At 34.9% G+C, this 144,179-nt stretch overlaps 10 protein-coding genes across 14 annotated transcripts in view; 7 read left to right on the top strand and 3 right to left on the bottom strand.

Moving 5' to 3' along the window:
* LOC106670206 (G-protein coupled receptor 52) overlaps positions 1-10,744 on the top strand; it is a 16,939-nt gene extending 6,195 nt beyond the window's left edge. The window contains exons 3-4 of the mRNA XM_014400725.2: positions 7,045-7,276; positions 9,730-10,744. Of these exons, the coding sequence (XP_014256211.1) occupies positions 7,045-7,276; positions 9,730-10,333 (836 nt within the window). The 3' untranslated portion in view covers positions 10,334-10,744. The remainder of the gene's footprint in view (positions 1-7,044; positions 7,277-9,729) is intronic.
* An 8,124-nt stretch (positions 10,745-18,868) lies between these two features.
* On the top strand, positions 18,869-19,691 carry LOC106669555 (RAB6-interacting golgin-like). Of its 2 annotated transcripts, XM_024228042.1 has the most exons (4): positions 18,869-18,908; positions 18,962-19,090; positions 19,214-19,412; positions 19,482-19,691. In XM_024228042.1, exons 1-4 carry the CDS (start codon positions 18,883-18,885, stop codon positions 19,515-19,517), a joined length of 390 nt encoding a protein of 129 aa, XP_024083810.1. In that variant the 5' UTR covers positions 18,869-18,882; the 3' UTR covers positions 19,518-19,691. The 2 variants fall into 2 exon arrangements, with proteins under 2 accessions (XP_024083810.1, XP_014254976.1); XM_014399490.2 differs by having other exon boundaries at positions 19,214-19,691.
* Positions 19,692-19,765: 74 nt separating this feature from the next.
* On the bottom strand, positions 19,766-23,211 carry LOC106664236 (syntaxin-16). Its single transcript, XM_014389753.2, has 6 exons — positions 22,954-23,211; positions 20,926-21,039; positions 20,633-20,758; positions 20,408-20,573; positions 20,126-20,346; positions 19,766-20,048 (listed from the first exon to the last, which is right to left on the bottom strand). Exons 1-6 carry the CDS (start codon positions 23,032-23,034, stop codon positions 19,866-19,868), a joined length of 891 nt encoding a protein of 296 aa, XP_014245239.1. The 5' UTR covers positions 23,035-23,211; the 3' UTR covers positions 19,766-19,865.
* An 810-nt stretch (positions 23,212-24,021) lies between these two features.
* Positions 24,022-26,183, top strand: LOC106664242 (baculoviral IAP repeat-containing protein 5.2-B). The gene is made up of 5 exons (XM_014389767.2): positions 24,022-24,188; positions 24,250-24,321; positions 25,724-25,824; positions 25,894-26,014; positions 26,083-26,183. The coding sequence occupies exons 1-5, from the start codon at positions 24,168-24,170 to the stop codon at positions 26,143-26,145; spliced, it is 378 nt and encodes a 125-aa protein (XP_014245253.1). The 5' UTR covers positions 24,022-24,167; the 3' UTR covers positions 26,146-26,183.
* Positions 26,181-34,081, bottom strand: LOC106664230 (exocyst complex component 8). Its single transcript, XM_014389739.2, has 12 exons — positions 33,932-34,081; positions 30,849-31,004; positions 30,462-30,622; positions 30,257-30,399; positions 30,047-30,200; positions 29,858-29,987; positions 29,613-29,796; positions 27,318-27,567; positions 27,185-27,263; positions 26,811-27,128; positions 26,563-26,753; positions 26,181-26,492 (listed from the first exon to the last, which is right to left on the bottom strand). Exons 1-12 carry the CDS (start codon positions 33,981-33,983, stop codon positions 26,310-26,312), a joined length of 2,001 nt encoding a protein of 666 aa, XP_014245225.1. The 5' UTR covers positions 33,984-34,081; the 3' UTR covers positions 26,181-26,309.
* Positions 34,082-34,347: 266 nt separating this feature from the next.
* LOC106666023 (28S ribosomal protein S21, mitochondrial) lies at positions 34,348-39,292 on the top strand. The gene is made up of 3 exons (XM_014392895.2): positions 34,348-34,495; positions 34,562-34,628; positions 39,111-39,292. The coding sequence occupies exons 1-3, from the start codon at positions 34,410-34,412 to the stop codon at positions 39,225-39,227; spliced, it is 270 nt and encodes an 89-aa protein (XP_014248381.1). The 5' UTR covers positions 34,348-34,409; the 3' UTR covers positions 39,228-39,292.
* A 22,083-nt stretch (positions 39,293-61,375) lies between these two features.
* On the top strand, positions 61,376-103,061 carry LOC106663798 (mitogen-activated protein kinase kinase kinase 13-B). Of its 2 annotated transcripts, XM_014388891.2 has the most exons (12): positions 61,376-61,499; positions 79,082-79,183; positions 97,258-97,463; positions 97,546-97,921; positions 97,988-98,146; positions 98,509-98,776; positions 99,219-99,451; positions 99,524-99,815; positions 99,896-100,177; positions 100,238-100,416; positions 101,653-101,803; positions 101,880-103,061. In XM_014388891.2, exons 2-12 carry the CDS (start codon positions 79,083-79,085, stop codon positions 101,973-101,975), a joined length of 2,343 nt encoding a protein of 780 aa, XP_014244377.1. In that variant the 5' UTR covers positions 61,376-61,499; position 79,082; the 3' UTR covers positions 101,976-103,061. The 2 variants fall into 2 exon arrangements, with proteins under 2 accessions (XP_014244377.1, XP_014244385.1); XM_014388899.2 differs by lacking the exons at positions 61,376-61,499; positions 79,082-79,183 and adding an exon at positions 83,797-83,937 and having other exon boundaries at positions 101,880-103,060.
* A 4,825-nt stretch (positions 103,062-107,886) lies between these two features.
* Positions 107,887-119,785, top strand: LOC106664581 (PP2C-like domain-containing protein CG9801). Its single transcript, XM_014390452.2, has 7 exons — positions 107,887-108,188; positions 111,431-111,645; positions 115,403-115,582; positions 115,639-115,865; positions 117,744-117,945; positions 118,003-118,191; positions 118,326-119,785. The coding sequence occupies exons 1-7, from the start codon at positions 108,052-108,054 to the stop codon at positions 118,643-118,645; spliced, it is 1,470 nt and encodes a 489-aa protein (XP_014245938.1). The 5' UTR covers positions 107,887-108,051; the 3' UTR covers positions 118,646-119,785.
* Positions 119,786-122,814: 3,029 nt separating this feature from the next.
* On the bottom strand, positions 122,815-136,213 carry LOC106663525 (transcription elongation factor SPT5). Of its 3 annotated transcripts, XM_024228037.1 has the most exons (20): positions 136,046-136,119; positions 135,963-135,993; positions 133,934-134,038; positions 131,654-131,826; positions 131,004-131,067; positions 130,701-130,939; positions 130,506-130,643; positions 127,941-128,175; positions 127,774-127,864; positions 127,581-127,702; positions 127,336-127,522; positions 127,057-127,271; positions 126,745-126,998; positions 126,482-126,677; positions 126,096-126,411; positions 125,909-126,030; positions 125,755-125,845; positions 125,345-125,695; positions 123,324-123,442; positions 122,815-123,262 (listed from the first exon to the last, which is right to left on the bottom strand). In XM_024228037.1, exons 3-20 carry the CDS (start codon positions 134,033-134,035, stop codon positions 122,987-122,989), a joined length of 3,291 nt encoding a protein of 1,096 aa, XP_024083805.1. In that variant the 5' UTR covers positions 134,036-134,038; positions 135,963-135,993; positions 136,046-136,119; the 3' UTR covers positions 122,815-122,986. The 3 variants fall into 3 exon arrangements, with proteins under 3 accessions (XP_024083805.1, XP_014243904.1, XP_014243912.1); XM_014388418.1 differs by lacking the exon at positions 135,963-135,993 and having other exon boundaries at positions 136,046-136,213; XM_014388426.1 differs by having other exon boundaries at positions 135,963-136,162.
* A 2,541-nt stretch (positions 136,214-138,754) lies between these two features.
* LOC106665758 (protein BANP-like) overlaps positions 138,755-144,179 on the top strand; it is a 7,995-nt gene continuing 2,570 nt past the window's right edge. Inside the window, exons 1-2 of the mRNA XM_014392455.2 lie at positions 138,755-139,377; positions 144,154-144,179. The exon at positions 144,154-144,179 is cut by the window's right edge and continues 142 nt beyond it. Of these exons, the coding sequence (XP_014247941.1) occupies positions 139,109-139,377; positions 144,154-144,179 (295 nt within the window). The 5' untranslated portion in view covers positions 138,755-139,108. The remainder of the gene's footprint in view (positions 139,378-144,153) is intronic.

The raw sequence follows: 144,179 nt of genomic DNA, 5'->3' as shown, positions 1-144,179 counted from the left end.
AAACCTCATTTTAACAATTATTCTTAGGCCAGTCAGTGAAGAAACGACAGTTATGTAGTACATATGATGGAATTATTTTCTTTCTTTTTCAAAAAATAACGAATTTCCCCTCTCCTGTTATTATTATTATTAATGTGTTTGAAAGAATTATTATGTCTTTATGTGTTTATGGGCTGGAAAGGCACGAAAAGACTGTTCCCTGTCAGTCTCCCACATAACACCTTGGCGCGTTATTGCCCAAAATATAAATATGAAACCGAAATTTTGGAGCTGAAAGTGAAAAATAAAATAACGTTCAATCAAGCAAAGTCCCTAATAGGCTCTGGCCTTATTCAAAAAGGGATTACCTTTGCCGAAAAAGTTAAAATGGGCACGAAAGAAATAGGTTGTCAGACGGAGTCAGGGAACAACCCACTGAACGTAATGCAAAATCTCTCATCTGGCCAAAAAGAATCGAAACCAAAAATGGTAGAAACCATGGTCCAATGTTCCCTTATGGATCCCCCTGTTAATGGTTTTGTCCCCATCCTACCTCCCCCTTCCCTTTCACCACTCAACTCTCCTCTCCCTCTTTCTGTTTCTCCGATTAATGGAGAACATCAAGCACCTTTGTCCCCAAGAAATCCCCCCAAAATTACGGCGCCCCCCAAAAATAAGAGGGGTTGGAAAAAGGGGAGGCCAAGGAAAATAGTTGTAGAAAATTTTAAGTAGTCAGTTTAGCTGACTCGTATTAGAAGGTTGAAATTTTAGATTAATATGGAATCAATCATCCAATGGAATGTGAGAGGACTGAAAAATAATTATTGCTTTTTGAAGAGGATCATGGTGGACCATACTCCTTTTATCATTGCTCTTCAGGAGACTCACCTTAAGAAAACCGAATCCTTTAGGTTGAGAGGTTACAACGTTTTTTCTAAAGAGGCTGAGGTTTCTGAAGGAGGTAGTGCTCATGGGGGCGTGGCAATTATTTTATTATTAATTTTTAAGGGTGTTTTAACGGCTAAGGTCATTTCACGCCCTAACATCCTATCTTCTATCTTAGTTTAGCTATATCTCTTCTGAGTGCTATAAAACTCTCACTCTCCAAACATTCACTGGTAAACTAATTTATCCTATTGCCATCCAAGCTTTAATTTATCTTCTTAAAATTCTTAATTTGGAAGGCCAAATGCCCCTCTCCTGTTATTTTTCTTTTCCTTTCTACAGTGTACTAGGCGATGTTACCAAATCCGGAAATTTATTAAGCCAAACAGCTTTAGTACCAACAATAAAGTCAACTACAATTAATTAAGGTTTTTAGTTGAGATAAAAAAAGTCAATGGCACGAGCGGGATTCGAACTCAAGATCTTCGGCTAGATCCGCCGCTGCTCTACCACTTGAGCTATCGTGATCTCGTCCACTCGGACACTAACTTCCTATCTCAACCCCACCTTTTGAGTTTTTGAGCTAAACGAAAATCGTGGGTTCTAATCCCGCTCGTGCCATTGATTTTTTTATCTTAACTAAAAACCTTAATTAATTGTAATATATTAATTGGTCGCACGGACCACGAAATTAGTGAATTTAATGAATAAAGTCAACATTTTATCATGAATAAAAAATCACTCCCTTTGCCCTACAAATTTTTTATATTGTATATGCAAATATTTAACTTTTTATCTCTCATCTTTCCAGTTTAAGAATTTCTTGCATTGAGATAAGCCCTTTTGTTAAGATCATGATATGGTCACTCATTACGATATGCACGCGAATTGTGGTTTTTTTTGTTTTTGTTAATCCGCTTCAGGCCGGAAGCTAGTTTTCCACTTTTCGCCCTTGGAAGTTCAACGTTTGACGTGCCTGTCAGGCCTTCTTCACTGTTGATAAACCTGCCAAGATAAAAATAATCCCGTGATATTTCTCCGGTTATTTCAATTTTAAAAGAAACACGACCTCTCATAACAATTTATACACATTTGAACTGTCATGAATGATAATTTTCATTTCAAAATTGCTTCGGCACACTTACAATTGGGTGTATACATACCAATACAAAAATATATTTTTGCAATTGCTTTCTTCGTTATCTAATAGTTTTTTAATTACTACACAAGCAGTTTCTCAAAGTATTTAAATAGTGTGATTGTGTGTGTTCATTTTTGTATTAAGTTGTAAAATGTAAACAGAGATAACCCCAGGAGTTCCCCACTCCTTTGGGATTCTTTTGTAGAGTCAGTCTTAATAAATGCACGTTAGAGACAAGTGTGTGTATGAATTGTCCCCATAATAAAACATTCATAACACATTCTCACCTTCTTGACATACTTTTCTATTGTCTAACTGAAGCTTGTAGAATTGCATCGCAAACTTTTACCAAAGTAACTTTTACCTTAGCAAAGGTGCACGAAGAAACTCCAGTTAGTTCCAAGGTACTCGATCAGATTGACATCAGGACTAAAAGCCGGTCCAAAGATGCGAATATCTAATTCACAACTGCATATCAATGCATGGCGGCCAACCTTTGTCATGACTCATACTTCACCACGTAATATTGAACAATGTCTGTAATTAATTAAGGTTTTTAGTTGACATAAAAAAGTCAATGGCACGAGCGGGATTCGAACCCACGATCTTCGGCTAGATCCGCCGCTGCTCTACCACTTGAGCTATTGTGATCTCGATCGTGTGGACTACAGCTTTTTTCTGAAGCTCCTCATGGTGTGAGATTTCATTTTACTCAATAAGGTGGCCAACTGGCCACTCCATAACGACATGTCTTCCACAGTCAATTCACAATCATATCTCTGAGCCAGATCGATCCAATTCCTAAACCAGAAAGTTTTGGCTTTTATTATTTCCAAGGCAGAGATTCTTGGCAATCTATGAGGAGGTAACCTCAACATCCTTAGGCAGTAATCAAAGCGAAGTACACAATTATTATACGTAGTTTATTACACTAAGTCATTAACTAAGAAATTATCGCATTGTAAGTTGTTCTTCCCAGTACAGATCTCAGGGGACCCGGACAAAGGGTTCCCCCCACCCTTTAAACGAGGGTTCGCGACAGCAGACATCATATAAACCCTCAGGATTCCGATGTTTTTAAAAAAAAGCCCATTTGTAAGCATGTCGAGTTCGAATGAAGGGGCCGCTGGATTCGAACCCGGGACCTTTACCTTACAGCGATGAATGCCGTGTCAACGCCCCGTTGCGGCCACCGACGCCCCTTATTGGGGGGTATTATTTACATGGTAAGAGGGGGTTGGAAGAGGTAACATAAAAGGGTCATTTTCTCGATAACAACTGAACCATTTTTGATGAAGTTTGGCACACATCAAATAGATTAGACGACATTTGGAAAATGGCAAAAAGGATGGAAAATTCAAAAGGTGGGGGTTGAGATGGGAAGTTAGTGTCCGAGTGGTTCGAGGTAACGATAGCTCAAGTGGTAGAGCAGCAGCGTATCTAGCCGAAGGTCGTGGGTTCGAATCCCGCTCGTGACACTGACTTTTTTATCTCAATAAAAACCTTAATTAATTGTAAGATATTAATTGGTCAAGCGGGCCCGCTCGCAAATTCAAGGCACAATCTCTCCGGATAGCTGCCGTTGCTGGGGTTTTAGAGTGTAATTTCATTTAAGACTATCTGAGCCGCTTGACCTGATCAGTAGAAGGTTATTTGACAGTATTGGTTTCTTTTTTCTAACAAATCACCAAATAAATACAAGAGTTGAAATTGCAAGTCTAAGCAACTGAATAAATCCTTCACCTGACCATTTGGCAAACAAATCCTTCTCTCGGAGTGCATCTTATTGTTCTCAATACTTGGAAAGCCAGATGAACCGTACCTTCTAACTTTGTTCTTCAGCCAGTGGAAAATCGCCAGCTTCACTTTAGGCTATTACTCTCAAATATGCCACAGAGCATTGCCACCTTTTTTTATGTAAATGCAGGAATAATTTTAAAGTCTACTGAACTGGTATAAGATATATTAAAAAAGTAGCGAAATCTTTAACAATTCATTTCATTTTGCCCACTATTGACTACAGTAAGGATGAATTTAATGTAATCTGACATAAAAAAAAGAGTACAATGAGGCGTAAACAATTCAAATTTGCCTTCAAACTGAGGAGAAACTTTTGGGTTTAATTAAACCACCAAGTTTCAGCATTTGGCCTACATACTGCATATTGTAAAGGGGGGAGATGCAATGCCATTTGCAACAGTAATTAAAAAGTTGTTCTTTTTAATTTTAATAATATAAACAATATCGCAAAACATGACTTATTTAACTAAAGAAAAACTCTCTAGCCTTGAACCGTACGTGACCAAAATTGAGGGAGTCAATTTTTGAAGAATTTCTGATGTGTGAGAAAATATCGCTAAATGGTCAAGTATGGAGCCCATTAAAAAATGCCATCTCAATTCTTTATCGAGCTTGCCTAGAATAGACTATGAAATTTTAATTATTTGTTTAAAAGGTTAACTAACAAATATGAACATTTATTTACAATTTTCAAACTTATGTTATCAAATACAATGACAATACAGCACGGGATCAAAACCAGTTTTATTAATATATTATTACATAATACATTAGTGTAATTGTGTAAATACTGGTAATTAAACCAATTTTACCGCCGACCCTTGTTTGGAAAATCCGAAGGTGTAAAAGCTGTAACAGCAGTGGATTGAAGGCAAATTAAAACGCGCTAACCCCGCCTTCGTCGGCTCCCGCAGGGATTATGTCAAGGGAATTGGGTTAATTAAAGAATAATTAGAGAATGGAAGTAGAAAGTCGGGTCGTTAACAAAGCGGATCCAAGTCACTTCCGCTCACTTCTGCTAAGCATCTTCGACGTCCTACGCGACCAGCAATCAACAAATTTTCCCAAACTTGCTGTTTTACTTTGTTCAAGTCGAAAACATTACAAAACACATACTGGTTTTTGTTCCTTTTACAAATAGGTATACTTTTGAGAATTAAGTACTTTTATATTGACAGTGAAAAGTTAATTTTGGCTAGATTTGTTTCATAGCTACTACTTAGTTTAATAAAGCATTGACATATCGTAAAATAATACTGTTGAGGATCGAATCATAGTTTTTTCGAATCTTTTTTTTTTTTTTTTTTTTCGCAGTTTCGCAACAGAACAAAAAAAAAGCCCATTTGTAAATATGTCGAGTTCGAATGCAGGGCCGCTGGATTCGAACCCGGGACCTTCACCTTACAGCGATGAGCGACGTGTCAACGCCTAAAACCTTGCGGCCACCGACGCTCCCTCAACCATCCCTAATCATAGTTTACGGGTAATTGGTTCTTACAAATGACAAGTAAAAACGAAAAAAATGAAATGTCCAACCCATTTTTCTCAAAACCTATATCAAAAAATGCACACAGCACCAACTTTAGTTTTGTCTGTTAGAGTCCTCCTTCGCGACGTCTTCTTTTTTTGGAAAATGTATTTCCATGAACTGCTTCCTGTGTAGTTTTGTCTGCGTTGTTGGTATAAACAAATTAATAATTCAGATATCGTGAGATGCGGTCTGGTGTGATGTAGGTTTCAGAAAAACGTTTTCTTTATCGTGCCAACGTTTCGATCTTTTATTGAGATCATCTTCAGGGCCTTGGTTGTCTGGTGAAATTCAACTACATACGGACACGCAGCTAAAAGTATTCTGAAGGACATCGCCAACAATGAGAAGAAACTCGCATCGGCCATCAATCAAGCAACTTTTTTGCTGAAATGCAGACAACACAAGGCCCTGAAGATGATCTCAATAAAAGATCGAAACGTTGGCACGATAAAAAAAATGTTTTTCTAAAACCTACATCACACCCGACCGCATCTCACGATATCTGAATTACTATCGATTAACGGTCACTAATCTTTACACATAAACAAATAGTCATATTAAAAATAAAATTAGTTGCTTATATATTGCGCTTTTTATTTAGTACAAAGAACTTGCTTAATTTTGACCAATAATCTCTAGTAATTTTAGGCGAAACTTTCTTGGCTGTCTGCCTTCTGCGTGCTTCTGTTCTAGGTTGTTAAAGCGATTATCATGCTTAATTTGGTCCATTTGATAATGGTTCTTTTGTAACATTTTAAAATTTTACGTAAAGTTTTATTGGACCTAGGAGTTTAGTTGAAAACCTATATTTTTGCATCGCATTGCTTTATAATCTGCTTTTCCTTCAGCGTCGAGTGTAATCGCCCTAAGTATCTTTATCCAATATATGTTAAATTTATTTTACTCCATTAATATAAACTTGATTTTAAACTCAATCGAAGCACTTCCTATCATACTTTGAATTAATTTTCACCCCGCAATGTCGCGTGTTTGATCGGGGATGTCCATCGAGCACGGTAAACCCCGCGACCGTCGAGGGGAAAAAAGCGAGACGGGAAAGCGCCAAGACAACGTCGGGACGATACCGTCGGCAGGATGTGTTACAGATAACGGCAGTTTGTTACACGTTCAAAAACAGTCATTACCACCAGGTAGGAGTCTGCCGTCAGGGGTCACGCGATCCCAAGGGAATGCAGTGGCCCCTATCACGACACGCTACACGAAAGGGTGATTTAATAATGAACAGATCCACGTTTGGGATAAAAACAACGTTGGTGGATTTCATTGTGCTCGAAGCTGCTGGAAATTCGCCATTTTTTCAACAAACCAATTCTTACCAGAACACAAACCGACCATAAACCTTATGCCTGAAGATGATTTAAAAATATATTCAAACAATACCTAATGTTGTATTAATTGGTAAATTTGCAGAGAATTATTTTCCTTTTTCGTGTTTCTGATCTTATCTAGTCGCTTTAAAAACAAAACGCTGGTTTCTGTCATCTTGTGCATGCTAGGAAAGGTTCATGCTTCATTGTTGCCGAACATGATGGACTAACTTCAACTTGTCTTGAATTCTTATTCATACCCGAATATCTACACCCAAGACTTTTTCAGTTAACAATAAGGAATTATTATTTTTATTTTTGCCTCGAACCAAAGACGTGATCGTTGTAAAACTGGTAGACAAAAGCTTCTTTTTTTGCAGGACCAGGTGAGGTGATAAACTGCTACCTGCTGTCGTTGGCAGTAGCAGATCTGCTCTGCGGTCTGCTGGTTGTGCCACTGTCCGTCTACCCGGCCCTCGTCCAGAAATGGGTCTACGGAGACTTGGTCTGCCGGCTCGTCGGCTACCTGGAGGTGACCCTGTGGGCCGTCTCCGTCTACACTTTCATGTGGATCTCCGTGGACAGATACCTCGCTGTGAGGAAGCCTCTGAGGTACATAATTCGGTAAAAAAAGATTTGAAAGAAAAAATATTATTTATATATTAAGTACTAATTAGTTTGCCCAGAGTAAAAAACTATCTTTTTAAAAATTATAGACAGAAAGAGTTTTTGTTTGAATTGGTTTCATTTCTGGTTTCATCAAGCAGTTCATAGCACAAAATTCCTCTTAATCCCATCTAGTACACGTCAGGATTATCTTTAGGATGAATTAGGCTTTTTTCTTCTTTTTTTCTGTACGAGAGTTCGCAACAGCAGAGGTTGTATGTCGGGTTTGAATTTCCAGGGCCGCTGGATTCGAACCCGGGACGTAACCTTAACCTTAACTTTAACGCCTAAACCGTTGCGGCCACCGATGCCCCAACAGAAAGTAGGCTTTTAAACATTAACAAAATGTCAATTTAGTAATATAGACCAGACTCCCACTGATCTCATAAACTTTACTGGCTTCCAGAAAGTAATGGACTTGGCGAACGAGCTTGTAGCATTAGTAGACAGTTCAAAGCATCTTTTGTTTGGGGGGGGGGGGGTCATGTAAGGATTGCAACCACCTTTTCTCCGCGGTCACAATAAAGGTCTATTGGGGCACCCTAATCTTACCTTGAAAGTATGCTTTTTTCTACAAATCTAATTGCTTTCATCGTGAAATTCTTTTGGAGTGAGAATTGCATTACCAAAGCGGATGCAGCTCTGGCCTAGTGTTTCACATTCACAAAGGAGGGTTCCTCCTCACAGAGTCTAATTTAATCATTTTCTTCAAATTTTGCCTTCTTTAGGCATTCTTGTATTATTCTAGGACCATTAACTTCAAGGTGGGGATCTTCAGACCTGCTGGTTTCTGTTGTTGCCATTACACCCAAATTCTGATTTGATAAAAAATTTCTAATTAAAATACCTGGTACAGCAGACTAGGAGAAAGGAATAGCTTACCATAACTGCTATACACATGGTTCTAAGACTGATATGAGGTGGTTTTTATGGAAATTCATATAAGCCTCGGGCAGTATGCTTCCGTCTTTCAAGCAACGACTATAGTTAGTGAACACTGTACCAAGAAGATTAAAATGCAAGATATTGTTAACAGGAAGATGGTCATCCACTTGGGCAGGCAGGTAGCACTGAGGTCAGTTACCGCATCAGTGGTAAGTCCATAGTCATTTCGAATTTCATTAGGGCCCTCACAAACAATGGGGGCAGCAACAAAATTACTCTTGTTGGAGTACCGCAGGGCATTGGCAATGAATGGGCTGGTAAATTGGCCAATTCAATTAGAACACCTATTTGCCCTGAACTCTTTTGTGGCAGACCTAACTGCCAAAATCATGGATCCATCCTAAGCTGTTTCTGATTAGATCATCTACTGCCAGAAACCATAGACGTTGCATCCTTGAATAATTGCTAACTAGGTTAGATTAGATTATATAGGAGCTGGCCTCTTTACAGTCTGTGCACGGCGACCAGTTTTGCATCTCCATTTTTTAATCTAGAGCTCCTCAAGCTTAATGCTTTTTGAAGAAAGGTTAACTCTGGGACACATACTTTACCCAATTGATGAATTTGAAAAGAAACCAGTTCTTAGCTAGTCACAAATCAAAGAAAAAAGATGGTTTCTTGGCATTTATTAAGAAATGAAAAAAGTGTAATTATTGCCAATATAAAATATGTTATTGTTAGTAAAGATTCAAAACAAGAGTGGTCCAAAGTGAGATCCTTGGGGAACAGCGTGTTTATATTATAGGTAGGGTATTACTACTCAATTGTGAGATTTTTTCTTGGGTTCTGCAGGGTGATGAACATACATCTTTGTCTTTTCCGGGCATTTTGGTCTGCCTAATTGACTAATCTTCTAATGAATAATCACCCAGGATCAGGATGGCAAGAAGCCATAATGGACAGGCCAAACCAGCAAGGATTGGCAGACCAAAATGACCCAAAACTACAAAAGTACAGGTAATAACCCCGCAGAGCCAATGGAAAAATTAGAAAACCATCAAATTTCAATAACATAAAACGGGGAAGGGCATTTCAGCCATTTTGAGTATTATGTACTTTATTCAAATCATGACTCAAAGATATTTTCTTAGTTTACTTCAGTTAGCAGTAATATGTCAATACATATTGTGTGCTACTGTGAATGCTCGACAAGGAAAAGGTCTCTACACACAATGCAAAGAAAATGTGAATCCAGGAAAACTACATTGAGGCTATGGAGGCTAATAAAAGGACTGCTGGATTAAGGAGTGAAGAAGCACAGTAGTCACAATTTGATTGAAACAATGCAACTGGCTTTGTAGCCACCTTGTATGAACCTAACCTAACCAAACCTTACCTAGAAGCTGTACGTCTTTTACATCATTATATTATTATTATTATTAGTTGTAAAGAGGAAGTAGACAGTTGTGTTGCTTATTATTTTATGTACGGTGTTAAAATTTAAATGTTTACAGGTATGATACGGTTCAAACGAAGATCAGATGCCAGTGTTGGATGGCGTTGACCTGGGTTTCGGCGGCGATGATGTGCTGCCCACCACTGCTCGGTTTCAACCAGCCGGTGTTCGACAGCGACTCACTTGTCTGCCTTCTCGACTGGAGGGACATGGCAGCATACTCTGCGACGTTGGCTGTCCTCGTCCTCGGCCCTAGCGTCATCACCATCACATACACTTACAGCTATATATTCACGATGATGCGACGAGTCAAATCCGGAGCGCCAATGCACGATAAAGAGTACGCGACAGCGCTGTCGGAAAATCTGGCCAACCCAAGCCATATAATGAGTTTCATTCTCGTTGTCATGTTCTGCGTGTCTTGGGCACCGTTCATCGCCGTCCGGGCCTACGAAGGGACAACTGGGAATAGGATTAGTATCATTCCGCACATCCATTTCGCCGTCTTTTGGATGGGCGTTCTGAACTCCGTCTGGAAAGCGATCATTCTCATCATGCTCAGCCCGCAATTCAGGCTCATGCTACGAATTCTAGGGTTCACTCTGTGCTGTCGGCATCGGGCCAGAATGCAGATGGAGCTCATTGGCATGGAGGACGAGTAAAGCACTACTACAAAAATTAACAAAAAAATTATTCATAATACATATAAAACACCACACTATAAAAAAAACTTATTAAGAAGCATATATACATAAAAACATTATATATGTTATTTCGCCTTAAATGTAGGTATGAGAGGTGTTGTTAAGCTCAATATATGTTTACCCTTCGTGAAATCCCATTTAGTACTCCGCGACAATCAATTTATATTAAGCAGTGCGCAAATGACCTGACAGTCCAAGTTTTTTTTCTTGTTTACAAGCCTCTAAATCGTCTCTGGTGTTTTCATGAATCTTTGTCCAGTTGCGTTATCGATGTTGTAAAAGTTCAGGTAAATATAATCCCCTATTTAAAAATACAAAAATACAAAAAAATACGTATATTATGTATAGATATTATTATAAAAAAGAGTTTAAAAAAATATATTATTTAAATACAATATTTATATATAAAAATAAATATCCCCCAAAAAAAGATAAAATGTACAACGTGGTGTAGTAGAATTATGTGTAACGTTATATTTGTTAAACATTGGTTATGTATGAATAAATTTAATGGCTGTGTTAGTGTACACAGCATAGGGTAAATGTGCATAGGTGTCTAGTACCACAAGTTTAGACTGTGCCTCACGCAGCGCCCCATGTGGCGAGTCTCACTAAAGTTTTATGGCAAAATTTTAATTTTTTGGCCAGTCAAATGTGATTGCAGCCTACTGTTACATTTACGACTTACTGCGTTTTGAATTGGCCGATTTTAGCCCTTTTTTGTGCTATCCGATGGCAAATGTCGCTTGGTTTACGGTCATCAGCCTATTCTGAAATTGTATACTCCAGTCAAAATGTCCAAGGCCAAAAATGAAATAGTATAAAGTACAAATATTTTTTTTTCTATTTGTGTTAAACATTAGACCAAACATATAAATTCAATTTTTTAAATTATTACCCAGATTAATAGATATTCTGTGTATTTTTTATCAACTGGATTTTAAACCTTGGGATCTGTTTTACTTTGTAGGGTGCTTGTAATTTGGTCGTTAATTATTATTTTTGGTCTGTCTATCCTCTCTGGGTTAGTATGTCATACAGGCAGGTTTAGCATGTCTGTGTTTTTTGTTTGACATTTTTGACATAACTTTCTTGTAGAATAAATGTTGAAAACGGCACAATAATTTTAAATATTAGGTGTTTTCTTGATTTAAACTTGTTACTATGTTCATTTTTTGGGTTGATCCTCATAAAATTCTAAGTTTTCTCACTCTAAGATCTCTCGATGCCTCGTATTCCATAAACTATTTGACTAGTTTGAAGCAAGTATCTATCCAAAACAGCAAAATGACCGAAAAAATAAATCACTGGTACTCTTTTCGATCGATGAATTTCGTTTAGAATGATGGCTATTAACAATTGAGCAACATTTAAAACATATCAAAAAAGGGACCAAAATTGTCAATTGAAGCATGATAGAAAAAAAACTATGTGATAATTTATGAAAAATAGTTGGTTCGGAGGATTAACATACAGGCTGTAATCATCTTTTGCTCACCAGAAAACTCAATTTAACAATTTTGACTTCTTACGACTGAATTATTAATCAATAATTTCTTTGTTTACTGAATAATTAAACAAAAATTGTTTTTGAAAATTTCAAAAGTTACTATTTAAGATTTACATAAAGGCTAGCTCAGTAAAATAAAAAATTTAAACATTTTCAAGATGCACTCGCTGATTTAATAAAAAATTAACAATCAAGACCTTTTAATTTTAAGGATTATAAAACCAGGTGACAATCTTTTCTTACTGTATCTTTAAAATTATGCAACTCAATTGACTGGTTGTTGTTAAAAATTAGCAAAAAGTTAAAAGATAAGAATGTATTGTCCAATGTTTTCGGCGAAAGGCTGAACTCAAAAGCCGAATCTCCCGCTCGAAGACAATAAAAATGAAACAGGAAAAAAGGGTACGTTTTTTTTAATTTCGATTAATTCCAGGCCTAATAACGAATGAGAATGAGTAAAAATGAAACCCTGGGACATATCAGAATTCGAAGGGACGCTGGGTGGGACTCGCTAGAGGGGGACATTTCTAGCTTTCGCGTTTAATTTTTATGTAATTTCGTTAACTGCCTTTGCCTTAGGGTCTAAAAAAAATAGGATTAATTCAATTTTTAACTAACTCTTTAATTAAATAGTTGTTACATTTTTGCCATTTTCTAATTCGGCATTTCTCATGAGCTTTCATCCCTCAGAATATTATGTATATTGCTTAATATTAAGGTTTAACACTTTCACCTCACTATAGTCCTTTACACTTTAAATTTTGTGTTAATATACTGTGATATCATTATTTGCATAATTATATGGAAAGTAGGTTTAATTTTTAATATAGCTTTTCATTTATTAGAGGAAGATAAGAGAATAAACAATTGAATTAATTTATTAAAAACACTATTTAAAAAAATAGTAAATATATAAAATTATATCTTCTTTTTAAAAATAAAAAATAAAGCTGACTTACATTTATTAAAATTTAAACTTCTACTTAATATTCAAAATTATAATTTACTAAGTTCAGAGAAGGCCTTAAAAGCTTGACATAAATTATTATAGTGTCTTTAAAAAAAAAAATTAATTAATTAATGCAAGCTCAATTTTTAAATGCATAAATTTATCGTTAAGATAAAATTATTGTATAAAGTTTAAAGTGTGTGATAATTGATGCAGCAATAAGCAATCTTCAGGAAGTACGTTGTGTACTTTTTTCCCTACGTTATTTACTTATAGCTTGCATATGAGATTGTGTTTTTTTGTCGGATTAATTTTTTGCAGTAACTTCCTGAAAGAATTCAAGTGTTTATTCTCTTTCTTCTTCGACCACATGTTGAAAATGCACTCTACTAGCATTTGTCTAATTTTTTTATTTTTCTATTAGTATCAACAGTCTTTTACTTATGGACTATGTTCCACTTCTAATGAACATCGAATTAAAAATTCTTTGATTAATTTCCCTCTTCGCCGCCTCTGTGAAATTAAATAAACTTAGATTTTTTTTAACACATGCCTATCTGACAACCGTATTATAAAAAAAACACCTCAACAAATAACAACAAATATAAAATGAAAGTGTAAATGATCATGCATTGAAATAAACTTGCCAACGAAAAATAAAATCGACTTAACGGAAATGAGAAAGTGCTTGGTGCGGGTAAAACATAACGTCGAATGGAGGACTTAATCCTCCTCATAACTAACCTATTAAATGTTAGCCTGGTAGAGGACTTTTTAAATTTGCTCATCTAGTCTGGGTTATTTCACCATCACAAAAACAAACTACAAACCTAGGTTCAAAATACTTTTTATGACAATATAAAGTCCTGCATAAAAAAGCCAAAAAATCATAAATATTACTTTCATTAATTTTTAATTGAGTCTGTTCCTGTGTAGTTTCAATTTAAAAATTATTTGTTATATTTTAACAATTGTACTTTATTAATTAAAATCATAGTAATTACATACACTGTATTTGAAAAAAAAAACGATGGTGGAAAAAATTCTAATAGAAATAGTATAATAGTTTTCTATATTTGAAAAATCATGAGATTATAATATTTAAGCTTTCTAAGTGTAAATAGAGAGGCAGGTAAAATTTTAATAATGTATTTTATCCATCTGCACAAAATATGATTTTCTGTTAATTTAATTTTTATTTTAATCCAGATTTTTTTCTTGATATTTTATCCAAGAAAAATTAAAAACGTTAAAATATTATCAAGTTAATTAAGGGTTTTTTAAAAATATTTCGTAATGAAGTAGTTCAATGTTGTTTCCACTAAGGCCTACAATTGTACAAATTCCAAAGTAGGCCGATGCTTATTTAAAAAATAAAATTATTCTAAACGAAATGGCAATGTCCACTTATTTTAAATAACCTTTTTTGCCGTTTGTAAACGTTTTGCTTCGTAACTTTGAACAGAGCTCTTTTGAAAAAATCTCGGCATCTTTTTATAAATTAAATTCGTTTAAATCTATTCGCTAATTGGGCTTTTGATAGTTTTTCAATTTTTTCCACCATTAATGCGCATTGTTCGAATGTTTTCCTCTCCCTCAACCCACCCGTGCTCTATAACATTCCCAAAGTTTCTAAAAAAGATTTATTCAAATTTTAAATTTAAGAAATTAAATTAAATTCATGCAATTTATTCACTTGAAAATTTAAAAAACAAAAACAAATTATAATCTAATTCTTACACAATCAAGAACATAAATTTATAGATTTTAAAATTAATAACTCTTAGTATTAATATCCCATGTAAACAGATATTATTACATCAACTAATTCTTTCATTACGCTTTTTACAAGAAAAATATATAATAAATTAATATATAAAAGATACAAAATGATATATAGATCAGCCCTCACCCATGTTACCTAATGCTCAGTGTTCTTTGTATTTTATTAAATAAAAGAAGCAATTAAAATGAAAAATTGATTATATAGTGCATGCATTTCACTTAATTGTATATATTTATATTTTGAGAAAATGCGTGTGTGGATGGGTAAAAAAAGTTTCAAGCGTTTATCGAGGTGGTTTATAATTTTTTTGTACAATAATATAGTTTGATAGTTTTATATTAGTTTTTTAAAAAGTTAAATGTTAAAGTGTATATTTACAAATACACTAAAATATATATATGTATATTGGGGGAAAAGATTGCATATTCCGGTTGTGAATGAGGTTTATTTATTTCATTCGTACTCATTGTTGTTTTCAAAGAGTTAAATATTTTAAGAACCTATAAGAAAAACTGTTAAAAATTATTATAAAACAAATGTATAGTATGTTAGAAATAAATAAAAATGTGTTACCGATTTATTTTCATTTTATCCATACTACAATCTGCATAATCGTCAAGGATATTTGTTATGAGAACATTTCAATTAATAATAATAATAATTAATGTAACGCAAAGAAAGGAGAGAGAGAGAGAGAGAGAGAGAGAGAGAGAATGAGAGAATTTGTCATAATAAATAATTAATCTAACTTGTTAATCCTCTCATGGCTGTAAGGTTATCAGGAACCATTAGAACAAAAGTTTTTCTCTTGATTCTTTTCCTTAATTTCTCAATTTCTTCATATTTTTATTGTCTACAAGTATAATTAAATTTATACAAGGAAATTTTAAATTTGGTGGGTAAAAAATGACTAATCATCATCTCTCTAAAGAGTCTTTAAAAAGATAATTGATTGATGGACGTATGTTAATGAAGGAGGTCTTTTATAACAAATGGAATGATTGATAAATGTAAAAATTCCTGAAATTAGAAAATTAGAAAACCCACATCTGGTCCTTTTGCTTATTTTCGCCATTTTCCAGGATTATCGATATTTCATCATTTTTCACCTCCTATTAACTTGGAGTAGGATGAAAAAACAGTTTATAAAAAATGGAACCATTGACAAATGTAAAAGTCCTAAAATTAGATAGTACAAAAAGCCAAAAGTGGTCCTTTTGACTGTTTCTACCATTTTTCAGAATTATCAATTTTTGATTAATTTTTCACTTCTGAATTGCTTGGACTAGGCTGAAAAAATATTTTATAATAAATGGAACAATTGATAAATGTAAAAATTCCTGAAATTAGATAATACGAAATGCCAAAAGTGGTCCTTTTGACTCGTTCTACCATTTTTCAGAATTATCGATATTTGATTAATTTTTCACTTATGAATTGCTTGGACTAGGCCGAAAAAATATTTTATAACAAATGGAACGATCGACAAATGTAAAAAGTCCTGAAATTAGAAAATTAGAAAAACCCAAATCTGGTCCATTTGCCTATTTTAGCCATTTTCCAGAGTTATCAATATTTCATTCATTTTTCACCTCCTATTAACTTGTACTAGGCTGAAAAAACCATTTTATAACAAATAGAACGATTGATAAATGTAAAAATTACTGAAATTAGATAATACGAAATATCGAAAACTGGTTCTTTTGTCTATTTTGCCATTTTCCAGGATTATCGATATTTCATCATTTTCACCTCCTATTAACTTGGACTAGACTGAAAAAATATTTTATAACAAATGGAACCATGACAAACGTTAAAGTCCTATAATTAGAAAATTTGAAAAACCCAAAACTGGTCCTTTTTTTAGCCATTTTCCAGGATTATCGATATTTCATCATTTTTCACCTCCTATTAACTTGGACTAGGCCGAAAAACCACTTTATACAATACTACAAGTATAGTATACAACAATACTATACTTGACAAATGTAAAAATTCCTGAAATTTGAAAATTTGAAAAAGCCAAAACTGGTCCTTTTGCCCCTTTTTGCCTTTTCCAGAGTTATGAATATTTGGTGGGTCAAAAATGACTCTAATCATCATCTCTCTAAAGTGTCTTTAAAAAGATAGTTGATTGATGGATATTTGATAATGAAGGAGGTCTTTTATAACAATTGGAATGGTTGGCAAATGTAAAAATTCTTGAAATTAGAAAATTCAAAAAAGCCAAAACTTTGGCCATATTTTTGCCATTTTCCAGGATTATAGATATTTCATTCATTTCTCACATCCTATTACCTTCAATTAGGCTGAAAATTTTTTTTATAACAAATGGAATGATTGACAATTGTAAAAAGTCCTGAAATTAGATAGTACGAAAAGCCAAAAGTGGTCCTTTTGACTGTTTCTACCATTTTTTAGAATTATCGATATTTGATTAATTTTTCACTTATGAATTGCTTGGACTAGGTGGAAAAAATATTTTATAACAAATGGAACGATCGACAAATGTAAAAAGTCCTGAAATTAGAAAAACCCAAATCTGGTCCATTTGCCTATTTTAGCCATTTTCCAGAGTTATCAATATTTCATTCATTTTTCACCTCCTATTAAGTTTTACTAGGCTGAAAAAAACCACTTTATAACAAATGGAACGATTGACAAATGTAAAAAGTCCTGAAATTAGAAAATTCAAAAAAGCCAAAACTGGTCCTTTTGCCTTTTTTAGCCATTTTCCAGGATTATCGACATTTATCGATTAATTTATTAATTATTAATTTTTCACTTCTGAATTGCTTGGACTAGGCCGAAAAATTATTTTATAACAAATGGAACCATTGACAAATGTAAAAGTCCCAAAATTTGAAAATTTGAAAAACCCAACATTGGTCCTTTTGCCACTTTTTGTCATTTTCGAGTTATGAATATTTGGTGGGTCAAAAATCATCATCTCTCTAAAGAGTCTTTAAAAAGATAATTGATTGTTGGACGTGTGTTAATGAAGGAGGTCTTTTATAACAAATGGAACGATCGACAAATGTAAAAATTCCAGAAATTAGAAAATTCGAAAAAGCCAAAACTGGTCGTTTTGCCTTTTTTAGCCATTTTCCAGGATTATCGACATTTTATTCATTTTTCACCTCCTATTACCTTGTTCTAGGCCGAAAAACCACTTTATAACAAATGGAACGATTGAAAATTGTAAAAAGTCCTGAAATGAGATCATACGAAAAGCCAAAAGTTTTTCAGAATTATCGATATTTGATTAATTTTTCACTTCTGAATTGCTTGGACTACGTCGAAAAAATATTTTATAACAAATGGAACGATCGACAAATGTAAAAAGTCCTGAAATTAGAAAAAGCAAAAACTGGTTCTTTTGCCTATTTTTGCCATTTTCCAGGATTATCGACATTTCATTCATTTTTCACCTCCTATTAACTTGGACTGGGCTGGGAAAAAAAAAAAAAAAAAAAAAATTATAACAAATGGAACGATTGACAAATGTAAAAAGTCTTAAAATTAGATAATACAAAAAGCCAAAACTGGTCCTTTTGCCTATTTCGATAACAAAACTGTAGATAATTGAAATAACCCAAAATTTTGACTACATATCTGCAAAAGCGTTCAGGACCATGGTTTATACATACTTTTTTCTCACATTTGATGTGTAGATGAGTTAAATGAAGAGAGCGATCTTTTCAGACATTTTCATTTTTCATTCCTTGAACAACAACATACAGAAGGATGAAGAGAGATTCTTGATGTAAATATGAATTTTACTGTATGTTTTGATTTACCATAATTTGTTTACATAATTGTACTCAGTTAGCACCACAGCATTATTTATAGGGTATTGTGATAGATTAAAAAAAAAGACCATTTTGTATTATATTGATAACATATAGATCAAATGGATGTTCAATTGACTTATTTTTCTAGAATCTGACTCTAAACATAAAACTAATACTAATAATCTATAATGACTAATAAACTTAAAATTATATCTTGCTAAGTTAAAAAAGTTATATCATAATTAAATAGAACATACTTTTTTTAGTTAGCTAGAATTCTGTTAACAGAATAGAGAAACTTTAAGTTTATTCTTGTGCTATAAATTATCAGGTATAAATCATTTTACTTATATTGCCCCGTAAATAATTGTGCGTTAATAGAAGAATGACATTAAAATAATAAAAAGATAAATCTTCCTGTTGTCCTTAGATAATACAGAGTAGATCCTTAATCTCTTGTTCTAAAGCATGATGCAGCGTTCTTTTACGTCCAGGTGATTTACTTACTAGTGGCATCTCATTGATTTTATATCCTTTTGCACTGTAGGAAGAATGACACAAGAAGTTCAACCCTGATGAAGGCAGAGCTGAAAGAATTGGATTGCTCACTCAGCAGCGACGTTTCTAATATTAGAGATGAAATTGAAAAAGCTAGTTTACGGTTCACCGAGGCGCAGTAAGTTCTCAAATCTATTATCAACCTACGCTTTTCAGAAAGTTTCAAATTTGATTTTCCTAATTTCTAATCTTGAACAAATCTGTAACTAATTTTTTTAAAAAATTTATGTTAATTCTTCAGGAAAAGGTTTACCCTGGCCGAGAAGGAATTCAATACGGCTCTTGCAGAATTGGTCAAAGAAAAGGAAAAGAAGACTGTTTTGGCGGATCATCTTAAAGATCTAATTGAACGGAATGAAATGAAAAAAGCGCAAAAGTTGTCTGAACTGATGGGAAAGTTCGAAATCTCATCACGGCCAACGGGTTTTTCTCTACCAAAGGCATATTCATATTTTGTTTATCACTTTAATTCAATTATGCTATCGTAATGAACATTATTTCTACCCTAGGAAGATGAAAACGGATCCAAATCAAACTCAGACTGAAATTAACTCTAAGGAAAATATAACTTTAAAAAATTATTAACAATTGTAAGTTCTACTTTTTTTCTGTAGTGATGAATATCGTTATACATCACATAAATGAAAAGGGCAAATTCAAGAGAAAAGAATACATAAAAATAAAAACACTTTTAATATATACATTTCAAAAAAATTTAACAAAATAAATAACATCCATTCAAAACTTATGTTTGGAAAAAATTAAGTCGTTCATGTACAGGCAATAAAAATACAAATTATTTAAGAAAAGTTAAAATTTGTTTTCTAATAAAGTAAAATGTACACTGAGATGCTTAAAATATTAAATGTGGTCGCACAGTCCAGCGATAATTCTTACAATTTTGTTATGATAAGTAAAGCTGTTAAAATTGTTGTAGTAACCGCCAAAATAATGATGCAAATCATCTTTCTGTTCTTTTTCTGGTAGTTGGAGGCTTTTTCCAGTTGAATTGTCGCTTGCTTAACTTGGCATTGCGTCGTTTCAATGTGGTAGTCTATTCTATCTAGTACTGTACCCTTGAAAAAGAATTTTCATGATAGTCACAAAATTTGCTTCATCCATTTTTATATATATTAAAAAAAAAGTTTAATACCTGATCGATAACAAGTCGACTCAATTCTTTGTAAATGTCCCTCAATTCTAACACAGAACTGACTATACCTTCCACTTTCTTCTCGGAAATAAGAGCGGCCTCGTAATTGTCTTGAACCATAGCTTGTGTTTGGCTTAAATCGAATATGTCTTCTTCCGGATCATCCTCGAATATATCAGTCACAAAATAGGCCTTCGATCTCTCTTCTCTAACTTTTAGCTCTAATTTAAAAACAATACTGATTATAATACAGTGAAAATTTTACCACGGTCAAATACCCACTATTCCTATAATTGTTCTCCATTGATTTGAACTCTGAATACAAATTTTGAATATCTGCTACGAGAGCTCTTGCGACTGAATTAACAAGTTTTTTCTCCAAGGCCGACGTCGTATGTGAAGACTCGTTATAAATTTGAGTAATATTTTTATAAAGTCCATTGTAAATCTGCAAAGTAAATTATTTATTAAAGCTGTTATTATTGGTTATATTTAACAAGATATTACCCTAGCTATTTCCTCAGTCAAGTTCTGTATCTGTAACTCATCTTGTGTTGAATCGTCAAAAGTAGGCCTTGATATCGCTTTTGAATGAAGCTCTTCGAGTGATGTCAATTTTAATTTCAGTCTTACCTTTAGAAAAAAAAAAATCAATAATTACATTGTTGCTGTTCATTGTTCAATAGAATTGTCAAGTCTGTATAAAGATGTTATAAAGTATCATAATGACATCAAAAATAGTTAAGCAGGGTTAACAGAGATAATCCAACTTCTATGGCAAAAAATTTATTTGAACTCACAATTGTATACTGGCAATCTTCTACGATGGTACTCCAAGAGGGTGGAATCGCACCAAGCTCAATGTCATCGACACTCGAAACCAATGCGACTCTATCGGTATTGGAATTGTTAAACTGAAAAATAAAAATATAACAATAAATTATGAGATTTTCTTCTGTGGTCTGCAGGGTGATGAATCTGTAATTTTGATCCTAAGCTTTTTGGCGATTTCGACATCTTCAGCGTCAAATTAGTCAAAATAAGGACATGTACCAAACATATTATGTTATCCAAAAAATAATGCAAGTTTATGGTTATAAAATAAAAACAATTACATAAATGATGTTAAACCTTTTTTATTAACACCCTATACCCTCTGTATAGAATTTGAGTTATTATTATTTTACAATTAATTAAGGTTTTAGTTGAGATGAAAAAAAGTTAATGGCACGAGCGGGATTCGAACCTATGATCTTCAGCTAGATACACCGCTGCTCTACCACTTGAGCTATCGTGACCTTGATCCACTCGGACACTAACTTCCCATCTCAACCCCCAAGGAGGGAAAATTCAAAAGGTGGGATTGAGATGGGAAGTTGGTGTCCGATCGTGGGTTCGAATCCCGCTCGTGCCATTGACTTTTTTATCTCAACTAAAAACCTTAATTAATTGTAATGTATTAATTGGTCAAGCAGACCACGAAATTAGTGAAGTTATTATTATTAATGAATTTTGTAAACGCATTTTCAAACTTTTGATCAATCAATTTTTTTGTTTTGTTATAAAACGTATCCAGGTGTCTGAAAAAATGGCAGTCGGTAGGCGAGGGCGCTGGTGAATAGTGAGGGTGAGGCGGCAGAACCTCATAACCAAGATCTAACAGTCTTTATATTTCAATAAATAAAGGTTTTTAGTTGAAATAAAAAAGTCAGTGTCACGAGCAGGATTTGAACCCATGATCTTCGGCTAGATACGCCGCTGCTCTATCACTTGAGCTATCGTGACCTCGATCCACTCGGACACTAGCTTCCTATCTCAACAATGAATGAAATATATTAATTGGTCAAACGGACCACTAAACCTAGTGAATTTAATAAGTAAAAATGAAGTGTCCCTTCACTAAAGCTCTCCGTGGCCATTTCATTTGTGGCCGAGAATCAAATAGATTACACGACATTTGAAAAATGGCAAAAAGGAGGGAAAATTCGAAAGGTGGAGTTGAGATAGGAAGCTAGTGTCCGAGTGGATCAAGGTCACGATAGCTCAAGTGGTAGAGCAGCGGCGTATCTAGCCGAAGATCGTGGGTTCGAATCTCGCTCATGACACTACTTTTTTATCTCAACTAAAAACCTTTATTTATTGAAATATAAAGACTGTTAGATCTTGATTATGAGGTTCTGCCGCCTCACCCTCACTATTCACCAGCGCCCTCGAATTGAAAGTCTTTATATTTTTAAATGAGAGACATGGGCCATGTAACAGAATTTTTCCAAACCAAAGATGGCTTCAATAATGCCAATTTTTGGTGCCCTGGTTCAATTTGAGAGCAATACGTTTCGGTATTGATAGTTTCACCAGGATTCAAGGAGCTGTAGTAAAAGCAGTGGGCAATCTCAACACGACACACCATATTGGCACATCTACACAGAAAATAAACACTTTGAGCCCTGAAGGTGATCTCCATAAAGATCAAAACGTTGGGACGATAAAGAAAATGTTTTTCTAAAACCTACATCTCACCAGACCACATCTCACGATCTCCAAATAATCATTAACTAACGATCACTAAACACCACACATTAGATTTAATTGAAAGGAAGGCTTCTAAAACATTTTCATGTGGAATATTTGAAAACCTAAACAGCAATTTATGGAGATCTAGATGAGCAGGAAATGGAGTTTTAGTTTGGAGGAAAGAGGACACATATCACCCACAGTATGATGTTACAAAGTATTATTTGTACTAAAAAAAATTGAAGGTTTAAGTAGAAAACGAAATAACCCAGGTAAATGATATAATAATCTAAGAAATGAACGAAAATTGTTACCTGGTCTGAATAGATGCTTCTGTTCTGGGACGAGTTGTTCCTGAAGATGATGAAGATCTCTGTCAAGCTGCGTGTCGTCATTTCGACCCAGTCTCGTCCTACTCGTTCCGGTGAGTTAAAACGTATAAAACTACCTCCAGGCAGAACTCGCTGGAGAAAAACTGGAACTGGACAGCTGACATCTCAGATACGACTGTCGTAAGGAGGACCAGGCCGGAGAGACGACAGACGAGCAGGTTGCACTCGTTACCGGTTATCGATTTTATCAACATTGACCATCATGACATCACTGTCCTCTGTAACGTCTATGATGTCAGTGCATATCAATTGCTATAAAAAAATACAATGATCCATTCATTTATGTATTTTGGTCTTGAAACGTATAACAATCGATAGCTTTTTTATTTTGTTTCTTACCAACTTCAATAGATATAAGGATTAGGGATAAAAGAGGTGGCCATGCTCCTCGATCTATTATGCTATTCTATACCAGCTTCAGGTTGTTAATCAACCTCCATAGCCTTGCCAGCGATGTCGTGTAGGATCTTGCTTGCGGCTTTTCCTCTCCTAGTTGCAATAATATCATAAAAACATAACACTGGATCTGCGGACTCCTCTTCGTGGCAGTATGTGCGCAGTGTTTCTTCTGTCTGTACTCCTACCCAGAGCATGTGACTTCTTAAATGGCAGTGCCCTGTCATTAATTCAGAATCTTCACTTCGCTTGCCTCATACCTTGGTATTGTTTCACCAGGTTTTGAAATCATGGAGGATCCATTTCAAGATGTATCCATTTTTGTGGTAAGATGCTATGCCACGATAGGGTTCGGGACAGAGAGTTCATGACTCCCTCTTTGGCCAAGTCAACCTTTTCGTTGCTTCTATGCCCATTGTTATATTTTTTATATTTGTAAATTGAATTAATTCCGTAAAATTTATATTATTATTATATTTCTTGAAAATATCACCATCTGCATTTCATAAAATTCGACTCTTACAGAGGGAAAGTTCATATAGTTTAAAAATCGATAGTATTGTATCGATTGTACAATCGATAATCGCTCATCTCTAGTCAGATCTTCAGAGTCTGTAACCGTAACGTATTTGTCAATTTACACTTTACAGTCGTCTCGTCTGTACTCCGTTAAGCCGGTTTGAACTTGTGAAGTACTTGTGGGTTGGTTTCGTCGACAAGCCGTACAGGGGGACTTTATTATGAACGGAGACGAAGTTTTGGTACGTATTATCATCGCACCCTTTGTGAAATTTCACCTTTAGGCAATGATCAAATTTACAGGCCAGTTTCAACGGGAGGTACAGAACTTTCAACAAAAAATGGACTTACACCGGAAGCCTCAGTGCTGTTAACGTAAGTATATTTTTATACTGACCTTTCTTTACGAACAGTCACTGTATAAGCCACTTTGGCACTCTGTGGTACCAACCAGAGTTGGTGTTAAGGCGCATTTTTTCTTTTATATTTTATCGTAAATTACGAAGTCTCCCCCCTTTTTTTTCTCTCAATTATATATTTTAATGTTTGATTTATGTTTGCATGCATTAAGTTTATTATTATTTTACACACGTATCGGGGATAAATGTTTAATTTTGTTCAAATAATTGTTGATTACGCGTTCAAAACAAGAAAGGATTAGCCGTTATCGCGCACGCTTAATCCAGAATGAGACGTCGAGAAGCAGTATTTGCACAACTTTGAAATACAAATTACAAACATCTATTTCCCGTACATCGGCCTATCGATTGCTATATCGATTTCGTCACGTCCCATCGTCGATCCCTATACCATCAGGGACCACCGCCGAAAAGATCGGGGTTTATACTATGACGTCACCAGGCTGTATTTTCTTTTGAACTTCTTCATCTCATATTTATTTTTTTCTTTGTCGTCGTTTCGTCTGGTTTTCTTCATCATCTGTGGCTTCTTCATCATTTTCGACTTCACATCTTCAATTTTCATACCTGCTTCGCCATTCACTTCATCCTTAAGTTTACTTTATTATTATTATTTTATTGCATGCAAGTTTATTCGTTAAGTTAATTTAATTCATAGTTAACGTGCACGTCTTTACATGAGTAATATTATTAAAGTCAATTTTCATTCATTTCTTTTCTTTAAAATTTAATAATTTCCATTTTGTTTAAATCTGGTCAATCGAATACCACGATCTGGTCAAATGATAGTAATTCAAGAAGTTGTTTAAATTTAATTTATATGTCAATAGAAAATTCAATTCAAATCAATAGAAAAAGGTTTATTTTAATTTTATCTGGTCTTGTTTTATGTTTTTAAATCAAGTAAGAATACATTTATTGACAATTAATTAAGGCTTTTAGTTGAGATGAAAAAAAGTTAATGGCACGAGCGGGATTCGAACCCACGATCTTCGGCTAGATACGCCGCTGCTCTACCACTTGAGCTATCGTGACCTCGATCCTGTTTGTATATCTCAAGCAGGATGCAGAATAATGGAAGCTATTTTGATGTCATATTTCAAATCTAATAGATTTCAATGATATGTTATTATAAGTTAGCACCACTTAAATTGGGGTAATCAACATGAATTTTATTTTCAAGGAAAATAGAAGGTAGTGCAAAAAGAACAAGGATTGTTGAGTATGCTGAAAAAATTAACGAATAATTAAAAGCTTAAATTTTGGGAACTCAAAGTTCAATTATACAATTTATTTTATATCTTTGATATTAAAAGTATCATTATTTATGTATATCAAAACTTATATGATTTTTGTAGATGGCTGTAGCTGGATTTTATTATATGGGGAAAGACGACTGTGTTAAGTGTTATTACTGTGAAAAGGAACTTGAGGGTTGGGAAAACGATGATGATCCATAGTAAGAGCATACATTTTGTAAAACATATATTTATTTTTAATTATTTATTTGATTTATTTTTTTTTTTAGCGATGAACATAGGACTCATCAACCTAAATGCCCTTATATTCTTATGTACTCTTCTCCCCCAAAGAAAATACTACTGCATGAAATGTTTGAACTTGAAGTACAGAGTATGCTATTCAAAATGGTGTGCACTTTTCCTTATAGAACTAACGCTTTTCATTGTTTATGTTTACATTTGTTTATGTGTTTCAGGAAAAAAGGCATCAAGAAAAAATGGATAAGCTTACCTTAGCTTTGAAAAAAAGAAAAATTTAAATATACCTGTTAATAAAATAAATATTACTTTCTATAAATCTGAGCATGGGAGTGAATTTGTATATTTTGATATAATAATCCAACATCAGTCACAAGTACTGAAGAAAAAATGTAAAATATAATTATAATATAATATGTACAAACTTCAATGTTTTTGTTTAAATTTATACGTATCCGAGTATGTGAGCTGATGTGTGTGGGTGATGATCTTTACTCAGATGAATATATAGCTTGGTAATTTTCTCAAAAGGACGTGCTATGTGGTGCAGCTTTTTCAAATATTTGCTCTTGCAATTTCCAAGAAAATCAACGAGGAGATACTTTGTGTTTTTAATGATTAACGGTCTCTATAATATTAAATGCACATATACAATTTTATTTTATAATAATGTATAAAAAAAGATAATATGCAATTACCTGTTCTAAAAATTTACTATTTTCATAAGAAGCTGCAATATGCTTCATTTGAGCTTCAAAAACTTCATAAAGTACTTTACCAGTCGCATATTCAAGGTCTGGCCAACAGATTGCTAAACAATCATCTAACAATGACGTAAATAATTTTGTGAAACTTTGAGTATTAGCTGTCAGTTCTAGCCAGCCTCCATCTTAAAAAAAAGAAAAAAAGGTGAGAGAAATTTTTTTTAGTCTTAAGCACTACATACCAGCAATGTATGGTTTCAGCGACTCCGGAATTATTTTCGGTGGCCGGACTGGATTCCATGTGTCTTCAGTCGCACGTTTCCTGATAGCTTCAATAAGCTTTTCCCTCGTTTCCGTCAATGCTTTTGTAACCGGTGTTATAAGATGGCCGTTGAGTTGATACTCCAAGTCGAATCCGAGCTCTCCCATTTGCCGAGACTCGTTTCTAACTATACCCACCGATTCGGCCAACATGTTTATTGACGCTTGAGGCACGAATACTTGCTTTACAAAATGGCCCATGAAATGCGAAACTTCCATTGAAGCCCAGACCACAAACGCTGGAAGAAAAACGATAATCGATATTATGTTATAAAAGAGAAATAAGTTGACCTACAAGAACTGCACGATGGTGAGTTTGGAAACGCCCTGTATTGAAATTCACCCGTAATTCCTGCTAAGCTTGAGAAAAACACCTATTGAAAAAATCAAATTAATCAAGTAAATCAACAACAAAATCAAAAACCAACCTGTGAAATTCGTTTAACATAGGATAAGGTTGTACCCTCTTTTTTAACCCGTCTCGTTTGTGCTTTTAAAACATTAGAACATACTTTGAGATACAGTTCACACGCCTGTGAAGACTTTCCAAGTTGGTTCAATAATTTAATCGACCTCCTTGTCGCTCTGAGACCACCTTGAAGAGATTTCTCATTGCTTACGCTCATTTCACCAAGCAATGTATCACTCAACAACTGGGTTCGAGATTCAATTTTAGACCTAAATACAAAATTAAACCATGTATATATACAACCCATTAACATGTGAATTTTGTTTTCACAATTGGGGGCCATTTTATAAGTCATAAAGAAATGTGCGTCTTTCACCTATGCTAGATAAATGGTTTTTTTTTCTTTTTTAAATGAGGGTTTGTAACAGCGCAGGTCATATAAACCCTCAGGTTTTTGAAAGACTTTTGAAAAAAAGCCCATTTGTAAGTATAATCAAGTGGCCCTGCATTTGAACCCGGGACCTTTACCTTACTGTGATGAGCACCGTGTCAACACCTAAACCGTTGTGGCACCGATGCCCCACATGCTAGACATACAAGGTGGCCCCAATCGATTCAGCCACACTTCCAGATCTTATAGGAAATTGAACAATGAGTAAAAAACGTCCTATGAACCTGTGTCCGCAAACCCTTCAGTTCCGAGCTACAAGCAAAAAACCATGAAAAACCACATTTTTTGACCTTATTCGTTAAATCATTATTAAACAGTTCGTAACAGCTCGAAACAACATCTGTAGAGGATTAATTTCTGCGTCGAATGAGATTAAAACCAGCCTGATCGGCTGAAAATTTCATTTTTGGCGATTTTTCGAAGTTAGGAGGTGAAAGGGTACACAAAATTCACCATTTCTGACATTTTTATTGATTTTGCGTACAATTTCTAAAATTTTTAAGTAAGCCGTTCAGATTTTTTTTATATTTCATTCAGTACGGGGTACCCATCAGAAAAAAGTAACATTCGATTTGGGTGAAAAGCAGTAAATTAGCCAAAATTCAAATGTTTCAAGAATCAGAATTTGATCACCAACAAATGAGGTTTGTAACAGAAAATTTTTTGATAGGGTGTTCAAATTGTGAATTTTCGATAAAAATGTCAGAAACAGTGAATTTTGTGTACCCCTTCACTTCCTAACTTCGAAAAATCGCCAAAAATGAAATTTTCGGCCGATCAGGCTGGTTTTAATCTCAATCAACGCAGAAATTAATCCTCTACAGATGTTGTTTCGAGCTGTTTTACGGTCAGGCTAACGGTTTACTAACAATTTCATGAATAAGGTAAAAAAACGTGGTTTTTTGCCTATAGCTCGGAACTGAAGTATTTGTGGACCCAGGTTCATAGGACCTTTTTTACTCAGCGTTCTATTTCCTATAAGATCTGGAAGTGTGGCTGAATCGTTTGGGACCACCCTGTATATGGGTGAGTCTAAACCCAAGCATGCAGATCCCAGGGAATGAATACAGTTCGCCTTAAACGTGGTGTACAAGATGCCAGACTTTTTTCAACCCAAACCTCCCGCCATCCTTTTGTAGATGGAGAAGGTGAAGTAGATGGGCCTAGAGATATGTTCTGGCTATGGTTTTGGATATAAGTAGAAATGCCAACCACCTCCAGAAGTGTTCTACTATCCAAGTTTTTATGATTGCCAGAATGACCTAGACAGCTGTCTCGCTCAGAGTACTTGCCAGGAGTCTCACCACAAACCACTACGAATCCAAACAATTGCAAGCATTTGGGCCTGGAAGAGGCTCGCGCTTAGTTCAGTTGACCTGGTTCCTTCTCTGACCTTCTAGAAGGGATCCTATTTACCAGACTGATCACAGGCCCACCATTAAGACTGCTGTGCAGGGTTCACTGACCATACCCGACATCATTTGACTTCTGCCTCAGAGTGTATGCCACATGCTCTAGGCCACGCCATTGTTTTTCGTCTGGAAAGCCCACTTCCAGACAAGGGTTGGGAAAGGAATATTAGATTGAGTAGGGGCCTATTGCTAGTTGAAAACTATAACCTTGGCATAGTGGCGTTAATGGCAGCAGCGGTTTAGACGTTGGCACTCATCACTTTATGGTAAAATGGTCCTGGGTTCGAATCCAACAGCCTTGCATTCGACCTGACATACTTATAAATGGGCTTTTTTGGTTATTTATTTCTATAACCTCATAGTTGAAATACCCTCATAAAACAAAAAACTATAGTGTGATATTTATTTTAAATACCATTATTTCCAATAAAAACTGGATTTCTGTTCTTACTGGATTTCAAGAAGCGATTCCTTGTTTTCCGATTCTTTGATAAATTCCGTAGCCTTTTGAATTAAGGAATAAGCTTCCTCAAAAAGCCTCTGTGCTATAAATACGTCCAAATCGTCTGGAGCATCTAAGAACCACTCGGGAATTTCATTGACAGATTCTCCGTCATCATCAAAATAGCCAAATGCTTAAACACAATACACCAATTAATTATTTACAGGAATAACATCATAGCAGAAAAAACTTACGATTTGAACCGGAATCAACCGAATCTGTTCGTATAGGAGGAGTTTTAGGGTCGTCTTTGTTACATTTTTTGGCCTGTTCTGAATTTAGGCAAGCCTTTTTCCCTTCCTCAAATTTGCTTAGCCATTCTTCCTAAATTAGAAAGTAAAATAAGCCGTAAAATAAAATATAGCCAATAAATAAATATTTACTCTTGCTTGGTGGTTTGGACACTGGAAAAGCCTTGTATCAGGAAATACGAGCAGTTTAAAAGCATGTTTTACACTCCCGAAATCTCTTACGTTAACAACAGCAAGTGTGGCCAAATCGTATTTACACTGATACTTGTATTTGGCAGGACCTCGCCTGGAGAAATAAACAAATTACAAATCCAGGGGAAGGAAAAAGTGAAAAAAATGTACCTATCGGATATCCATGTTGTTATCATAATGATATCTGAAAATAAAAAAGCGTGACATCTATGCAGGGCTATATTTTCAGTTGAATCCAGCTCAACCAAATCGCCGTCATGGAGTAATTCCCTTCCTTCTACTTCCTGTAAGTTCTATTATATTCAAAAGAATTAATATTATTATTCTAACGTCTAAACAGAATTGACAAGCTTACAATGCAGCCATCGACCAATTCAGAGATATTTGGTAGTCTTTTGTCGATCTGATCCTTGACTTGGACCTGCTCGAGCTGAGGAGGTGGAGATGTCATTGATGCAAGAAGTGCTCTCTGTTCCGACAAAAGATGGGACAACTGGTACATTTCCCCTTCCAAATCTATCACGGATTTGTTAAGATAACATTTATGTATTCGAGTTAATTATTATAATGTATTAACAATTTTCAAAAAGCCTATATCAATGATTCAAAATTACAGTGCGTTGGTTATTTGAAACAAAAATTTTCGTGAAAAATAATTTGAAACTGAAGATATGTACAAAAACTACTTAAAGCATGGTGGAATGGTAAGAAACCCAATAATCAAATTGAAGCAAAAGGATACGAGAAATCTCCCTTGCGGTCTCAATAAACTGCATGTAGTTTTTGTAGACATTCTTCTTAAGCGCTTGGCTTGTTTCTTCTGCGATCGCCTGAATTTTGGCCTTGTGTCGCTGGAGCTCTAGACCACCGACACAGACCTGTGACACTTCTTTGACATCTGCAAGAGAATCAGCCGGAAAGAAGAGAATTTCAAATTAGTGTATGAACAAAACATTTCCATACATTATTTATTTATTTATTAATATGGGACATACCAATTGTAAGAAGAATAAAGAAAAATAAGCATACAAACACAAGTATAAAATAAAATTTAGAGGAATTAACGAAAAAATAAATACACTGATAGACAAAATTAATGCACCACCCACAAATTTTAATATATTTAGGTTTATTCATTTTTGCATATCAAAACTAGGTTTAAGGGGCATTTAAAAAAAAGTTTATTACTTAATTTTAAAAAATTGAGTAAAGAACCAAAAAATTAAATAAAAATGTAAAAAAACTTTTTTGTCCCCTTTGATACTGAGTATTTCCACCTCTGGGTCTTGCATATAAAAAATAGGTTTAACAAAGGCACATTTAAAAAGAAAATGTTTATTACCTAATTTAAAAAAAGAACAAAAAAATAAAAGGGTAAAAAAAATTTATGTCCACTTCGATAATGAGTATTTCCACCTCTGGGTATTGCATATAAAAAATAGGTTTAAGAAAGGCACATTTAAAAAGAAAATGTTTATTATCTAATTTTAAAAAAAAGAACAAAAAAATAAAAGGGCAAAAAAAAATTTTATGTCCTCTTTGATAATGAATATTTCCACCTCTGGGTCTTGCATACAAAAAATAAATTTAAGGGACATTTAAAAAAAATGTTGATTACCTATTTTAAAAAAAGAGTAAAGAACAAAAAAATAAAGGGGTAAAAAATTTTTTTTACCCTCTTTTGATACTGAGTATGTCCACCTCTGGAACTTGCATACCAAAAAAAGGTTTAAGGGACATTTAAAAAGAAAATGTTTATTTGTTTATTTTTTTGACGGGCTTCCAACATCTATGTCATTTCAGCCCCCAACTAAGTCTATATTCCATTTACCCTTTCAAACACTACATTCATACAAATAAATACATTCATATAGTACACTCATTCCGTTTGGTCGGTGAAGTACTTGATATTCCTCCACCGACCTATATTCAAACTAATCTAGATTGATGAAGTACTTTTATAAATATTCTGCCATCGACCCTGAACACACACTCATACGCTCTCAATGTTTGAGGGGCGATGATGACATTATCTTTCACCCTCACCCCTCGCCATTCACGCTAATAAATACATGCACTCAGTCAAAACATAGAGACACACAACACATAAGACATATTATATACAATAAAAAAAAAAAAAAAAAACAATTTCCCTTAAAAAGCAAAACAGGGGACTCTGAAACTCGCTACCGTGTTTGAGAAATCTTCTTAAGTCCGGCGGCATGCCTACACGCTCTCTGTATGGAGCCAAGGCATGACACGCCTCTATTATGTGGGGCACATCGAGCAACCTTTCTCTGCATAAGGGGCACCTGCACGGGCTTTGGCCCAAAAGCAGGTGCCCATGTGTCAACCGCGAAAATGTTTACCTAATTTTTTTTTAAATTGAGTAAAGAAGAAAAAAATAAATAAAAATAAAATAATGTAAAAAACTTTTTTGTCCCCCTTTGATACTGAGTATTTCCACCTCTGGCAAGAATCATGTCCATAAAACGCCTTTTCATTCCTTGGAAAAAATTTCTGATGAAATCATTACGGTTTATTTCCCATTCATCAAGAACAGCCGTTCCTAACTTTTCTAGGGTGTTAACACCTGGGTCTCACCATCATTCTAGTCGCTTAAGTTGGCCCCAAATGTGTTCAAATCTTGACTGTGAGCTGGCCATACCAAGTATTCAATTCCAACGCCATTCAGGTAGTCGTCCACAATATATGCTCTATAGGGCCTGGCATTATCCTGTTAGCAAGAATCTCTCATTGATGAGGGGGGCAAATGGCACTAAATGTTCTTCGATTGTGTCGTGTAATTGCCTCTGTGAAGTTTGAAGTGAAACAGACACTTCCTCCAAGGAAACACCATCCCATATCACCAATGACCATGCATGAGGTACCATGCAGCGGTATACCATGGGGTGTACCTATCTCCTGAGCGCCTCCATATCTGAAGATTTGAGGCCAACTCTCACCTCTTCTGCAAAGAGAACTTGTCGCCAATCTTCCAATGTCCAATTCACATGTTCACGCGCGATTGAAGCCTGTACATTTTCTGCGCTGTGGTAAGAAGGTCCATGAATCGGGCGATGGGCCTTGAGTTTCATTTTCATGGGCCTTCTTACAGTCCTGTAAATTGAAACATTTTGGACTTGTCTTATCAAATTTCTTATCTCTTTCCATCCATCGACCCTTTCTAGTGTGAAGCCCAGTTTCTCTGAAGCACTGAAGAACCCTTCCTATTGGAGAATGATTTACAATCAGCCTCCTTGCAAATTCTCGCTGGCTGTTATGACTCTGAGTCAAATGCCTGACCGAAGCCATTGAAAAAGGTTGAAGATTAAAAATAATATCAAATAAAATCAACTAAGGAAAAAGATTAACTGAAAGCGTTTGTCCAGAATGGGACGGCACAATGCTACTTTTTGCGCAGATGGGATTAATCAGTATAAATGTAAACAAAATATTATTTACTGTTTATTTTGACTATGATAGGTCCTAATTAACTGAAACTAATGTAGAAAAATAATGGATTTGATTTTAAACGAAAAAAACTGAGTGAGCGTTAAATTTGTCGGTCAGTGTATGACATCTACTTGATGCCCTGACACTAGTGTAGTAATATTCAATACAAATTTTAATTGAACATTGTAACATTATTTATTTTAATTATCAATCAAGGACCCTTTAATCAGTTTTTAAAAGATACAGATACGCCACTCTATTGCTGTACGTTTTGTTTTAAAAAAAAACATTTAGAAAAGTTAATGTATTATAGAAACATTTATTAGGACGTGTTTACTTTAATAATAAAACTGCCTGTTTTTGACTTACATTTGTCTGGATTGAAGTCCGAACTAGAAAATTTTTTCATCTGCTCTGCCATATTCAAATTAAATATTTGTCAAAGACGATTTTATCATAAGTTCCCGATGTCTGTCAAACACGTCAAAACGCCTCCTAAGACTTATCAAGTATTAACTAAAATAGTAAGTACTAAGAACGAGTATCGATACTGTAAGTATAATCAAATATATTTCAATCATTCCTGGTGTTTAATATATAAAATATAAATATGTTTTTAACGTTTTAATTTACTTATTTTATCAATGAATATTTTACTATTAATCAAAACAAAAAAAGAAATCTTGAATTTAATTTTACCAATTAGGTTTTTTTAAAATCGAAATATCGATCATTTTCTTTGATGTGCAACATGATTGTTGTTCGCTGATAATTATCAATCGAAGTTGTAACCTTTGGAGCAGGTTCCTCGGCCGCTGCTCACTGGTGATTTTGCTGTTGTTAAGCCATGGGCAATAAACACTTCGCATTTCTCGCCAGAACTGTGCTTGTGAGGAACAACAATGTCGATGAAGCTGCAAGGTTGTTGAACAGGTGATTATTTGAAAGGATTGCGTTGTAGACAAAATTGACGTTGTACACAACATTATTTTTTCGCAGAATCTTAGGCAAGGAGGATATCTTCGACCAGTTCAGAAGAACAAGGTACTACGAAAAGCCTTTTCAGGTAATATTAATGTTTAGCACTTGATCTTTCATATACGCTGATGGACAAATTCAACGCACCGCTCAATTTATTTAGTTTATCTTTCTACATTAATTACAGCTAATTGTAGACAATCGTTGATTTCATATATTACTCTTATTCTTAAAATTTTCTCAGTGGCGTCAGGCATTTGAGTATGGCAGTGTCAGGTCATAATATTATTGGTGGAAGGACACAGTGTAAATCACTTCTGTACAAAGCGTACTTTGGCACTTCAAAAAACAGGGTTTGTACTAGAATGCCAGGACAGGGTTGACCTAGGTCTACAGACGAGAGAGATGATAGCTCTATGAAACTGCAGCATTACAGGAAATGAGATAAGAAATCTGATAAGACAAGTCTGAAATGTTTCGATTTCCTCCAGGACTGTAAGAAGAAAGCTTAATGAAAATAACCTCAGGGCTGGCACCTGGCTCGTGACCTCTTCTTACCACAGCGCGGAAAATGTCCAGGGTTCAATTTGCATGGGAACATGTGAATTGTACATTGGAAGATTGGGGAAGAGTTCACTTTACATGTGAGATGAGAGCTGGTCTCAAATCGTCAGATTGCTTGGAGTTGCTCAGGAGAAAGGTACGTCCGGCCCACACCGACTTGGTTGTTGTGCGAGGAAGATCTCTACTTCACTTCTAACTTCGCAAAGGTACTTCATAAAACATGATCAAAGAACATCTAGTGTCATTTTCCCCTACATTGGTGAGAAATTCATGGTAATGCAGGATAATGCCAGGCCCCATAGCGCACGTATTGTGGATGATTATGAGTCTTCAGATGGGAATAATTTCATATACAGATGCTCAGGAGAAAGGTACACCCCATGCTCCATGGTTCCTCAGGTCATTGGGGGTCATTGATGTTCTGGGCTGGCATTTCCTTGGACGCCCTCACCGAATTGGTTGTTGTGCAAGGAAGATATTTAACTTCATACAAATACTCACAAAACATAATCGAAGAACGTAGAGCCATTTACCCCTTCCCTCATATTGTTGAGAGATTCTTGTAAATGCAGGAGAATGCCAGGCTTGAAAGATTTCTTGGATGCCCACATAGAATTGTTTGTTGTACGAGAAAGATCTCAACTTCACAGAGGTACTACATAATCAAAGAACACTTGCCACCACAAGAAAGACCATTTGCCCCCAGATTGGTGAAAATTTTTTACTAATGCAGGATAATGCCAGTCCCCATAGGGCACATATTGAGGATGACTGAAGTTGGAATTGACCCGCTTGAAGTCTAGATTTGAACCCACTTGGCACCAACTAAAGCCACGAGTACGACGGCAAAACCCAAATCCTAACGCCTGGAAATGGCTGTTCTTTATGAATGGTTAGGGATGAATGGAAAAGAATTCCTCAGGATTTTCTCAGAAATCTTTTCCAAGGAATGGAAAAGCATTTATTGGATGTGATTCGTGCCAGAAGTAGAAATACTCGGTATTAAATGAGACAAAAATATTTTGTTCTATACTCAATCATTGTTTCTAGAATTTGGTGATAAACATTTTATTTTTAAATGTTTTATTTTTACAACCAAACATATTTTTGGTATGCAACACGAATAAACCTAAATAGATTAAAATTTAAGGGTGGTGCGTTAAATTATGCCCAACAGTATTTATCTCAGCTAATGGATTTTCTGGAAGGGTTTCATTTCTTTAATGAACTGTAGAATTGTTCATAAGGGTTTGGTATCTGGGTCTCTATTGCACCGGAATCCCTTTCCGAGACACATAGCTTCTCTTCTAGATATAGTCGACATTCGTCAACTTTTGATGTAACTTTCAATTAATTAAGGTTTTTAGTTGAGATAAAAAAGTCAGTGTCACGAGCGGGATTTGAACCCACGACCTTCGGCTAGATACGCCGCTACTCTACCACTTGAGCTGTCGTGACTTCAATTCACTTGAAACACCAACTTCCCATCTCAACCCCACCTTTTGAATTTCCCTCATTTTTGCCTTTGAAAAATTGCAGAAAGGAGGGAAAATTCAAAAGGTGGGGTTGAGTTGGGAAGTTAGTGTCTGATTGGATCGAGGTCACGATAGTTCAGGTGGTAGAGCAGCGGCGTATCTAGCTGAAGATCGTGGGTTCGAATCCCGCTCATGACACTGACTTTTTTTATCTCAACTAAAAACCTTAATTAATTGAAAGATATTAATTGGTCAAGCGGACCACGAAAACTAATGAATTTTGATGTAACATTTGTGTCCACCTCTAAGCGCCAAAGCCAGTACTGCCATATTGATGCAGAGAGCAATGTTTTTGTCGAATCATGTTTTTAAAGTAGTATTTTACTGGAACATGCCCTGAAAATATGCTCGTTAGAGTTTTTAGTTCCTTTCTTTCTTTAAAATATCCTCTTTTTGCCAGTATTTTTGTTTGCCATGAATGCTTTTGTCAAAAACCTGTCAACATCCTCTCCTTTCCTGGTGCGGGATTGATAGTGAATCGGCTTTGCCATTTTTATTCTAAAAATTTAAATCAGTTCAGCACATATCGATAGGCCAGTCAGGCATGCAGGCAATGTGTGGATGTAGCTATAGTTTATGCCACAAAATAGACTTGGATCTATGTGTTTTTCCACGGCTACCTTTTTACCTAGGAAATCCTTCAAGATCACCCGACTTGATGTAAGATATAAACTTTCAGGGTGATTTGGCATATTGTGCTCTTTGATAGCTATTTTATTTCTGATGATGTATCTATAGCACACTGGTGAGACACAATCCATCAAGGAATTTAATTATTAGGCCCCGCTAGACAAAAATAAAAAATTACATGTCTCGGTTTTTCCCCCAATAAAAAAATAAATTTTTTTTTTTACAAAAACCTTTATGTGAAGGAGGATAGAGGTTAGACTCACTTTGTATTTACATCATTAATGTACATGAAAAGTATCATGTTAATTAATGTAGGAAAAAAATGACATTAAAAATCAAATTTAGATATGGTAATTAATTTTCATTTATGCTACTTAGCCACTTTTTCACAATTTGCCATCTAGAATGATGGCGTATAAAATATATATTTTACTAATTAATAAATTTATTTATTTACACATACATACAGATCAATGACATTATAGGAATAAACAAAGGTAAATTACAAATTACCTTTGTTTATACTTATGACATTAAAAAACAAAATTTAAATATGGTTAATTAATTTATTTACATTTATGCTACTTAGCCACTTTTTTACAATTTGGCAGCTATAATGATGGTGTATAAAATTCATAGTTTACTAATTACTAATACGGATCAAAGACCTTTTTATATTTAATAAAAATCACGTGTTAGGAATAGACGAAGATAAATTATCAAAAAAATATATACTTATAAGGTTGTAAAGTTTGTAGACTATGGGATAATTTTCAAGTTTTTGTATTGACCTCAAAAAATTGTTTTGTTTTAAGGATTTTGTCATACGAGTCTGACAAATATGTTTTTAAGATATGTATTTACACAGAAAATTATTTAATATTATTATAACTGATAGTGTATATTTTCTCCTTGATTGATTCGATATAACATTTTTGTATTTTTGTGTAGTTGTAGATGATGCTTTTCTAGTTGGTCCAGAGATAAAGTTGGATTTTTTTAAATGCTGAATTCAACGATTCAAACGGTTTTGAATTTTGAAGCAACTGTTGTTAAGTTATTAGCACAACTATTTTCTAACAGTGTTTTTTGGAAAAAAACAAACTTTTAAATCAAGAACCAAATTATTTATTTATCATTTTAATGGTAAATTAATTTTTTCACGTTTGCAAATTTCGCAACAATTTCCTCAAATAACATCAACTAATAGGACGATCTTGTTGAAGAATTTTCTAAAATAAAAAAAAATCCGTAAGTTTTAATAACTTGAGAACGGTTGTTCTAAAATTCAAAACAGTTTGCACCGTTAAATTCAGTATTAAAAAAAAAAAATCAAAAATGTACATTAATGATTATTACATTAATCCATACATGTTTAGCAGTCAAAATTGTTTATATTAATTATTTCGATTAATTATTCTTTTTATCTGAGGTGTGGGTTGAGATGAAAAAGTTACTTAACTACTTACTTAGTAACTTTTTCACCTCAACCAAGACCTTAGATTTAAAAATAATTGATGATTATGTAGCCATTCGATATAGTTAAGTCCCTATTCGTATCCCGCTACCCTGGAGAGTTAGATCAAAACTTATTGTCAGACAAAAATAAAAATGTATTTGTCTCGATGTATAAAAAACTACTTTACTACTTTTACTACTCTCTAGAATAATAACAAAAATAAATTTTAGTTTTTCCAGTCAAATAAATCAATATTCATGCTGTTTCTTTGTGTGAGCAGAACAATGTACTGGTGTGTACGATGATAGATGCATCGACTTTGGCTCAGATTATTTTCTCTTGATCAAGTATGCTTTTATTACAGAAATTTTATTTTTTACAGCAAAGGAGGAGGATAAACTATGAGAAGTGTAAGGGGATATACAACGAAGATATGGCGAGGAAAATTAACTTCATCATGAGAAAAAACCGCGAAGATCCATATCCTGGATGCCATTGATTCATTTCAGTCGTTGAACATTTTGTAAATATAAAAATTTATAGTTTAATAAATAGAATACGATTAAAAAAAAAAATTGAGTTTTTGTTGTAAGGTGCTAGGAGGTAAGGTAAGAGAGGTAAATTAATAGGCAGGCGGTAGGTAGGTGAGCTGGAAGGAGAAGGGCCTACCGATGAGTCACCTTCTGACTACCTGCACCACATTTTCGCTCGATCCATTCTGAATCCGAACACGTTTAATGAAAACCAAGTTGAACACGCTGTCCCCCATGAATGTCATCATCGCCACTGGGCGGGGCAGTATTTACTTACTAATTTGTTAAAAAACGTGAAAATTATTACATTTTAATTTAATTTTATTTTTAAATAGTAGAAAAATAGGACCTAGTCAGGTATCAACCACGACCTTCGATTTCAAAGAATGTCAATAACCGACTGAATTGTACTCTCTAATTGTTATCTCTTGGATTATCTCCGCAAATTGGTCCTGTTGAGGATTATTTTCTAAACTAGTACTAAGCCACTTGTCAGTCCTTTCCTGCCCTTCTTCCCCATTGAATGTATTAAGCTTCTCCCTGCTAAGTCGCAAGATAAGGGACTTTAAATTTTGCCTAGTTCGTAATAAATTCAATCGATAAGATATTTCTATTAAGTTTTTTAAAATGCAAAATAAAAAATCATTACACCATAAAAGTAGGTACATAAAAAGAGCTATAAAGGGGGTAGTGTGGACGTATTGCAACAACATGAAATTTACGTTTTTAACTGTTTGTTTTATTACATTGTTTAGAATTTATTATTATTATTATTACTATTATTATTAATTATTATTATTATGCGTCGTAAGTCGTCTGCATTGAATTATGTGCAAAAAATAAGTGCGTATAAAATGTGAATATGCTACAAACAAAAAGTGGTAATTTAATTGCATTGAAAGTAATACAGTTTTAATGTGTGGTGATTAGTGACCGTTAATCGATGATTATTCAGAAATCGTGAGATGCGGTCTGGTGTGACGTAGGTTTCAGAAAAACCTTTTCTTTATCGTGCCACGTTTCGAGCTTTATTGAGATCATCTTCAGGGCCTGGATTTACAAACATTGTTTAAATTTAATAAATATAAATATAAACTCAGTTTTTTCCACATCCTACATGTATTTGTCAAATTGAAACAATGTAAATCCCAGGCCCTGAAGATGATCTCAATAAAGATCGAAACGTTGGCAGGATAAAGAAAATGTTTTTCTAAAACTTACATTACACCGATTTCTGAATAATACAGTTTTAAGTTTTATTGTAGTTAGGTTTAGAACCCAACCTAATTGAAGGGTTTGCTCCATAGTGAGAACTTGTATGAATACCACCCGGTATGAGAATTATGCTTGACCACGGCTGCGAATTCAGGGTCACCTGAGAGTTAGCTGTCCTATCGCTGAAAGTGAGCCCTTCTGTGGCATAGCAATTCACCTTATACAAAAAGACAAAATGAGAAAACAGTGGAATTCATTCATTGGACATAAACAATGGAAGAACCGTCTAGCAAATTTTGGAAAGAAATAAGAAAAAGCTACTGTCACGATCGGGATTCGAACCCACGACCTTCGGCTCAATACGCCGCTCCTCAAACCACTTGATCTATCGTGATTTCGATCCACTCGCACACCAACTCCTCATCTCAACCTACAACCTTTCGAATTTTCCCCCCTTTTTGCCATATTTCCAAATAAATCAGGATTTGATTCTCGTCGACTTTTAAGTGGCCACGGTCGTGGGTTCGAATCCCGCTCGTGACACTAGCTTTTTCATTTCACCAAGACCTTAGATAAAAAGTATAATTATTTAAAATAATTAATAATTATGACTATTCATTACATATTTGGGTTACTATAAAATAATGAATATTATATTATTGATAATATGACAACAATTAATGTTTTGTTGTTTAAAAAACTGCAATCAAAAGGAGAATATAAAACAACTCCTGAGCTGTATGGTTACTACAGTTGAAAAAAAAAGTGCTTGAAACCCTAAAACCAATTTCATAAAATAATTATATTTATATTTAAAAAAATTGCCAGTAAGAACAATAGTACAAAAATAATAAAGATCGCATTGCTAATAAGAATAAACGCACAAGCACCTATTTGTATGTACATTATTTTTTTTTTTTTCAAATCAATATTTTTCTTTAGGTTCTTACAAACGTATAGATGCAAAATTATATATACTTTTGAACGTTTTATATTGCACGCTGGTAAAATCCGAAATTTTGAAAAAGAGGGCCTTAGGAAAGGCTGTATAATTTGAATTATCAATTCAAATAAAGTGTTATTTGCTTTGTCAATATTGTTGTTATCGCACTATGTGTGTTGGTTTGTTATTTTACTTAAGCCTTTTGTTTACTTTCTCAGTTTACTTGGGCATACTAATGATTTTTTGCATGACAATAACTACGCTGATACGAATACCTACCATAAATAAAACGAACTCGGTTTTACAGGCTATTGTGTGAAATCTGAATCATTAGTTTAAATTAAATGGTGTCTTTACTACCTAAATTCGAAAAACACAAGGTTTCGCCACTCTGTGGGGGTAATTTTCTCGCTTTTGTGCATTATTCTCCTCTGCATTTTTTTTTTAATCTTCGTAGATCTGGAAGACTTCCTTGCACCCTTCACACGTTATCATATTAATATAGCATTCATACAAAAACAAGCATACTACATGGGTCATGGTATATTCCGATGGTGCCCATCATCATTCTCACAAAATCTATAGCCTATAAACACCCGTACATCTATTTCATTCTCGCAGATAAATACAGTCATTCATCAATCTTTCACACACTACAAACTAAACTATTTACAATTAAAAACTTATAGGGGGCCATCGGGTTCTCAATATTCCACCAATGGCCGATTTTCATTATTGTCGTAATATGTCAATATTTTTTATAATTCTGTGTTTATCTAGTTTTAAAAAGATAATCGCTCTGAAAATTGAATTCATCCGCGTTGTGAGGTTGGCCCGACCGTCCTCCCGACCGCCACTTAGGTGAGTCATCATCCACAGGTTGGTTCCTTTTTTTTTCAAGCTTCTCCGACCTGTTCTCCGATCCTGTTAAACCGTAGCGGCGGGGGTGGGGCCTCGTTGAGGCAGGCGGCTGCCATAAATGTGATGCAGATAATTTTATTTTTCATAATGTGGAATACAAATTAACGTGGTAGCGTAAAAACCTGTCCGATTTGAATTATTCGCGCAGAAATTCTATTCTTTACCAATAACATTGATTTCTTGTAACTTTTTACATAGAATTAAGACTATTAAATTATATAGCAATTTAACAAAACATTTTCGCTCTAGACTTTACTATCGCGATCCGACCCGCTGGCGCTAAACTAGTAATAAAGAATATGGTAAAGAAATGGCATTCGGGACATAGAGGCAATGAGAAAGTAGAGATGTTGGCCAAAAAAACAACAAATAACTAGCTAGGTAAAAGGAGGTGAACACAATTGAAAGTTTGATATCAATAATTTGGAATAATATCTGAAATGGCCACGGGGAGCTGTCAGCGAAGTAAGTACTTCTGTAATTATTGATACATATTATTATATATCAAATAAATATATTATGTATAATTATTCAGAAATCGTGAGATGCGGTCTGGGGTGATGTACGTTTCAGAAAAACATTTTCTTTATCGTACCAACGTTTCGATCTTTATTGAGATCATCTTCAGGGCTCAAAGTGTTTGTTTTCTGTGTAATTATGCCATTCTTGCGTGTCGTGTTGAGAGTGTACATATTTATATTAATCCATATATGTATTTAGTAGGCATAATTGACCGTATTAATTCCATGATGAAGAGTTGGTGTCCGAGTGAAAGTCACAATAGTTCAATTAAAGAAGGGGCGTATTGGGCCGAAGGTCGTGGGATCGAATCCCGCTCGTGACATTAGCTTTTTCATCTCAACCAAGATCTTAAATAAAAAGTGTAAATTAATTTAAATAATTAATACGGTCAATTATGACTACAAAAAACATATACGGATTATGTAGGTTATTTTGCAAAGGTTTTTCCTCTTCTTAATCAAATTGAGTTAATTTCTTGTAGTTATTATTAAAATTTATTTCTGAACTCTTTCCACATTCGGTCAGGTATTGCTAAGGAATCCAGGAAATAATTGCTAAATTTGAACTAGCAAAAAAAGATAGTAATCTTAAGTTTTCCAAGCATGTTTTGGCTCCCGAGCAGACACACTCCGGTTATTAAACAGTTTCTCAACACATGACACCCATTAAAGGGTATATTTTCATTATCTATAAAATGGTCTAAAATAGCATAATTTCCGGATTTTATCTATTTTATGATTAAGTGAGGGAAGTTTGAGCCAGTAACTTATATGCGTTTAAATAGCAAATTCTCACAATTTCACATAAGATCCACGGATGCGGAAAGGAAGAGTGTACTCATTTGAAAAGTTTTTGTTGTACACCTGTCCGATTTAACCCATCTGTGCTGTGCAAACGAGCCATACGTTTTCCGAAAAAGCCGAAAAACCTTCTACGCAGGTGTACCTCTGCGCTGAAATCGTAATTATACGCTGACACTAATTATCTTCGGACTTCCTGTTATGTAAAAGCTTTATTTCCGAGCGTTACTACGTGAAAATTATTTCGACCACGGAAATCGTTTTGGATCCAAGAATCCTTCTGGTTTTTACATGTCGGCTGTCTTAATTTAATTGATCGATTTTTGACAAAAATTCAATTTGGGATATCGCTCTGGCAAGATTGGAAACCGCCATAACACATTTAGAACTCTAGATCTGCAAAGGTTGGTGGATAAAAAAAATTACTGGATCAAGACAAAAATTGAACTTGCTGATAACAAATACATTCCATAAAATTAGTGCGTTGGTTTCTTCTATGCGTTCTTGCAGAATCTGCAAAATCCAGGCACACCACGCTAAGCCCATCGAAGATGCGAAAATAGATAATGAAATTTAACCAAGACAAATGCTCACAAATCGCATGTACATTAAAAAAAATACAGACATCCACACAAGAGAAATACTTAGGTCTACACTTAGCCAGCAGATTGACGTGGAATCCTCAAGAGACTGAAACGACAAGTACTAAACAGAAGAACAACTAATATGCCTGGATCAAACATGACTGTAACAAACTAACCCCGTAACTATTTGGACATTCGTACAAAACTGTGGTCAAAAAGTCATCCGATATCCAACCAATCCAAAAGTCCTCGGAAAAATTCTCCCAATCTTTTGTCTAAGTCTTTAACCTCACCATCCACAATGTCTTCAGCAGCTTCTTCGTTCAAGATCTATTCCTGCTAGCCGAAGTCGCTCTTATCCTTTCGTCTCACCCTAACCCTTGTGTTTAAGCACTTTATACTATCTTGCATCCTTTGAAATCTCCTCTCCTCTTTAAACTACTCGCACCCAATCCCTCCCCGTATTCTCCAGGAGTAGGAACAGCTCATTGATAGTATGGACCCCTATGCCACAAAAGGGCACTGGTCTTCTCAAGAGCGTATTGCCAATCCCCCCCCCCGTGTTCTCAAGGAGCAGTGATGCGCGTAGTACCAGTGATATGACCTAATGAAAATCATAGCACAAATTTGTAAGATTTTCGAATGTAGGAAACAAATAAATTATTATTTAAAAAATCGCCATGTAAGATTAAAACTGCGTGATTCCTCGTTCTGCATCGAAAGCACACGGTTGACTCCCAATCCATCAAGGAATTTGATTTTTTTTTTATAGGGTTTCTTATATAGTTACGTTGTAAATTCCAAATTATTTCCTCCCGCAGATAAGTAGCACCACAGGTGTGAGGGGTCACTTAAGCTTCTTCGAAGAATCTGCACCGTGTTGTACCAATCTTCTTCTAATGCCCATTTAGTCTGCAGCATCCTGTTGAAAATCCTGGATTCTAAGTTTTTCCTGCTTCCTTTGATGAATTCTATTGCTTCTTTCCTTCCACTGATTGTCAGAAGGTTCTTGGATTGTTTGTGGTTAATGGGTGAACCCTATATTTTCATCTTCATTTTTTCTAAGGTACTCATTGATACTGTGAATCCCTATGCCGGAAGGGCTCAGGACTATCAGCGATATAGCATCCCCTTTCCTTCGTTTTCCTCTCCTTATCCTGGGATCCAGTAGAGAATAAACTTTATTTGGCAAACCTAATTTGTTTAATTTAGTTTTGCAATTCAACACTGTCTTCGAGCTAATGATGTTTGAGCTTAGCGCTTTGTTGGCTGTCTGAACTGACTTCACTTGGAAGATGCTGGGGTTTTCTTTTCTATTTTCTCATGGGTTCTGAGTATTTGGTTCCAGGACGGAACCCTCCGGACCCCGTACTTTCTAGCTTTTCTGGTCCATCAGGGTACGAGCATATGGTGCTGTCCTCTACGGAGGGACTCTTTCCCATTATTTTTTGTATGTTATTTATATGTTGTGTCAATATCGGTTTGTATCAATGTGCGAATTTTTATAAATCTATATAATAAATTATAAGTGGCAATAAATTAATTCATAACGTTCAATTTTAAGGGCAGGTGGAGAAAAATGAAGCTTAGAACAATGGGCGGTAATTAAGTCGGTTTGAGGTTCGCGGAAAAATAGCTACAATCTTGGGAAATAATCACTTCCTTTAAAACTTGTATTGTTCCTGTTCTGAAGACGTCCACCTGACCCGGGCCGGCAGACGAGGGTCAATTAGCCGGTGAATAATGAAAATGTAAATTGGCGCAGGTGATGCGCGGCAAGCCGTGTGTGACCAAGGCGGCTCTTAGGACTGCTCGAGGGTTCAACCGACCGTACCGGATAAAGAACCCGAGAGATTGTTTATATTTTCCTTTCTGAAAATGTCAATGACAGACAAAAAAGTCCTAGGAGGATTTACATAAAAAGGTTCATCGAGTCAAAACAAGCAGCGTCAAATTAATCTCATGGTTGAATTCTAAAACGGAAGATAAATACAATTGCTTCAATATTATGTTGTTTGTATTATGCTATATAAGCTTTGTCCAAAGTGAGATGTTTTCTTTTCAGAAGGTTCGTAAGAATATTAAGATGATCTTGTGATTGGAACCGAAAATACAGTCAAAACCAACCATATCGCAACAGGGGTCATATGTTGCTGTCTTATGCGTATTAGCATAAAAATAAAGCATATGTCCGTGAGATTTGTCATGAGTACTTTGAACCTGGTCGGTTCTGCACCTCTGCTCTTCTCTGCCCTGCTTGTCCTGCACTAATGGGTTTTTCTTTTATGTTAGATTCTTGATGTGGATTACAGTGGAGAAAATCTTCCCACGGTAGTAAATGAATTCAGCATTAATTAAACACACGAGCGCGCGCGCATACACACGCTCAAATTAATAGGTGTTATTAAAGCGGAGAATTATTTCCTCTGGTAACATAAAATCTTTAGTAAAATTAAATTAAATGTATAGTCCTCAGGTGAAAAAACTATGACCTCAAAAATATCATGACATGTCACTGCGCAGATTAATGTTTTAGATTTATTATTTTTATTTTGATCATTTTAAGCCCACAGGATATCGTACACCTTGCTACTAGAAATTGTTTCTAAAAATACCTATCCTCTCATACCGATAACGTAAGTAAAATAGCAACACTTCTGGGTATTGCCTCATGTCTCTTATCTATGATATCATTGTTCCACTCTGTAATTAATTTATAATACTCGAACAACATGATTTTCACCCTGACAAATCAACCACCTCAAATCTTCAGCTGTTTGAAAGTTTTATAATTTTTCCCACAGGAGGTACAGGCATCAATAAGGCTGTTTTTTCTGTCAATTTTTAATTTTCTTTTATCGAAGTTAAATGTTCAGGACTTCCATAGATCCGTATTGTTATGGTTTCGTAGTTATTCCCATGGTAGACAGCTTCTAGTAAAAATTAATAATTCATTGTCTAAATTTATCGGCGCAAAATCTGGAGTACTCCAGGGTTCACACTTAGGTCCTTTGTTATTTAAGATCTTTATTAATGAACAATCTCACACGAAACAAATATGACCCAACGAGAACAGCACCAGACCTTATGAGCAATAAATGGTTCAAAATTAATGTTTACATGTGTATTATATTTTTTCCAATAAACGTATATTTTCTAATTCACCCAGGTACTGAAGATACCCGGATAAAGGTCGAAACATCGGCAAAAATTAAAAAGGCGGTTTTCTAAAATACATCATTTTTGACCTCTCCTCATTTCAACAATTTAATTAATTTTTTTTCAGTTAATTGATCTTTATGTTATGTATTAGAAAAAAAGTCAGTGTCACCTCCGGGATTCGAACCCACGACTTCAGCTAAACACGCCGCTGCTCGACTACTTGAGCTATCGTGATTCGACCCAGTCGGACACCACATCCCACTGACTTTTTTTTATCTCAACCAATACCTTAATAAAGATTAATTAATTTAAAAAAATTATTTGGTCAGTCGGACCCCAAAATCTGATGAATTTGATTAATGATGTTGCTGAATTTCACCCTCAGAATATAAACTTCTTGCTCTTTCCTGGCGATGTAATTACCATGTAATTAAAACAATAATGGCAAATAATTAAGTTTTTTAGTTGAGATAAAAAGTCACTGTTACGAGCGGGATTCGAACCCACGATCTTCGGCTAGATACGCCGCGGCCCTACCACTTGAGCTATCCTCTATCCACTCAGACACTAATTTCCCAACTCAACCATTTTGAATTTTGAGATGGGAAGTTAGTGTCCGAGTGGATCGAGGTCACGATAGCTCAAGTGGTAGAGCAGCGGCGTATCTAGCCGAAGATCGTGGGTTCGAATCCCGCTCGTGCCATTGACTTTTTTATCTCAACTAAAAACCTTAATTAATTGAAAGATATTAATTCGTCATGCGGACTACGAAAACTAGTGAATATAATAATGGCAAATTTACTTCAAGTGAACTAATGTTGAGCTGGCACAGGGTCACTTACTCTGGGTTTTTGAGTTATTCAAAACCATTTCTCACTGAAGATGGCGCCATGGCGAAACGCGTCTGAATTACTCAAAAATCAGCGAGTGGAGATAGACCCTGTGCCGGTTCAACAAACATTTTTTCTAATTTTATCAATTGGTGTTAAAAAAACGGACATAAACTTAATTTTCATAAATGCTTTATGATGTCTTTTTTAGATGCAATAAATAAATAATTAATCCTATTTTGGTAATAAATTCCAACTACAAAGTCATGTCACATGATCATAGATCTTGGTGTAACATGTACTCATACCCTGAAACCCAGTACGAAACCAATATTACTAATGAGCATAAATTGTTAGGATTTGTGAATCGCAATACAATAAACGTTGATGATGATGATATTTCTTACGATCACTTGCACTTAACCCTAAACCTGTTACTCTTTAAACCTCAGAAGGGAGCAAACTGATTCACTTTTCTATGACCTTATCAGCAGGAAAATTAACTTCCCAATTCTTAAGCCTGATCACTTTCAACGTCAGCTCTCACAACACTCGAAATCCCTTTCTAAGTCCAAACTCAAAAATATAATTACTAACTTTTTTTAAAGTTAATTTGCCATTTCGAGAATTTTAACTGTTAATTTGCGACAAAGAACAAATTTGCGATAAAGAAATATTTTCTTCGACTATACAATTGTAAATATTTTTCTCTCCATCTTCTGTGGGTATATGCTTTTGTCGATATACATATATGTTTAAACTGAGATTGATCCCCTCCACCACTTTATAACGAAGACAGCCCAGAAAACTATTATAGTGTTATCAAAGAGTAACCTCCAATAGTAATAAAACTAAAATAGAGAGATAGCATCAATCTAAAGAAAGACCATCAGATACTCATGGCCCCAAAAGATGACATGAACAGGACATTCGAGTTTAACCTAATTTCCAAATAAGCTTAGGTATCAAAAAAGAATGGGAAAGAGAGTAAAACACCACCTTTAAGAATGGCACCTCTACTGGTACACAGACGAATCTAGAACGAAAGGAGGTACGGGGGCAGGAGTATTCGATCCTGGAAGCAAATAATCAGAACCCGTGGGAAAATACACCATTACCTTTCAAGCTGAAATCCATGCAATGAGAGATGTACCCAGTTCAATTTGAACAGAGGGTACAAAAATGAGAATATAACTATCGTGTCAGATAGCTAAGCAGCATCAAAGGCTAAAGTCAAACATCATTAGCTCAAAGATGGTGCTGAATTATAAAACTAGTATGAAAAACAAAGATATCTATGATGGTCCCAGGATATGTGGGAGTAGAACGCAACAAAAAAGCGGATGCCCTTGCAAAACGAGGAGCTGCTATGCCGCTCATAGTACCCGAGCCCTTCTGTGGCATAGGAATGCACACTATCAATACCCCAGACAGAAGGATAAAAAGAAAATTAGGGAACAATGGAACCTCCTAACAAATTTGGAAGGAAAGCGGTAAGAAAATTCTTTAAAGGAATCGTGATGATTCTTAACAGAACACTGCGAACTAAATGAACATCTGAAGAAGATTGGTATAATCAACTCGGCACGTGCAGATTCTGCAAAGAAGCAGAGCAGACGTCAACACATTACTATACAATCTGTGGTGCTACACTTGCCCGCAGGAGTAGGTATTTGGGGATGTACAACGTAACAGTAAAAGAAATTCAACCACTGAAACGTTCCTTGATGAAATTGGACTCACAGGTGTGCTATAACCACAAAACGAGGTTTACAATAGCTCTTAAATGGCGCAGTATAAAGGCAAAATTTCCACCCACTTGTAATATAACCTGATTTGTATCCATTTTTATATATTAATCAAAGTTTCACTTTTTAACGTTTAATAATTGAGACTTTGTCTCAAAAAGTAAAAAAATGTATATTGCTAAGGAAAATGAAATACACATAAAATTAAAAATATTGAAAAAAAGGTGGACATATCAAATTTGTTTTAGATTTTTAATTAACATTTCAATATCGCGTATTTCCTCTTCTTGCCTTAATTACATCTCAAAGACGTCTGGGCATACTTTCTACCAGTCTGGAAATGTCTCTTTGCTGGAGGTTAGTCCATTATTCACGAAGAGTCCTCTCAAGATCGTGGAGCGTATCAGGTAGTGATGGACGTGCTCGCATTTGTCTTTTGAGGTCATCCATAAATGTTCGATGGGGTTCAAGTCGAGAAAGCTGGCTAGGCTAAGATCCTGATGTTATGCTTTGAAGATACGTTTGTACTTTGCGATCGCCATGTGGATGGGCATTATAGTGCGTTAGAACAGGATTGTCGCTGATTTCGTCGAGGATAGGCAACGCATGATGTTCCAAAATTTCATCCACATAGCGAGTGGCTGTTCAAGACCTTCCACGAACAACAACCAACGCTTGCGACCCTCCATTGAAATTCCCGTGCACACCATCACTGATCTATGTTGAAAAGGTTAGCTCTGGGGAAAATTAGAAGGTTCGTACCTTTCATTTCGCTTTCTCCACATTCATTCACGCCCATCTGGAGATCGTAGAGCAAATGTGCACTCATCGGTAAAAAGTACAGCAGACCAATCGTCCAAAGACCAATGGCTATGTTCTTGAGCAAATGCGAGCCGTGCAACTCTGTGTTCTGGTCAATTCTGGTCTTAAGGGGCGAAAAGTCATCAGTCCACACGGATTTAATCTTCTTCGAACAGTGCGTTCAGAAATTTGGACACCTCGAACTTCCTGGCGCTGGTGAACAACAGTAAGGCGCCGGTTTCGTCTCAAAATCAAAGAACGGTCATCCTGTAGTTCTGATACCCTTGACGGCCAGAACCGTGTCTTCTATGGTAGGACCCAGTTTCTCGAAAACGTCTAACGGCATCTCGCAGTGTTTCGTATGGAACTCCGATTGTAATAGCCGCAGACCTGATGGAACGACCATCATCAGTAAGTGCCACACCACACGCAACTTCCTCAGCACTAAGTGTCATTTTTAAGTTTAAATATTGAAATAAAGAAAACAAAGATAAAAACTAAACACATTTTATTGCTTCAGAAATCAAATGAGACTGAATAAAATTTTAAATTCCGAAAAAGTAAACATTGAAAAATCCTTCATCCTTATTTTGGTTTAAGGATTAAGTTTACCTCTAATTGACATTCCCAATTTAAGACGTAGCAAATATATATATGTGCGTGTTATTTTTTTATATTTAATTATATTTGTCTTGGAATTTTTATAATTTTTTTTATAACTTTAGATTTGTTACTGTTTTTGTATCATTGTAAATAGTCTTCTTGCCAGTCTATGATAAATAAATAAAATAAATTATTTGACCTCGGATGATCCGTCTCCTGCTCTTCAAATCGATACACAATGGCCTTTGACATTACTCCTAGTGTATAGGTCACATCGAATGGCGCAGTGCTTTTCTGCTTTTTCTAAATTGGGCTAGTTTGCTTGAAATCTATACTTCAATAAATAAATATTCGATTCTATTTGTTACGCAATTTTCTGAGAAATTAGTCGACAATTTCGTTTTATATATACTGGACTTGAAGTTGATATTGTTAAAGTAGATAGAAGATTTACATGTAGGAAAGAAGGAAATCTAAGCCAAGAATTAGTGTTTCAAAGAATAATATCCTGTCAGCAGAAATCGAGATAGCTTGCCGAAGCGGAATATAATCTTGTGACAATGCTCGATGATTAGGCCGCCTAATATGTGCAAAGAAGGAAAATGATTACCTTTGACAGATGCTATTAATAATAATTTACATTTGCGTGTTTATAAACAGGGAGGAGAATAAGCTGAAACAGGAATTTTAACGTTCAAAACGGATTATTTTCGTATTTCCGTTTTATAGACAGTTTCAATAATTGAGGATGTCATGTTCTATTAATGGTTTTGATGAATCGAAAATTATAGATTAGCAGCATGTCAAAAAAATCATTTAAAATTCATCATTGTCATTTAAAAGTAGGTAGCTTTCTAAGCTAATTTTGACTATGCATCCATCGCCTTTCCAGGCAATTTAATAAATTTATCAAATACTAACTTACTGAAATTGAAATTATTACAGTAAATTATCGAATAAATATACTGAATGTTAATTCATATATGTATTTAGTAGTCATAATTTATCGTATTAATTATTTTAATTAATTATACTTTTTATCTAAGGTCTTGGTTGAGATGAAAAATCTGGTGTCACGAGCGGGATTCGTACCAACGACGTTTGGCTTGAAAATATGACAAAAAGAAGGAAAATTAGAAAGGTTGTTGGTTGAGATGAGGAGTTGGCGTCCGGACTAGTCACTATAGAGACCCGAAGGTCGTGAGTTCGAATCCAGCTCTTGCCACTAGTGTTTTTTATCTCAACCAAGACCTTAGATAAAAAGTATAATTAATTTAAACATACATAATATTCGTAGAAATAATGAAGAAGGGGTGCGTATAAAGATAGTTTTTAGCCAATTTTTCCACCCAATCCGCCTTAGTAAAATTACTACTGACCTACAGATGGAATGAGCCAACAAAAAAATTCTCCTTGACTTTGCCAAAACCTTCAATTCCATCGATCATTCATCAATCCTGTCCAAACATAAATCCTTTTCCTTTTTCCATAGTACCATACGATGGTTCCACTCTTTCCTTACCTGTCGCCTTCAAGTTACTAATCCTGATGGCCACACATCCTCTTAACTTTTTTGAGGCTTGGGAAGGCTTGGGATTAAGGACAGGTGATGATGATGATCCCAACTCTACATCCATCGATTATCACATCTATGCCAATGACTCCCAAATTCCATCCATCCCTCCGACTCACATTTGGCTATCCCCAGAATTCAGGAAGATCTGAATTCCATAAACGAACGAGCACATAAAAACAACCAAGAATAGACGTTATTATACTTTTTTCTAAGATCTTTGTTGAGATGAAAATGATGAGCTGGATTCGAACCTACGACCTTCGACTAAACACATTTCTTTTCTTCACTGCGACCTATATAACTATTGAGGAACCTCAATAAACCACAGCTATACCTTGGAAAGTGCACTTTTTCCTAAAAGTCTAAGCACTTACTTTTTCTTTCTCAAATCATACAATTCCAACTTAAACACTCCTGCGCACCCAGTTGTGGTTCTGGTCCCAAAGGTGCGAGTACTGCCCTTTCCCTAGTTGTTCAGCCTTTTCATTTCTTTCTATTCCTTTATGTCCAGGTACCCGCATTAAGGTAATTTTGTTTTGTTTTCCCATTGATATTACACAATTTAGGCACTCCCAGACAATTTCGGAGTTGAAAGCAAACTTATTTAGGGCCTTTATACCTGCCTGACCAAGAGTAAATCTGTGCACTTTTCATATTTTACTTTTTATTAACTTGGGGTTAGTTCAATTGCCTTTGCTAGGGAGTAGTTCGGCCCTTTTACCCCTTCACCTACTCTCGGTTTCATCTATTATTCATCTGAGTACCATGGTATGGCCCCCTTTTTGAAACTTGGGACCATCTTTCTTCCAAAGGTCTGTATGAGCTTCATGTGTTCGTCAAAGTTGTAACATAAGTCTTCTCGTGTTTAGTATTTACTTCAATGATCTCCCCAACTCTATATCCAGCGATTATCACTCCTAAGTCGACGACTCTCAAATTCCTTCCATCCCTCCGACTAATATTGGGCTATCCCAGAATTCAGGAAGATCTGAATTCCATAAACGAATGGCATAAAAACAGCCTAGAATAAAATGCTAGGAAGTCCATTGCCATGTTATAGGATCCAGTCATCTCCTCTAATCTTTCCCCATCCCTTCTTTCACGAGCAACAACCAGCCCATCTCCTTCTACTCCACTATTAAAAACATCGTTGTTACCTTCGAACCAAACCTTTCCAGAAACCAAAAATTTCCCAAATTTCACGATTTTTTATTGCATCCCCCATTTAATGGTCCTGGCTTCTTGTACTCCCTTATCTTTCTCCTCTTCGACTCTGTGTCGCTTACGGTGGACTTTCAGAGGAGCAAGATAAACGTCTTAAAAGACTGATGATTTGCTGGGTCAGATTTATTTTCGACCTATGGATGTCCAGTCTCAAACCTATATTTAGATCTATCCTGTCTTCATGCTTCCTTTCGTAGGCTCCTTTCTTTACCAATCCATAAACTATATCTTCCTTACTTCTACTTCAATTCAAATCTTGTATCCACCCTCTTAACACATCCTCGTTTACCAATGACCTGTATATTCCTCGTCATAAAACGTCCACATTTGAGCTGTCCTTCCTACCTCGAACCCCTTCAGAAATTTGCTTCCTTCGTCAATCTGCCTCCCTTACTTCTTTTAAATCCCTCCAAACAGAGCCAACACCGTCAACAATATTATTAGGTCCTTAGGTAAAATTGTACTGTTTATAAAGTTAAAATTATGTATTGTTTGTCCTGTTGATAACTAGTCATTTTTATTTTGCACCAATGCGTTATGTATATTTAATAGTATTGTTTTATTGTTTACTATACTCTTCATTTTAAACAGTTTAATAAAATTTTATTTATGGTTTGTTACAGTGTTCGCGTTGTCCATTGACAAACTAGCATTTTCAATGGGCGGTTGGTCTAGGCTCATACTCCCGTTGGATCAATAATCTAGTAGCCTTTCCGACGCCAAAACAAGCCAGAAGACTACGTCACAGATCGCGGCATGAAGTTTTAAGTGCAAGTCCGAAGCTTTGCCCTCACCCATCCTTCAATAATTTAAGAGATTTTAATTTTCACAGTACGTTGTTAGGTGAGAAAATATATTAAAAGAACATATTTAGATGAGATTCACCTCTATTTTGTCGACTCATGTTACAAGAGACCATTTCACCAATTATTCTTATTTTGCTCTTGGTTTCCGCATGCCTTGATTGGAGTTAGGTCATATCTGCTAGTACAACTAGAATGACATCCTACCCGCACCCAACACCTCGTAGACTTCAACATAATCATACCATTTCACCAATGGTTTAGTAACCAAACAATAACAAAGTACTAAAAATAACATGTAGCTTAGTTGTTTCCTTCGATCGTAGCTTTTTGACCTGTCGGTGGTTTCCATTGAGGTCGTATCTGCTAGTACAACTAGAATGGAATCCTACCGAGAAGTCCAACACCCCGTAGACTTCAACATAATCATACCATTTCACCAATGGTTTAATAACCAAACAATAATAAAGTACTAAAAATAATTTGTAGCTAAGTCGTTTCCTTCGTTCGTAGCTTTATGACCTGTCTGATTGTTTTTGCTTTTTCGCACCTACATAAGCGGTCTGTTCTAAAGTTGATTAATGAAATAAAAAATACTAGAAGATGATGCCCGGCATATTATGGGGTATTCGCTAAGATGTTATGTTCAATGGGGCAGTCTACCAGAATATCCCGGCAGCGGCTTATCACAGCCGTCGAACTATGTGGCATTCGGTACTCACGTGTATGACGTGTGTGCCCTATTGTGAGCCTAGTCAAGACCATTTCCTCACGCCGGTTTTCTCTCGCGGATGAGCCCCACATCCGAACACGTCCGTTTGAGGAAATGTTAAGACATTTTACATTTGGGGCTGAAATGACCTAGTTTTTGATAGCTCCCGCCGGAGCATAACCCGGTTGGTAAGGAAGCGATCTCCTGGGCATTTGGCTTAAGGGAGGTAATAGCGACCCAGCCTTATAACGGAGTGGGTAATCTCCCTGATCTACCATTCAGGGTGAAAGCCAATAGGTACTGATATAGATCAACATGAAGCAGTAATTTATCCAACTGAATTCTTAAATTCGCTCGATTTATCCGGATTACCACCGCACATCATTAATCTGAAGATTGGTGTTCCTATCATTCTTCTTAGAAACATTGAAATTCACAATAAATAAAGGAGATGTTCTAATATCACATATACCAATGGTGCCAACAGATATGCTATTCCAATTCAAACTATTGCAAATGCCAAGGTCAATCATTGCATTTATGTCGACTGAGTTTGGAGAATCCATGTTGTTTTAAAACAATTGTAAGTTGCACGCTTCCGTGTAGGAAAACCAAGGGATTCGTTTGTGTGTATGCCAAATAAAATCACTAAAAACATTGTGTATCCAAAGGTATTGCAATCCAAAATACAAAAATAATATTGTGTTTGTAAATATCTAATTTTAACTAAATACAATCATTCGAGACTTCAAGGGCTACCGCACCTCGACCTGAAAAGATCTTGCTTGCTGCTTTCCTCTCCTAGTTGCAAGAATCTACACCTACATAGACGCCCACAAAACAGAATGTTTTCTGCGGTCTCATGTTCTTCCTGGCAGCATATAGTGTTTCTTCTATAAGTACTATCCGGTGCATATCCTTCTTAAGCGGCAGTGTCCTGTCAGGATTCCGACCAGAATCTTGGTCCCGTCGCGGTTTTCTTCCATTAATTCCTTTGTAAGACTTGCGGATGGTCCTTATATGAATATCTTTGTCTGCTTCATACCTGGGTGTTCCTCAATCAGATTTTCGGTTCGTTAAGGATCCACTTTTGAAAATGTTCTTTTTTATGGCAAGATGCTAGGTCACAGGTTTTGGAGAATTCATACTGGCTCCTTTTTTAGCCTATATGTCCACTTTCTCATTGTCTCTTCGGGTGCCTCATGCCTGGTGTGTTCCATTATGAATCCATTTTTGGGTGTATCCCTTTTTTTAACTAGGTGCTAGGAGACAATAGGGTCCGGGGCCTAGAGAATTCATATTGTCTCCTTTTTTTATCAACATGACCACTTCCTCATGACAATGTAGAGACATCTATACTCAGGGACGATGGTCATGTCATTGGTGTCACTGACTTCTGCCATTGATTAAAAATCATTGACATCAAACTTTCAATCATTATCCCCGGGCAACGCTAGGTTGTTCAGATAGTACTTTTATAAAAATATGTATGTCATCTGTTGAGCAACACTTTGTATTTAAAGTATATAAGTGTTAAAACTAAGTATTTAAAAAAATTGTACGTCAAACCCTTACTGTTTAACGTAATTTCGAAAAATAGACCTGTATTTCTATGATGCATTCCTATCTTGGATTTAGTGATTTTTTTGTTGCTTTTTAAACATCAAATCGTTTAGGTTGTTCACGTTTCGAGGTCCGTCTAATCTTGCTGATTTTGTCAAACCCAATATATAGCTGAAACAGTGAGGATAGGTCGACCAGGACTATTAGAGACGACAAGCTCTTGAGGAAATTAGCTCGAAAATCTGTATAGCTAATCTATACTACGATGTACATGTAACATGCTAATAAAGGTAAATATTTTGAGAAAAAAAACAATGTAAAAGATCCCGAAATATACTCTGATCCTGAAATCTCTGTCTGGTTAAAGTATCGCTGTTTCCGAAGTAATTGTTGCCTAGCAAACCCCATTTTCCTCAACTGCTATTTCCCCAGGTACAAAATGAGATTGAGTTACCGTGGAGATTACCGTTTTAGTTGTGTTTGAGCCCCGGTGTTCCAATAGTTTATGAACTGTTCATTCAACAATCAGCCTTTTACCCTTTATTTATCCAAGCCCAGATCAGGAAGACAGTCAAACTTGTGACAATAGATTAGAAAGTTAACTATGTAGGTTTTAATAATAACATCGGCTTAAGGGCGCCTCATCTTCGACCTTATCTGGAGAAAATTGACCTCCTTTATTATTTTTATCTTTTAACCATTATCTTCGGAACTTCTTGGCCAAATTTACCGTAAAAAAATATACCTGATTTTATGTTGAATAGTCGAATCCCGCTCGTACCATTGACTTTTTTATCTCAACTGAAAACCTTAATTGTAAGATTATGAATAGTTGAACGTTGAAAAGTTTGGTTACTGATTTGACCCCGAACAAAATATGTCTTAAATATGAATAATATTGATTTAAAAGATTCAATTATGTTAATTAGATTGCATAAATGTAGTTGTCAGGACTAGACATAAGCTAGCTAATCTAGGTCCTTTTTGTTAAATCGATTTGAGTACGTCATAGGTTTTATTTATATCCGTTATATTCGACCGAGGTCAAATTGTATTTTTTTCCTCATTTCCGGAATTTCATTTTCATTTTTAAATTAATTTCATTATTCGTTATATCGTTCAAACAAGAAAAGAATAGCGTGGCAAAAGGTCCGATGTATATCCACCCGCGTTTCAGTTTTCTTTGAGGGCTGGAAGGAAGGCTGAGCTGGACGGGGTTGCCATGAGCGATTTGGAGTGAAATTTATCGTGGTGAGTGTGGGCCAGGTTTGGCATGTAGGTTAAGACGAAGAAGAAGAAATTAAATTTTATTCTTGGGCTTAAAGTCCCCTTGAATAAAAAACTACGTATAGAGCCTTATCTAGTCTCGTGCTCAACACAAATACAAAACAGCAATTACAATTACAAAATATATATATTTATTCAGATATCGTGAGATATATATATTGTAAACATACACTAAAATGGACTGTATAAAATGAAAAGAGAGAATTATGTTTAATAATACATTCACAAGTTTCGTGGTCCGCTTGACCAATTAATTAAGGTTTTCAGTTGAGATAAAAAAGTCAATGGCACGAGGGGGATTCGAACCCACGGTCTTCGGCTTGATACGCCGCTACTCTACCACTTGAGCTATCGTGACCTCGATCCACTCGGACACCAACCTCGCATCTTAAACCTTAATTAATTGTAAGATATTAATTGGTCAAGCGGACTACGAAACTAGTGAATTTAATAAGTTAAAATGAAGTATACTTCACTAAAGCTCTCCATGGCCATTTCATTTGACGCCGAGAATCAAATTGATTACACGATATTTGAAAAATGGCAAAAAGGAGGGAAATTCAAAAGGTGTGGTTGAGATGGAGGTTGGTGTGTAGAGCAGCGGCGTATCTAGCCAAAGATCTTGGGTTCGAATCCCGCTCGTGCCATTGACTTTTTTATCTCAACTAAAAACCTTAATTAATTGTTTAATAATACAGTTGATTTAATAATAATTTAGGGCAACTGGTGTTAAGGTGCAATGACAGAAGGTAATCAAATAGATGGGACTTCTATTTCTAAATAGACAAGGGTAAAATGGAAGGGTTGTGGCGGATAGAGTGAGGAAGGTGAAGATCCAATTAAAGAGGTTGGATGAACGGATGAGGAAGGATCGACTGAAATCCGTAGTTCTGTGTTTAGGAGTATAGGGAGCAGAAAGACTAAAACTAGTATGACGGTAGTATGCCGAAGAATATTAAAGGTTAGGAGATCATATATATAAGGAGGGGAGTGGGAAGATACTGTTTGGTAAAGGAAGGGGCCAAGGATGTATAGCGTGCGGTGGGAAGGTATAACCACGTCAGACGAAAATACGTATCAGTCACGTGGGACCTCGTTGGAGAGTCGAACATAAAGTGTACAAAACAATTCATTAAGCGCTTAAGTCTATCCAGCTCTCCAGTGAGTCCCCCGTCATCACCCATAGTCAAAGTGTGGAAAAATAAGAGAGGAAGATAGGAGTTGACAGGTACTAATGAGAATGGCCTGGCACGACGTAATTAATAGAGTGTAGAAAAGCAGCGGCCGGAGATCAGGAAAATTTGAGGTTTCCAGGATGTCGGGTCAAGCACAATCCAAAGACTATGTTAACGATTATATTCTATTACGAGGAGAAAGAAACAGCCACCCATATAATCACGGAGCAACCGCCCAATGGAGACATAACCTGGGATAATGAGAAAACTCAGGGAATTGTAGGAAGAACAGTTAATTTGCCTTGTACTTCTAGGGAGAAGTATCGAATCGACTAAACTAAAGAACTAGGAAAGTCCAATAAGCCAGAAACCTGCAGTGCTTGTGGAATAAAAAATCATGATTTCCTAGTATCATATTCATCATGAAATGTGTGGTGATTAGCGACCGTTAATCGATAATTATTCAGAAATCGTGAGATGCGGTCTGGTGTGATAGGTTTCAGAAAAACATTTTCTTTATCGTGCCAACGTTTCGATCTTTATTGAGATCATCTTCAGGGCCTGGGATTTACAAACATTGTTTACATTTAACAAATACGATAAAGTATAACAAATACGAGGCACGATAAAGAAAATGTTTTTCTGAAACCTACATCACACCAGACCGCATCTCACGATTTCTGAATAATTCATCATGAAAGTTGAACAAGAAGAGTTAATCCGTGAAAACGCGCCTTTAAACGACACACTTGAGCATCTAAAATAATAATTTAGGATGGTTTTTTATCATATTTTATTTTCTTTGGATGAAAATGACCGGAAATGATTGAAATTTAATATTTTTAATATTTTTTTACTTTTTGACCCCATTCAAAAATGAAAAAGGAAATCTTGTCTTTTGAGCTTTCTTCCTTATTACCTTTTTTTCGCAATAGCAGAGGTCATATCACCCGGGGTGCCGGTGTTTTTGAAAAAAAAACCATTTGTAAATATGAAGGGTTCAAATTCAGCGACCTTGCATTCGCAGTAAACCAAGCCACCCTATTTAGGTCTTGGTTGAGATGAAATGTATAATTAAGTTAAATAATTAATATGATCAATTATGACTACTAAATACATATATGGATTAATATATATTAATTTTGTTAAATGTGATATTTTATATGGTCCAAATACAATATTAAACTTTTACGTTATATGAATTAAAAGGTGTTCGAGGAATGAGTGGTTTTACTCATTTTATGCGAGAGATTTATGTTTTGCCATGATTATTTTTAGAGTGTATTAATTCATAGTTTATGATCTAAGTATGACCTTTATACATTTTAATGCTTGTTTTATTTCCTTAGAGGGATATCATTATGAATCAAAATTTGTAGCCATGTATTTTCTGTTACTATTTCGTTTGTTATTGACCTAATATTTATTATTAGCATTGGCTTATTTTTATACGTTAAGAGAAAATTGGCGAGCGACGATATTTTTCCCTGATCTTTCCCTTTCAGGCAGAACAGTATCGAATGGAGGTCACAAAAGGGGTGGTTCTGAGAATTGTCCTATGACGTCACGCAACTATCCCTCCCCCACCCTTAAAAACCCCACCACCCCCAACAACGATCTGAGGTGCTCATCCTTCAGTTGTGTGCATTGACTCGCCGCACGCGTGTGCTTTGTGTGTGCTGTCACGGGCCCCCAACTCTCTTTTTCGTCCTGTGCGTTGTGTGTGTTTAGTTTTGCCGTTTAATTTTGGATATCTACCGTTATGAGACGTAAGTATTATTACCGATTTACAATTTACAAAGAAGCTTATGGTGCTTTATACTATGTAGTATGAAACCGTAAATATATTTACGACAATTATTGGTGCTGTACGAACCTTCTTCGACCATAAACAATAATTAATTTTAGAAATGTATGCTTCGTAAAAAAACTCTCTTAATAAAATTAACAGAGGCACAAAGTTATGCGCTTATTTTGCAGCTTTTTCCATCCAATCAACCAGTTTTTGGTATTTTGGTATAATGTGCCTTTTGGTTTGACTATGGCAGATTAAAAACATGCTTAGGACGACACAAGAAAGAAAAATTGTATGAAAATGTTAAATTTGGAGTTCTATTGATTGGATAAGATTTTATTAATTTTGTATGGATGGCGGATGACTTACACAGGTGAAATCACAAAGGTTTTTTTAAATTTTTTTGTAAGATTGCCAAGATATTAAAAAATCAAATATTAATAAAAATAATATTTTTGTCATTTTATTTTAGCCTGCCTGGAATAGTGGTTTTATTAATCTGACTTGATTTTTTGATCAATTTTACGTCTGTACCCATTTTGTTTTCCAAAGAGGTGGATTTTATCATTTCGTTTTTCTCTTAAAGATTTGCAAAAGTTGTCTCGAAATTAAAGTCGCATACAGTTATATTTTTTATGAAAATCTTTAAAAATGTACGGACATTTGAGAAAAATTAGAAGGCACAAGGAAAGAAAAACCAACTTGACAATAATAGGAACAGGCAAACTTCGCTCATCTCATATCACAAATTTGTGATGAAAGTTTAAGACATTGGTAGACAACGATTTTCTTCCGAAAACCTAAAAGATGCAGGGAGAACCAAGTACCAGAGCACAAAATAATTTTAGGTAATGAAAAGACAGACCCACTGGCCAGAGGAGGATATGGAAGACCATATAGGACTTCAAGCAATTCTTTGAATAAGAAAAACAAACGGAATCCTCCATCACATAATGGATCCAAAAAAGACAAAAGGATAAGTGGATAAACTACAGATTTCATTTTTTTATAATTTGGCCATTTTACAACTTGTCTGAAGGAACCTAACATACTTAATCTTTTAAATTCTTTAGTCCTTTTTAATCGATAGTTTTTTAAATAAATCGTCAGGGATGATATTTAGGGTTCAGGTAATCTGTATTAACTCGTGTCTGATCGGTTTTATGTACGTAAATAAAATAGTATGATTTACGATGTCGTGGAAAATACTAGAAACCATACTCACTAGTATGCAACACAGTCCTAAATCAATGTGAGATCGCAGTTCACCAATATGAAAAATACTTAAAAATAGCAACGAGTCGAAGTGAAAGATCTAGGAGGAAATAGATCCACGAGTACATCTTGACTATTTCATGCTAGCTGTAAAATGAACTATATTCTTAACAACTTAATATAGCATCCTTTGATTTTTTACGAATTCAGATATTGAATAGAAAATATTAGTCAAGGATTAAATAATCAATAAAGTCGTGTTATTTATTGACGCCATTCGAAAAGATTGAATGGACCCGTATTCGGGACGATCTTTAGACTTTATTGATAGGTGTTGATAACACAGGACGAGGATATTAAACGCTCATTTAAATAAAATTCAAGGGCTTTTGACACGAGTCAAAAAATAAACATTTACTTGGTTCCTGATAAATATAAATTAATTAATCCAATAATGATGGTTAATAAACTGAAGGCGGTGCACATGGTAGAAGTGTGACCTACCGCCCTTCCACCATGTGGTCACCCCTATGTCCTTTCCGTTAATTAGAACTGATCATGAAGGAAGAAGCGTCTACTGCTTATAACTAAAGGTAAATAACACTTCGGTTCAATGATAGTTGTGGTCGAAAAATATCTTTCCCCTTGATAAGTTGCAAAAAGACAAGAGGCAGGAGTCGCCGTCCTTCTACACCGAAACGGCCCATCTGTCCTGATTTTACGCCCTAGCTGATCCAGCGATTCGTGGAAAACTGTTTAAAAAACAGCGAACCTTCCTGGCCGTGACATAGAGCGGAAAGTGCGAAGGTCAGCTCGGACCCACCTGGCACCACAAAGTCGATACTGGTTGTTCGCATCTCGATCGGTTATCGAGAAAATATGCTCCTAAACATATGAGTCAATCAAGTTTAAATTCAAAATCAAATTAGTTATTGACTGATTGCAATACCGTATTAGTACTAATTTACAAAGTAAAGTAACCATTAACCGTCAACCATTAAAGTCGCTTAACGTGAGTTACAGTGCACGCGAGGTTTTGTAAGAATCAGTTGAAAATTTTTACTAAATCATGTTTTAATTATTTATTGGAGGGTTTATTTAAGGATTACTTGTATTAACGATTCTAGCTCAATATTTACAACAAAATATCACATGCTGTGACATGAATTCAAATTCGTAGGTATCAGGAATCAATTATCATTTCACAGTTTGAATTAATATGGGTTTGACATAACAGAAATTTGATATTTCTTATGTTGAAATCGTACCTAACCGATAGATTTATGGTGCAATGATTTCGGAAATAAAACCGATCCGGCGTTCCACAAGGGTACATTATTGGTCCCGTCCTGTATAGTCAATACATATCATAATGGTGATATGCCAATCCGCTCCAGCATCAAGTCAACTTATCCAGACGATACGGCGATATATGTACCAACTCGCAACCTATTCTAGCCAAAATCCACAAGCTAAGCTCATCAAAATTTGGGGCGAAAATAGAAGATGAAATTGAACCAAGACAAATGCTTATAAATCGCATGTACATTTAAAAAAATTACAGACATCCACACAAGAGAAATACTTAGGACCACACCGAGCAGACTGACGTGGAATCCTCAGGAGACTGAAACGACAAGGACTATACAGAAAACTCCAACAACTAAGAAGATGCCTGGATCAAACATGACTGTAACAAACTAAAGCTGTAACTATTTGGACATTCGGTACAACACTGTAGTCAAAAAGCCATCCGATATCCAACCAATCCAAAAGTCCTCGGAAAAATTCTCCCAAGCTCTTGTCTACGTCTTTAACCTCACCATCCACAATGACTTCTACTGTGCCTTCTTTCAGGATCTATTCCTGCTACCCGATTTTCCTCTTAACCTTTCATCTCACCCTAATCCTTCCGTTTAAGCACTTTATACTATCTTGCATCCTTTGAAATCTCCACTCCTCTTTAAACTACGTTCGCCCAATTACTCCCTTGTTCTACAGTAGCAGTGCTGGGCGTAGTGCCAGTGATATGACCTAATGAAAATCATTGCACAAATTTGAAAGGTTTGAATGTAGGAAACAAATAAATTAATATTTAAAAAAATGCCAGGTAAGATTAAAATTTTGTGATTCCTCGTTCTGTATCTAAAGCACACGGTTGAGTCCCAATTCATCAAGGAATTTGATTTTGTTCAGTATTCCTTCTACGGTTACGTGTCGTAAATTCCAAATTATTTTCTCCCGCGGGTAAGTAGTACCACCGGTGCGAGGGGTCACTTAAGCTTCTTCGAAGAATCTGCACCGTGTTGTACCAATCTTCTTCTAATGCCCATTTAGTCCGCAGTATCCTGTTGAAAATCCTGGATCTAAGTTTTTCCTGCTTCCTTTCATGAATTCTGTTGCTTCTTTCCTTCCACAGATTGTTAGGAGGTTCTTGGATTCTTTGTGGCTAATGGGTGAACCCTACATTTTCATCTTCATTTTTTCTAAGGTACTCATTGATACTGTGAATCCCTATGCCGGAAGGGCTCAGGACTAACAGCGATACAGCATCCCCTTTCCTTCGTTTTCCTCTCCTCATCCTGGGATCCAGTAGAGAATAAACTTTATTTGGCAAACCTAATTTGTTTGATTTAGTTTTGCAATTCAACACCGTTTTCGAGCTAATGATGTTTGAGTTTATTGCTTTGTTGGCTGTCTGGCTATCTGAACTGACTTCACTTGGAAGATGCAGGACTGGTGCGTGTTGTCTCTTCAGCTTCTTCGAACAATCTGTACTGTGTTGGTTTATACCAAACATTTCAAATGCCAACTCAGTCTGCCTGCCACGTTAGGAATCTTCATAGGATTCTGAGTCTTTTCCTGCTTCTTTTGATGCGTTCTATTGTTTCTTGGTTTAAACATCTCTCTCCTGGATTGTTTGTGTCCAGTGAGTGAAGTCCTACGTTTCGTCACTTTCACCATGTCTTCTTGTCTATGCTCATTGATAGTATGGACCCCTATGCCACAAAAGGGCGCTGGGCTTCTCAAGAGAGTAGTGCCAATGATAGGTCATAGTGAAAAATCATGGCACAAATTTGTAAGATATATGAATATATTCAGGAAAAAATATTATAAAAAGAAAAACATTTGTTAAATAACAACAATAAAAATTATAAAGTTCGTCGAAAAACCAAGACCAATACTAACGTACAAGAGTAATTTAATGGGGTAAAAAACGTTCTAATTTTAGATATTATCGTCAGAAAACGGAAGGAAAAATATTCAATGTTATCTGCAGTATTGATAAACGCGTTGGGTATCAGGTTGTTCTCGGTATGCCCTACTCAGGAGGCGAAAGCGATACTTAATCGGAGGATCCACCGTGATATCCACTAACATGTGAATTTCATCATTCCCGGCGCAGTGAAAAACATAAAAAGTGTAATTTTTATGGAAAAGGTCACCTGTACAAATAAGTCGCAAATCCAAATTTTCCTCACACAAAATATACGCAGCTCGTTTAATTAAACTCGGTTATAAAAAAATAATTTTCAAAAATGATTTTTGAGTGCAGAAAATTAAATTGAGCTGAGTGAGTAAAAGTAGTTTTGTTTTGACCGTTAGTGGACATGGACATGCATAGACACGTTTGTGGCTGCTCAACTCAGCCTTGAACCCATGAGCGAGGTGCGTTGTCTCCCCTCCAAAGAACTGCTTCAGGTAAACAGCTTTATAAGGCCTCATCTCCCTTTCTTAAGGTATAACTTTGTTCTCCCTCCAGATCTACCTCTTATGCAACAACTGTATTAATTTGAAGTCAATTAATAACATACAATTTGATATAATGAAAATTATCGTACGTGCAAGCATAAAAGAGCTATTATTAATTAAACTTCAATCAACTTGCTATAGTATTATAAACTAAAAAAAAACCCAACTAATCTGCTGCATTTTCCGTCTTCAATCAATAGCAACAATTCATTAAGTTAATAAAAGAAATTTTTTTTATCTGTTTGAGTAGTACTTGGGTAAAAAATCATAAATGTACATAATTATATACAGGGCAATTCACAATTCGTACTACAAAGTTTGTCAGGTGCTGCTACACCTCAAAAACTACAAAAAAGTTCGTATGAACCATGGTCTGATACTCAACCTTTGAGCAGATATTCAAATTTTTTGCCACTATTAATCATTTTTGATAAAATCCAAAAAAAGCAGTGACAGAGGGTTAAATTTCCTTTAAAAAAATACCTTTTGGTAACGAAACAAATATTAAATTTTTTTTAAAACTGCTAAATTTAAAATTTGAAAAACAACCGTATTTACTACTTCGTTGGAAAATTCTTAGGTAGAGCTTGGCAAATTTTAGAACAAGTTGTTCGTTTAATAAGCTACCTAGTATACCATTCTCTTTAATTACATCAAGCCAAAAATGCACACATTTTATGCTAAATGAAAAAAAGTGGTGACGGTGTGAAAAACGCGAAGTAGTGTTACTCTAATAATTTAACTTTTTATCCAAAATTTATTTCTCAACTTTAACTTCATAAAGAGTACAAAAATGAAGGAAAATGAAACAAATCACTTAAAAAGACGATACGCAACAACCGAATAATAAAAAATTGGACCAAATATGTACACTAAACATACACAAAAAAACAATACAGAAGTTGTAAAACCCAAATTTAATTTAATAAAAAAGGCACACAAAAAATGAAACAGATCCCATAAAAAGACGATAAGCATAGCGAACAACCGAATCATAAAAAATTGGACCAAATATCTATGCTAAACGCAGACAAAAAATAAAAACAATACAGAAGTTGTAAACCCAAATTTAATTTAATAAAAAACGCACAAAAAGAAAGACAAATGAAACAGACCCCATAAAAAGACGATAAGCATAGCGAACAACCGAATCATAAAAAATTGGACCAAATATCTATACTAAACGCAGAAAAAAAAAAGAAAAAAAAACAATACAGAAGTTGTAATACCCAAATTTAATTAAATAAAAAAGCACAAAAAAATGCACCGTAATTTACCTGCTTTGGTTGTTCACTATGTTTATTTCTATTTTTTAATGAGTTTTTGTGTTGATTTTTTTGAGCTTCTTTATCATGTCAATGTTGGGTTTTAGAAATTCAGTATTGTTGTTCTTTTTTGTCTGTGTTTAGTATAGATATTTTGTACAATTTTTCTGATTTGGTTGTTCACTATGTTTATTGTCACTTTTTTATGTGTTGATTTTTTCTTATTTTTTGGTGCTTCTTTATTAGGTTCAAGTTGGGTTGTACAACTTCCGTATTGTTGTTCTTTTTTGCCTGTGTTTATATAATATTATATACTTATATTTGTTGTTATTTTCGTTTTTAGATCATTTTTGTCAGACTATCCCATGTGTTTAGTCTGTAAACACGTTTCGCCTTTTCGCCATCTTTTAATAATAATAATTTTTTATTTAAGGCTTATGCCAATTTTACAATACAAACAACACTGCAATAACAATATATCTATAATATTATTATAGTCGAAATTTATAAATATTTTATCTTACGTAATTGCAATACTTAGAATTGAAAATATCTTTTGTTTAAAATTATATAATAAATACCTCTAATGAATTTATTCACCTATATGCTCTTACTATTAGTGCTTAAAATAAATAATTACAGCCATATAGCCAAAAGCAAGTGATATTTAATTAATTTTGCAGGTACATTTAAATAATTTATTGCAATAGCTCAGGGTTCTGATTATTGTTCAGTAATTTACATAAAAATTGTAACAATATTTACAGGGTGATTTTAATTTCTGGTCCCCCTTATACTTTTTTATTGGGGCGTTTTTCGTTAAAACCTCGAGACAAGCAAATTTTAATATTTGTATACTTTCTCATCAATCAAAAAGTTGGATGTGTGATGAAAGGTTTTGTGATGTTTTTTAATTTGGAGTAACCGTTCTCTTGTTATTAGCACAAAACTATTTTGAAAGCGTTTTTCGGAAGAATGGCACTACTCTTCTACGAAGAACCAATTTATTTATTTTATCATTTTAATTTATAGTAAATAATTGTTTTGCATGTTTCCAAATTTCGCAACAATTTCATCAAATAACATCTAGTTAAAATTGTTCTTTTAGTTTTTAGGCTTTTTCGAAGCTAGAAGTTAAAAAATCAATTTAAATTTTACAAAGCCAAATTTCAAAAAAGCCTAAACATAAATGAATAATTCACTAGATTTAGTGGTCCGCTTGACCAATTAATATATTTTAATTAATAATTAATTAATAAAAGAATAATTTTCATTCATCTTATTTTTATTATACCAATCGAATAAATCGTTTAAATCACATAATTCAGTGCTATTTCCGTTCAGTCAAGTCCCTTTTATAAAACGTTCATAAAAGATTCGGCTTAATCCAAAAGCAAGTAAAAAACCCCATCAAAACAAGCGCGTATTTTTTAAAAATTGATATAATGTTTACTAACTTTAATATTTATTGTTGTTTGTGTCCTTAATGACAAAACTAGGGCTCCTACCTTTAAATTTTACTATTGTACATTATCTATCAAGGTATGGTCTTCAAGAAAAAAGCAAATTCAGTTGTTACTGCCAAGCTTTCTACCTATTTTAAGGTCATCATCTGGGCAAAAAATCTACAGATTGACATATTATTTTCAGGTGATTTCAAATTTCCTTGAAAACCGACTCAGTCCTAATATTGCCAAGCCAAGCCTTTTTTTCAGGAATTTTGAGATCGCCTGTTTAAAAAACTTATATGTCAATCTATAGACCTATTTAAGATAGTTTGGCCCTGATGATGACAAAATAGGTCGAAAGCTTGGCAGTAATAACTGAATTTGCTTTTTTTTCTTCAAGACCTTGATCATGATTGTTCGTGAGAAAAAAGTGCTCGATACTTCTAACATTTATTATAAATTATATTAGAAAAATTGCAGCTACGACGAAAGTACAGTAAAGTAATGATAACGTGGCTTATTTTTAAGTTCCTACTCTACATCTGAATAGATCGACCAAAGGCTACATAATAAAGTCAAATCATGCAGATTGCGTTAATCTCATTCCAAACCACAAATCCGAATTATTACAAAAATGGTTGAGTGTGTGAAGAGATCCACAATCCAGTGAATTCTTGGTATGTTATAGAATAGTACAAAGCACCTTGCTACGGAGTGCTACGAATAGGTAAAAGCAGGTGTGCCCGGAGGGAGCGCCTTGGACCTATCCGTTACCTGTTGTGCACAATGACCTTCCACAAACGACAACGTACCGTCGCATCGTCATCAATTCTCTAGCAACAAAAACCACAAATTCAAAACCTACATCCAAAAGACTAAATCGGCAAAGTATTGGGAAAATTTCGGCTTACTGTATAACAAAATAATCTATCGAAATGATAAATTGAGGTTGAAAGCTAATATAAAAACCGAAACAAAAGGACGATTTTAAAGTGCAACTTCATCGTTTATGGATATTTAAGCACCTCGACCACGAACCATCCGACGGTACGTATAAGTGCGTGGTGGTTAGTGACCGTTAATCGATAATTATTTAGAAATCCTGAGATGCGGTCTGGTGTGATGTAGGTTTCACAAAAATATTTTCTTTATCGTGCCAACGTTTCGACCTTTATTGAGAGCATCTTCAGGGCTCAAAGTGTTTGTCTTCTGTGTAATTGTGCCATTCTTGCGTGTCGTGTTGAGAGTGCCCAACAATTACACAGAAAACAAACACTTTGAGCCCTGAAGATGATCTCAATAAAGGTCGAAATATTGGCACGATAAAGAAAACGTTTTTCTGAAACCTACATCACACCAGACCGAATCTCACGATTTCTAGATAACGTACGTATAAGGCTCAAGTTGAATAACGGATGGTTCGCGGTTGAAGTGCTTAAATATCGACAAACGATGAAGTATTTACAATTCAAAAACCTGTCGAACAAAATGTAGCATTAAACTGAAGTGCCTGCGAGAAATAGCCAAATCAAGAAGATATTTCATGGACGAGCTTGGTCAAATCTCGACGAATTGTCTTTGGACAAAAATAAAATTATATGAGCATCAATCATTTGTTAGCCACTAATACTTTCAATACATAGATAAATACGTAGATAGATCAAGGTGTTTATTTAATTTTTTTACGAATTATATAATTAAGAAACAAAAATAACTAAACACATTAAGGCATGGGCAAGCTTGGTCAATTTCGACTAATTGTCTTTGGACGAAAATGAAATTATAATAGCATCATACAATTGTTAGCAAGTAGTAGATAGGTATATAGATAAAAGTGTTTATTTAATTTTTTTATGAAATATAAAATTAAGAAACAAAAAAAAATAAAATTAAGAAACAAAAAAAACTAAACACATAAGGCATGGACAGGCTTGGTCAATTTCGACGAAAATGAAATTATAATAGCACCATACATTTGTTAGCAAGTAGTAGATAGGTAGAAAGAAAAATGTTTATTTAATTTTTTACAGAAGAAAAAAGTAAGAAAAATATAACTCAACAAATTAAGAATGGACAAGCTTGGTCAATCTCGTCGAATTGTCTTCAGAAAAAAATAAAATTAAAATAGCATTATGCAATTGTTAGCAAGTACTACTTTCGATAGATAGATGTATAAAGATTTTTTTTAACTTTTCACAAAAGAAAAAAGTACCACAACATTAAGACGTGCAAATTTGCAGTAAAAGAGAAAAATTAAGTGAAACTAGAAGGATTACCTTATATGTATAATAATAATCATACTTTTCAGTTTATACATTTTTAAAATATTTATATTAATATTTTTATTGCATCCGATTCATAACACTTCCCGTAAAAGCTGTTCAAGGCTAGAGTTTCACTACGTGATGGATATTGGATAAAGCAATTATCGTGCAAGTGACATAAACGTTTGTTTTTTCTCAGTTCAGTGTGATTTTAACCATCAATTTTGATAAATTTTGACAGTTTTGATCACAAACGTATTTTGATGTGCTATAAGTGGACTTGTGTATTTTTGTTCTCGTTAACATCAGTAACGCTAGATCGTGCTAAAATGGAGCCTGTCAATCGCTTCTACTTTGTGTAATCGTTAAACAAAAATTTGTATTAAATGATTACAGAATTAAAGTGGAAAGAGATGAAAGGCTTTTCTAGTGTACAACCTGTTTCATAGTTGAAAGACACCTGCTAGCTTTGACTTGAGGCAGTCTCTCACCAGGTGTTCCCCCTCTTCCCGTAGTTTACCTGTAGATGTCCTTTGAGTCACAAATAGGGAAAGACGGTACTTAGCTACCTGAGCTTTCTTACCGGAATTCAAATACAGGTAAAAAAATCTGTTACCTTGTTAAAAAATAAATAAACAAGGCGTTTGATCTTATAAAAGAAAGTTTTTTACTAGTAATATTTACACGATTTATGATTGGGACGATCGAAAATTTTTTATATTACTAAGGGGTTTTGACAAAAAGAAAGGCATTTCAATGTAAAGATGCCAAAGGTGAAAGGAGAGAAGCAAAACAACACCTTGGACAACAAGCTTTCAGATAAATGATATCTAAAGATTCATAAAAACATTGGAACAATAATACACCGTTCATATAAATTGGGGTTTAGTTATTTATTATTAAACAATTCTGGCCAAAACTGTCACATGGTTGTTGGACATGGACATAAAGTAAGTAGTACTACTAGGGTCGTCGACGTGGCCGTGGTCAACGCAGAACTCTCGAGCGTTGTTGGTTTTTTCCTGCTCGACTGCTTTATTTTACTTTTTTCCCTATGTGCCAGCCTCTCGTTGGAACGTCAGGTCTTGGTAGAAAAAATAATGATGACATATTTACATATGCACAAAGTCTTATACATACTAATGTGTGTTTGCGGCCACATCCGAAGCACCGGCATGGCCGGGAACCCGTTTTTTTAATCATATATGAACATCCAAATTTTTTTCATGTAGTTTTATCGCAACTTTAAATTTTAAGCACTTCAAATTCTTATAAGGCAATGATGAGAAACACTGAACAACTTGAAACAAAATTTTTTAATTTATGTATTATGATTTTTACAATTGCGATTTTTAGTCGAAACAAGCAAATGAGATAACAGATATAGTGACAATCCAGCATGTTGCAAATGGTAAGAGAAGTCACCCATCAGTGACCCTACCTCAAATTGAGTCAATCTCTCAGAAGAGATGCACTGTGCACTGTGTGGAAATTGGTGGGATGTTGGTACATTTTGGACAAGTGAATTTGGGTGAAGGGTTAAATTTTTGTTAGTTTTTATACCCGGATTTTATGTCAATTGTAAATGAGATTTAGAGTTCATTGTGGATTGTTAGATTTGAAACGTAGAAGAATTTTTTTGGTTAACCCTAAACTTCAATTCAGTCCCCATATCGGGATCAAGGGGGTTTTGTAAATCGTAAGTTTGTTAGTAAGGATGTGTGGTCAAATAATCTAAGGAGTAGTAGCGTCGGTTAGTTTCCTGCCTTTTCACTGTATGGGATGCTACGATAGTCTTTTGTCAATGTAGTCCCAGGTAGCGCACAATATCTGAGGGTGGAATGGGTTTTCCATTGAAATTGACTGTGAAACAAGTGACATTACAAGGAATGTAAAGGTGGTGTAGTGGTTTAGTTTCGTTAATTGTTATTCTTCGTTTACGAGACAAAGACTGGATAAAGTTTAAATGACGTTGGGTGTCATGACTAACTAGGGGTCAAGATTAGATTTCAGGATTCTATTGTGAATAGAAAAAGACCTAGGACGCTGCCCTGGGAGACACCCGATTTAATAAATATTATTCGATTGCTTTTTATACAAAAAATTTACACATTTAACAATTTGAATTGAAATTGAACAATTGAAAGATGTGGTGATTATTAGTGACCGATAATCGATAATTATTCCGAAATCGTGTGATGACGTCTGGTGTGATGTAGGTTTCAGAAAAACATTTTTCTACACGAGAAGAACCAAGAACATGGGATTGATTATATGAACAAATTTCAACTACATTTGGACACGAAGTTAAAAGTATTCTGAAGGACATCGCCAGCAATTAGAAGAAACTCGCATCGACTATCAACCAGAGAACTTTTTGCTGAAATGCAGACAACACAAGGCCCTGAAGATGATCTCAATAAAGATCGAAACGTTGGCACGATAAAGAAAATGTTTTTCTGAAACCTACATCACACCAGACCGCATCTCACGATTTCGGAATAACAATTGAAAGATCTGGCAGGTACCTGACAGACCACGGGTATGGGAATGGAGGAGAGGAACCGGCCATTGCCGGAACACTCAGTGTTTAGGAATGTTGGTAGAGGTTTAGTGTTGGGTTAGGAGGTCACTAGGACTTTTTAGGCGGCGTGGAAGATTGTTAGGATGGAACGTTGAAGAGAGGGCTAGAGCTTGTAGATCGGTTGGGAGGAGAGCTTGGATCGGCAGCAGGGAAGAATGAGATGTCAAGGTCATTCTTGGATGATTTGATTAGAAACATTGGAGCGTTGAGAATGTGATGAATGACTTTTGCTTGAAAGGGTTGGATTCTTTGGATGTTGGATGGCCTCGCTAAACGTCACAGCTCGACTAAAGTCCCAACGGTCTAATTAGTGTCTTGATTGTTGGTGGATTACTGTATTCATTGTGGATTTGGTCCAAGTATCTTCAGTTCAGTTCTTGTCTTTTTTGTTTTGTGTGTGTTCCATGTAAATCTGCTGTCCAAGTAGAACCCAAGGAAGCGGATTTGGTTTGAAGTGCACTGGGTGGCAGGTACTTCTACGTGTGAACGTCACGTGCTCTTTAGTTCATTTAGCTTCATAGACGCCACCGAACACTCCAGTCGGTAATGAGGTCTAGGTTATCTTAGATCGCTCTTGCTGTAAGGTTATAATTGAAATATAAGAGAAAAGGAAGCCCTCGCCTGTCAGATAGGATTTTAATAAAAGGTACGAGAAAAGAAGAAAGCCCTGGAGCTTTAACAGCAAACCAAAGTGTTATAACCGATCGAAGAAACAAAATTAAAATCTAGCTCACCATCTATGAATAAAGATTTCTCATAAAATATAGTCAATGTATGTAAATAATCCAATAAATACATAACAAAATAGTTAATCATAGTAAACGAAACGACCGCGATGAATATTTCGCAATCAAAGAAACGATATCGAATATGAATGGGAAATTGTATGCAATTTAATAAGAAGAAAGTTTATTTATTTACATTACTGTATAGGGGACGTATAGGGACAAACAGCTGAGGTCATCACCTCTGCATTTCTCAGCCTGCAGCCATTTGGGCATCTCGATCTGACCATCCTTTTGAAAACTATGTCGATATCTTAAAATGCAAGCCGATCATTTACCTCAGGTTGTCAGCTACAGGATAAAACCTACAAAGTCATTCTGGCTAATAACTTGTTTTACCCTCCAGACGTCACACACTCATTCAAATGTACTCGATATTCCTCGGGGCATGGTTAAGCAATCCCTTCCTTTCGCGCTAATAAATTATATTCTTACCAATAAATTATCATAAACAGAACATTTAGATTATATACATTACAATAATATTTTGATACTTATATACTTCATAAAGACAGTTATTTATGATCTTACAAAGAAACATACATTTTGAATGGTATTTTTTTGATGTTTAGTTTTAAGACATGATCTTTTTTTTCTGTTTGGTATGCATAGTCGGGATTAATGTGAGTCGGTTTATGATGATTGCAGCAGAATACTTTTTAATACCTTAAATGTTTCAATTCTGGTAACATGGTAAACTTCATAGTGTTTATTATGTTGTTTGGTAATTTTTGTATAATGTGATAAGGCCTACAATTATTTTTAGATAATTGTCCTAACTGAGGGATTTTCAGGTCTGATAGTCGAGGAAGCCCGGTGCCTGCTCGCTACCGGTATGAATCGATTGCCGAATAAAAATTCAACCCCTGCCCGACGCAGAGCTCACTTCACCCCCTGCAACCCTAACGTCAGACGGAAACGATCGATAAGCTCGGCTTCCCAGAATTCATCTTCGGCATTAATCGTAAAACCACCCCCGAAAAACATTAGCCCAAATTTTGTTCCTAGAAAATAAGTTCCAATATTTTAGTAATTAATATGCTGTAGTAGTTTTCGATTGATGGCATAACTTCTATTCTTTTCAATACATGTGCTCCATGCAACTTTCTTTTAAAAGTTAATTATATCTTTCCTCTTGGTAGTGTTATTTTTTTAAATTTGTACTAAGTAACCTTCAAATAGTTAACATTTATAGCACATATATAAAAAATTAAAAACAAGAGTGGAGAAAACACCCATTGGTAGTACTCCAATGATACTAAAATGTTGTCTGTTCAATGAATACTTTTGTCATTATCTCTTTTACTATCATCTCATCCTAGGAGATCTCGCGGCCATCGGTTCTTCAGTCAGCGAGGAGGTTCGAGGGAATTCGTCGGGTTGCGAGATTTCTGGTGTGCTGGTTTACTGTGATTGAAAGGGTTTTGTGAAATTTGCGGTAACGGGAACGGATTTCATTTTGAACGAAAGGAATAAGTCATTATGTATAGTTAGGTTCGATACATAAATAGGAGCATCTAATATTTTTCGTGTACTCTCTCTCTCCCTCCCTCTCCTTCTTCTCTCTCCCTCACTCTCTCTCACTCTCACTTACGCTCACTGACTGACAGACTCACGCGCACACATTCACACTTTCTCTCTCTCTCTCTTTCTCTCTCTCACACACACACATACACTTTCTCTCTCTCTCTCTCATTCACTCGCTCGCTGTTTATTTTACTCTCCTCTCCTCTCTCTCTCTCTCTCTCTCTCTCTCTCTCTCTCTCTCTCTCTCCCTCACTCACTCTCTCTTACTCTCACTGACTGACCTGACTCACGCGCACACATTCACACTTTCTCTCTCTCTCTCTCTCTCTCTCTCTCTCTTATACACTCGCTCTCTGTTTATTTTACTCTCTTCTCTCTCTCTCTCTCTCTCTCTCGCTCTCTCTCTCGCTCTCTCTCTCTCTCTCTCTCTCTCTCTCTCTCCCTCTTTCTCTCTCTCTCTTATACACTCGCTCTCTGTTTATTTTACTCTCTTCTCTCTCTCTCTCTCTCTCTCTCTCTCTCTCTCTCTCTCTATCTATCTATCTATCTATCTATCTATCTATCTATCTATCTCCCTCTTCCTCCTTCTCCTTTTTTCTTCCTCTCCCTCTCTTCCTCTTTCTCTTTAATGATCGCTTGTTAACATTATTCTTGTCGTCTTGTTTACTGCATTCAGCCTATTAGAAACTTAATGACGTTAGCCTTTCTTGGTAGAAATCAAGCGTAATAGTGCAAATAGAGAGGCATCGTGTATTTTGCTAATAAAATGTAATGCAGTTTAAACCAACTTTATGTCATGCAATCAAATCATAGGCCGAATGCATAGGCCAAATCATAGGAAAATGTGTAGTCCTACGTATGAATTTGGAAAAAAAGTTTCCCAGGCTATGAAAAAATCGGTTTTTTGATTTAAAACAAAAGTTGAATTTACTACCAATCGAAGGAGAAATATTTCTAAAACAATCGTTACAAAGAAAACATAAAAATACGTCACGGTCTAGGCGAACTGTATAAAATCGATGCCGCCGTCAAGCATAAGCACGCATTTATAAACGAAAATAGATCCAAGTTGTACATCGTTCTCAAGTAATAGTCAGACAACTATTTTTCCACGAAATGGTTGGCAAAAACAGTCTAATGATAACAAAAATATATGTTTGAAATAAGGTCTCAAAAACATAATCCGGGCAAAATAATCTCGTGAAAGGAAGACCTTCGTTTGATAGATAATATGAACGATTTTGTTATGGTCCCATCATTAAATTGTGAAACATTGAGGAGAGACTTGGAAAATGATTTATTATTTTAATAATAATATTAAATAATAATTGCATTAATAATTAATTGATTGATTATTTTTATGCGAAATATGGTTGAGAGACCAGACTCAATAAACCAATTAAACTAATAAAAGACATTTACACTACCCAGAGTACTGGATAATTGGAGTAGTTAATTGGGGATAAACCCTACCATTTAACTTTTAAGGATAAACTGTCCTATTCACGCTAATAATTACAATCACACTACACGAGAGTGTGCGATATCCCTCGGGGTAATTGGGGATAAACCCTGCCATTCACGCTAATAAATTACATTCAACAATCCCAGAGTATATTCCTCTTAGTAACGGGTGATAAGCTTTCCTATTCACGCTAATAATTACAATCACACTACCCGAGAGTCGCGATATCCCTCGGGGTAATTGGGGGTAATTGGGGATAAACCCTGCCATTCACGCTAATAAATTACATTCAACTACCTCAGAGTACTGTATTTTCCTCGTAATAACTGAGGATAAATCTTCCCATTTACGCTAATAAACTACAATCACACTACCCGAGAGAGCTCGATATCCCTTGGTATAATTGGGGGATAAACCCTGCCATTCACGCTAATAAATTACATTCAACTACCCCAGAGTATTTTCCTCGTAATAACTGAGGATAAATCTTTCCATTCAGGCTAATAAATTACAATCACACTACCCGAGAGTGCTCGATATCCCTTGGTATAATTGGGGGATAAACCCTGCCATTCACGCTAATAAATTACATTCAACTACCCCAGAGTATTTTCCTCGTAATAACTGAGGATAAATCTTTCCATTCAGGCTAATAAATTACAATCACACTACCCGAGAGTGCGCGATATTCCGTGGCGTTAGTGGGAATAAACCCTACCATTTATGCTAATAAATTACATTCAACAATCCCAGAGTGTATTCCTCGTAGTAACGGGTGATAAACTTTCCTATTCACGCTAATAATTACAATCACACTACCCGAGAGTGCTCGATATCCCTTGGGATAATTGGGGATAAACCCTGCCATTCACGTTAATAAATTACATTCACACTATCCCAGGGTACTCGATATTCCTACATACTATAAATCGATCCTTTTGTAAAAAAGATAGTTCCACATTTTACTGTGAGTAGGAACTATTTTTTTAAAAAAGGGATTGAACACCGCACTCACTCCATCTTTCATCATTTCCACTACAAATCGTTCAAACTACTCCAGAGTTAAGCTTTTAATGACTGAAATGAGGATTTAAAAAATGAATTGTTTCTATGCTGTCCAATAAAGAACATTTTGATTTGGAAATATTGTTGCACCTAATAGTTAATAGTTCAACCTAGTGTTTTCAACTTTTTTTTATAGTAACAGGTTGTTGAATTCTATTGAGTGATTAATTCGTTTTCATTTCCAGGATGCATACACCAGATGAAGCAAAGGGCATGACCGCCAACCCGCCACTTTCCCTCGCAAACACATCACTGCCCAGCCCAGACGAACAAAATCTGAGTAATAGGTGTGTGGAAGTGAATTTAATCATTTACTTATAATGATAGAAACAAAATCATGAATATTTATTAGGCCTTTTTTAAAACTGACGAGCACTTCGTTAGTTACGCTTCTGTAATTTGCCGATTTCTACCTAAATTATGTTGACATCGTAATCTTTCCATTTGGTTGTTACTATAAAAACAGATAAGCTCTGTGGTATTTTTTATCGTAGTAAAATTAATGACATTCCTTTGATAACATTAACTTTCAAATTCTTTTCGATCATAGACTGTGCTGTAGAAGCTGTTGTGTGACGTTGCAAGTTCAAGCTTTACACCCGATAGCCACATGAGAAAATAGTCAATCAAGTAAATGTGTCTTAAAGTTTAAATTATGTCTTGTTACTTGTTAGAGTTAGTATGATAGCTCACTAACGAAAGCCATAATTAAGATAACGTGTACTATCAAATTTGTATTCAATTAACAATAAAAAAAAGCCTATTTTTCATGATTTTAAACATATTAAATTATTTATATATTGTTAACTTCGGATAACGCTGAATATTCATTTTGTAATCTGAAGGGACATTCTACGCATCGGCCAAACGTACTAATTAGTAGAATGATCCATGTGTCAATAAAAATGAAAATTTTGTCTAGCTGCAGTAGTTTATTGCCATTCCATTTGGTAAAGTTTAAAACAGGTTTTATAGCTGTGATGTATACACGGCATTTTCGCTAATACATTATTTTACAATAAACCCTTGAATAGAATAACAATCACCGACTTATCAGAATGAGTGTAGTGAACTTAGGTGTGAATGTATTTATTTGTGCGAGTGCATTATAGAAGTTAGTTTTAGGCTAGATTTTTGCATGCGTTTTTTTAAATTAAATTATTTTCAGAATTACTAGTTAATATTTATATTTATTACATTTCCGTTTGACATTTGGGTTATAAACGTTCAAACTGTGTCCAACGTTCTTTCGTCAAAGTCCGTAATTCTGTAGGCGAGTGACATGTAATCAACATCTCTCTTGGTCGAATATCTGTCATTCGGAAGTTATCTAGTCCCAAGAATAAGGTGTTCCACAGCTTGGGTAATTAGGATTATCGATATTCATTTAAAGATACGCTGTTATTTCCGTGGTCCTTAAGTGCCATGGTATTTTTAAAGGTTGAAGGTACGTTTGTAATGTGCGAGCGACATGTGGACGGGCATTATCGTACATTAAAATAAGATTGTTGCCGATTTCATCGAAGATAAGAAACACATGATGTTCCAAAATTCCATTGGCTGTCAAAGACCCTCCACGAACAACAAACAACTATGTGCGAGTCTCCAATGAAATTCTCGCCCAACACCATCACTGAGCTACGTTGAAAAGGTCAGCTCTGGGGAAAATTACAGACTTCGTACCTTTCATTCGCCTTCTCCACACTCTTTCACGCCAATCTACGCTCATCTGTAAAAAGTGCAGCAGACCAATCGTCCAAAGACCAATGGCTGTATTCTCGAGCAAATGGGAGCTTCAGACTTTCTGGTCAATTCTGGTCCTCTTATGGGGCGAAAAGCCATCAGTCCATACTGATTTTATCTTCTTCGAGCAGTGCGTTCAGAAATTTGGACACCTCGAACTTCCTGGAGTTGATGAATCGCTTGAACAACAGTAAGGTGCTGGTTTCGCAAAATTCTTAAATTCAAAAAACAGTCATCCTGTAGTTCTGTTACCCTAGGTCGTCCAGAACCGGGTCGTCTATGGTAGGACCCAGTTTCTCGAAAAGGCATCTCGCAGAGTTTCGTAGGGAACTTCGATGGCAATAGCCGCATACCTGATAGAACGTCCATCATCAAAAAATGCCACACCACGCACAACATCCTCAGCACTTAATGGCATTTTTAAGTTTAAAATTTGAAATTAAGAAAACGAAGATTAAAACTTTACAGTATATTGTTTCAGAATTCAAATGAGACTGAATAAACACTGAAAAAACCTTTACCCATATTTTGGGTTAAGGATTAAGTGTGTTTATCTCTAATTCATATTCCCAATTTGAAACATAGCATAAACAAATATGTATTGGTAAAAACAATGAGACAAATTAAGAGCAGAGTTTTCTTTTATCGAGAAAATGAAAAAAAATCAATTGGGTGGAATTTTCTGCCTGTCGGTACATTTTGGCCCAAAACTGGTGTTTTCTTGTTTTTAAGTTTCTTAAATCTCAATTCTGTCCTTTAATTAAGTAAATATGGGAACTACATTTGCATCTACCGCGGCTGTGTGATAATAAATCGTCCTATACCCTCGAATAATTCTCAGAGCAATTTTTCTTTGAGTACTTCGTAATTTTTTAACATTATTTTTTTTTCTACTGCGGATCCCCATACAGGTTAATAACGGAAGGATTGCTCCTTTACAATGACTTCACGGGCACCCTATCCTAGTCCCCAGTACATCTTCTTTCATCATGAAATTATGTTTATTAGTTGCCCTGCTTTTTCACGTAATCTTTCCATATGTAATTTCCATAATAATTTTCTTTACAGCCACACACTCAAGGGCTTCGGTTCTTCAAACTATGGAATCAAGTCATGTTCACCGATACAGAACGTTTTGCCATTTTTCGTGATAAATATTATGTAGAACTTAGGATTTGCTGGGATTGAATTCAATTTTATTTTCGACCGACCATTTCTCCACCAAGTACCTACACTGATTTGCCATCCTTCCAAGATCATGTTCTTCCTGCGCAGCAAACACAATCAACAGGTCATATGCAAATGCGAAGTCCTCGACCCCCAACAGGAAAGTCCAATCTAAGAAGCGTGCCAAAACCCTGGCCCAATACAAGACTCTTGTGGACATCCTTTAGATATTGTAATAGAGGTTGTTGAAAAGGTGGAAAAACTATTTTTAAATTAATTTTTGCAAAGGGCGTAGAGGTTTTTGGGACATTATAACCACTTGTAACAATATTGTATTCCAATCAACAGCATCAAATGCACCCCAACATTGAAATTTAAAAAAAATTCTCTAATTTCGTGGTCCGCTTGACCAATTAATATATTACAATTAATTAAGGTTTTTAGTTGAGATATCGAGAGTAGCGGCGTATCTAGCCGAAGATCGTGGGTTCGAATCCCGCTTGTGCCATTGACTTTTTTATCTCAACTAAAACCCTTAATTAATTGTATTAAAAAACTTGATTTTATTTAAAATTTTATTTTTCTATTATATTTCCATTTTCGTAAAAGTTCATCAATCTCTGCCTCCAATTGCTTAGCCGAAAGTCCGCCATGCATATGAAGCCAGTAAAGAATTCTCACGTTCATGAGCTTTTCTAATATTTTCCCCTAATTAATAGAAGACTAATTTAGATACGTCTTGTTTGTGTTCTTTACGCGGTTTGATAAGCAAGATGATGTTAAGTAATTTTTTTGGAAATCGACCTTTCTTTAAACATAGTTTAAACATGGCTGTCACACTTAACTTATACCTACTGTAAAAATTTTCTACAATAGTTTTGGTTAATCCGTAAGTTTAGGTGCTTCGTATTTGCATGCGTTGGAAACTGAAATGACCGACATGTCGAAAACGCCTAACCACGTTGGCTCAGGATCGATGATCTCCTGGGCACCTGGCTTAAGGGGGATGCTAGCGACCCATCATCATAACGGGGTAGGTGAACTCCCCTGAGGTGTAGAGCCCTTGGGTCAGCATATCGAAGTGTGACATCAAAATGTATCTTTTTACTAGTACATTAAAAAAAACCCACCTCTGCTACTACTGAAAATAAAGTAATAATAATAATGGAGAAGTAAGAATGTACGACAAGTAAAAATCAATAAAAATAAAAAGAGAGCTTCAATGGTCAAGTCCTCTAGTTCTTGGTAAACACCACAATAAAAAAAGTCAGCAAAAGTAGAGAATTGTTTCTAGAAGGATAGGAATATCAACAGTGTAGATATCGTGTAAAGGAGAAGTCCAAGAATGCTCCCTTGAGGGACGCCAGTTTGTATAGAATAGGTAAAAGATATCTCTGTACCCTGTCAGAGAGGTAGGATTTTTTGATCAGGCAGTAGGTAGGATGGATTTGATTGGTAAGCCCTTTGTTGAACATGCCCTGAGTCCGTCCAGACTCGCGGGTTTTTGATCTCATATACTCAATGATATGTTCATTTATTCACCTCACTGAAGATGGTTCAAAGTCGAAACGTGTTTTGGTGCCGGTTCAATGTGTTCGCTGACTTAAAATATTTATCTTATATTTGGGAATATACGTAAGTTTTTGGAACAAAATGTAGTTTGCCTGGATGGCTGGGTCGCGGGCTAGAGTTGACCTATCCTCGTCGATTTTCTTCCAACAACTATCTTAACACGTTGAACATACATGAATTATTTATCCTCTAGAAATGTATGTAAAATAAAAGAATCTTATTTCGATGTTAAAAGGCTGGGCAAAATTATGTGAAATTGTTGTTAAAGTCAACAAACGAAACTATCAACAAATTCACCGTTCACACCTGTCTGATTATTATGTACTTTTATCCGTATGTCTTCTGATGTTTTCAACCATGACAACAACTCCCCCCAGTCCGTCCTTTCTCCCACCATGAATACGATTCCATAGGAGAGAGAAATGTAATAACAGTTACGGTTGGAGTGCCGCTACGGTCACGTCGTGGGTTTTTTTTGCGGATGGAGGATTCAAATAAGGATGGCAATAATAACAGCCTCGCCGGTTCAGAATATCGAAGACAAATCGAAAAAACCCGTGTAAGTCATTTTTGACACGTCATACCAAATATATTAGTGATATTTTCCCTATGGTATAAAAGAGAAATTCCATCGAGGTCGCCTACACTGATCCCCCACTAAGCAGAGTATTCTCATTTACTTTTTAACATTACCTGCGATTTTTTGAAATTTTTACCCTAGTTTTTCCTAGATGATACTAAAAAATTTCGTCCACATTCTAGTATTAAATTACACTATCAAAACATTACTAATTAAAAATCATGATTGATCAATTTCCTTGAACTTTCTTTTGATACTTGTTCATTAGCACTGCCATAACTAAATACCATAGGAAAATGTCAGCTACATATCTTTTCATATATACACTGCATAGAGAAATGTTCTATATTGTAGTAATTTTTAAAACACAAACTTACAACTTACTGACTCTGAAAATGGCGAAATGCAAGAAACGCGTCTAAACCTAAAAAATCATTGAGTATAAGCAAAGATCATAGGTAACTTTGAAACAATAGGTCACCGGGCAGACCACAAGAGGAATAAGTTACGACTTATTATATAAAAAAAAAATAAAAGTTCAAAAATAACTCGTACACGATCAGATTTGAAAAATTACACCTTATTTACCAGTGAGTCAAGACGTGCCAATCTTTTTCGTCATTTTACCATTATGTAAAAAGATCACGCTGACTTAATAATTCAAATTTACGTATAAAATTTTATATTCGCACTATAGTAATATTAATATACAATTAAGAAAAATTCCCTTCAAAAATATAGAATTTGTAATATTTAGGGGGATTGCGGGTTAGAATATGATGAAAAATGTGATCACAAACAAACATTCATCCTTATCTATATTAGATTCAGAAATATTTTCGACAAAGATAAACGCCTATTATCCAATCAGGTTTATTTAATAATATTATTTTATGTAGAGGTCAAACTAAAATTAACATAAAATATTGATAAAAATATTCATATACGAGTAAATAAAATAATTTTACGTGTAAGGGGAAAGATAGTTTCGTCATATGCCTAATCGAAATTGGAATGCGGATAACAGTGAAAAACAGTAAAACGAAGGAACACTTATAAAACATGAACATAAAACTAAATTAATGGAAAATTAAGATTTAAGTATAACATTACTACATTAGGTAAACAGATAAAGCAGTTTCATTCACTTTTATCCCTACTGATATTTTCTGAGAGTTAAAGAAAGATAATTTTGTCAGATGCCTAATCGACATTGGAATGCGGATAACAGTCAAAAACAGTAAATGAGGGAACACTTACAAAACATGAGCATAAAACTAAGTTAATGGACAATTAAGATGTACGTATAACATTGCTACGTTAGGTAAATAAATAAAGCAGTTTGATTCCACTTTTATCACTACTGATATTTTATATATGAGTTAAAGAATGATCATTTTGTCAGATGCCTAATCTACATTGAAATGCAGCTAGTAAAAATAGGGAAAACGTCCAAAACATGACCACATCACGTAAGTTAATGGAAAATTAAGATTTAAGCATAAAATTGCTACATTGGGCAAATAGAAGAAGTAGTTTGATTTTTCATCGCTAATGAGATTTCCTGAGAGTTAAGAAATGAGAGAAAAGAAAGTTTATATGTCAATTCCTATATTTCGTCATCTTCAGAGTTGGCTTTTTGAACAGAGACAGATTGTTCGTATATGAAATACAAAACATTTTCTATTATCGAAATATACGTAATATAAAAAAAAGATCGATTTTTAAACAAGATACACCTAAGATGGAGAAATGCCGAAACCGTTCTTATAGATCAAAATAACCCATAAGGTCCAAATGTATTTATACATATTAAGAACATAAAACTAAGTTAATGGACAATTAAGATGTACGTATAACATTGCTACATTAGGTAAATAAAGCAGTTTGATTCCACTTTTTATCACTACTGATATTTTCTGAGAGTTAAAGAAAGATAATTTTGTCAGATGCCTAATCGACATTGGAATGCGGATAACAGTGAAAAACAGTAAAAAGAAGGAACACTTATAAAACATGAACATAAAACTAAGTTAATGGAAAATTAAGATTTAAGTATAACATTACTACATTAGGTAAACAGATAAAGCAGTTTCATTCACTTTTATCCCTACTGATGATCATTTTGTCAGATGCCTAATCTACATTGAAATTCAGCTAGTAAAAATAAGGAAAACGTCTAAAAATGACCACATCATGTAAGTTAATGGAAANTACCAACACGTTGGGAGAAATGTATTGAGAGTATGGGAAATTATTTTGATTAAAGAACATTGCTTTAAAGTAACTAGTTTCTTTTTTTTTGTTTAATACCAAAATCCTGCATTATTTTCCGGACAACCCAATAATAAAAGTGGTGACAACAACATGAACAACAATGAATTCGGTACTGACATTCAATCCAATATTGTTAAAAATTCAAACTTACAAGAGGACGACCAGGTTGGGTAGGTCAAGGATTTCGACCAAAATTTATTTGATTATTCTACAATCCAAAATATCGGACTCGCATCCGCCACTTTTTGTGGATAGGCCCTACCCTCGAAAAAAAAATGGTCACAACTTGATTTGACCACATTGTCGTGATTCTAGCCTTATACAACCCTTAGATACCGATTTTCGCGGAAATTGGTGTAAATAAATTTTTTGACTGACAATTTCGACGACCTGATGCCTGACCGATATTCCTAGTGCAAGCACTAATATCATTTTTCTCAAAACCTTGGAGAACGATTTTTATGGTATTAAAGAAATTGTCAAGTGCATTTTATAACTGTATCAAACATTAAAATCGATCTGTAAAAAAGAGGATAATTTTTGTCAAATAATCTTCCTATTTTGTGAATTTTTTATAGAAATATTTTATATATTTTAATGGTACATACTTCGTTAAAAAGCTACGTTCCTTTTCTTTCAAATGGCCTCTTTGACGTTAAAATCCTTTTAGCCGATTATTTTAAGTCAGAAATTGATAAATTTAAATTAAAGCAAAATATTATATGTAAGGGTCTCTAGAGGTACTAAAACGAAATTACGTATTAGGTTCACGAATAAAAATTATTACCTAGTTTACTTCAAAAATATTTCGTTTTTAGACATTTTTGATTATTTATAAACTTTGATCGCTTTTACATTAGCAAGTAGAACGGGAAATTAAAAATTTAAAAACGGAAAATTTCAACTTTGAAAGTTTTTAAAGAAAACCAGTTTCTATTTACAAGAAGTGGCGGATGCGTGTCCGATATTTTGGAGGGTAGAATCACCAAAAAAAGTTTAGTACAAATCCGCGGCCCGCTAACCAGGTCACCAACCAAAAAATGAAAATTATCCATCTTGTATCGTGTATGAATTTTACTGCTTGTAATTTGTGATTTAATTTTTTTGCCGATAAACAGCTAGGTCAAAGCCGGCACACATTTTTCCTCTCTGCGTTTTTAATATTTCTGCATTTTCCACGTCAAATTAGTATATGTGTTCAATGCTTATGGTTGCAATGACCTGGGACACATTTGTACTCTTCACATACCAACCGGTATTCATTCACCCACCAATGACTTCTTACAACACGCTAATAAATGCACTCATTTGTCACTCACATGCCATACTATAAACAATTAAGAATAAATCGAGGATCGCCGGGGTACTCGATATTCCGCCGATGACCAATCCTTTCATTCATACTATAAGAGAAGCCGACGAGGTACTACGCCAATCACGCTAATAAATACACTCATTCGTTTGCACACATGCTAGTGTGTACAAATAAGAGATAAATCGGGGGCTGATGGACCACTCCTCTCATTGTTTTTTCTACATTTGTTATTCCACAGGAGGGTCTAATTACCTTAGTGATTAGCCTTAGAATGCTTGTACATATGTGGATTTTAATTTCTTGGTGAACGATGACGAAATTTATGTTAAATTTGGCTATTTTTATTTTCCGTTGGACAAGACCATTATACACGAGTATTCTTCTACCATGTCATTGTACGAAGATTATAAGACAGAAACAACGAGACAGGCAGACCAAAATGAGCGACCAAGTTTCAGGTGCATCACCTCGCAGTTAACGGAGAAATTGCTTGATTATAAAAAAAGCCAGTGTATTGAAAGGAACTTCCATTTTCTTTAGATTCTTGAATGATATATCAAGCAACTAGAAAAGTTCGTGTGGATTTAAATGGTTTAAAAATTGCCACAATTAAAATTAGTTTAGAAATACATTATAGGGCGAAATTAAATTTCCATTGGCAACTATAACCTTCCTGTAACGTGTTACTAGGTTTGGATTCCGGGACTTAGAAAATCAATTCTGCTCATTTTCTCTCTACTGGCGATTATCGAATCACGATTGCGCACATGATTGTCCATTGGTGAGAAAAGATGATATTCAGATGGGACCAGTCTGTTGAGTGCGGAGAGTGTGGTAGGACTTACCAACCAAGCTCCATTATCACCTCCTTCATCATGGTTGGACCCCCTTACAGGGCACTGCCGTCTAAGAAGGCATATGCACCGGATAGGCGTACAGACAGAAGAAACTGCCATGAAGAGGTAGAGGCCGCAGAACACATTTTATGTTTTTGTGAAGGTCTTATGTCTTTGTAGATGCAAATTCTTCCAACAAGGAGAGATAAAACCGCTAGAAAGTTCCTACATTGCATGACTATGGGGTTGATAAACAACCTAAAACTGGCCAGGTCGAGGTGCAGGCCTCATGGCCACCTCTTTTATCCCTATTCTATCCCTATCACTCCTATGTCATTCTGGCTGAACGAGGTCTTGCATCTACCTGATGAAAATTACAGGTTTACTGTTTACAAGAGTGGGTTGTTTCTGGGCCAGAGCAAGAGATATTAGTAGTAATTGGTTTAAGTAGATTTCTGCGTTGATGGTCTAGCCGTGGACGATCACCTTTTGTTTGGGGAATATTTTATTTTCGCATCAATGGGACAGGGTCATTTGGTGCAATGTGACCTCCTCCTGGTGTTGTCAAGGATCCATTTTTCGTCATCAAAAAAGTCTCTACTTTGAGACATGAAAGCAATGAAAGGCACAAGTTTAGACGCAGATACTTGTTATCGACGGTCAATTTATTATTACCGATTTACTCAGCTTCCACAACTTCCCCAGTCGATGTAACCTAGAGCGAATGTTTCATCACTTACGTTGAACATTCTGGCAACCTCCTGACTCGTCTGACTAGAATCAAATTCGATAGCTTCCCTCAATACGCCGTCAATCAAGACAGTAGGCCTACCAGACAGTAGTTCATCTTCAATTCGTTCCCAGAAGTCAACTTTTTGAACCACTTTTGTGCAGTGCGCTCGCTTTTTATTTCACAAATTAAGCAGTGCAAATTTTATGTGTTAGCTCGGCCGCCCTAGTACAGAGCTTAAATTCATGCAATAAGCACTCAGGAAAGGTAAAAAATTAGGTAGTTTAGAAAAGCACCTTTTTCATTTTTTGCCGACGTTTCGACCTTTATTGGGGTCATTTTCAGGGCCTTGTTTTTGTCTACATTTTAGAAGGAAAAGCCGCTGATTTGTAGCAGATGCTAGTTTCTTCTGGTTTTTGCTATAATTTTGAGTGTGTGAGTGGCTTGATGTCCATGTTAGATGGTGATTCGTTCCTAAAAACCCACGTTGGTTATGTTGTTCCTCTCGGGTAGAAATGTGTATGTTTTTTAGTGACCGTTTTTAAAATAATTTGTTTGATTCGTGAGGAGTGATAAAGCTTGAGGTAGTTTAGAAAAACAGCTTTTTCAATTTTTTGCCGACGTTTCGACCTTAATTCGGGTCATCTTCAGGGCATTGCTTTGTCTAAATATTTTATCATTTACAGACATTGTTCAAGACAGATTTTATTTTATGAACTGAAAAACGCTCGAACATTATCCTCACAAGATCCACCGCTGTTTATGAACTGAAAAACGCTCGAACATTATCCTCACAAGATCCATCGCTGTGTAAAATACGTCTGCAAACTTTCTGTCAATACTCCAAACGCTTAACACGCGGGTGCAAGGGCCGATAAACAGGAAACTATAAAGGGTATCGTTTAACTGCAAAAATCTGATACTTGAAAACCAAACCTTTAGCAAATCTTTGAAAACAGTCAGAGCAAATACTGTTTTCATAATCAATCACTATTCGGTAACTTTCACAGATTTTACTATATGACAGTATAGTACTCCTTAGCTAAAAGATAATAACACTACTTAAAAATCACACACGGACTTGCTGAATTGATACCATCATTAAATGAAAAAAATCGAAAAAATACTTAGAAGGTAGCCTGGCAATAATATAACTTGAAACAGTAAATATTAAGTTAAATGATTCTAAATCTAAATTTTACTTGTTGATGCCCTTGGGGTTTGGTATGTCCGGTTGCTCGTGCTGGGGTCCGCGATGGGGGGTTCTTGACTGACTCTCTCAGGGCTATTGGTTACGTTGGCCCCTGTTCAGAGGAAGAGTACGGTTGGCACTCCTTGTAATCGATCAAATTTCATTGTGCTAATTGCTAAGACAAAAAAATTCAAATCTTTTAGTAATTTCCCGGCAACTGTAAAAAAATGTATCTCCTCAAAGTCGCAATCACAGGCTACCATGTGATGAGGTCCCTCAAGACGATTCAAGAAAAAAAAAGTTTAACCGTTTGAAATATCTATTGTCAATTGTTCGCCCTGAGTGAGGAAAGATGGGTTTGAATACCAGGGAAGACTATAGTTTAATTTGTGAATGCCCAGCGAAGGCCGGATTTCGCTACGCTACATAGGAAAACATACGCAGAAAGAAAAATGTTACATTTTGATCATATTAAAAGGCTGAATAAGAACAACAGACCCCGACTTAATTTCTCAAACACACCGACAAACATCATACCTACACAACCCCCATATCATCCACGACCCTGTAACTAAAGCTTCACTCCCAGAAATCACCCAAACACACTTCAGATGGCGAAATGCCGAAACGTTCTGACAGATCAAAATAAACTATAAGGTCCAAATGTATTTATACATATTAAGAACATAAAACTAAGTTAATGGAAAATTAAGATTTAAGTTTAACATTGCTACATTACGCAAACAGATAAAGCAGTTTGATTCACTTTATCCCTACTGATATTTTTTGAGAATTCAAGAAAGATAATTTTATCAGATGCCTAATCGACATTGGAATGCGGATAACAGTAAATGATGGAACACTTATAAAACATGACCATAAAACTAAGTTAATGGAAAATTAAGATTTAAGCATAACATTGCTACATTAGGCAAACAGATAAAGCAGTTTGATTCACTTTATCCCTACTGATATTTTCTGAGAATTAAAGAAAGATAATTTTGTCAGAGCCTAATCGACATTAGAATGCGGATAACAGACAACAACAGTAAATGATGTTGGTCACTTATAAAACATGACCATAAAACTAAGTTAATAGAAAATTAAGAATTGAGCATAACATCGCTACTTTAGGCAAACAGTTACAGCTGTCTGCACTTTTATTACTATTGATATTTTCTGAGAGTTAAGAAAATATATTTTATCAGATGCCTAATCTACATTGAAATGCATCTAGTAAAAGTAGGGAAAACTTCTAAAACATGACAATAAAACGTAAGTTAACGGAAAATTAAGATTTAAGCATAAAATGTCTACATTAGGCAAATAGATGAAGTAGTAAGATTTTTTATCACTATTGAAATTTGAGAGTTAGGAAATGAAAAAAAAAGAAAGTTTATATGTCAATTTCTATATTTCGTCATCTTCAGAGTTGGCTTTTTGAACAGACAGATTGTTCGTATATAAAATACAAAACATTTTCTACTATCGAAATATACTTATATAAAAAAAATTGGTCGATTTTTAACAAGATACACTGAAGATGGAGAAATGCCGAAACCGTTCTTATAGATCAAAATAACCCATGAGGTCGAAATGTATTTATATCTTAAGAACATATTTGACCTGGAAATTAATTTTTAAAAAAGAAATAATAACGGCAATTTGATATATTTTGAAATTTCAAATGACATCAAAAACCCTAAACATGTCTGGGCTGTTATAAACAATGCTACCCTTAAAACAAAACAAACTAGAGAAATAACTTATAAAATTATTGATGAAAATGTAATAAAAGTGGTGACAACAACATGAACAACAATGAATTCGGTACTGATATTCAATCCAATATTGTTAAAAATTCAAATTTATAAGAGGACGACCAGGTTGGTAGGTCAAGGATTTGGACCAAAATTTATTTGATTATTCTAAAATCCAAAATATCGGACTCTCATCCGCCACTTTTTGTGAATAGGCCCTAGCTACGAAAAACAAATGGTCAAAACTTGGATTTGACCTCATTGCCGTGATTCTAGCCTTATATAAACCTTAGATACCGACATTCGCAGAAATTGATGTAAATTAATTTTTTGACTGACAATTTCGACGACCTGATGCCTGACCGACATTCCTAGTGCAAGCACTCATATCATTTTATCACTACCGATATTTTCTGAGAGTTAAAGAATGATCATTTTGTCAGATGCCTAATCTACATTGAAATGCAGCTAATAAAAATAAGGAAAACGTCTAAAACATGACCATATGACGTAAGTTATTGGAAAATTAAGATTTAAGCATAAAATTGCTACATTAGGCAAATAGATGAAGTAGTTTGATCTTTCATCATTACTGAAATTTCCTGAGAGTTAGGAAATGAGAGAAAAGAAAGTTTATACGTCAATTTCTATATTTCGTCATCTTCAGAGTTGGCTTTTTGAACAGGGACAGGTTGTTCGTATATTAAATACAAACCATATTCTATTAACAAAATATACCTAATATAACAAAATTTGGTCGATTTTTATACACGATAGAAGATGGTGAAATGCCGAAACGGTTCTGACAAACCAAAATAATCCATAGGTATTTACACATATTAAGTACATTATATTTGACCCGGAAATTAATTTAACAAAAGAAATAATAACATTGCAGTTTCATACATTTTGAAATTTTAAAGGACATCACAAACCTTAAACATGTCTGGCTGTTGTAAACAATTCTACCCATAAAACAAAAAAAGACTAGCGAAATATTACTTACAAAATTCTTCATGAAAATGTAATAAAAGTGATAGACCAACATATCGAACATCAATGAACATTTTATAATTGTCGGTTCAATCCAATATTGTTAAAAATTCAAACTTACAAGAGGACGACCAGGTTGGGAGGTCACGGATTTGTGCCAATTTTTTTTTTTTTTTTTTTGGTGATTCTACAGTTCAAAATAAAGGACACGTCTTGTGAATAGGACCTGGTTTCGTTAAAGAAAAATAACTTAAAAGTGCGGCGATTAGTGACCGTTAATCGATAATTATTCAGAAATCGTGAGATGCGGTCTGGTGTGATGTAGGTTTCAGAAAAACATTTTCTTTATCATGCCAACGTTAAGATCTTTATTGAGCCCTGAAGATGATCTCAATAAAGATCGAAACGTTGGCACAATGTTTTTCTGAAACCTACATCACACCAGACCGCATCTCACGATTTCTGAATAAGTAACTGACAAGGTTCCAAAGCCGGAAAACATCTCGGACAATAATAAAATTAAATAGTAGAACAGAGAAAAAACACATTTGTAAAGCAGCACGTAATAAAACTAACTGCCTCCACGTTAAGAGTACTTAAACGACCACTATAGGGGGAAAGAGAGAATTTACTAAATATGAGCTCAACAAATAACACACTATAGCAGAACCTCTTCTGCGTTATTATTACTCCACTAAAACAGAAATTATTCGGCACTGCACAGCTGAAAAAACAAAACAAAACAAAACAGCAGGATTATTTGACGAATAGAAATGATAACGGTTGGATATGTTGTTTAATCTCTTTGAAAGATAGTTCAGACTCACATTTGTTGTTTTCGACGAACCTGATTTCAAACATTAAACGCTAAATATTAAATTGAATAAGTTAAAAACGAGTTTCTCGACATGAATTGTAAGATTGAACCCGCCGAAGCTGGTTTTTAAGCTCAATTTTTTGAAAGTATGAAAAACGTAAATTACAACACTACTAAATAATTACCTTTGTAAATACTGTAAGAATATAATTTTAAATTAGAAATTAATTTGTATGTCAAATGTTTTTTATTTCGACCTCAACAGTTTAACTTTTGATTTTTCCTTCTCGAAGGTGGGATAATAAGGTCATCTCCAAAAAACAACAACCAACTTTTTTAATCCACTCGTTTCGGATTTCATTTAATCCTTCCTCAGGTGAGTTAACGCCTATACACAGAACAAAGATTTCTTACATTTTTAGACCAACATGGTTATCAATTTTTTTTCTGAAGGACTTAAATATGTATCACACTGACTTCTTTTAAAATAAGCTGTTACATTAATGACTGACGATCACTTTTTAAATTTTAAAGTTCTCAAACCAATCTAGTTCCCTCCTTTTATTGAAACTGTAATTTATATTTGTATTTAAATTTTAAATTATGTTTTTATTTCATTTAGATGGTCCTTAAATACAGAAAATATGTACGATTTAGAAAAGTGTTCTTTAAATCTCATTTTAATTTCTCTGTCGCTTTTTACTGTATATTTAATACTGCAATCATTACAATTAAGTTTGTAAATCCTGCTTTTTCTTGTTGAAAGAAAGTTGTCAATCTTGTCTTTAGGTTTTGAGAGGATGTTGTGAACGCGTACCTCTAAAAGCTAGTCAAAAATCTTCCCGTTTAAGAATTTTACCTACTTTTTTTGATGATTCAGTTTGTATGGCAAGCAACGAAAACAAAGATTCGTGTTTGGAGGGGTTGCTGAGTCCGAATGTTGCTTCTTTTAATGTAATTTTTTACTAGCAACCTATGGATAAATATTCGTGATATCTATTGTTTTTAACTAATATTTTAATAGTTTGCAATTAATTAATTAGCAGTTATAATGGGAGTTTCGTTATACGGTCTATGGTCAAAAAAATCCAACAGCTTTTCGGGTCCATGGGTGAGAAGAATCTGCTGGTATCTTGGTGACTGGATTTGTAGGTTTTCTATATACATCTATTTCAATTAGGTTAAACCTTCTCGTTTAAGAATTTTACCTATTTTTTCTGATGGTTCAGTTATTTAGTATGGAAAGCAATGAAAACCTAACGGTTCATTTTTCGTGGCGTGGCTGTCTGATTGTTGCTTATTTTATAGTTAATGTTTTTTATTATTTTTACTAGCAACCTAGCGTAGTTCTGGTCGCAAAAAAAATCAGAAATAATCTCGTCCGTGTCGCATGTTAGATAGGAATAGACTGTTTGACATTTAATCAACACATAAGCACGTTAAACCACAATAAACAGATCGGTGCGCAGTTTAGGAAGTTTCCTTGAAATTTTCTGATGATTTTTTTTCCTAGCCCTACGTTTACATATTAAAAAAACCTGTTTATGTAACATACTGCGAGGAAAACGTACGTGACCCGATTATCTGAATAAACCCAGTCTATCGTTCGATTCGAGTTTAATAATAATTTTTTATGATAGATTAATATAATCTGATTAGGTTTGAAATTATATTATACATTTCCTTTTATATATACTTAACGGTTTGTGGGCTCAGCGCAACAACTCAACTGAGTCCTTGACACAACTTTCAAATCCGGCTTTGTTCTTTCCCCACTATCGCTAATAATTACCAGACAGCGTTAAGCATTAAAGATTGTGAAAAATAACTTCACTTTATTAATACAAAAATGATGTTTGTCTTCAAATGTATTTATTAATTTTACTACTTATTAATTAAAAATGTATTTATTAGCGTGAATGGCAGGGTTCATCCCAAACTACCCGGAGTAGTATCAAGTAGTCTGCGGTAATACGAATGAATTTGTGGATGTCATTTATTAGCGTGAATGGGAGTGATTCATCCCCAATTACCTCGAGGAATATCGAGTACTCTGGGGTAATCTAAATAAAAGTAATTTATTAGCACGAGTGGCAAGGTTTATCCTCAATTATCCGAGGAACATCGAATATTCTGGAGTAATATGAATTAATGTAACTTATTAGCGTGAATGACAGGGTTTATCTCCAAATACCCCGAGCAATATCAAGTACTCTCGGGTAGTGTGAATGCGAATGTAAATTATTAGCTTGAATGGCAGGGTTCGTCTCCGATTCCCCCGAGGGAAATCGAGTACTCTGGGGTAGTGTGAATGTAATTTATTAGCGTGAATGGCAGGGTTCATCCCCAACTACCCGGAGTAGTACTCTGCGGTAATATGAATGAATTTGTGGATATAATTTATTAGCGTGAAGGGCAGAGTTTATCCCCATTTACTCCGAGGAATATCTAGCACTCTCGTGTAGTGTGAATGTAATTTCTTAGCGCGAATGGAAAGGTTTATCCCCAGTTATCACGGGGAATATACTCTGGGGGTAGTTGATTGTAATTTATTAGCGTGAATGGCTGGGTTTGTCTTCAATTCCCCAGAGGAATATCTAGCACTCTCAGGTAGTGTAAATGGCAAGGTTTATCCCCTGTAACCCAGAGGATTATCGAGTAATCTGGGGTAGTGTGAATGTAATTTATTAGCATGAATGGCAGGGTTTATTTACGTTTATTTTGCCAAAATCTTATCAACTGCAGAGAGTGCAGAATTAATGAAAACAGTTTCATCGTATCAAATGTATTTCCTATGTCTGTATTATTAAAAAAAAAGTTTTCAAATATATTAAGTATTGTGTGCATGCTTTAAATACAATAAAAATTAATATAGTTAAAGAAAAACAACCTGTTAGACATTTTAACCACGTAAAGCAAATTAAGAGCCAGTTGCCCATTACAAAAGTAGGGCTGGGCAATCCAAATACATCAGCGTAGCTGACTAAATATCAGCTAATGTTTATGTTAAGTAATATTTAACAGTTTAAAGGAAGAGTAATTTTGAACCAACCCCAAAATCATTATATTCTATACTGTAAAACTAGTTTTATTTATTTTTGTATTTATTTTTAGTAACCAAACTTTCCTCAGCCACACTTCTCGATAGTATGCTATACCGACTGAAATGCTGATGGCCTCGTGATCTCAGCTTGAGTGATAGCGAGTGACAAATGAATGCTTAGGTTTACTTATATCGGAGTGTCACTAGTGAGTGACTTCTCCGCTCAAGGCAATACAAATCAATTATATTTCTCTATTGCCATTGTATTTGCTTGTTGTAGTTAATCCTACAGTTTTCAAATAAAACGAGGATAAAATTATTTTTTTGTTATTTTAGCATAAAATGCATTCAAGAAGGGTTGGAGGAGTTGGGCACCGGACCACAAGGAGTAGTGACTGATTCTTCATCTGATAATTCACCCACTGTCGATCACACGGTTGTTGAAAGAGGATCATGGGTTGAAGGACTTTTAGGCTGTCTTAGGCCTGTATTTACAATCATCAATAAAGCTACCTCTAATGAAATCAAGGCTTCTCATCATGGTATGGATATTTTTTTTTACTAAATTTAATTAAAAGACAGTTTCTTATTGCTGATTTTATCTGTATTTTTCTGTGTGTATAGATGACTGGGAAATCCCTTTTGAAAGTATTAGTGACCTCGAGTGGCTAGGGTCTGGAGCCCAAGGAGCTGTTTTCAGTGGTAAACTAAAAAATGAGACTGTTGCTGTTAAAAAAGTTAGAGAACAAAAGGAGACTGACATTAAGCACCTTAGAAAACTTAATCATCCGAATATAGTACAATTCAAAGGAGTGTGTACTCAAGCCCCATGCTATTGCATTGTAATGGAGTACTGCCCATATGGGCCACTATACAACCTCTTAAAAGACGGCGAAGAAATCTCACCAGAAAGACTCATCTCGTGGGCAAAACAAATCGCATCAGGAATGCTTTATCTTCATTCGAATAAAATTATACACAGAGATCTTAAAAGTCCAAAGTAAGTAGCATTATTGACTAAGTTGTACAGCATTTTATTAAATTTTTACTTTCATTTCTATTTTAGTGTACTTATAGGAGAACAAAAATGTGTAAAAATAAGTGATTTTGGAACATGTCGACAATGGAATGAAATCAGTACAAAAATGAGTTTTACTGGAACAATCGCCTGGATGGCACCTGAAGTAATCAGAAATGAACCTTGTTCAGAAAAAGTCGATATTTGGTAATAAAAACAACTTTCATTTTAATCTATAAAAGTTAAATTCCTAACACGAATGCTCTTAAAAGAGGATAATTTCAAAACAAAAATATCTAAATGATTATAAAAAATATTTAAACTAGGAACAATAAAATAATTAATTGTTATGTTTCCATTTGATGTTATTATATTAAAAAGAATATTAAAGAGCTTATGGCACTACGGGTGTAAGGGAAATCATGTTATTTCTTCAAATATCAAATAAAAACAATATTTCAGTTAATCTGAAACTATTTTTAATAGTCAGAAATCATACTTGAGTCTTTATATAGACACACAAGTTATTACTCTTTGGGACATTTGCAATTAGCAATTTTTTTTAATAGGTCTTATGGTGTTGTATTATGGGAGCTGCTTACCTGCGAGACACCTTACAAAGACGTTGACTCGTCTGCGATAATCTGGGGGGTCGGAAGCAATTCTCTTCAGCTGCCGATTCCTTCTTCGTGCCCTGAGGGATTCAAGCTCCTTATGAAACAGTGTTGGTCTCCGAAGCCTAAAAATAGGCCGTCTTTTAAGCACATCCTTCATCATCTCGACATCGCAGCATCAGATGTGATAACAAGCACTCCTGAAAAGTATTTTCGTACGCAGGTATTGTATTTATACGTTTTATATATTTCACAAACTTATAAAATAGGCATTTAGTGGTCTAATTGACCATTTTAATTATTTCAATTAATTATTCTTTTTACGTTAGGTCTTGGTTGAGATGAAAAAATTGGTGTCATGAGCGGAATTCGCACACAATTAATTTTAATGGATTGAAGTCACGATAGGTCAAAGCGGTAGTGTGTTTAGCTGAAGTTCGTGGGTTCGAATCCTGCTCATGATACTAACTTTTCATCTCGACCAAGACCTTAGATAAAAAGAATAATCAGTGGAACTTTATTGATAGATTGGTAAAATGACAGAACCTGCTTTAAATGGTTTAGAGTTGAAAGTTCAGAATACAACTGACAGACAAAGTTATTAAAACTTGTTTTTATTTCAAAAGTTAAAAATAAATTTATTATTTCATGCATTGTGTTAACAGGCCACTTGGAAACAAGAAGTAAGAGATCAAATGTCAAAAATAGAGACAAATAAGAGCAATCAGATGCCAAGATTTGACGAAGTTGACCTCATTAAAAAAAGAAATGATGAATTGAAACATGCTCAAGATATAAGACAACATTATGAAAGAAAACTAGGAAGAGTAAATGATCTCTATACAGCCCTTGCTACTGCTTTCATAGAACTTGATGAAAGGGAAAGAGAAATAAGAAAGTACGTTTAGTAATTTTGCAACAAATTTGCATTTTTTTGGTTGCTTTCCTAATCGAAATTACAATGTTTTAGGTTAGAAAAATCTCTTAAAGGAAAAAAGAGGTGTCCAAAGATAACAGCAAAAATGCAAACTGAGAGGTACAGGAAACGTGAAGAAGAAGTACACTGTACTACATCTTTAGCTTTGTCAAGAGAACTACTTTCGCCTCAGAAAGAAGCTTGTGGTGGAAAATCTTCACTTTGCGCTCAAATGGGGTCGAATGGAATTGTTCAAACATTCTCAATTCCACTTCGTCCAAGGAGAATGAGGCCAAGACGAGCTGTGATAGCAGCTGACTACTGGGATCTCACCAATGAGTATGAGGTATGTTCTTAGTGTCCCCAAATGAAAGCATTTACTGTTTAAAATTAAAATCTAACGCTTTGAATTATGTACAAATTTAGTATGATGCCCCTGTGGATATGGATTGTTCAACAAGTGAGGCGGATAGAAACTCAAGGAGAATTAGCGACAGGACAAGCAGTGGTATTTCAGTAGGTGATAGGCTTAGCGGTAGTGCTTTTACGAGTTCTCAAACCCAGACAGACAGCACGCCTATGGAAATTGGATCCGGCGCCAGTTCTGTAGCTGAATCCAGGTTACCGAGCCCAACGGATAGCATCAATGGAAATGTCAGGCAACCAGATCAAATAGACACTTACATACATGACTATGAGAATTACAATGTAAGTGAAGTAAATTTAAAAAAAAAATTCAAAAATTTTCATTCAAATTGTCATTAATAGGAAACCGAGCTCAACTGTAACACAAGGTTGAGTGATGATGATCACCTAGAAACACTAGGAAGAAAAGTTAACGAAATGATCCTGACGAATGGTAACTGTGTTGGGATTGAAGACAGTTCAAGTCGTGAAGATGATGAACCTCCACATCTCCCATACTCATACGGGCTTAGAAGAAAAAGGTAACCAAGTTTAAAATCTCATATAATTTAAATTGTAATTTTGTTCTTGTAAATAAGAAAGATTTAGATGTATCATTCAGGGGCGTGCACTTTAAGAGCTATTATATCCCCTACTTATATCACACAGGTGAGTCCCTAGTTCATAGAGAAACTTGATTAGTAGGCCTGATTTCAGTGGTTGAATCTCTTCTACGGTTGTACATCCCAAAACACTTATTTCTCCAGGCAAATGTAGTGCCACAGTTTGTTTTACAGGTGTTGGTACGACCGATGTGCCATGTTGGGTAATGCCAGTCTTCCTCAGATGCGTTCTGTTAGGATTCGATGTTTTTCCACGTTTTCTGTGATCCATTCTGTTGTTTCTTTCCTTCCAAATTTGCTATGTCTTTTGATTGTTTTGGTCCAATGAGTAAATTCCACTGTTTCCTCATTTCATCCTTTTGTCTGTGGTGCTCATTGATCTCTTCTACGGTCGTACATCCCAAAACACTTATTTCTCCAGGCAAATGTAGTGCCACAGTTTGTTTTATAGGTGTGTTGGTAAGACTGATGTGCCATGTTGGGTAATGCGAACCTTCCTCAGATGCGTTTTCTGTGATCCATTCTGTTGTTTCTTTCTTTCCGAATTTGCTAGGTCTTTTGATTGTTTTTGTCCAATGAGTGAATTCCACTGTTTCTTCATTTCGTCCTTTTGTGTATGGTACTCATTGAAAGTGAGAATCCCTCTGCTGATAGTGAGAATCCCTACGCCACAGAAGGGCTCAGGACCTATCAGCAGCATGGCGGCCCTTTTCCTTGCAAGGGCATCTGATCTCTCATTGCCCACTACTCCCACATGTCCTGGGACCCAGTAGGGGGTGATTTTATTTTGCATACATAATCTATTTAGTTTTGTTTTGCAATGATTAGTGATGTTTGAACTATGACGCTTTGATGGCTGCTTGGCTATCTGACACGATAGTGATATTCTTATGTTTGTATCCTTGGTTCAAATTGAACTGGGTAAACCTCTCAATTGCATGTATTTCAACCTAGAAGTTGGTTTATTTTCCCATGGGTTCTGAGTATTTAGTTCCAGGACCGAATACTCCTGACCCAATACCTTCCTGCGTTCTAAGACCGTCTTTAATAAAGCTTTATTCCCCCCCTTCAAAAAAACCCCTCTATGTTTGGCTAAATATTGGTAATATTTCTTCTACTCCTTTTTGAACTTTGGTATTTTTATTATGTTTACAGTGCTGGCCGAAGACCCATTGGCCCAGGATGTAGGATCAGGAGATTTAAATGCATGCCTGTAACAGCACACTCTGATGAAGAGAACACATCCGAGCGAAGTCATAGCAGGAGCTCAACCTTAGAAAGCAACCCTCCTGCTATACCAATTAAGGTATTGTATTAAGACCAAATAATTAAATTAATTATTGAAAGCGATTCTGACGTTAATTTAATTTTTTTAATTGTAGAGGTCAGGCAGTGATAGGAGTTCTGATTCCGATTCAGATGAACCGAGTGAAGCAACTGTTGCCTCAATGGTAACCAATACCTTTGCCATAGCCTGAATAGATTAATTTTATGTAAATAGTGTGATTTTATGTATTATAAATAATAGAACATACTGCATTATCATATTGATAACATAAGGATTTCCTTTGTGTACAATAATTATATATATTGTAGATTATATAATTTTATATGGATTCTATGTTTATGATTCAATTTTTGTTAATATACTATTATTTTTTTAGACTTTTATTGTAAACTAATAACAATAAGACTGTGATTTTTAAGCATTCCTTTTAGATGGTTACTTATTATCGATGATTTTTTTAATTTTATTTTTTATTGTAAATAAGAGAGATAAAGGCTCATATATTTTGTGGCCATTTCACCTGTAATTTGCTCACTATGGCAATTTCATAAGTTAATTTTTTATAAGGAATAAGTTCATTTAATTTTTTTTTTTTGAAAAGTATGTTTATTTTCAATGTTTTACATATTCAGTAAATTACTGGTAACAAACACTGCATTATTTTCTTTTTTGTAAGTGCAATATTAACCATAAATGTAAAACAAAACAAAATAAAACGATAAATGATGGATTAAAATTTAAAAAATAAAACTTATATGCATAAAAAACATATTTTAGAATAGTGAACATGCAATTTAAAGTAAATCTTAAATAGTAAAATGCATTTTTTTTTCTTTTTGCAATTTGCAACAATTAGTCCAATTTTATTTAATAGAATTCCTCATGTAATAAGTTTTGCCAATTTGAATCAACTTGATCTCAGATAAGGCAGTGATATTTTTCTAGAAATTTGATTAGTCCATCCAAATGTTTTTTGTATGTTCATTTTAAATTTATTTGAAATTAAAATTTATACTTTCCATTGTGAAATAGAAAATAGTTTAAAAAATGTAATATAAAGTTTTTCAGTCGTGATAGTTTGTTATTAAAAATATTGTTGATAAGAAACTAGTTTAAAAATATTGGCTTCAATATGTAGGTTAAATGAAGTATTGCCTACACAACTATATATTCAAAAAGGCCTGATTTCAAAACCAGTTTAAAAAAATACTCATAACAACCTATGTTTAATAAATGTTAGTTATATTTTGTTCACTTTTGTATGATTATTTATACATACATAATTGTAATGTAGTTTTAATTTTTGATTAAAAATTGTTGATGAGCCCATGACTGTTTTTTTAATCTTAAAAAAAATCTATTATAATAATAATAAAGTCTTTTTTTTTAATTATCACTTTATTTTACAGCCCAACTAAAACAGTTTTCCATTTATAATACATCCTACATACATTTACCTGTTTGGTGGGGGGGGGGGATCGAACTGCTATTGCTATTAAAACACTTATGTGTGCTGATGACATTGTTACAATTTTGAAAAATTTCTTCAATTAGAATAAAATTGTTAACATTCTTAAGGGCTATTGTGATCAAGGGTCATGAATGTTAATCTAAATAAACCAAAAATTATGAATTTTAGAAAAGGCGGTAGATATCGTCGAGTGAAAAATGGAACTTTGGCTTTGAGGCAATTGAAGTGGTAAATTCATACAAATACTTGGGTGTAACTCCGACTCCTGGCCTCTCCTTTAATACTCATATTCAAGAGAGAGTGTACAGCACTAAAATGGCACTTAATACCACTTGGTCAATCCATGGTCACTCATAATGTAATGGGAAGCTCTTTCTCACTTTTTTTTATTTTTTATTATTATTATTATTATTATCTTTTTTAATCTATGGTATTGGTTGAGATGAAAAATTTAGTGCCATAAGTGGGATTTAAACCCACAACATTCAGCATACGCTGCTGCCCTAACCACTTGACTATCGTCACCCCGATCCATGACACTAACTTTTTTTCTCAACGAAGTCCTTACATAAAAAGTATAATTAATTGAAATAATAAATATGATCAATTGCGATCATAACATATACAAGGAAAAAAGATTATATAAGAATATCAGAACAAACAAGAATACAAAACTTACTTTATGGTCGTTTAAGTTCTTCTAAAAACTAAGGTTTGTTTTACATTGGATGACATTTTAATGTTGTTGTTGTTTCATTTTCTTTGTATGATTGATGGTTGGTTCATTGCTGCTCTTTAGTTATTGTACTGTTGATTGTAAGACCAAAAAAAAAAAAATTAATTGTATATATTTATTACATTCATAACACCTCATGTCCCATATCACTTATTTTTTAGCATCCTTCCATTCCATAGAAAAGCCTACCCAAATCATCACACCACCTCCTCCATAGCTTCTCCTTAGTCCTTGGTCTGAAGTAGTTCTTGGTGGTTTCACTGTCACCAGTAAAACTTTGCTTTCCACCCCATCCCCCTCAAAATTTTCATGTGCTTCCAGAATACAAGGAGCTAAGTACTAGCTCACTAGAGCACCGGCGAATTGAGCCAACAGTCGTGGGTTTTGAATCTTGCTCATGACACTAGCTCATTCAACTCAACTAAGACCTTAGATAAAAATTATAATTGATATAAAGCAAAGATAGTTGATTTCTATAATTATTTAGGTTTTTATTGTTTTGAACCCTAAACTGTCAATACCCCAGCATTTTGGCGAAGAATTACGTCTATCCAAGGGTGCAGTTCATTTATACTTCGTTTTGAGAGGATGAGCTAAAATGTTGGCCTGAAGTAGTTTTTGGTGGTTTCACTGTCACCAGTAAAACTTCACTTTCCACCCCATCCCCCCAAATGGTTATAGCGCCGGCATATTGAGCTTTTTTATTTGAATCCTGCTCATGACACTAACTTATTCAACTCAACCAAGGGGTTAGATAAAAATTATAATTGATAAAAAATAAAGATAGTTGATTTCTAGAATTATTTAGGTATTTATTGTTTTGAACCCTTAAAGTGTCAATAACCCAGCGTTTTGATGAAGAATCACGTCCAAGGGTCCAGTTCAACCTACAGTGATTTAATTTGAAGTAAATATGTTAGCCTTACATCATACGATAAAAAGTTTTCGGAAATATAAAATGCACAGGGCTTTTCATACTGTAAATGGTTTTCTATCGGTTGATAGACTTGCAACTGTCATTTCAACCACTAGATATTGGATAATTTGTCGGTTGAGCTCAGTTTTGCAGCTGTGCACTATTGAGTTTTCATACTACGGATTTTTTGTCATGGCTAAGTGGATCTACCCATGCATTTTGCATTTCAAGGAGAATTTTTATCTGATAAAATAATGAACTTAAACCTGTATAAACATTTTTCTTTGGCATCACTTGCATTATCACAATGAAATTTATAAGGGCCACACAAAGCCGTTCCCGAAGCCTCACTATAGGAAGGTGGAAGACTTCCACTGGAAGCCTGTTGGGGTTAGCACTGAGCTGGAAGTTACACTTTTTTTTGTGGTTAGGGATGGTTAGTAGTATGTAGCCGAGTAATTTCCTTTATTTTTGATGGAAGAATTTCAGTTGATTACATGCAACTAATTGTTGTCTGTAATTAAGACATCCAGTAGTTGATGTAACATTTTTTTTTTTACCTTAGGCCTTATGCACATGTTTTTTTATCCTCCTCAGTTACAGATTAAAGTACAAAGCACAATATATAAATTAAGAATAGTATGAAAACATGGTTGAGAAACCTAACGCCCTCCTGTATGACAGGAATTACTTTAGATTACCTACTTATTTTTTTATTTATTTAATTAAAATCACCCAACTACACAAAAGAGTTTTCAATTATAAAAAGGACCAAATTTCTCCAGCATAATTATCACCATATTTTTTCTAATTGTTTATACTGTAGGCAAGTGGTCTTTGTTATAAAATTTAAAAATCTAAAAAAATTTGTTTTGTCAAGTTTTCATGTTGAACCAGTACAGGGTCATTTACTGGGTCTGTCTCCACTCCGAGTACCTCGCTGAAGATGGCGCAATGCTGAAATGCATTTGATGGATGGTTAGGGGTTCAGCAAAGTTCAGCTGACTTACATCAAACGGCGATCACACAACATTTTGTAAATTTGATTTGTTTTTTGTTTGAAAAGGATTTTCACATTATTTTCAATTAAAACATTCAAGTTTTAATTTATTTTATTTGTTTAAATTAGCACAAAGTTTATTTTGCAAATTGTTTGGTTAATTTTTTATTAATGTAAGAATACCTTCTTTTTAATAACTCATTGTCCACAAATGCAGGGTCAACCTTGTTTCCTCTTTAAATTCACTAATTTTCGTGGTCCTCGACCAATTAATATCATTCAATTAATTAAGACCCGACCGCATCTCACGATATCTGAATAACCAATTAATTAAGGTTTTTAGTTTAGTTGTTGTTGCTTGTTTCCTCTTTTTCTTTTGCTACTGTCATTGTTTTATTTTTGTGTTTCAATGTATAAATAATATTAATCTATTTATGTTTAGTGGTCTAATTGAACAAATTACTTATTTCAATTAATTATTCTTTTTTATGTAAGGTCTTGGTTGAGATGAAAAAGTTAGTGCCACAACCTTCGGCTTGTGGGTTTGGATCACGCTCATGACACTAACTTTTTCACCTTACATAAAAAGAATAATTAGTTGAAATAACATTAATAATTAGACAGTGTTCTTTCAATGACAAAATTCTTAATTTCAGATTGATAATACTAAATCAACGCTATTGTTTGTTATATGGTGTTTAGTGACCGTTAATTAATAATTATTTGGAGATCGTGAGATGCGATCTTGTGTGACGTAGGTTTTAGAAAAACATTTTCTTTATCGCACCAACTTTTCAATCTTTATTGAGATCATCTTCAGGGCTCAAAGTGTTTGTTTTATGTGTAGATGTGTCATTATTGTGTGTCGTGTTGAGAGTACACTCTGCAAACACTTTGAGGGGGAAAATGAAAATTTTGAGGGTGATGGGGTGGAAAGCGAAGTACCACCAAGAACGAAGACCAAAGTTTTGGCTCATCCTCTCAAAACGAAGTATGAATGAACTGCACCCTTGGATAGACTTAATTGTTTATCAAAATGCTGCGTTATTGATAATTGAGGGTTTGAACAATATGTACACAAATAATTATATAAATGAACAATCTTTATTTTATCTCAATTATAATTTTGATCTAAGGTCTTGGTTGAGTTGAATGAGCTAGTGTCATGAGCAGGATTCAAATTCAAAAGCTCAATACGCTGATGCTCTAACCACTTGAGCTAGCACTTAGCTCCTTATATACCAGAGAAGCACATGATGGGGGATTTTGATGGGAATGGGGTGGAAAGTGAAGTTTTACTGGTCACAGTGAAACCACCAAGAACTACTTCAGACCAAAATTTTGGCTCATCCTCTCCAAACCAAGTTCGATCCATTGTAGCTAAAGAGAAGCTATGGCAGTGGTGGTGTTATGGTTTGGGTAGGCTATGGAATGGAAGTATGCTAAAAATAAGCTATTTGGGGCCTGAGGTGTTATGAATGTAATGAATATATTCATTTAGAGTTATTTTTTGTCTCATAATTGATGGTACAATAACTAAAGAGCAGCAACGCGCTACCATCCATGATACAAAGATAGTTGAAACAACAGGGGCGTTCAAATATCATCCAGTGTAAGACAAACCTTACTAGTTTTTAGGAGAACTTAAAAGACCATAAAGTAACTGTTGTATTCTTATTTGTTCTCTAATCCCATCTAGGTTTTATATTTTTTAAATTTAATTACGCCATTTAGAATTGCACTTGTCACATCCATTGTAGTACCTGAAGTATTTGAAGATCGAGATGCTTTAAGACTGCAAGTAATGTTCTTAATGTCGGTAGCTACTGGGACTTATGTTCATTATGATCTTCATTTATGCCATGATGAAATCCTTTAGCTACTCGTCAAGCGCGTTTTGTCGTTTATTGGCCAGAACAGGCTATAAACCGTCCATTGGTAAATGTTTCCGCGACAGATTCCGTTGGCAGGCCTGAACTTCCGAAGGCCTATAAACGAAATGTGTAGTTGGCTTATTGGCTGCGAATGTAGTCGGTCGAAGTTTTTCGACTTATAAACGAAGTTTTCTTCAGGAGGATAAAAGACGCAGTTGCTGTGTCTGCGGCCCTGAGCGACTATGTCAGTGTCAGTTCATCTCCCTTGAATGATGCCCGGTTTCAGACAAAAAGTGGCTGGTTTCATCCGTCAGCTGTCCAACCAGCAGGAAAACCGTACACTCGAAAGGAAGCAACCGTCCTCTCCGAAGAACAACGAATGCTTTATTCAAAAATATCTCAACGGGTAAGCTGACGTTTTGTGCTTTCAGTCTCATAATTAATATATAACTAATTAATAACTAACAAAAATCGCCATTGCTAAAACGCAATCTCTCTGTTTGTTTTTTTATAAAGCTTCTAACGTTCCCCTGGTTTGATTTTTTATGTTGTATCATTTTTAATTTTCAAATTTGAGTGATGGTTTTCATGTGATACCGATTCAGCTTGAATGTAGTGGCATTGTTGGAATATGAAAGTAGTCTAGCATAGGTGGCCATGGTGCTTAACATTCCCAGAAAAAGTGTCCAAAGCATATTCCATCGCTAAGATACTGGAGGCTACTCAAGAAGGCATAGGTCAGATTGCCATCGTATCACATCTCGGAGATTATCGTTTTATTGTTTCGAATCAACTCCATAAATCGACATTCTACCGCTGTTGGGATCAAACAATAAATTAGAAATGTTTACTGTCAGTTTACGCACTGCAAAGCGAAGAGTTCCAGAAGCAGGATTATGCACAAGAAGGCCACTGGCCAAGGATTTCTGACAAGGCACAGCTCAAGTTTGGCAAGAAATCCTATCAATTGGTCTGAGACTAAAATCTTGTTTTCGGATGAGTCGAGGTTTTGTTTGAGGTCTTCTGACCAGCTGAGAGATATGTTTGTTGATCGACCTGCAGATGTATGTGGAGTTACAATCTTCAGGTCTAATGACTCCATGAAGATTGTAACTCCACACAGCTGAGATATGTTTTGGAGAAAACTGGAGAGTGATATATCACTTCAACATTCTCACAACACAGAAGCAATGAAGGTGGTGGTGTTACGGTTTGGGAAGGCTGAGGAAGTTCGTACAAACTTGTTCTTCATCGAGGTTCCCTACTAGATATTTGATACATTGATGTGTTATCAAAAGAAGTTATTCCTTACATGGTACTAATTGGCGATCGTTTTATTTTTATACTAGACATTGCGAAACCTCATACAGGTAAGAGCTAGCAAACTAAAAAACAACAGTAGATGCAGTCACAAACTTGATCTGAGATTAAGGATGAGATTTCTGAAATTCTTCGTCTTCTCAACTCTGCTACATGGAATCGCAGGGGGGAAAAGAATTTCATGAAATAGGTGAGGTAATGATTCAACCAAAGTAGTCATGATCATGATGACCAATATCATTTAATGGATAGTGTACACAAGGAAGAAGACACTAAGGAATGCATAAATTAGGAGGAAGGTTTAATAAGGTCACTAAGGAAATATTAGGAAATAGGAGCAGCATTACAAACCGCACATCACTTTGTTAATAGATATAAACTGCTTAAAAATGAATTGGAGTATCTGTAATTTATTCTTATTCTATTAATTTTCATTAAATTAACAGATATATTCTTCTTAGCCGGATAAAACAAAATAGAAAATACAAACCAAAAATAAACAAATGTTAATTTTTCATAACGGATTTACTTATGGTAAGACACATTTGTGTGGTGATTAGTGACAGTTAATCAATAATTATTCAGAAATTGTGAGACCAGACCGCGTCTCACGATTTCTGAATACTTACTCATTTTGTAAAGAAACACCTTTTCTTCTCTTTTCTCCATTTTAATCTAGTTTTATTCGCTTTAACTACGGGAAGACATCATCTTGAACCAGACATTGGCAATATTATTGTGAGAATGAGCCGTCGAGGTCACCGGAAAGTGGATATCGCAGAGGCAATTGGCATTTCTCAGAGCGTCTCCCGGGCTTTAGACTGGAAGTGCCAATAGGAGGCCTGGTAGTTCATCTCAACCCATTACGACACCAAGGGAGGACAGAAATATTGTCATTGCTGCAAGCCGGAACCCTTTCCATAGTGCTTGCCAGATCGTAATTGAGGTTGAAGATGTTTTGGCTGTACATCGTATCCCCTTTTGAGACGACTTTCAGTGACTGCCAGCCATCAGCAACTCAGGAGAAAATGGTGCAGCAAGCGCCTAGAAGAGAGAATTGGAATGCTTTTATGTCCATATAGTGATAGCAAGCACTGAATAGTCTTCCAAGAACAGGGGATGCATACAACGCCCCAGTTTGTGCTACCTTCAGTGCAATTTGGAGTAGGCGGTGTAATGGTCTGTGCTGGGATTTGCACTGGAAGACAAACTAGACTCCATATTGTTGAAGTCAACCTCATCGCAGTTCGTTATGTCCATGAAACTATCAAGGAATACATCCCTCAAACCAGGGATCTCATTGGCAGGGATTTTTTTCTGGGTGATAATGCCAGACCTCATAGAGAAAAGTTTTTCATCAATGTTTAGAAAACCTGGGAATTTCCCATCTGCCCCTTCACCCATTGTCCCCCGACCTCAATCCCATTGAGCACATGGGATGCATTGCAGAGTAGGCTTTTCAATCACCATTCGCAGCCAGGTGACCTGCAACAACAGCCTTGCAATATCTGCAGAGTGAAATTCCTAATGAAATTAGTGACAACCTTATTAACAGGTGCACAGAGGTTTTAGCTAACAGAGGACTTTATACAGGGTATTAATTGTTTTAAAAAAATTTATTGTATCCAATAAGCAAAATTATGGAATTAAAACCTTTTATTCTGTTATTTTTAAAATACCTTAAATAAATTTTCCTTCAGTAAAAACCATAATAATTTTTAATAAATTTTAATCCAATTTATAATTAAATTAAAATAAAAATGCTAGCGAAAGTACATACTACAAAATTGGCAATATCCCTATTCATTTTTGAGCAGTTCATATAATTTATATGTGTTCATATAATTAATATTCCATATCTCTCTCTGTCTTTCTCTCTCTCTTTCTCTTTCACTCGTCCCTCACTCACACCACTCTTTCTCTCGCTCACTCATCTCTCATTCACTCCTCTTTCTCACTCATCTCTCATTCACTCACTCACTCATCTCTCATTCACTCACTCACTCCTCTTTCTCACTCCTGTCTTCCTCTTTCACTCATTCCTCACTCACTCACACTCTTTCTCTTTCACTCATCCCTCACTCACTCACACTCTTTCTCTCGCTCACTCCTCTCTCTCTCTCTCTCCCTCTCTCTCTCTCTCTCTCTCTCTCTCTCTCTCTCTCTCTCACTCCCTCTCTCTCTCACTCTCTTTCTCTCTCTCTCTCTTTCTCTTTTTCGCTCTTTCACTCCCTCTCCTCATATACCCACTCACTAACACACTTTCTCTCACTTTTCTGTCCTGAAACAAAACATTTTATTTCAATAACAAGAATATTTTGTATTCAGTCATGAAACAGGCAGAGATGAACCTAAGATAATACATGGGCAGACACCACAGCAGTTGCCACCAAAGGCCATCGGAAGCTTTTCCAAGCCGGTCATATCTGCGCTGACCGGACCAAATGGTGGTTTGACTACGGTAAATCGTAAACGACGGCATCTATCAATAAGCGATCCTGATGTTAGATTTATCGACACAACAGATGAAGACACCCCATCAGGTTAGTCCAAATATGTTAAGTATACATTTTTTAATGCAACTACATTTGTTGTAATATATAGGATGGCGATTAGTTGATTTAAATAATGTATTTTTAATTAGGTCATTCACAGTTTGTGATTGTACATGTTACCTTGGCTTACTAGGAAGTAGGTGTTAGCCAAGGACATGCTGATGAGAGGGAAAATTTACCTTTTTACATCTGTCATTTTTGTTATTCATTGATGTTGTATTCTTCCTGTTCATGTTTTTGTATGAAAATGTTTTTCAAAAATTACAAGTTTTCTTTGTCCTGAAATGCTAAGTAAATCTATAAATATTTTATCGTAATAGGCATTGTTTATACTTATCACATAAACCAATTTTATATACATATATTTATATCAGGGATAGTTAACTTGTATTTACTTGTAAAAATAGTAGGTACATCAGATAGTGCCATTGGAATAGTTTTACAGTCCTTGGCAGTGTTGTCTTATGTTCAAAAAGATCTGCAACTATTTATTAACAACTTAATTATGTTAATTTGTTGATATATTTCAGACTGTTTTGCCCTGATGATGACCTTAAAATAGCTCAAAGCTCGGCAGATAATTGAATTTGTTTTTTCACCCTCTTGACCCACTTGTCCGTATCAAGATCTAGATTATTCGTGATCTTATAAATATCACCTAGACCAATGTAAACTTCATTCTCATTGATTTTTGAGGCAGGGGAGATTGTTTTCTCACACACTTATAGTTGGGTGTTTGTATAAGTTTTGAGAAATACGAGTGAAATATTTAAAAAAATCACCCTTTTAACCCAAAACATAAATTCCTTTTATTTATCACATACTGCCAACATTCTGGTAGTTAGGCTTGAGGCTTTTTACCAGACCCCAAAGCTTTTTCAAGAGGTCCCATGTGTATCTTTCAGGCCCTGGCTTTTCCTCTCCCAGGAATAGGAATCTCAGCCTACATAGGCCTTCGCACCAACATAGAACGTGTTACGCTGTTTCTTCTTCTTGGTGTTATCCGCATAGGCTTGTTACTGCCACTTTAAGGCTATACACATGTCCCCGTAGTCTGCAGTTTCCAATTAGCAGTTTAACTATTATTCTAATCCTAGAATGTTCTAGATTTGTGCCTCTGTCCCGGGCTGCATTCCCATTTAGCGGAGAGCTTATTGTTAACCCATTGTGTAATGGATTCGTGTTTTTAGAGGTTTGATAAGTCGCAAAAGGTGTCTTCATTGAACTATCCTTGGCCAATTTATCGGCTTCAAAAAAACGTTCTAGTAGCAAAAATATCTCCTTTTTTTCAGAAGTATAATGGCTTACAAGGTTTGGACCAGACTTTTTTTTTTGATGATTCCACTCTCCATGATGTTTGATGATACCACTATTTTTCAAATTTTTTGTAACAACAAATAATTGTAATAAAATAATGAAAATAATGTAAAATAATTTAAAACAAATATTTTTCAAAATTCACTATTTTTCGTGGTCTGCTTGACCAATTAATATCATACAATTAATTAAGGTTTTAAGTTGAGGTAAAAAAGTTGAGAATTCATGATAGCTCAAGTGGTAGAGTAGCGGTGTATCAAGCCGAAGGTCATGGGTTCGAATCCCGCTCGTGACACTGACTTTTTTATCTCAACTTAAAACCATAATTAATTTTTTTTTTTTTTTTTTAAACTTGAAATTTTACATTTTTTTAATATTTTTATTTAGCTGTTCCACTTGGTCAAATCAACTAGTGAACATATCATTTTAGAGAGTTTTTTTTTTTATATAGATTGCAATAAAAAATATAGTAAAAGCTATCACAGCTTATCAATAACCAAAAAATGACTAAAAACCAAATATTTTTTAAGTAAACTAGGTTATATTTTTTTTTTTACATGAAACTGTATGAAATTTCGTTTTAACACCTGTAGAGACCCCTAGATATAAATATTGTTAGAATTTAAAGGTATCGATAGTTTTTTAGATACACCTAAATTTTTTTACAATTTTTAAGAAGTCATTATTGCAATATCTGATTGAATGGGCTATAATTCAAAAACGGCTAAAAGGATTTTAACGTCAAAGACATTGTTTGAAAGAACAGGAATATAGTTTTTTAACAACATATCTACCATAAAAATATATAAAAGATTTCTATGAGAAAATATACGAAATAGGAAAATTCATTGTCAGATGCTTCACTTTTTCACCTCTTTAAAAAAAATTATCAACATGAAAATCGGTCCACTAGTTTTTTAGAAAAATTAAGTTAGAGCTTGCACCAAGAATGTCAGTCAGGCATCAGGTCGTCGAAATTGTCAGTCAAAAATTAATTCACACCATTTCCTCAAAAGTCGGTAAAGGGCTAGAATCATGACACTGAGAGGTCAAATCCACATTTTGACAATTTTTTGACCTACTTTGCTTACAGAATGTTTGTTAAAATATGCAAAAAAGCAGTACTTTGTTGATTTATCTTTTTTTTTTTTTTTTTTTTTTAATCATACCAAATTAGAGTATTTTGCATCATAGAACATTATTGTTTTTATGTTAACCAACAATAAAATTAATACTCCAAAAAAATTTTTTCACTCTCTAAATAACAATTTATGTTTTTATATAATTAAATTTACTTTATACTTACAATTTGTATTAAAATTTTAATTTAATTTTAATTTATATAATATAAATAAATAAAGGAATTTTGTGGTGATTAGTGACCGTCTATCTAAATAAATAAATAAAGAGTTGAGAATTTGGAAGAGAGTTCTGCTGATGAACATCAATTATAATAAATTTAGAATAATTAATTAATAAAGGGTAAAAGCCAAATGAACAAAATGAAAAATGTTTTAATTAAAATTAAAAATATTACATTGAGCAATATCAAAATATTCAGAACATTTTTGTTTAAGTTGTTAGCTAGGGAGAGGAACAAGTAAAAATCGAAAGGGGCAAGGTCTAGTACGGTGGGTGCCAGTCTGTGATTTTACTCTGAGTCAGGCTTGGCATTGCAATAAAAAAATGGCATTGAATCTATTTACCAGGGCAGGATGTTTTTCCTTCAATGCTCACCCAAGACGCTCTAGCTGGACATTGTATACCTCTTCCGTAAAGGTTTGGTGCGCGATAACAATCCCACCAGACAATAGAATCCAGCTCTTAATGTCGACAGTGGCGTTTCATTCTTTGTTCGTACGACAAAACCCACCCACTTCTCATCCCAGGGATCAAATAGGAAATAAACCCTTTCTATTTTATTCCTATTAAGGAGTGAAACGCAACAAGCCAAGCTTCTTTGTTTTTGAGGGATAATTGATCATGAATTGAGTTTCTCAGCGTAACCCAGCAATCAGATTCTTCTTTTTTATTGTTGTGTGATGATCTGAAATCTGATAGCTGTAATTAAGCTACAGTTGATAGCTCATTAAGAAACTCACACATTTGCAACATTATCATTCCAAATAACTTTCGACAGGCATCCATCACTCTATGCCCAAGATCGAATTCATATAGCAAACAATGGTTGAAATGAATTTTACCTGCTTTCATGTCATCCTCTACACGTCACAGTTTATTCTAGTTACTTTTGGGACCAACCATCCCTGTTTTAACAATCTCCTTCAATAGGACTTTTCTACCGTAGAACTAACGGGGCTAGAAGGTAATAAAGGATCGCATTTATAAGGGTGAAAGTTGAAATTTTAAGAAAAAAATTTGTGTATACACCCAGTATTTTTTTATAAATTTAAATTAATTCATGCAGGGACAAGAGATGCTAACAGCAACACGTCCACAATTAACTGTAACCTTCTTGGAGATGAATTCACGGGGAGTAGTATTCCTCTCCAAAAGTGTGAGAGCACACCCAATGCTAGGGACTTTAACTGCGGAGAGCCGGTCGCAGGGGTTATCAATTGGGAACTTCCAACAGCCAGCGCCTACGGTAAGCGTTTTGATTTAATAAAGTAGCTTGTAGCTAAGGGGAAAAGTATGTTATAGGGAAATCTGTCTCTCTGTATGAGAGACATCCTGTGACTGGAGTGCCTGCCGGAGAGCCAATCGCTGACTGCTTTGCCATCGTCGCCAGGCGAGACAGCGCTATTCTCTCCCTCGCCGATGGCGTCAACTGGGGACCCAAAGCAAGCCTCGCCGCCAAGGCAGCTGTCCACGGATGCGTAGACTACCTCAACCAAGCCGTTTACAACCACAGGCTTGCTAATACCACCGTAGGCTTATTTATAATTCTATTTTTACATTAATATTTAGCCTAGTAATTTCCTTTATTTTTGATGGAAGAATTTCAGTTGATTATATGCTACTAATTTTTGAATGTAATTAAGACATCAGACAGTTGATATAACAATTTGTTTTTTTTTTTTTTACCTTAGGCCTTATGCACATGTTTTTTTATCCTCCTCAGTTACAGATTAAAGTACTAAGCACAATATATGAATTAAGAATAGTATGAAAACATGGTTGAGAAACCTAACGCCCTCCTGTATGACAGGAATTAATTTAGATTACATACTTATTTTTTATTTATTTAATTAAAATCACCCAACTACATAAAAGTTTTCAATTATAAAAAAGGACCAAATTTTTCCAGCATAATTATCAACATATTCTTTCTAATTGTTTATACTGTAGGAAAGTGGTCTTTGTTATAAAATTTAAAAATCTAAAAAAATTTGTTTTGTCAAGTTTTCATGTTGAACCAGTACAGGGTCATTTACTGGGTCTGTCTCCACTTCAAGTACCTCGCTGAAGATGGCGCAATGCTGAAATGCATTTGAATAACTCAAAAAACCGACAAGTGGAGAGACTCAGTGACCCTGTCTTTTTTTTTTTTTTTTTTTTTTTTTTTGTCAGTGTCAGTTCAGCATGAGTTTACCGATTCCCAGATCAAAAACCCATCATCAACATCGACAAGTTTTGTCAATATCTTGTTACAGACATTTTGAAGAAGGAGCAAAACGCTCTGAAACAGTGTGCAAATGTTTTGTACATTTATCTACCAACTTACGCAGATAATGTTTTCTTAGTCGTTATTAGGGTCAAAGAAAGATATTTTTAATTTAAAATCTTTGCCTAATTTTCAGAATGTTATTGTACCTTCTTCAGGGCTCTAAAAAAAGGATATATAATACATTTTAACTTTGGCCAATTTAATATCCAATACGTAGAAGAACATGAAACACAATTTTCTACTTACTGATTTTTAGTCAGAAGTATATAAACATAAATTCTTTTTAAATTCACTAGTTTTGATGGTCCACTTGACCAATTAATATCTTTCAATTAATTAAGGTTTTTAGTTTAGATGAAAAGTCAGTGTCATGAGCGGGATTCGAACCCACGACCTTGGGCTAAATATGCTGCTTCTCGACCACTTGTTCTATCGAGATCTCGATCCACTCGGACACTAACTTCCCATCTCAACCCCACCTTTTAAATTTTCCCTCCTTTTTGCATTTTTTATCTCAACTAAAAACCTTAATTAATTGAAAGATATTAATTGGTCAAGCGGACCACGAAAACTAGTGAATTTAATAAGTTAAAATGAAGTAAACCTTCACTAAAGCTCTCCATGGCCATTTCATTTGTCGCTGAGAATCAAATAGATTACACGACATTTGAAAAATGTCAAAAAGGAGGGAAAAATTCAAAAAGGTGGGGTTGGGATGGGAAGTTAGTGTCTGAGTGGGTCGAAGTCACGATAGCTCAAGTGGTAGAGCCGCTGCCAAAGTGGTATCTAGCCAAAGGTCGTGGGTTCGAATCCCACTCGTGACACTTACTTTTTATCTAACTAAAAACCTTAATTAATTGAAATAAATTCTTTTATTTTCATGTTAACACTGAAATAGACTAATTTATATAAATATCTTCCATTTATACAAATTCCTGTCGTCATAGTTGAAAAGGCGAAAAAAAAAAAATAAGGTTTCAATATTAACATGAAAACAAAAGTATTTAAGTTTATATATTAATATTCTAGTCTAGATGTCTAAAATAATTTTATAAATTTCCAAAATTAAGGGAAATAATCTTTTTGTAAGTTCAAGTGCAAAAGAGAATCAGTGAACATAAATACTAATTTATTTCAGGATGCTTTTGTCGCCCTCCTTCGTTCCTTTAATGCAGCGCACAATTTAATTTTGGAGGAAAAAGGAATGTTGACAACGTTGACTGCGGTACTTATCCTCCCACTTACATCACCGTCGCGTTACATCGCCTGCGCTTGCAACGTCGGCGATAGCCTCGCGTACGTGTACAGCGCCAAATACGGTGTCAGAGAAATAACACAAGGCAAGATATCGCTTAATCGTTTAGGTCGTTACGACTTCTTACTCTGTCGATTTTCAGGATCGCATGATGTGCATAGGATGAGGGACATGAGAGACGCCATGGGCGCCCTCGGCCCCGTTGATGGTACAAATCCAGAATTAGCAAATTTGACATGTGCCATGACAGAGGTGGAAGTGGGTGATATTGTCTTCATTACATCTGATGGCGTTTCGGATAACTTGGATCCAGTCGTTGGCAAATTTACAGGTCTGTATTTTCCAAATTTTAAATTTTTGATGATTTGCAATGAATATCAGTCTAGCCTTGATTAATAATTATCACAGAAATATTTTAAAAAAATTTAAATTATCACCTTCTGACTAGAATAACATTGTTTTTAGGTTTAAGTGGAGTCGAGGCAGAACAGAGGCACAGACTGGGTTTGCTCAGGATAGACGATCTTCTTAGGCATGGAGTATCTGGTCACGGTCCACCTTGTTCCACCGCAAGGGGCGTTGTGGACCTAATGATCGATTTTGTGACTAGGTTAACCTCTGCGAAACGTAGACTCCTGGAAGACGCGGACCTCTACTCAGGAGGTGGTGGCGAAGGTCAAGGGAGGGCAAAACGAAAACAAATGTGCGGTAAGCTCGCCGCCGTACCAGGGAAATTAGACCATGCTACTGTCGTCGCTTACAAAGTGGGGCAGTTAGCCGATTAATATCTTTTACCTTTTAAACTTTTGTTTTGTTAATTATAATTTTTCATATATGGAACATTCGGCTAATAAAAATTCATTCCTGGCTACAATCTTAAGTGAGAGTAGTTATATCAAAATTATAGTATTATATCTTTTAAAAAAAAGTGTTATTTTAAGGATAGTTTAGGCGCACAATGACACCCAGTTTTTAAAAAATGAAGTTATTGTTCTGCATTAGGCAGATTTGTTCATATTTATTTCAATTAGGTGGAATCATTTTGAATTTTTGTTAGCTTAAAAAGTCCAGGGAAAAAATCATAAGAGCTTTTTAAGCATCATATAGTATTCTAACGTTATGAGATTGTAAGAAGATGGTGTAAAATGTAAGTTAAATAAAGAATAAATCTAGAAATTTGAACATCTAAAAATGCAATCTAGAAATGACTTTATAGCTAGTCTGTTCTATAAAAACAGCTTAAATTCATACCAAATCGTCGTCATACCAAAAAAATTAACCTTTTATTATATTTGACATTCTGTGTTATTTTTTGATTTGCAAATTAGTAATGGAGTGAATAACAACTATCAAAATTTGTGCCTATATCTCTCGTTAATTATGTATTTAAAAAAAATTATCCGTCTTCTTAACGTTTTCCATTTAGTACAGACTAGATGGTAGTAATTAATGTTAACAGTAGTAATTAAAATTGGTGCTGAATAAATATTAAGTGAAAATATTTTTACATAATTTTAAATAGCAAAGTTAACAATAGTCCAAGTGTGACTTGGCCAATTATTAAGGGATAATTAAACATTTATGATCTCCTGATTTAGGGTACTAAAAGTAGATTTTATCTTTAGCGATCATGGTGGATCACAAAAAAATAGTTTAACTTTTTTTTATCGAACCCGTAAAAATTTTAAGTGTTTTCGCCTCTAATATATTTCAAAGTATAGTTATATCTTTTCGACAAAGTACGCAGTGTTATTATTTTCAAATGTGTAAATTTTATTATAGTATTTATGAAAGCTTTTCATTGTTGAATATGTTGTTTAACGAATTGTTAGAAATATTACCGTACGCACATAAAAATGTTAAACGTAATGCTTTTCAAGTTTTTATATCGGCTAAATATGTAAAAAAAATTTCTTTTTATAGTCAATAATTGTTTGTGCCTTGTAATTATTTTTTTTTAATTACTAATAATTTTATAAAAAAATTTTATTTGTCAAAATGCAATTGTATGTATTTACATATGTATTTTATGCAAATATAAAACTATTGCTCTATTTTTTTTTTTTTTTAACTTAAGCGCTTCCTACCCTCTTATTATCACCTTTGATTGAAATCCTACCTAACTGATAGCTGTTTCAGAGTGAGGTGCGGCAATGAATTCTCGGAAGTCAGACACAGGCCGGTGTACCGCAAGGTAGTATCCTTGGTCCTGTCCTATATATCATTTATACTGCTGATCTACCAATACATCCTGACACTATTTTCACCACCTACGCGGACGACACCGCAATCCCATCCTCTAACTCGAATCCTGTCCAAACTACCTCCAATATCCAGGAACACCTTGAACTTATCGAAGACTGGTGTAAAAAATGGAGAACAAGACTGCACGAAGAAAAAATTTTGTTTCCACTCAAGTCAAATACCTGGAACTATATCTCGACAGCAGACTTAGGACGGAATCCCCACACAAGACTTAAAAACCAGCACCTTAATGCAAGACTTGGACTACTACGAAGACTTTTAAGACCGAAATCGACTTTGACAATTCAGACAAAGCTAACACTGTACAAGACTTTACTAAGACCAATATGGACATACGGAGTGGAACTGTGGGGCACTGCCAAGCCTTCCAATCGAAAGTCCTTAGACAAATTCTCAAAGCACCTTGTCACTAACCTCACTATCCACAAAGACCTCAACATTTCTTTTGTCAATGAACTAATCTGGTCCAGATTCCAAACCTTTCGAACCATACTGCTCGAGCCCTCACCACTTATTCCCATCCTGACAACCCACCACGTCGCTTCAACCGACGATGGCCATGGGACCTCCTTGACCCTTAATCATACACACTGAGTGCCAGCAATGGCTGGCTCCTCAAAGCATGTGTTCTACCGGTGCAGTGCTGGCATTAGTGCTAGTGTTGTGCTGTGTGATATATTAGTCATGTGTACATATTTGTATAGTATACTATCCTGTATAGGTAACAAATAAATTAAAATATAAAAATTTTTTTAATGAGGTTTTTGGAACTTTTTTTTTAAGTTTTTGTTTTTTGAAAGTTTTTGAAAAACTCCAATTTGAAAATATTTACTCCATTGTTTTTCTTCGAGATTTTTATCTTTCGTGTTTTGTTTCTTGCCATCTTCAGTATTCGGGTGGTTTTATGTACTTGATGGTGGCGAGCTGTCGGTATTGGTAGTGTTTGATGGATTGTCGGTTTTTTATTGTATTATTCGGTCCTTTTGATTCTTTTTCCTTGTTTTCCTTTTTACTTTGTGTAATGTTTTAGTGTTAAACGATGTTTGTGAGTTATCATTAAGTTGTGAATGTTTTTTTTTCCATTGAATGTATCATGTTTATGTATTTGTACCTTGCAAATACTCCAGTATTTTTCTTTGAGATAGTCAAGTCATCTTAGTCTGCCTATCCCCTCCAATTTTTGTCATTCGTGTTGAGCATTTTGTCATCTTCAGCATTTGGAGTGATTTTTTATTTACGAGGTCGTTGATGGTGGAGCCTGTCAGTATTGTTAAAGTGTTTGATGGATTAAGTCGGCTTTTTTATTGTTCCAGGTGGTCTTTTTGATTTTTCTTTTTTAATTTGTGTAATGTTTTAAATAGTGTTAAACGATGTTTGTTTTTTTTGGTCGGCGAACGGCAAAGGTCATAGCCGACATGCTAGAAAATGTAAATGCGGGGGTTAGTGTTTTTTCGTTTTCTTTTTCCATTACCATCTTCTTTTTTTCTCTTTTTTCTATTTTATGCGTGTGCGTGCGAGCGTATATGCAACACCCACATCCACACGCAGGTGCATAAGGAGGGGGGACGGCTTCACTATTTCCCTCCAAATCTTCCGCTCTTTTATAGCTCTGAGGGTTAGTAGTTTTCATATACCTCGTCCCCACCCTCTCTCAATTATCTCTCTTCATCTCTTTTTTCCCTCCTCTTCTTTCTTCTTCTGTTTCCTTGTATTTCTTTTCGTTGATTTGTATTGGGCTAGGCGAATCTGCGTTAGAGTGATTGGAGATTCTCCAAGCGATCTTTCTCACGTGTCACCTCACTATTACTCCCTCTTCTTGTAGTGGAGGGGCGTTCGGATGCTTGGTGACCCAGTGCTGCCCCTCACACGTGGTGGTGCCCTAATACAATTTTTACAATAAAATCACCATACACACCAATAAAATGTACTAAGCTAGGTTGGCGGGCCCGGAGGACATTCCACCGGAGCCCTCCCTTAAAATCTAAGTGTGAGTTATTGTTAATTTATGATATTAAAGTAAAGAAATCAGGGATGAAGCTGGGCAGGTGAAAGAACCAACTTCTGAGGAAGGCGTCAAAAACAGCCGAAAGCTTGACGGTAGAAAAACAAGTTGGTTCTTTCAGCTGTATGACTGCATCCCTCATCTCTTTATTTTACTATTTATCACGAAGGCTGATACTACTCACCTCTGTTAATTTATGAGTTTTTTCCCCCATTGAATGTCGTGTTTATACATTTGTGTATGTTCATTTTTTTTTGTATGTTGTGTAGTAGTGTCATACTTGCTTGAATTGTTGATCGTTTGTTCTTTTTCTATTAGGTGAGTAGCATAATTTGATTTTCCATTGTTGTCCTTAAACAATTTGACATTCCTTGTCCGATGTATTTGTCTCCGTTTCATACGTTACTGTGTATAATCCATTTTATTTTTTTTTATGTTTTATCTCAGTAATTTTCCTATTGTAGCAACACAAGAAAATACAGAAATTTTGGGTTCGCAGAGCTATTGGGGACTTTTTTTTTTTACAAAAACCTCAGGATGGACTGAAACAAAACTGTTTCTCTTTTTTTTATACTTATAATGTATTCATTTACACTTATCCATATATCTTATAATTAATAATCCATCAAATAATTAACTTCAGAACTTTATATCATAATAGGCTTAAGTATTATTTTAAAAAAAAAGTTAAAATATAAATATTTTATACAGAGAATCCAACAAAAATCAAATTATCTTAATAAAAAATTATTAAGGCCATATATTTCGACTGTAATTTTCAAGTATTTTGACTAAAATGTTTTGATATTTTTAATTAAGATAACATATAGAAGAAAAAAAAATTAAAGATTAAAAATATTTAACTCTGTTCTCGTTGGTTTTTTGGCGGGGCAAGTTTACACAGATGATCGATTGGGATCATTCGAATAGCGTTATTCCCGTGGAATTGGGCATCCTTTAATTTGACGACTCCTTCGATATGATCTATGGCGATCAGTTTTCCTTCGAATTCCCTCAAATCACCGACGATAATCTTAACGTTATCGCCCGTGGTCGGCTGGACAGGGAGTAGCATGTCCATTGGAATGTTCACTTTACGATCTTCGTCAGGGAGGAAAACTACACATGTATCGGTCTGAAAAAAAAAAAATTATAAATTTTATTACAAGATTAGAGAATGCGTTGTTGATACTTACAAACACTCCAGTTATGACTCCTTGTTGATTAGCCAAGCCCTTATCAGGATGATCTTCCTTAACTCTGACCGCAATTTTTGTTGTGTGCCAATCATGGGTTGCCAGAATATCTCCTCCGACTAGAATTTAATATCATAAGGTTAAACTTTGAACAGTAAAAAAAAAAAAAAAAAAAATGCAGCTTTTTATTTTTAGCCACAGCAATTTTAACATGGACATGTTTTTGAGCTGGATGCACATATTTTTTTAGAATAATTTTCGTATTTTTGTAACAACTCCAGCAGTACACCACCAAACAGTCACTATAACCTTTTTTGGTTGCAGATTTGGTTTCGGGAAGTGTTTTGGCGCTTCATCCTTGTCTCACCAGTAACCTGTATACCTCCTGTTATCATAAAAGGAAAAAGAAAAAAAAAAAAAGGTGCACATTTCAAAGCGTTAATTTCTTTGGACTTCTGTTAGTCTGTGCAGTCGTTACTTGTCGAGCTTCTTTACTTTACCAATTAGCTACAGACGGTTAATTTGATTGATCAGAACTGAAAAATAATTATGCCAGAGGTTGTCCAAGGATATGAGGAAAGGCAAGTTGTACTTTTCAAACAAATATTTCCAGTGTGCGAACCATGAAATATTCATCTTTATTACTGCCAAAGATGTTATTTTTGAATATTAATGTAATTAACATAGTACAACTAAATGGCCAGGCTGCGTTATTACGTTTTTTTATGGAAAAAATAATAATAATGGATTTTCTGGTGTCTTGCCTGTGCCTGCGTGCGGGGAAAAAATGTTAGTTTTAAGTTGAGTAAATTTGAATTTTGGCGTGGAAGATGAGAGCGTCAGACGGCAGCATGAGCAGGGGCGTCGAGGCCTGGAATGCGACCGAGAGCAGAAGGTGCAAGAGGTTAAGGGCCCTTGGCCCGGAGAGACGTGTCCGCCGTGGGAGGGACGAGCGGCCAAAGTAAAGGGGAAATTCATGCTGCTGCGGATTGTTCGTCCTCATTAACCTGGCATCTTCCCCTGGTCAGAGTGATGGGGAAGAGAACTCGGAAGAGGATTTGTGGTTCTACGAGGACGAATCATTTTCCCCCAACTGAGGTTGCTCCCGGAAGAGGACCACGCTGCGCCAGGGCCCCGACGTGAGTTCGCCGAACGGCCGATTGACTTTTTGTATTTGATTAATACCTTTTTTTTATATTAAGTTTAGTTAGAAGACAAAATTGTTACTCTAGGTTTAAGGATTTCTTTGTTTTATTAAGCAGTGAGTCATTTTAGGTTAAAGAGTTAAGATTTAGTTGCTAAGTAGCCTAATTGTCATTTATTTACAAGATTATTTCCGATGTAAGAGATGTTAGTTTAATATAGTATAAAGTTGAGCGGTCTTTTGATATTTGTTGTGAACCTTTTATTTGGCGGAGGCCAAATGGTCTAGTTTTTTTTTGTTGTTCACTGCATCTGTTGTGGGAGGCACAGGCAAGGCACCGGCGATTAATATTGTTGTTTTTATCTTTCTCTACCTCTATCTCTATCTGTCCGGAGGATGGATTTGGGCTCCGGGTTTCGTGGCGATCCCAGACGCAAGGCGGTGAGCCGGTGGGATGCGGCGAGGCTCAGTCGGCGCCTTTGGTCTAGTGGTAACGATCGCCGACTTGGGTCTCAAAAGTGGGTTCAATTCCAAACTCCGTTAGTTTTTTTTTTTCCACTTTGGTTTCAATTTCTTCCTCCCTTTACCTCTATTTCTTTTCTTCCCTTAGGGTTTCGGTATTTACCCTTCCCAAAAATACCGTGGTGCTCAACAATTCCCTACCTCTCTCCTTCACCCACCCTCTTCTCCACTGAGCAACGGGACCAACTGTTGTCGGCCGAAGTTTCGACCATAACCGTCAGTCCGATATCGCTTAGGTTATCCATGATTCAATGTTTTTACGTTAAGCAGTGAAAAAAGATGCAGGTGCGAGTTTTAATTTAAAAAAAGAACCTAAATCTTAAGAGAACAAGAAGGATAAGAAAATAATACTTACGTCCTCCACTAGGTGTTCTTGGAGAAGAACCGCTTATAGGGGTTCTAGGACTGTATGTAGGAGACGGTGATCCATACGACTGAACACCACTTCCTGGAGAAGCGGACGCACAGTAGACTGAACTATTACTTCCGTAATTAGTCGGAGAAGGCGTAGAATCGAAAGAGGAATAGGTCGATTTGTCCGATCCATACATGACCTGCGGCGTGCAAGGATTGACTTTGGTGTAGTCGTCCTCTCCGAACCTGTCGTCTTCCATTCTTCCCGGCGTCGCCGAAGGATCCCAGGCGGGTGTTTGTCCGCCATCGTGAGATGGTGTCGCCCCGCCCAAATAAGCCGGGGTTCTGTTCCCTGTGAACAACGATTATAATTACGATTTATCAGCTTTTTAAGGATATAATTGTACTTACCGTCGTGCATCGGCGTTTTGTTTCCCATGTATTGCGGGGTCTGAGCGCTTCCGTGCATTGGTGTTCTGCTATACGCTGTTAAAGATCCATCCTAAAAAGAAAATATTAAATAAATCCTTAACTAAATCTTTTTTTTTTAAATTAATATAATTACCACTCCAGAAGGAGCTCCGCATATTTGAATATGCATTCTATCAACAGAAATCGTCTTGCAACTGGAATGTAATTCAACTCTAGCAGTATCCATGGTTGCATCTTTGACCATACCAACGTTACCTAATCATAAAGAATTATTTAGTGTTTTTTGTTTTTTTTAAGCGAAGATTTAAAAAAAAAGAAACCTTTGTATGGGCCTGTTGTAATTTTGATGGTTTTTCCAATGAGATCTCTGTCCTTTCTAAGACCTCCGCCACCGCCTCGTCCACCCCTACCACCACTTATTCCTCCGCCGCCATGAGGATGCATAGGGGATGTAATCCTGGGCGACATATAGCCCATTGAACTGTTTAAGAATCCACCAGTGTCGTTCGCTTTACTACCACCGGCGAGTGTAATATGTTTCGCTTTACATACGAAAATACCACCGTGTTCTACGTTTTTGTTAGAATAGATAAAAACGTAATTTCGATAAATATGCTTCACTTCTCCCTTGCAACCCTATTTAATGAGATAAAACAAGCGATCGGTTAATACTAAATAAATTTAACTAGGTAAAATAAAAACATACGCTGTGTGCGCCGTCGATAACGATAACCATGTCTCTTTTTTGAATCGTGTTTGATTGAAAATCTAAACAGGTCGTGTTACGATTTTCTTTTTTCTTTTGAAGAGATTGAGGCTTTGCCGAAACTATTTTACCCTCCATACTCAAAACGTTGAAAGTCTCTCTCTCCAATCGGACAATAACGCCAACCTTTTGAGCACTTTCGGGGTAAACGGGGAAGAAATATCAGTCAATATCAAGATAAATATTACTTTAAAAGAACTTACTCAATTTGAACGAGATCGCCCCATTGGAACTGTCCGAGGCTGTCGACACCAGTAGCCATGTCTGAGCAGAGTTGGAGATCCCTTGGCAAAACTTCCAACTCGTGCATCGATAAGTCGGAGAAAAGGACGATTCTGTTTTCCTCCACTCTGACGATAAGCCCGGTATCGCCTTCGTAACGTCCTCTAAGCACTTTAACATGGTCGCCAAGTTTGAAGAATTTTTGCAACTCGTGTGATTTGAATCCGATCGGAACCTGTAAAAAATTAATTGAAGCAATGCGCTGATGATTATACTATAAATGACAAAAATACCGATAAAGCTTCGTGTTTCGGTTTCATTGTGACTGTATCGCCATCAACGGAAATGACCCGCCCTTCCAGGTCCTTCAATTCACCTTGGCAAACTTCGACGTTGTCACCAGCGCTGAATGTATGACCCGAGCCGTCTTTGTTCACCGAAACTTCAAAATCTGCGCCTTCCAGAGATTCCTCGAATTTCTCATATTCAGAGAGTGTAGGTGTTACACCTAAGATAAAACGAAAGTATTATTTTTTAATATTCTTCGATAACTCAACACTGTGGAAACCAACCGTCAAAATAAATTGCGCTTATTTTGAATACTTTGTAAAGGAACCCTTTTCTGCAATAACGATTTCCTTCAAATATCAAATAGTCACCGTCTGAAGTAACCTCGCCACCGATTTCCCTTATAGCACCAGAATCAAAAGCCTTTGCCGGCGGCCTTTTTTTCTTCTTCCTTTTCAAAGGATCATTGTCCTGAAAAATATTACTTATTATATTTATTTCTATTGATTTACATGTAATGATAATAAACCTGTGTTGGACGTAGTGCACCACGTAGTTTTGTGTAGTCAATACGTGGAAATAACTTAAGATGGACTTGATTCTGAGCAAGATCAACATAATCTACCTTTGCAATATCATCCTTGTAAATACCTTAAAAAAATAAAAAGTATTAAAACCTTATAAAAAAATTATTATAAAAAAACCTCGTCCTGTGAAAATACCTGTTTTAATTCTAACCCACTGTTTAGGTACGAGCTCAGTTTGAACTTTGATCACTCGAAGGACATCGGTCATTTCTTTTATCGGTACCATCTAAAAATTGTTTTAATAACAATTAACACGTTTGTAAAAAAAAAAAATAAATAAATAAATAAAAATTTGTCATTACCCGTTGTGCCCATCTTGCTTCCCTCAAATTCCCAACGTTCTCGATTGCCTGTTTGACATGTGGTCTTTTGAAAGCTTCGATGTAAATGAGACCCTTCACCCCTTCAGGAGCAACGACCGATTTTATTTGAAGCTGATTTTCTGTATTTTGGTAAGTAAGAAATTTTCTCATAAGGAGGAGGGCTGTCGCTTTCTCTTCTCCTAATCTACACTTGACCATCCATAAATTTGGATCCCTGAGAGAGGAAGATAAATGAAAAAGTTAAAAAATTCGGTTAAAATGTTTCAAGTCATACAGTGAAACTACCCTTAACGAACACCTCTAAAAAAAAGCTCACACCTCCCTTGAACTGAGAAAATCTGATTCCCCGGCATCTTCCCATTGATTTCTTCTATAAAGAGATTTTTTTTTTTTTACTATATTCAGCTCTAAAAACTGCCCAAAAAGCATATAGCAAAGCCTGAAAAAGCGGTCCCTGTGTTTTGTTCGCCTCCCAATATCGTCTTTTGTCTCGGATTTTTAGGTTTTGATTACGCCACTTTGCAAACTTTATTATGGTAGGTTTATGTAATTGTTCAGAGTTCAGTTTAATTCGAGTTTCGACGATATATCAAAAAGCCTCCCTGTTTGCATTTGATACTTAATAAAAAAAAAATCATAGAGCTATTTTACATGATAAATTTTGTTCTGCCATGGGCAACCAAAATGGAGAAGCAAAGGCCGCAGTCGACGTGTTAAGACTATTAGCAGAAAAAGAGACTGAAGTTGTCCAAAACTGGATGGAAAAACATAAAACAATATTTTTTAATTTTCCAACCCATTTTTTTAAATTGTTGATTAAATTTTAAATGAGACCACTTGATTTTTTAGAGCACGGAAAAACTTAAAACAATATTTTGAATTTTTCAACCCAAATTTTTTTTAAACTACGATGAGACGGCCTTATTTTTTGAGCATGGAAAAAATACTTCAAACTTTTCAACCAATTTTTTTTTTTTAAACTGCAATGAGACTGCCTTATTTTTTAGAGCATGGAAAAAAACAATATTTTGAATTTTTCAACCAAAAATTTTTGTAATTGCAATGTTACCACCTTATTATTTAGAGCATAGAAAAACTTAATATTTTGAATTTTTCAACTCAAAAAAGTTTTTAATTGCGATGAGATTGCTTTATATTTTAGAGCATGTAAAAACTTAAAACACCGCCTTATTTTTTAGAGCATAGAAAAAAATATTTTGAATTTTGGAACCCAAAAATTTTTTTAATTGCAATGAGACCGCTTGATTTTTTAATCATGGAAAAACTTAATATTTTGAATTTTTCAATCCAAATAAGTTTTTAATTGCGATAAGACCGCTTTATTTTTTAGAGCATGTAAAAACAACAATATTTCAACCCCAATTTTTTTTTAACTATGATGAGACTGCCTTATTTTTTAGAGTATGGAAAAAATATCTCAAAATTTTCAACCAATTTTTTTTTATTAACTGCAATGAGACTGCCTTATTTTTTAGAGCATGTAAAAACAAAACAATATTTCAACCCAATTTTTTTTTTAAGCTATGATGAGTGCCTTATTTTTTAGAGGATGGAAAAAATATTTCAAAATTTTCAACCAATTTTTTTTTTATTAACTGCAATGAGACTGCCTTATTTTTTAGAGCATGTAAAAACAAAACAATATTTCAACCCAATTTTTTTTTAATCTATGATGAGACCCTTATTTTTTAGAGGATGGAAAAAATATTTCAAAATTGTCAACCAATTTTTTTTATTAACTGCAATGAGACTGCCTTATTTTTTAGAGCAAGGAAAACAAAACAATATTTTGAATTTTTCCACCCAAAATTTTTTTCAATTGCAATGATACCACCTTATTATTAAAAGCATGGATAAACTTAAAACAATATGTTGACATTTTCAACCTAAATTTTTTTTAACTACGATGAGACAGCCTTATTTTTTAGAGCATGGAAAAATTTAATATTTTGAATTTTGGAACCCAAAATTTTTTTTAATTGCAATGAGCGCTTGATTTTTTTGTGCATGGAAAAACAATATTTCTAATTTTTCAACCCAAAAAAGTTTTTAACTGCAATGAGACCGCTTGATTTTTTAGAGCATGGAAAAACTTAATATTTCAAATTTTTCAACCCAAACAAGTTTTTAATTGCTATGAGACCGCTTTATTTTTTAGGGCATGTAACTTTTTTTTGAGCATGGAAAAACTTAAAACAATATTTCAAATTTTTCAACCCAAATTTTTTTAAATCACGATGAGACCTTTTTTCGAGCACTTCAAACTACGCTGTTAAAAAATTAGCGTTGTCATGGAGGAAAAGTTTCAAAGGTACGTTTAACTTGCTCTTATGCATAAACATGTTCAATATTTCAAAGATGTCAATATATTTTTCTTCTTCTTTTTTTTTTTTTTTTCATTCTTATCCCAAAAACAGACATCTCTGCACAGTGGACAATATTTAATTCCCCCAAGAGTGTCCGTTATAGGGAAGTTTCACTGTTAAATTACATAGAACAATAAGCGTTAGGGAAAATACTCACTTGACACTTGGAAGAAGTGTATGTTGGGTAATTTCGTCAGACATGTCTTCTCCGCCATCTCCAAAATGTCTTGCTGCGATTGTCTCATTAGCATACTTCTTCCTGAGATATTCCTCAAGTTCGTCTTCTTTCTGTGAACTGATAATTAAATGTGTAAATGACTACAGTTTTTTGCCTGTTTATGCTTGTCCGTACTCCCAAAGCGTAGTCCCACGTCTTCTTCCTTCAATTTCTCTAGCTGTGGGACCCAGCTCGTCCATTTCATTTCCGACGATGCCAATCTCTTGGGCGCCATCTTCCCACTCATCATCCTCTTCGACCTCATCGTCAACTTCAGCCTCGTCAATAATAAAACCGCCGAATCGATCGTTTTTCTTCTTCTTCTTTTTGCTTCTAGGCCCTTCGTCATCCTCATCTTCTTCTTCGTCATAGTCCTTAAAATTACATTTTATTAGGTAAATATGCAAAAAGATTTGAAAAAAAAAATTCATCATTTACATCTTCATCCTCTGATCCTAGTTCTTCACCTTCAGGTTCTTCCTCGCTGGCTGATTTTTCATTCCTAAATTCCAAACATCAATTGATTTTATTTATTGCTTTATTTCGTTTTGAATAATGTACTGAAACAATAAGTTTATACACGGTAAAATCAGGAGAGAGAGTGATCAGTTTTTCCACGAGCTTGTAAAAATACCACATTTTTTGCCCAAAAATCGTGAATAATTTTTTATTTTATGTTTTTATTATTATGGGTAGTGTAAAATACATGGATCATTCGGTTTTAATTAGAAATTAGGTTTTTTACACCTTTTACTCCTTGTAAATAGCCTCCTCAGATTCTACAAAAAACTGCGTTATCCAAAACGGTTCTGCCCCATTTAGTTTGGTTAAAAAGTTTTCTACTGTATATCTAATATAAAAATAATAATAAATAAGATTCTCTATAATAATCTCTAAAAGTAAAAAGCTGATCTCTGAGCATCCTATCGGCCCACTGGATTTTTACATAGGATGCAAATGATATTCCATAATGAATATGTTAAAAAATGGGCTATGCCGGGATTCGAACCCAGGACCGCTAGTGCGGTGGTACGACTCAGACACCCTAATCACTCGGTCACCTTTGTTATTTTTTAAATATTAATTACCTGTTGTCTTCCTCTGCTTCGGAACCACTTCCACTTCTGCTGCCGCTCGGACTTCTACTTCGACTCCTACTTCTGCTCACGCTTCTGCTCCTACTTTTACTCTTACTTCTGCTTCGGCTCACACTTCTGCTTCGACTCCTCGATCTACTAACTGACCTTCTAACTTTTCCCTGCTGTAAAATAATAGTTTTGTATTATCAAAATACATTTTTTATGAACCAGAATCACTGGGGCAATCTTTCTACAGGGGATTCTGGATATCTCAAATTCCTTAATAACTCAATTTTTTAACCCCCTCTCATTTTCCTGCCCACATTTTTACCTCTTTAAGTTGAACATTTCACAATATTAATAATAGATGCTTTATTAATTCAAAATGTTAACAAAACAAAAAAAATAACAAAATAACTGCATGGATAAAAACCGTCTGCCAAACATTTCACAATGAAAACCTCAATTAGACAAATTTATCTGTTTATTTTATTTTTATTTATTTATTTGTATAAGCTCTTACGATAAGCGCCATTTCTTTAGCGGATAGGCCCTCCAGTCTCCTCTCTCCCACTCTCTTAATAGTCCTACTCCAGATATATTTCACATTTATCAGCAGTTTTTTTTTCTCCCCCCGGTTCATTTTTATTTACATTTCTTCATTTGGGTAAAAAAAAGTCTGTGAAAAGTCATTGTAAGATGTTAAGCATGGAGGAGAAACACAAAATTATTAAGACGTTAGATGAAGGCATTAAGAAAAAGGGCGACATCGCCAAAGAATTCAGATTATGACCAAACACCATATCCACAATTTTTAAAACATTGCACATTTGATAATTCAATTCAATTTATTTTGGTTGGCCCATTTAAATTCGCCACTTCATAAACCATAGGGCCTAAATTATTTCCTCAACCTAGTGTCTTATCTCTGACCTCCGCTGGATCCTAAACATGACATTTGAACAACTCTACTTAAATGGTGTGCCTTGAGGGTCAATTGGAAGGCAGCGGTGTCCTTTATGTAATTCTGGGAAGAAAGGATTTTGTCATTTTGATGCTAAGTTTTCGATCCTGGCTGAACTCAAGTCTTTTTTACCCAGGGCAGCGAACAGTTAAGGGCCCAACTGTTTTTACCATGATGCATGGTTCTATAGCTACAAGTTAACTTGTTACTTTAATTTTTAAGTTTTTCATTTCATTTTATTTGTAATTTAGTGTACTTTGATTTTTATATTTCATTTTATTATATTATTACTATTACATTCTTCTTGCGATAAGGCTTCTTATATGCGTACATTTTGTAGTTTTTTACTGTTTTGTTTGGATCTTTTAAATTTATTTATTTTTAACTTATCCGGTTAACGTTTATCCAGACTTGAAGGGACTTGTCTGCATGATCGAAAGTCCAGATAATCCAAAAATTTATGATTTTATTAGTATCATGTCATAAAAACAGAAAAACACACCCAGTGAACCCTTTTATTCATATATCAGGTTACATTTAAAGTAATAGATAGTTTTTATTAGTTTTATTTTTGTTTAAGTCCGGATACGTTTCTCGAAAAATTATATGTAAAAAAATACCTAATAAAAATATACGTAATAAAAAAAACCTTTTCAATGGAAGCCAACACACTAACAATTTCTAGTCTTTTAAAATAGTCTACACTTTTTTAAAATTTATTTATTTTTATTTTATTATTAAAAACAAACAAGTGACTCTCCAGCCTCTTCGATCGTGTAACAAGTGGAAGGGTGATTTGGTTGCCTTTACAAATTTTGAATGATGAATTGAAAGACCCATAGTGGAATTATGAATTTTTAAAAATTAATATACATACATTGAGAACTATGAAAAATTAATTTTAAAAAAATGTCTGGTGTTTAATGACCGTTAATTAATGATTATTTGATGATCATGGCTATACACGATCTCCAAATAATTTATAAAAAATATTTTAACAAACAGGTCCGGATAAACGGGTTTCCACTGTATTATTTTGGGCGAATTCTGGCAGATGGTTAACCATTATCAATGTTTGTATATATTTTTGTTTTTTGAGAAATATTAATAAAACATTATTTTTATTATTAATTTTTAAAAAAATAGGAATAAGTATGACGCAGCGAGTGGATTAACAGGCTCGAACCACAAATAGTCGAAAAACTTGTTAATTTGAATTTTTCAATTTCCCCTTGAGATTGAACTATATTAATTGTAAGAGATGAAAGAAAGATCAAGACAGTGATTCACAGTCCGTTCAACAAAGAAAGCGTATTGTTTTATACCTCCGCGTCACTTTCACTTCCTCGAGGGCTTCCAACGTCACTACCGGCATCACTCCCCTGGAAACTTCCAATCTCACTCCCTTGATCACTCTCATCAGACATATTCTAGAAAATAAAAATTATATTTTGTTAAAAATCTCGTAATGTAACTACCATCTCTATAATGTAACTGTGGGAATTAAATAGAGAAAGAGAAAATACTTTATTCTAGGACCTCTAAGAAAAACAAAAAAGTCACAAAATTTTGTACAAATCTAGCACTTGAATTAATGAAGGTTTAACGTTAACATAAAGTAAAATAAGTTGAAATAAATCACATAATAAAATAGTATAAAAATAGAAATAATAGTAGCAATAATAAGAATTTAGGGGAAAGTAGTAATAAAATATAGAATTCTGTCTTTTGCGAACATGTCACAAACTGTAAACTTCGAAGTTGAGAAAAGGAAGAAAACATGCTTTTTATGTACTAATAATATTGTAGATTATGTTGGCTCTGTTTGGAGGGAGATGAGGTGTTTGTTCAGTGGGATTTAAAAGTGGAAAGGGTGGCGGATTGGCGAAGGAAGATAATTCCAGAGATTTGTTGCATGGGATAGGAAGGACCTTTCAAATGTGGAAGTTTTCCGATGAGGAAGATGTTGGTCAATGGGAATAGAGCGGGTGTTAAGAGAGTGGAAAGACGATTGGAACTTAGGTAGCTTGAAAATATAGTGAGCATGACGAGAATTTATGGATTGGTAAAAGAAGGAGCCTAGGAAATACTTTCTATGGAGGGATAAAGCCAGGATCGATCTGAAAACTTGTTTGAGACCAGACATTTGGGAGGTGGCGAAAATAAATCTGACACAATTCATCATACTTTTCAGACACTCTTCTTGTTTGTCCTTAAGTCCAAAATAAGCGACACTCTGTAGTCAAAGAGGGGAAAGATGATAAAGGAGACAAGGAGTTTACGAGTGGTGAAAGGTGGAAGGAGCCAGGACCGGCAGAACTGAATGAGAGATCCAATACAGCGTCGGGAAATTTGGGAAATGTTTTGGTTGAAAGTAACACTGAGGTTTTTCACAGTAGAGCAGACGGAAATGTGCTGGTTGTTGATGGTGAAATGATGGCTAGGGAGGGATTAGAGGTTGTGACTGTGGACTTTCTACCTTTAAATTCTAGGTTGTTTTTATATGCCCATTCTTTTATTGAATTCAGTTCTTCCTGAATTCTGGGCACAGCCAAATGTTGGAAGGTTGAAAGGACATAAAGTTGGAAGTCGTCGGCATAGAGGTAGTAACTGCAGTGCTGACGGAGTCGGGGAGATTATTTACAACAGTTTGTTCCAAATTTTATGAGAGTATTTCAACTACGAGGTGCCAGTTAAAAAAAATTGTAAGTATGTTGGGTTCAAACGCAGTGCCGCTGGATTGTTGAGCGCCTTGTCAATGCCTAAACCATTGCAGCCACTGTCTCAAAAGGGGAGATCATTGATGTAAATGCTAAACACAAGAGGGAAAATGCTAGTCTTGAGGATCACCTGAAGATAAGGAAAGGAAGGATGTGTGGCCACTAGGAAAAGTCACTGTTTGAAGGCGGCAGGTAAGGAAAGAGTGGAACCATCGGATGGCACTGTTGGAAGGAAAAGGATTTTGGATAAGACTGAGGCATGATCGACTGAATCGAAGGTTTTGGAAACATCAAGGAAAATTAGTATAGTGATTTGGAATTGTGTAAAACGTGTCCCGGGCTGGAAAGTGACCATATCGTAACTTGTTCGACTCCGATCATCCTTCTCTGTTTAATAAGGTCGAACAATCACTTATGTCGGTGAAATGCTGAAAAGCCTCTGACAGCCGACATCAGCGAGAACAGCCGATGAACAGAGTCGACCATGTTACACTTATAAATTTGCTCATCCGCGATAGTACAACTGTCCAGCAGTAAATACCGCTTTTTAAATTGAAAGTAAATGGAACAATACGTTATTCAATAATTTACGTACTTTATAAAATAAAGACATCGGTAAATAAAACAGACTAACCTTTTAACATGAAAAGAACCTTTACGATGACCTAATAACAATCCATTATAGGTAAATAACCCAAACAAAAAACGAATACGAACCTTAACGACTCGATCCGTTGGGAATAGAAACAAATCAAAGAACGTCAAAAAAACATAAAGTGCCAAATTGGAAGCCTCAAAACTGGACTTGATTGACGTTGAAGTGTTGGACTTGGACGAACCTGCTGCTGCGGCTTTCTGCCGAAGTATCATTACAACTGTTCCACGAGTGTCAGGCCCGGTTCAATTCAAAGGGTTTTTACAGTTTTTTGCGGGTTTTTAAATATTGGAAAACCTCTGTAGTTATCCTCATTTTGCAATTTGGCAAGTCCCCAACCAGACAGATACAGACCTATTAGCCTGATTAGCTCTGTTAGCCTGATACTAATGACCCCAAGAGATGACATGAGCAGGATGTTGAGTTTAATCCAAATTTCCAAATCAACTTAACTATAAAAAAAGGAACGGGAAAGAGAGAAAAACACCTCCTTTAAGAATGACACAGACGGATCTAGAATGTAAGAAGGTGGAAGCAAATAATCAGAACCCATGGGAAAATACACCAGTATCTTCCAAGCTTAGGTCCATGCAATCGTGAGATGTACCTAGCTTAATTTGAACGGAGGGTACAAAAATAAGAATATAGCTAAGGTCAGACATCATTAGCTCAAAGATCGTGCTGAATTGCAAAACTAAACTAAACAGATTACTTATGCAAAATAAAGACACCCTCTGCTGGATCCCAGGACATGTGGGAGTCGAAGACAACAAGAAACCGGATGCCCTTGCAAGAAGAGGAGCCGATATACCGCTGATAAGACCCGAGCCCTTATGTGGCATTGTAATCCACACTATCAATGAACACCTCAGACAGAAGAATAAAAAGAAAATGAGGGAACAAAAAAAGTTAAGTTAATTGGGCACAGACAATCCAAAAACTTATCAAACTTTAGAAGGAAAGATGTAACAGTATGCACTAAAGGAAGTAGGAAAAACAGGATTTTTAACAGAACACTGCAAACTAAATAGACATCTGAAGAAGATTGTCTCATGTATGGATTCCAAATGACATCCATAATCAAGAATTGGTTGCACAATTTAATAATCATTCAATGTAAATCCCAAATGGTTTATAATATTTCACAGTGATAGAAATGGAATGATCAAAAGTAACTAGTTAAAATTTTTTTTTAAGTTGAGGGACTATTTATTGTTATGACACCAATATTGGACATACTGTAAAAATTAAACCTAGGGGACAGCTAGACTCCACGTAAAGCACAATGTGAAGAATGACATAGCAAGAGAGGATGCCTCGACTCACGTACTGGTACTCCTCGGAGTTCCATTCAGCGACTTCTGCTGTCACTGCTCCTGGCAGTGATGTTGATGATATGGATATTAAGAATTTAAAAATAAACATAGTTAATTTAAGGGAAAAAAGTTAATTTGAAATGTTTAAGGTTAAGTTGAAATTAAAAAGGGTTAAGTGGAAATGAAAGAGATAATTTGCAGGCAAAAAGTTAATTTGAAATATAGAAAGGTTAAGCTGAAATTAAAAAGGGTCAATTTGAAGTAAAAAACTGATAATTTAAAATTAAACATAAAAAACGTAAAAAAAATTAAAAGAAGTAAGCTAAAATTAAAAATGGTTGATTTGAAATTAAAAATAGTTAGTTTAAAGGGGGGAAAAAGTTAATTTGAAATTAAAAATAATTATTTGAATTATTTTTTAAAGTAGAAGAAATGATTTGAAAATAAAAAGTTACATTGAAATTCAAAACGGTTAGTTTATTGTTAAAAACAGTTAATTTGACATTTAAAAAATTAATTTGAAGCTAAAAAAAGGTTAATTTGCATTTAAAAAAACAGCCGATTTGATTGGAAAAAAGTTATTCCTTAATTCAAAAAGGCACATTTGAAATTAAAGAGGGTTAAGTTGAAAATAAAAAGGATTAATTTGAAATTTTAAAAGTTAATTTGAAGTTAAAAAAGGTTAATTTGTGGGTAAAAAAAAAAAATTCAAATTGACTAATTTGAATTTAAAAAGAGTTAATTTTAAATTAAAAAGGTTAATTTGAAGCTAAAAGTGTTATTTTTCATTTAAAAACGGTTAATCTGGTTGGGTAAAAGTTATTTTTTAATTCAAAAAGCTTAATTTGAAATTAAAATGGATTAATCTGAACTTAAAAAGTTAATTTAAAAGTAATAAAGTAATAATTTGAAAAGGGTAAATTTTAAATTAGAAAAAGGCCTAGTGTCAAATTAAAAATGGTTAATTTGATGGTAAAAAATTAACTTGAAAATTAAAAAGGTTAAACTGGAATAAAAATAAGTTAATTTAAAGGTAAAAATAGGTTATTTGAAATTAAAAAAAGTTATTTTAATGATAAAATATAAAAAGATTATTTTTGAAATTAAAAGGATAAATGTTTAATTAAAAAGGGTTATTTTAAATGAAAAGTGTTTAATTTTCATGCATTTTTTTATGATTATATTTAACATAATAGTAATCAAATCAATTTTGTCTTCAGCTGAATATGAAATAAATTGGTGAGCATAGTTAAATAGATTTTTTATAGGTACTGGTAATTTATCCATCATGATTGATCGATAGTTTTGCCCTTTGATAGTGAAAATATATAAAGTCTTCATTACATATTTTATAATAAGATTGTCTTGAAATCTGCAAATTGTGTGCAAATGTATTGTGATAGATATGATGAGTGATGACGGAACTCTTCCCACGTGTGATGCCCTCTACCGAGGCAGGCGTTCAATCTACCACGTCTGCAGCCCTCATCGTTCTGCCGTTCGATGCAGAGTGCAGGGCGCTGGCATATCCCTCGGTCGGCGGACTTTGCGAGTCTGGTACTCTGAATCCTTACCTCTCAGATCGGTTACGTCGAACCAGGATTTTCCGTAACCGCGAGAACTCATAAAAGTGAATGTTTCGAACATCCGTTTTGAAGTAGAGACATCGGGATTGATCTGATATCCGACAGAGCCCGCTCATCCGCAACCGCCGCCTAGTCTCATCCGCCCGGATACGCGGCTGTTCTCTTTACACCGATTTTAAAAACAAATAAAAAAAATCAATTCGCACTTGTTGATCCTCTCCCGATGACAGAACTCAAAAGGATCCTAATCGAGCCCAAAGGCTACTCGAAACACTTCGAAGACATCAAAAATATATTCGAGAACAGGATAACTGTGCTCGAAAAAAAGATGGACATCCTCATAAACACTTGCTCTTCGATTCTGAGCTACTTCGAGGGAAAGAACAACGAGCACGAATGCTGCTCGACCCTCGTGCTCAACAAATTGAATCTGATCGAAGAGTTCATAACAGCATTTCCGAAACTTGACATTTACAAAGACAAAACCGACAGGTAATTCAAAATTTACAAAAAAATTTATTTAGCACTTTTATCTATTTTTCTATCATAGAAAAACAATCTAATGTCGAAATACTCGATGTCATCTATTAACACTAACACTTCGTTAAAAGTCATCGTCCAAACTGATAATTAAAATTTATACCTATTCAAAACGTCAATGTTTTCCTATTTTACGTTGATGTTTTTCAGCAGGATTAAAAATAAAAACCCTAACAAATTACAAGATTAAAATGAAAAAAAAGACCAAAATGTCACTTAGTATTGAATTGTGTGACAACTACAGTTACTAATTTGACCCATAGATAATTGTATTACAATTTCACTATTTTTCGTGGTCCGCTTGAAATTAATATCATTCAATTAATTAAGGTTTTCAGTTGAGATAAAAAAGTCAGTTTCACGAGCGGGATTCGAACCCACGACCTTCGGCTAGATATGCCGCTACTCTACCACTTGAGCTATCGTGACCTCGACCCCACCTTTTGAATTTTTCCTTTTTGCCATTTTTTCATGACTTTTATCTCAACTAAAAACCTTAATTTATTCACAATGAAAGAAAAAGGTCTACAAAAAAGAACTTAAAATTTATAAGTGTACACAAACATGGATTAAAACCGTCAGCCAGAGTCACTAATTTGCTAATATATCAAAATTTTGGACGCTATAGTGGTTGTCAGGTGTAATCTGTATATCCAACACCTTCGAATTGATCAAAACATGTAGATGTAGATGTAGAAGTAGTATTAGCCGGGGTGTAATATACTGCGCCCTTTAAGAGCTATTGTATCCCCCCTATTCTGCCTAAAACAGACCTTCGGCCGGGTGGGTTCGAATCCCACTCGTGACACTAACTTTTTCATTTCAACCAAGACCTTACATACAAAGGATAATTAATTGAAAGATTTAATTCGGTCAATCAGACCACTCAATATAATGGAAATATTTATTATATTTTTTTAAAAATAATTCCTAGTCGTTATAATTAATAGGGGGTTTAATTAAATCTTTACGTTGTTTTATTTATAAGGATTTTATTGTATTTTTCATTGATGTGTAGTGTTTTATTCTTTATTAATATAGAGTAAGTTATAAGCATTATATTCACTAATTTAGTGGTCCGCTTGACCAGTTAATATCTTACAATTAATTAAGGTTTTTAGTTGAGATAAAAAAGTCAATGGAAAGGGGGGGGGTCGAACCCACGATCTTCGGCTAGGTACGCCACTGCTCTATAGCTCAAGTGGTAGAGCAGCGGCGTATCTAGCCGAAGATCATGGGTTCGAATCCTGCTCGTGCCATTGACTTTTTTATCTCAACTAAAAACCTTAATTGTAATATAAGCATTATCTTGTATATTTTTTCTCCTTACTTTTGAATATGTTTTTTATTTTAAGAAACGGTTTTTTGACCTGTAAAAAACAAATATAAAATAAACTTCACTGGGGCAAGAAAATCTGTACACATAACTAAAAATTTCTTTCAGAATGATTATTTGGAGATCATGAGATGCGGTCTGGTGTGGCGTAGGTTTTAGAAAAATATTCTCTTTATCTTACCAACGTTTCGATCTTTATTGAGATCATTTTCAGCGCCTGGGATTTATAAACATTGTTTTAATTATACAAATACATGTAGGATGTGAACAAATTAATTTTTACAACGCTTGAAATTTTAGACTCAAAGTATTTGTACTCACTCAAAGTGTTTGTTTTCTGCGTGTCATTATTGTGTGTCGTATGCCAGTGATTTATTAATGTTTTATGTTTATATATGTTGGATTTTGAAGGGGTGGAGAAGGAAGTAGTATAGAAAAACATTTTTACATGAAGAGTTGGCTTCTTTGAGGTGTACGTTTAGGGTTGAAGGCACAATATTTATAAAAATACCCCATCGATGTTATTTAGATTACATTATTGTGTGTAGATTGTTGGGCGAATATAGAGTACTCCACTGACTAACCAAAATGACTGCAATATATATAAGTGTGAGTGTATTTATTTGTGTGACTCTATTTTAGAAGTTAGTTTTAGGCTAGATTATATTTTATATGTGTTGTGGGCTGAAACGACCTAGCTGTCAAAAGTTGGCTGGAAAGCGACGATCTTGGCATTTGACTTAAGGAAGATACTAGCGTCCAATGAATATTTAAATTAACTAAACTACACTAAACTAAACTAAACGGTCACTAAACACCAGACATTTCTTTTAGATTCTTGACCTATTATTTTTTTCCTTGCATTTTATGTTGAATTTCTTTTTATAACTGTATATTAAAGAATACCAAAAGGTCAGAGACTGGTTATATATTCCTAATAAAACAAAAGATTTTATTCTCATTGGTGGAATAATCTATATATACATCTCATACAGGTTTTTTCTCATTGTTTGTTTTAATAATGGGTTATTTCCTATGCAAACCACCAAATAAAAACAACATTAAATAAATTTAACAGCTCTCGTTCACTCATGAAATCAAAACAGATATCAAAATAATATTTTTAAGCTGGGTTTACTTTGTTCAAAAAAATCACTTGCATAACTAAACATGAGAATCAGCCATAAAACACCGTCTTTGGTTAATCATTTCCATGAGGCGAGGTTAGCTGCCAATTTGCAAAAGCAAGCATGCCTTTTACGCTCGTTTCCTTCCATGCATCCTCTCTCTTGTTCTTGCTATGATGGGTTTTATCTTTAGCAACCTACAAATTGGGTAGCTGTGATACTTTCGGATAAGTCGAATGCAGTCCTGGTTCATTCTCATACTCGAGACAAGTTTACATGGAGATAAACAAAGCGAACACTTTGATGCGCGTTTAAAACCCAACTGCTGGTTGGCTCACCCCGAAACATCCTCCCGCCAAAAGTTGGCCTACCTTGGTCTTAATTACCACCTCCAGTTATAAATACAAAAATAAACACATCTAACGGAAAAATGACGTTTGTAGATCTACCTGCAGATAATCAATGTAGAGTTCAAATCTTCTTTAAGGTCTTTACTAGGTGAAAGAAAGACAAAAGTGTGGGATCACCAAGCTTTCGGCAACATTATGTTGCCATCATCAAGGCCTATTTATTAAGATAAAAAAAAAATATACATAATTAATATAAATTCAACAATTAAAACAATAATGCATACTTTCCTAAGAGAGGAAAAAAAAATTTCTCATTGGCAAAAACTATTGTAAAAGTGCTTTGGTTTAGGTTATGAAGCACATGGCCAGCATTCAGTTATACATGGTGAACAAGACATCTATGTAAAGTAGTGAGTAATTATTCACATATAACATTAACAATTGACAAAAATAATAATTTATATATAACAACATTTTTTACAATTAATTTTGTTGGTTTGAGGTTTTTAGGTTTTTAGTTGAGATAAAAAAGTCAATGGCACGAGTGGGATTCAAACCCACGATCTTCGGCTTGATACGCCGCTGCTCTACCACTTGAGCTATCGTGACCTCGATTCACTCGGACACCAACTTCCCATCGCAACCGCACCTTTTGAATTTTCCCTCCTTTTTTATCACAACTACAAACCTTAATTAATTGTAATATATTAATTGGTCAAGTGGACCACGAAATTAGTGAATTTAATAACATTTTTTGTTCTCCTCTCTTGGGAAAGTATGCATTATTGTTTTAATTGTTGAATTTATATTAATTATGTATATTTTTTTATTTTAATAAATAGCCCCTGATGATGACAACATAATGTTGCTGAAAGCTTGGTGATCCCAACACTTTTGTCTTTCTTTCACTTAGTAAAGACCTTAAAGAAGACTTGAACTCTACATGTAACGGACTTACACAGACTCATTACCTTACCATAAGCCGTGAATCTTTACTCTAAAAAAATTTACAGGCCTATGAACAAATTCTACAAAACAATGACTACCACAAAAACATAACAGAATCATAAAAAATTAAACCAAACATTTTCCACAGTGAACAACACATCACCAGTTCAATCACACACAGATTCTTTCTATATATGTATATTTCTATCCTTAGATTACATCAAAATATTTAAAAATCACAAAATTGTACCCAGTCCCTTTTTCAAAGTTGTTCAAAGTCAAAGACCGAACACCACTAAATAACAATTTGGACAAAATTAATAGCGTAAACAGCATAAATTGTCCAGCCACATGCAGTAGACTCTCGTTATCCCAGTGGAATCGTACCAATCATCACCGTGGATAACGAGAGCAGTTGATGATAGGAAACGCCTTGAATTTCAAGGTTCGAAACATTTTTTTCTAACTCAGTGGTATGTATGAACTTAAACACATATTGAAGTTTTTTCCTTTTTAAAAAACATGGTAAGCATAACATTGTAAAAAAAGAAAAAAAAAACATTTAAACATTGTAAACTTAACAAACATGATACTAAATAAAGAAGGAAACAATTTATTAAACAAAGGCTTAAATTTAAAAAGGATTGAACTTCACACTGACTCCATCATTCAGAATTTCTATTAAGTTTTTTTCCCCAATAATTTTTCAATATACTATAACGTACGTAAAATTTATTTCATTCAGGGAAAAAGTATGTACATACGTCAACAGGTATGCACCTATGTACGACATCGAAACACAAGAAAAATATTTTAGAGGCTTAAAAAAGATAAAATTTATAAAAAGCTAAATTAGAAGTAATCGGATGAGTCATGAAAAATGACTAATTTAATTTTTGACCCAGTGTATGTCGAATGTAAATTTCTACTTATAATAAGATTTATATTGTGCTTTATTTGTATTTAGCAATGCTCCAGTTATCCTTTTGAATG

Source organism: Cimex lectularius, unplaced genomic scaffold (assembly GCF_000648675.2).
Source record: "Cimex lectularius strain Harlan isolate CLEC.00 unplaced genomic scaffold, Clec_2.1 scaffold215, whole genome shotgun sequence".
NCBI classification, from domain to species: domain Eukaryota; kingdom Metazoa; phylum Arthropoda; class Insecta; order Hemiptera; family Cimicidae; genus Cimex; species Cimex lectularius.
Note: the sequence above shows the minus strand (reverse complement) of the source record. Positions and strands in the feature narration are given on the sequence as shown.

Coding starts and splice junctions, on each gene's coding strand:
- LOC106669555 (XM_014399490.2), top strand. CDS start 18,883: ATGATGCAGCGTTCTTTTACGTCCAG. Junction 18,909..18,961: donor CAGCGTTCTTTTACGTCCAG/GTGATTTACTTA, acceptor TTTGCACTGTAG/GAAGAATGACACAAGAAGTT. Junction 19,091..19,213: donor TTACGGTTCACCGAGGCGCA/GTAAGTTCTCAA, acceptor TTAATTCTTCAG/GAAAAGGTTTACCCTGGCCG.
- LOC106664236 (XM_014389753.2), bottom strand. CDS start 23,034: ATGACGACACGCAGCTTGACAGAGATCTTCATCATCTTCAGGAACAAC. Junction 21,040..22,953: donor GAAGCATCTATTCAGACCAG/GTAACAATTTTC, acceptor TTTATTTTTCAG/TTTAACAATTCCAATACCGA. Junction 20,759..20,925: donor AAGATTGCCAGTATACAATT/GTGAGTTCAAAT, acceptor TTTTTTCTAAAG/GTAAGACTGAAATTAAAATT.
- LOC106664242 (XM_014389767.2), top strand. CDS start 24,168: ATGAACGGAGACGAAGTTTTG. Junction 24,322..25,723: donor GAAGCCTCAGTGCTGTTAAC/GTAAGTATATTT, acceptor TGATTTTTGTAG/ATGGCTGTAGCTGGATTTTA. Junction 26,015..26,082: donor AGAGTATGCTATTCAAAATG/GTGTGCACTTTT, acceptor TATGTGTTTCAG/GAAAAAAGGCATCAAGAAAA.
- LOC106664230 (XM_014389739.2), bottom strand. CDS start 33,983: ATGGCAGAGCAGATGAAAAAATTTTCTAGTTCGGACTTCAATCCAGAC. Junction 27,129..27,184: donor CTCACCATCGTGCAGTTCTT/GTAGGTCAACTT, acceptor TTTTTCTTCCAG/CGTTTGTGGTCTGGGCTTCA. Junction 26,754..26,810: donor GCTGAAACCATACATTGCTG/GTATGTAGTGCT, acceptor CTTTTTTTTAAG/ATGGAGGCTGGCTAGAACTG.
- LOC106666023 (XM_014392895.2), top strand. CDS start 34,410: ATGGGCAATAAACACTTCGCATTTCTCGCCAGAACTGTGCTTGTGAGG. Junction 34,496..34,561: donor GCTGCAAGGTTGTTGAACAG/GTGATTATTTGA, acceptor ATTTTTTCGCAG/AATCTTAGGCAAGGAGGATA. Junction 34,629..39,110: donor ACTACGAAAAGCCTTTTCAG/GTAATATTAATG, acceptor TATTTTTTACAG/CAAAGGAGGAGGATAAACTA.
- LOC106663798 (XM_014388891.2), top strand. CDS start 79,083: ATGCATACACCAGATGAAGCAAAGGGCATGACCGCCAACCCGCCACTT. Junction 98,777..99,218: donor AAAAGTATTTTCGTACGCAG/GTATTGTATTTA, acceptor TTGTGTTAACAG/GCCACTTGGAAACAAGAAGT. Junction 100,417..101,652: donor TACGGGCTTAGAAGAAAAAG/GTAACCAAGTTT, acceptor TTATGTTTACAG/TGCTGGCCGAAGACCCATTG.
- LOC106664581 (XM_014390452.2), top strand. CDS start 108,052: ATGATGCCCGGTTTCAGACAAAAAGTGGCTGGTTTCATCCGTCAGCTG. Junction 115,583..115,638: donor TCCAACAGCCAGCGCCTACG/GTAAGCGTTTTG, acceptor AGTATGTTATAG/GGAAATCTGTCTCTCTGTAT. Junction 118,192..118,325: donor AGTCGTTGGCAAATTTACAG/GTCTGTATTTTC, acceptor CATTGTTTTTAG/GTTTAAGTGGAGTCGAGGCA.
- LOC106663525 (XM_014388418.1), bottom strand. CDS start 136,198: ATGATACTTCGGCAGAAAGCCGCAGCAGCAGGTTCGTCCAAGTCCAAC. Junction 127,865..127,940: donor AAGCAAGATGGGCACAACGG/GTAATGACAAAT, acceptor AACAATTTTTAG/ATGGTACCGATAAAAGAAAT. Junction 125,846..125,908: donor GCGGAGCTCCTTCTGGAGTG/GTAATTATATTA, acceptor TTTTCTTTTTAG/GATGGATCTTTAACAGCGTA.